The 144,179-nt window shown below is 34.5% G+C and overlaps 1 protein-coding gene across 1 annotated transcript; it reads left to right on the top strand.

Moving 5' to 3' along the window:
* The first annotated feature begins 51,571 nt into the window (after nucleotides 1-51,571).
* LOC149528960 (synaptotagmin-2-like) lies at nucleotides 51,572-128,261 on the top strand. Its single transcript, XM_089810594.1, has 12 exons — nucleotides 51,572-52,029; nucleotides 74,572-74,670; nucleotides 74,792-74,842; nucleotides 75,053-75,176; nucleotides 110,342-110,460; nucleotides 110,619-110,720; nucleotides 110,831-110,905; nucleotides 125,206-125,282; nucleotides 125,487-125,733; nucleotides 125,850-126,203; nucleotides 126,326-126,454; nucleotides 127,542-128,261. The coding sequence occupies exons 1-12, from the start codon at nucleotides 51,919-51,921 to the stop codon at nucleotides 127,665-127,667; spliced, it is 1,614 nt and encodes a 537-aa protein (XP_089666720.1). The 5' UTR covers nucleotides 51,572-51,918; the 3' UTR covers nucleotides 127,668-128,261.
* Nucleotides 128,262-144,179: the final 15,918 nt, after the last annotated feature.

The raw sequence follows: 144,179 nt of genomic DNA, 5'->3' as shown, positions 1-144,179 counted from the left end.
CTGAAACCACTAGAGTAAACCAAACAGAAATAAACCTAGGTTTTACAAGGACTTGGAACCTAGAGTTTAAAACAAAAAGCTAGAAACAACAAAAAATAGAACCAACAAACCAACATGGACCAAAAACTAGCACACCGGTGAACTTGACTAGCTCCTAAAGAAGCTCTTTAATGATCTTCGGTTCCTCCTTGCTTGCCTCAGTAGTACTTTGGATGATATCTACCATAGCGGAGCTAGGAACCTTAGGAGCCTTAGTAACCTTTTTCTTCATGCTCAACCTTGTTCTCTTACTCGGACTGCCTACACTCTTAGCTCCAATATTATTTAGATACATAACCTCCTCATTTCTTTTCTTACCTAAACCAGTCCCTACAACACATAAACTAGAAGTAAAAGCTCCATGTTATGCCCATTATCTTTGATCAAATGTCAGAGTTCCAATTCATACTCCTTAAGTTTATTAGGAATATTTCTAACTTGGTTTTCCAGATGAGCTCTCAACATTTTTTCATGATCCAAATCTTTCTACATATCCCCAACATTTTTCTTTAGCACACTAATCTCATTATAGAGCCACGAATCGCCTTGAAGAGAAGCATCAACTTTAAGCTTGGATCTATGGAGGAAAGACAAGTTCACTTGATTAGAATCATCCCTAATCCCTTCAGTAGATCTATTCCCAAAGTCAATGGTAGTATCCTTGTTATCCTTGATATTGACCTTGGTCTTGGTGTTTAAATCCTGCTTCTCCTTAAGCTCCTCTTTATTCTCTTTACTCAGGATATGCTCTTTCATGATAAGATCTTTGCCATCATTATTCCTTTTAGTTTCCATGTCCATTTTATCCTCAATGGAATCCTTTTTAGTAGATGTAGGGTGAGCACTTTGGTTCCCCTTTTCATGCCTCAAAGCTTCTGACCTAGCATTAGACTCTATTTTCCTTTCTTTACTATTATTCACATTATCTATGTGGGTCATACCTCTGCTTCCAAAATAACCATCCAAATTAGAACTAAGGTCCCCCATTTCCATTTTATCATCATCTTTAGCAATTTTATCAGACTTCATAACTTCCTCCACATTTTTCTTCTTTATCTCTCTTTTGTTACCCTTCTTAGCATCCTTACTATCGCTAAGTCCATCCTCATTTTTAACCTTAATTTTCCTAGCATAAGGGTCATTACTAGGAAATGTATGCTTCTTTTCCACAATAAGAGAGGGTTTAACAACTTTTTTTTTACAGTAATTTTCAATATGTAAAATTAACCCCTCATGGAGTACAGGTCTAGACTCCTTTTTTCTATGGGCTTGGATACTTTGAATCAAAGAGAACTTCAAATAAAATGGGAAAGATAACCTATCTTTATATCAAGAGTGACTTAAAAACACAAAATAAAACTTGTGTACCCTCTTAGATCTACCATCAAGGATGAAATACTCATGAATGTAGGATAAAACATCCCTCCATATTACCTTAATCTGGGCTCAGTCATAGAAATTGCCACTCTTCTCCAACTGTTTCTCCTCTTCATGAGTTTTTGGGAATTTCTTGAAGGCAACATTTGAAATGTTGGTCTCCTTGCCAAATTTTAGACCCTCCGTATGAAGTCTCATAATCTTGACAAGAAATTCCTCAAACAATTTTATTGTAACCCCATGCATCATAAACCTATCTTCAATCCAGTTCTTGCAAAAATACTCCATAATGTGGGGCTTGTAACCATGAAGCTTCTCAATATCTGTTACTATCCCTTTTTGTAGAATATCCCACATAGCCAATTTTTCCTTCCATTCCTTGCATGTCTTTGGCTCTTTTTTCCTCGACTCTCCTCTCATCTCGTATTCAGCTTTGCACTTGCAACTAATCTGAGAAACGATAACCAAAAAGGAGAATAAAGTGTATTTAATTTCTAAGAAACTTTTAACCTTGAAAACATGCCTAGTACTTTCCATGATGGCATAATTGTACCACCTTGGGATACATAGATAATCCACAATAAAACCATCACTTCTCATCATAAATCTCTCAATCTTGAGTGATCTTTCCTTCAATAGTATGTGTCATATCATAATCAACAATTGTTGTTAGTTGGCACTCATTGTTGATGTAATCTTGCCAACTCATCTTTTCTTCCCTATAGACTGCTTGCTTCGCTATCCAATTAGCCGCTTTGTTACCTTCACAAAAAATATGAGTAAAAATAAAATTATCAAAAAATTTAATAAGGTCTTCAATTTCCATGATGTTTCCCTCAATGTTCCAAGTTATCAAACTCTTATTATTCAACATATTCACAATATTATGGAAATCCCCTTCCAGCCATAAATTTTGGTATCTAGATTCCATAGCCATCTTCACCGTGAACATAGCAATTGTAGCCTCAACTTTATGACTAGTAGAATGACCTATAGGTATAGCAGTAACATCCACTACTCTATTGTAATGGTCTCTTAGTACTGCATCGCATCCTTCTATTCTAGGATTTCCTTTAGTCAATCCATCAAAATTACCTTTAACCCATCCCAAAGGGGGAGATCTCCATTTTACATATTGTCTTTGGTCATCATATTTAGTTTTAATAACTTTACCATTCAAAGGATTACTTAATTGGGTTTCATCAAAAATATTCCTCTGAGATGTGAAATTCTCTTTAATAGCTCTGATAATATTTTGACCCAAAACCCAATTAGGAGTTTCCTTATTTCTAAAGATTCTATTGTTCCTCTCTTTCTAGATACCCCACAAAAGACGCAGAAGATATATCTTCAAGAGAAAACCAATTTCAACATCTTTTATAGGACATATCCAACTTTGAAAATATTGATCAATGTTATTATGTTGAACCCAAGATATTTTCCAATACTGATGAAGATACTCCAAACATTTTGGCTAAATTTTTAATTCAAAAAAGGTGATTCCTATCTTCTAAATCCAACTAGTAGAGACAAAATCTATTGACCAAATAAACCCCTCTTTTCTACAAATTATCCATAGATAAAATTTTATTTTGAAGCATTGTCCAAAAAAATATATTGATTTTAGGAATAAGTCCTTTGATCCATGCTTTAGCACGCATTGGAGAATTATCCTTATCCTCTTATATAAACATAGAAGAGATCTTGAAGAATCCTACACGTTCAATCACCCAAAACATAAGATCCTCCCACTAAGGATAAAGGCTGCAAGCATTTAGGGTAGTTTAGATACTGGAAAATTCTTAATTAATCACAGCAATATTAACCCACTCATTTTTAGTCCAATAATTCTCCATAAATTCACCATAAATCTATTTGAAAATTTCTATAGAATTCAAATCCTCAAAATCCTCAATTATAGGGTGATCCAAAAGCCGCTCATCATCCCAAAATTTGACTTTACTACCATTACCAATTTTCCATTTACAACCTTTATTCAAGACATGTTTAGCACTAGTAAGATCTTCCCAGTGACTCTACTTTTTGCAAACAAAACAAGCATTAGTAAGATCTTCAAAAGTTATCTCTTGCACCCACTTTCCTAATTTTGAATTTAATTCCACCTTCTGGGCAAGGTCCTTGAGGTGAGAAAATTTCACATACATTCTAGAACAGTGAAGTTTAGATCTAGATGTCATCATATTATCAATAGCTATAAGTTCTCTCAAAGAACTAGCTATCCCTTTAAAAATGTCTTCATGCCAAAACTCAAGTGGGAGCCTTGCGAGTCTAACCCAAACTGGAGTAGTAAGGAAGAAAGCATTAGAGAGATCGATATTTGGTTCCCACTTTTTAATCATTAAGGTGTTGTTACCAAAAGACCAAGGACCTCCAAAAAAACCATATTTAAATCTTCCTTGCAAGTTAAAAAAAAAGGATTCAAGGTACCCTTTCATTATTAAAGCAATATCCACTTGACCACAGATAGCCCATTTCCTTTTAATCATTTTTCTAAGAAAATCAATATTTAGGTGGGCCTCTAGAAATTTCCCAACTAGGGTAAAATCCATGGTCAAAATAGAATAATCAACTATCAAATCCAGGATAAAGATCTGAAACTTACCTTTTTCCCAATAGGATTTAGAAGTAATAGGTGGAAAAGAAAACTTTCCTCTTGGCCTTTTTCCAAACAAGGAAGACCACTTTCATTGACCTGCTTTAAAATCCTCCTTCTTCTACTCATCAGCAAATGATCCTTCAGCATTCTTTCCCACATCCACCAAGATATTCCCTTCCTTGAGTAGATCCATATTTTGGACTAAACTCTTGGTCAGGGGATCAGAATAATTAGAATCAAAGACCCCACATCTTCTAGAACAAAATCCCAACAAAAATTTGTCTTCTTCGTGCTCTAGAAGCCCACTAAACCCTGTATCTGACTTCCCTACAACCCCTACTGAACTCTCTGCTTCCAAATTCCCTGTACCATTAGGGTCAATCCCTATTGCTAAAGTCTTGCCAACCAAATTCTTGCCTACTAGAGTTCTCCCTGACATCTCTGCAAAGTATATGGTGAAATGGTTATTTCTAATGTTAATGTGTATGGTGAAATGGTTATCAATGATAGATCTAGAAAGTACAACCAATTGAATAAGGTTACAAGCATAAGATATTCTTGTAAAGAAGGATAATTTCACATAACAAAAGTGAATTAGATAAAAATAGGGAGAAAAATGCTAGATTGGTATCTAACTTTCAAAGAGAAGGAAATGGAAAATGTTATTGTCCCTACAAAAGATATAAGAGCTTAAACACTAGAAGACTCCTAATCAAAACACCTAAGATACATTGTAGGGACAATGGTCACATTGAAGGGGGGTTTAAATATCCTCCATTGTTAGTTTGTTATATTTTTTTAACAATTAATATACATATAAAATCACTTGATGATGAGATCATGATCATGGTTTCCTTATTTTCATTATTTTTATATTGGTTGATCTTCCTAGGGAAATGAGTGATATGGGTGACCACATCCTTGGGAATATGGTATTGGAAGTGGAGGAATAGGGAGGTGTAGATATTGAAGTTGAAGATCGTGATTCCATAGAAGTTGATGATTATGACTCAAAAAAACATTTGAAGATGATGATAAAAATGCATTTATCCACAACACATTTTATATTGATACAACTAATGATGATGATGATCAAATGATTATGATTGTGATGATGATGATGGCCATGATGACATTTATGTTGTTAATGATATAACTCTACTTGAGACTACAAATATGGCCCTTTATAAGGGCTCCCAAACAACTCTTCTCTCTGTTGTATTGTTGTTTGTGAATTTGAAGGCTATGAATTGTTTATCCAATACAAATGTGTCACATATGCTAAGGTTTTACACACACACACATATATTTATATGTGTGTGTGTGTACATGTTGGAAATTTTTAGAATAACTGAGAGGGGGGTGAATCAGTTATCCAAGGTCCATATGTATAAATAAAACTTTTCAATACTAATTAGATCCACATTCATAAAACCTCAACATGAATGCATCCATTAAATCATGAAATATTTAAACTTTGTAGGTTATTATCCTAAGTCAAAACAACTTTACAGAAATGTAAACATGAAACAACATAAGAACATTCACACAATTTGACAAAAGGATTTTACATGGAAACCCAATTTGAAAAAAACTACCAATAACATGCTACTAATTCTCACTCTCTAAAGTCATGCTCTATGAAAGGTCAACCTTGTTAAAGGTTAAAATATACACTGTTAAATGTGACTTGGTTAAAAGATTTCAATCACTCTATTAGGAGTGAGCCTTGTTAGAGGACTTTATACCATTCCATTAGAATGCCACCCAATTAAAGAATTTACAAATGAGTGTTAGGTTAACCTTAATCCAAAAGATTTACTCCACACTAGTACAATTATTAGAAATAAATAGTAGGACTTGATCTGATAAAAATTTACAACTCAATTACAAATTATAGATATTTTTTTTAGTCCTCCATTTTTCTTAGCATTCATACTCTTCAACTTTGACAGCTTATTCACCCTTCAAGCATTCATACCCTTCAGCCTTATTGCTTTGTATGCCAACTATAGTCTCTTCTATTTAGCCACTAGATGAAACAATACCCTAGACTTCTTGTCTTCCTTAGGTTCTCGCACATGATAACCTTTTCTTCTGACCTACTATCTCTATAAATAGAGAATTTAGATCTTTTTTCACTTAACCACAATTGTCCATTCTAGGGTTAGGTAGGATTCAATGAATCTACCCACTTTTCCATTTTGTTCCTCTATAATCTTCCTTGAATCTAGCTTTTAATTACCTTGAATTTTGTGCCACCAACTCATCATAGTTATCTTCCACGTGCTTCACATAATTCAAGAAATCAAATTAGTCATCTTGGATTTGTCAAATCTTTGATTTAACGATATTTTCTATCACTCAACCAACACTAGTTCACTTGGAAAACACTAAAGTTTACTGATGCTTGACACCAACTAAACTTTACTTAGCATATACTAACATTCACCCATCTTGCACTATTTGTCTTCTTTGCTTGGTACCTCTTGATTTTCACTCGGCTTCCATTGATTTTTGCTCAACTTGTACTGAAAGCTCAACAAGGCTTGGTAGACACTTTTCTTATTTGATCTTCTTCCATTATTTTCTTAAGTAATCTTTCATTTTAGACATTAAGTAGATAAACCATACACTATAATATCAATGTATTACTTGGTCTTAGTGCTTCTTTTATATACCAAATAACTCAACCTTTCTCTAGGTGCTATTGTTATCTCCTCTTTTCAAATCCTCTTCATCAATAAACTAAATGATAGATTTCAAAGTAGAAAGAAATTATCTCACTAGCAGGTACCAAGTTTGACTTCATTGACAAAATAATGAGTGTTCTATTACAAGTTCTTCACTTCAAAACAATCCCATATCAACAATCTCCCTCTTTAGCATTGATGGAAAACCAATACCAACAACAATACCACAAAGAAAATAATATTTTTGAAATTTCTCCCTCTATTATTATATGTCCTTCCTATGTATAGTGTAATGTAAGCTTTGTCAATATCCTTCAATGTATCTCTCTTATATCTCCCTTATCAGATACTTTGCTCCCTATTTCTTATATCTCCCTCGTTCGAGTATCTTCTCCCTCTTTGACAAAAATGCCAAAGACTTGTCATCTCTATATGCAAATATAATCAATTCAAGTTCTCTCTTTTTCACCTTGCATGTGACTGTAAGTCTTCTAATTTAGCTCCTTCGTTACTTTAGGTAGCTCCTAAAGTAATATTCATTGCATCAAGTTGTAAGATACAACATTCATCTCAATTGATGTAGAGCACTACTCATACTTCTTAAGTAGCTTTGGATAGTGGTATCACCCCTAGTTTACCTATAAGATATTCATGTGCATCCTTAAGTAAAGATTTTGTGAATATATCAGCTATCTGTTCTTTTGTATTCACATATTGCATCCTCACTTCTTTGTCTTGAACCAACTCCCTCAAGTAATGATACTTGATTGCAATGTGTTTTGTCATTATGTGCACCATAAGGTTCTTTGATATGTTAATAGAACTTGTATTATCACAATAAAGTACCATAAGTTCAGTGATTTCCTCCTTCATACCTTTGAGTAGTTGTTTAATCTATACCACATTTGTATAATTTACTGCAAAAACCACATATTTAGCCTCAATAATAGATTGAGATATAAAGTTTTGTTACTTACTTGTCCAAGTGACCAATCTCTTTCTTAAGAAAAAATTCTCCCCTACTTGTGCTCTTTCTGTCATCAATGTTTCTAGCATAATTAGCATCTGTATAGGCTCTTAACTCAAATTTTTCATTTTTCTTGTAGTATAGACCATGGTCTTATGTTCCTTTTAGATATCTCATAATTCTCTTAATATCCATCGAATGATTATCCTTAGGATTTGCAAAAAATCTTACAAAAATCCCAACAACTAATGTAATGTCAAGTCTGTTATGTACTACATATTGCAACTTGCTAATCATAGACATATACACTATTTGATTCACATTAGTAGAATCATCACTCTTTGACAAATTGTGTCCTATCACCATGGGAGTGTTAACTAGTTTTGAATCCTCTCAACCAAAAGTTTTCAATATTTATTTCACATATTTAGACTGAGTGATGTATATACAATATTTCATTTGATATACTTTCAAACCAACAAAGAACTTGATCTATCCAAACATAGACATCTCAAATTCTTTCTTCATTCCATTTGCAAATGCCTTACATAATGCATTTTGACCTCCAAATATGATATCATCAACAAAAATTTTACCTAGTAAAATACCTTTACCTCCTTCTATCTTCAAGTATAGATTATTGTTATCATCAGTCTTCTCAAAACCAATATTTATGAGATAATTGTGAAGCCTTTCATCCCATGCTCTTGGAGCTTTCTTTAAACCATATAAAGTTTTGTGTAGTCTACATGCCATGTTCTTGTTTTTTGGATAAAAAAATCCTTCAAGCTATTCTATATAAACCTCTTCTTCTAATATACCATTCAAAAATGTTGACCTCATATCCATTTGATAAACTTTGAATCCTTTATATGTAGAGTAAGAAAGAAAAGTTCTTACTCCTTCCAATCTTGCAATTAGGGCAAATGGTTCTCCATAGTCATTTTGTTCTTCTTGAGCATACCCCTTATAAACTAATCTTGCCTTATTCCTTATGACTTCACCATTCTCATCTAGCTTGTTTCTATACAACCACTTGGTTCCAATCACATTCTTCTTCTTTGGTTTGGGTACTAGAGTCCATGTTTTGTTCTTCTCAATCTAATCAATCTCTTCTTTCATGGCTTTACTCCAGTCTTCATTCTCTAAGGAATCTTTCACTGTCTTAGGCTCCTACATGCTCAACAAACATGTATCATTTCTCATCCTATTCCTTGGCATTGGTCTAGATTCTTTATCTCCAATAATTTGTTTAGTAGGGTGATGTCTTCTAACATATTTTGAAAATCTTGGTTCTTCTCTTCTTTCTTCAATGGGTCTATCAACTTGAGAATCACTATGTACTTCTCTATTAGATAGATCAATATTCATTTCATGTACACTTATCTCAAAATTAGAATGTACCTCAACCTCTATCTATAACTCGGCTCCTGACTGTAACTCAGTTCCTAGATGCAACTTGACATTCATTGTATGTGACTCGTCAGTCATTGAAACTTGTTGTTGATTTACAACTTGGTTTACAACACCTTCATAACTAGGCATACCTTCATAAAAATATATAAAGGATTTTTACTCTTCAAGTTCCTTCATAGGTTGAGCTTCATGTACCTCTGTATATTCATCAAACTTCACATTTGCACTTTCCACAACTTTGTTAGTGTTAGTATTCAAACACTTGTAATCTTTACTTCTTGTGGAATAGCCAAGGAATATACCTTCTTCACGTTTAGCATCTAATCTACCATTCTTGAAATCCTTAAGAATATAGCACTTGCTTCCAAATACCTTAAAATATTTTACATTGGGTGAGTATTAATATCATACTTCAAAAGGTGTTGAATGAGTACCTTTCTTGACTTGTACACGGTTCAAGGTATAGATAGTTGTACTTACAACTTCTCTCCAATATTTCAAAGTAACATTCTTCTACATCATGAGTGTTCTAGAATAATCCATTACAAATTTGTTTCTCCTTTCAATAGTCTCATTTTAAGGAGGGGTCCTAGGTGTGGAAGTCTATCTCTTGATTCCTCCATCATTACATAATATCTCAAGCTCATTTGATGTAAATTCTCCACCTCTATCAAATCTCAGACATTTCAATTTTTTTCCTATTTCCTTTTCAACTCTAGCTAAGTACCACTTAAACATTTAGAAAGCATCAGATTTTTGTTTTAGAAACATAATTTTCATCATCCTAAATTAATCATCAACAAGTAGGATAATGTACTTGTCACCTTTGTAGCTTTGCACATAAATTGGTCCACACAAATCAGTATGAACTAATTCTAGAATTTCTTTAGAGGAGTGAGCCTTACTTTTAAGACTAGATTTTGTCATCTTCCCTAACTGACATTATTTGCAAATCATATTGTTAGGTTTCTTCAATTTAGGCAAACATATTACTCTTTTCATGTTATTGATACTCGCTAAGTTATCAAAGTTAATATGACATAACCTCTATGTCCATAGCCAGACATCATCAAATTCTAAAACAAGACAAGTGGCATCATTCAAGTCAAGATAAAATAGATTACCTCTAGTCTAATCACCTTTTCCAATTAGTTTCCCATCAGTGTCATAGATCATTGCTATATTTTTCTCAAACTCAACTTTGCAACCTAAACTGTTTAGTTGTGAAACACTCAACAAGTTATACTTAAGTCCTTCTACATAATAAGCATTATCACACATGATCTTTTCTATTAGTTTGATTGACCCTTTTTCTTTTATCAGACATGGTGCATCATTACCAAATCTTGCACTATTTTGATTATAATAATCAAGGGTAATGAATGTAATTTTATCTCCAATCATGTGATGTGAACACCCACTGTCAATGATCCATCTATCACTCGTGTTCACATAAGATACTAGTGTAGTTTCCTCATCCTTGTCAAAATAATCCTTCATTGCAACATACACCACTTCATCATCATGGTCATTAGATCCATCTTTGGTTCCTCTTCAGCAATGTAGCAAGACTTCTTTCCTTTATCTTTATAATCTTTTATGTCCTCATCTCTTTTACTTTTGTATTTGTCTCCACTTCTATTGTTCTTCTTCTCTAGACATCTAGAAGCAATATGACCAACCTCATTACAATTAAAGCACATGATAGGTAGCTTACCTTTGAATTTTTCTTTGCCTCTATGAAATATCTTTTCCAACAATGATTCAAGTTGTTCTACATCCTCTTCATCTACATCACTATCACTAGAAACATATTTGACCTTTTCCTTTTTCTCTTTAGATTCTTTCAATGATAGTTTAGCTTTGAAAGTAGATTCAACATTTTTAGTTTTGAAATTATCAAAGTTAGAGAGTTCGAAGGCAATGAGCCTACCCATCAATCCTTCAAGGCTCAAATTACTACAAGGTATACATTTTTTTTCTTGTATGGAAGAAAATCTAATAGCATGGATAGGTAGTAGTGTTCTCAGTACTTTTCTTATTATAGTCTCATCATCAATGATACCATTAACTCTTCTAATAGCATTCACAACATCTTTTATTCTAGAGCAATATTTCACAATGTTCTCACCTTATTTCATTCTCATGTCATCGAACTTCCCTCTAGACTTTCAAATTTGGCTCTCAAATAATTTGTATCTCCTCCATAAATTGTGTATAAAGCATCCCACATCTTCTTTGTAGTGTCACAATCCTTGATGTCATTGAACTCTGAGTAACTTAGAGTAGAGGCAATCTCCAACATTTCCTTATTCTATTTTTTTTTTCTTTCTCAAATCATCAATAGTTAGAGCTCCAATAGGATCAAGATGCTCAGTGGTGATGGTAGATTTTACATGGTCTCCAATACCTCCTAGGTATAGCTTAATCAAACTTTGTCACGCAAGAAAGTTTTCCTTGTTCAATTTGGGCACCTCCTTTTTATACATCTTGATCTTTAGCTCTTAGTACCTTCAAACCATTTCCTCTCAAGCATTATGGGTCTGATACCAATTATTGGAATTCTTTAGAATAACTAAGAGGGGGGGTGAATCAGCTATCCAAGGTCCATATGTATAAATAAAACTTTTCAATACTAATCAGATCCACATCCATAAAACCTCAATATCCATGCATCCATTAAATCATACAATATTTAAACTTTATAGGTTATTTTCCTAGGTCAAAACAAATTTGCAAAAATGTAAACATGAAATATCATAAGAACATTCACACAATTTGACACAAGAATTTTACGTGAAAACCCAATTTGGGAAAAACCACCAATAATATGCTACTAATTCTCACTCTTCTGAAGTGATTCCCTATGAAAGGCCAACCCTATTAAAGGTTACAATACACACTTCAATCACTCTATTAGGAGTGAGCCTTGTTAGAGGACTTTAGACCATTCCATTAGAGTATCACTAGATTAAAGGATTTACATATGGTTGTTAGGTCAACCTTAATCCAAAGGATTTTATTCATAGTAGTATAGTTATTAGAAAGTAACAATAGGACTTGATCTAATAAAAAATTACAACTCAATTGTGGATTATAGATCTATGTTTCAGTCCTCCATTCTTCATGGTAGTCATACTCTTCAACTCTGATAGCTTGTTCACCCTTCAAGAATTCATACCCTTTAGCCTTCTTGTTTTGTATACCAACTATAGTCTCTTATGTTCAACTACTAGATGAAGCAATACCCTATACTTCATTTCTTCCTTAGGTTCTCACATGTAAAAACCTTTGCTTATGACCAGCTATCTCTATAAATAGAGAATTTAGATCTTTTTTCACTCAACCACAATTGCCCATTCTAGGGTTAGGTAGGATTCAATGAATCTAACCATTTTTCCATTTTATTCCTCTAGAAAATTCCTCTACAATCTTCCTTGAATTTTCCTCAAAATTATTTACCTTGAATTATGTGCCACCATCTCATCACATTTATCTTCCACATGCTTCACATAATTCAAGAAAGAAAATTGGTTAGCTCAAATTCATCAAATCTTTGATTTAACACTGTTTACTATCACTCAACATCCATACTATTCTATCACTTGGCCAACACTAGTTCACTTGGTAAACACTAAAGTTTACTGATGCTCGACACCTCTTGATTTTCACTTAACTTCCACTGATTTCTTCTCAGCTTGCACTGGCTACTTGAAAAATCTTGGCAGACACTTTTCTTACTTGATCTTCTTGTAGTCTTTGCTTAAGTAATATTTCATTTTAGACTTTAAGTGGATAAACAATACACTATAGTATTAATGACTTACTTGGTCTTAGTGCTTCGTTTATATACCAAATAACTCAACCTTTCTCTAGGTGCTCTTGTTATCTCCTCTTTTCAAATCCTCCTCATCAATCAACTAAATGATAGCTTTTAGCCAAAAATCAATTGTCTCACCAATAGGTAGCAATTTTGACATCATTGACAAAATAATGGTTGTTCCATTATAGGTTCTTCACTTCAAAACAATCTCATATCAACAATACATATGTGTGTGTGTGTGTGTGTGTGTGTGTGTGTGTGTGTGTGTGTGTGTGTGTGTGTGTGTGTGTGTGTGTGTGTGTGTGTGTGTGTGTGTGTGTGTGTGTGTGTGTGTGTGTGTGTGCGCGCGCGTGCCATTATTTTCATTAAATGGTGAAAAATGTACCATTAATATTGTTTATATTAACAACTTATTTTTTTTTTTGTAGATTGATTGGTAAGTTTTTGTTACCACCATCAAATACTCTCTCTTGCTCACACTGGGAATTATGTGCCACTATGAAAGATATTGGAAAGGGGTATCAAGCAATAGATGCTTGTCCCAACAACCATATTATTTACCATAAAGAACATGAATTTGTAATAGAATGACCTAAATTTCATACAAGTATATATTGGCAAAATCAAGTAACAAAAAATGTCCCTTGCAATTTTTTTTTTAACATCCCCATTATTCTATGTTTGTAATGATTATTTAGGTGCAGTAACTTGGCACAATTTATGGATTACCATACACGCAATAGAAGTTGAGATGACATTATTCAAATGCCTATGGATGGTTTTGCATTTATGGACATACAAGAAAAGTAGCCATAGTTAAAGATGAACCTTGAAATCTTAGAATTTCATTGGTAACAAACGATGTCAATCCATTTGGAGAGCTAAGATCTATTTACTCAATGTGGCCTATTTTTGTTATCAACAATAACCTTCCTCCATGAATGTCAATAAAGAGGGAACATTATGTTTGCAATGATTGTTCTAGGTATTTTATCATTTTATAGTTATCTACATGAAACTATAAGCCTTGCAACAAAATGGTTGCAATAATTATGCAATATTGTTGTTGTTCATTGAACTAGATAAGTACCAAGTTAAAGATATGAACATATATATTGAGCCTCTTATCAATGAGTTGGTGGAGTTATCGAATGGTTTTACTATGTACAACATCTCTAGACCAATTGGACAAAGAAAATTTCAACTCCATGCAATGCTTATATGGAAAATACATGATGCCCCAGTGTTGACACATTTTTGTAGTATGTTATGGTGAATTCAAGTTGCACATGATAATTCTAATTATTAAAATTAACATATTTAATCCAGTTGTATCATTATCTTGTAGATCTTCAAATAGAGGGAAAATTTTCATGTCTAATTTGTGGTCCAAAGATGAAATCTTGTTATTCAAAAAGTTTAGGAAAATAAGTTTTTGATGAGTATAGGCACTTCCTCCAAAAAAATCATAAGTTTTGAATTACTAGAAAGCACATTTTCAATAGGAAAGAAGAGACAAAATCAAAGCCACAAAGAATGACACCTCACCTATAGAAGTTGGAATACAATAGAATAAATGATTGAGATAATGCCATTCCATCTAATGGTTTTTTTTGAAATTTATATTTTGAAATTTTCTTTTGTTTACTAATGATGTAATTAATATCATGAAGGTCATCAAGGCTTTACTGAGCACCTTTCCAGGTGACTATTTAATGTTATCCCAAATAATTTAGTAGGTTTCCCTATTATGAGGACCTACAAATCATACATATATTTCATACAATAAATATTGGAAAGAATTTTATAGAGACATTGTGGAAAATATTGGATGGAAGGCATGACAAAGAAAAAATTCTCAAAATTTCTAGTGGCATTCATGAATCCAATCATGCATTGAAAATTTTCATTTAATCAAATAGTAATGGAGACTAGATTAGTATGAGTTCCCTTCCTTGGTTATTAATAAAGCAGCAAAGTAATTCCATAAAAGAAGTCATATGAAAAACTAGATTTCCCATATAGGATTTTCTATAGACATAAGTAGTCTCATAACAAAGAAGGGTGATTTTGGGTCAGGGTTCAAAATGCATGATTGGCATACCTTCATCAAGGTAATCCATGTTCTTCTCTACTTACAATATATTTGTAAAACTACATGAACTTTTCATTTTATTTTGTTAGAAAAGAATGAAATCGTCAGTTTATAATTATTGCACTACGTGCTACCCTTATCTCTCGTTGAGAACTTTGATAATAACATCAAAAAATTGATATATGATCTTGTAAACTACATGATGTAAGAAGCGATATCTATTCAACTTGTTGTATATATTTATTATATTCATGATATGTCTTGTATTTTTTAAATATTTGTGTCTTGAATCTCTTGTAGGTACTTTTCATTAAAGGAAATCTTTAAAAAATATATTAAATATTGGAAGACAAGAATTCCTTAACTAATGTGTGAAATGGAAAAGTGTCTACCTCCAATTTTTTTCAATTCATAAGAACACTACCTCATACACCAAGTTGAGGAGATTGAATTGTGTGGCCCTAGACAAACTAGGTCAATGTGAATGGTGGAGGGACACTTGAGATTTTTTAAGGCTTTGGTTTGACAAAGAGCACATCTTGAAGGTTCTATGGTGGGAGATATACAGTATACTAAACTATGGTGTGCATTACTCAAACTCTTTCTAATCTTGCAGTAAAGACCCATATAGATTGTATTTGGGATCCGAACCCCACTAAAAAATTCCAAGGGGAGTACTTGGTGGGGAAAGGTAGATTGAGGAAAGTGAATGGTAATAAACTACACAATGTTATTGTAGTTAATCATTTCTTAATCTTCTAAATAAATCAGTCATAAGTCATATACTTTTTTTTTTTCTATAGTTTGTCAAGAGTGAGATGCACTACATTTGTATATTGTAAATAATCAAGATTGGACGACAGTATGGATCGAATGATGTCAACAATCTGGTTGCACATTACCATGGGAATGTGTGTCTTCATTGGTTCAAGAAGCTCACCACAATAGATATTCTAATATTGCATAAAGGCAAATAGATTTAGCAAAAGGTTTAAGAGATTCCAAGTGCATTGAAATTTATTAATCACCTACATGTTTTTCAACTCATCATACAATAATTTTAAGTTGTTTGTGTTGGAAATGATTGAAAGGATCATGAATGAAGAATAATGGAACTAGTAAAGAATGTTTTCAATCATTGTTTTGTCATTGATTTCAAAATTGCTACTTGCAAGAATGACAATTTCTTAACTGATCCAAGTACTATCAATCAATTGATTGACAAGGAGGAGGCAATCAATAAGATGTAACTAGAGCACCTAGAGAAAGGTTGAAGTTATGATGTTGAAAAGAAGTATAAGAATTAGCTAATCCATTGATGAAATAGTGTACTGATGACATACTCTAAGACACAGAGAATGGACACACTAAGACACATCAAAGATGTAAGTGTTGTCACTTAGGTTTGCACCCTTGTCCAAGGCCTATGTGCAAGGACAACCTAGTGAAACATGGAAAGAACCTCCAAGCTGTGGGACTTGAACTACGAGGTTGAGTCTCTAGATAAGGCCGGCTTCCTCTTACTATCAGGGTGCACCTAACTACTCTTGGAGAGGAAAAGGGAGAAGGAGAGCATGAAAGAAAATCTACCTAGTTCTAATCTAAGGAGATGATGCACCAAAATAGAGTGTTTAGACTCATTTCTGCCCATATATGCACTACAAAACCAAGATAACATTCAAAAGACATACACACCCAGACTTATGTCAATCAACAACCACATACAGATCAAGAAACCAAACTAAATAACACAAGGAAAAGGATTTCACTTATATATTATCCAATAGGTCAAAAATAGATACAGTATACAAGCCACAGATCTCAACAATACACCAATAAGAGGCAAGACAGATGCACATACACATTGATGGCCGAAGGAGATAATACAGAATATTATACAGCTCAAAGACAAAGGGAATTTTACACTGCAGACCTACAAGCAGTAGCAGAGAAATCAGAAAGGGGTCCTCTTAGAAAAGATCACAAAATTGCCTTTATAGTTCAGGCATAACTAAGGATTTTTTGCATTACATTTACTTCTCACCTACTAGCATTAACTTCTCACCCTGAAAATCCAATCAAAGATCTGGTGGCTTTGAGTACCAAAAATCTGATATTCCTCTAAGAAAGAGCCTGGAGAAGACAGAACGGTGCCAAAAAACATCCCCTGACATAGTAGATAGTTCTGTAATGGTGGTAGAATGTCCTTGCACTTTGCATTCACTTCTGAGTTGATGGCATTGATCATAGGATCAAAATCTTGCAGCAAAAAACCTGATTCATTATTTTTGGCTCATGAATCTGTGAGGTCAAAGTAAGTCAAACAGTTCCTTATGTGCCAACTAGGCCATGCGGGCCAATCATCTCTCTTTATTTTGCCACCTCCTCAAGGTCCCACGCGCTAACCATTCCCTACGTTGGACTGGGCGCTATGTTGCTATGGGCACCATGCCTTGAGGGTCATTATAGCGACATAGCACCCCACTGTTATCTCTAACCGCAGTGGTCACCAACTTGACTGCGCCACCTTTCCACCATCTAGCCGCAACATCAAAACTAACTACCCCGTTGACTGCGATGATTGCACCGATTGCCAGCCATTAATCATCAACCCTGGTCTACCAGTGAGACATGTGTCAGCAAGACACTATGTCGCTATGGTAAAGATCGCACAACTTCACCATAGCGAGACAGTGCCTTCCATTGATCTGCCCTGATCTGACGATCATGAAGACTCGTCATGTTCCTTGCTTGCTTTTCAACTTCTAGGCCCGCGAAATGCTATCAACACACCTAGCATCACCTCCGCGACCGCACCTTAGCAAGACCTAGCCCCACTGACACATGGTGAAAGGGTGCCATTTTCTATCATAAATCTCTTGCGGCTTATCCATAGCGTGATGGCACCTGCCGTTGATCTCTACAGATCTGACGGTGGAGAACTTAACCCCTTACTGCACTGGCCGCGTTGAAGATCTGATCCCACGATCTATCTTTATTCTGACCTGGCATACGTGGCTATTCCCCATTGGCCTAACAAAGCACCACCTTGGTCTAACAAGGCATGAACCTGGAGGGTTTGTACTGCTTTGACCCTACTAAGGGGACATGTGGCACCCAGGCGCTATGTCACTATGGGAAAATTGAGGCCAACTTCCCATAGCGCCATGGCACCCAATGATGTCATGTCTTCTGATTTGCACGTGTCTTCCAATGATTTGCCACCATGGCACCAGACTCCACCAACTGGGTAGATGAGGTACAAAATGGGACCCAACCACTTGCCTGAAGCTCTCGCCATGGTGACTTTTTCGTTGTCACGAACCTTGCTCGCCGAACATTGGGACTCACCATAGAAACACCCTCTGGCCGATCGGGCGCTATGTCATTATCGAAAAACTCATGAGTTTTTCGATGGCGACATGGCACCTTTCCACCTTTTGAACTTTTTGGCCCATGAAACTGACCGCTCACCATGAACATTTTTTGATGTGACACAACCTGCCTGTCGTAAGACATTTTCGTCAGGCGCTATGTCGCTATGAAGATTTTTTGGCCAATACATGATAGCGACATAGCGCCCATGTGCCATGGAACTTTTTTGACCCGTCGAAGAACCTTGGATGACTTGCCTAGCAGACCCACCATGGTAACGTGTCACCAAGGCGCGATGTCGCTATGCTATCTGTCGTGCAACTTCTGAAAAGTGACATAGCACCAATCATCAATCTACCTTAGATCTGACGATGGAGAACCTGCGGGCCATAGAAACCATGTTATAAGGCTTAGGCATTAAAATAATAGTAACTTTGGGAATTAGCTATTGGACGGGATGGACATTTAAAAATTGAATCTTGGCAGGGCAAACAAATGATAACAGTAAGGTTTAACTAAGTTATTTGAGAGAGTCGAGCAATCTAGTTAGAGCCGAGTGAATTCATAGTTGAAGCTGAGCAAGTTCAACTTTAGTGTGTGTTGAGAAATCCTTCAGGTGTAAAGTAACATAGGAATATTCAAGTGTCGAGCATCAAAAAAAAGGTAATGGATGCGGAGAAAATTTCTTTAGGTACGGAGCATCAATAAATACAGTAGAAGCTGAGTAACACAGAAGGAGCCAAGCATTAGTATACCAATGATGTTGAGTTGCTACATTATTTGTTAAGTCAAAGATTCACCAGATCAGTAACGATAATTTTGTTACATTGAATTTTGTGAATTAGTTGGATGATAAGGATGATGAGTAGATGTCACAAAACTCTATGTAAACCATGCAAACCAATTCAAGGCGAATGCTAGTGGACTTATCATGAAGTTTCTAGAAGAAGCAATTTGGAGGGAAAACAATGTCGTTTTCTCAAGATCAAATCAAGATTTGAGCAGGAAATGAAAAAAAAAACTTCTTTATAAGGAATTATAGGTCATAGATCAAGTATTTGTGAGAGGGAATTGGCCATAAGTGTGATCATGTGAAGAAGCCAAGAGAAAGCTAGTGTGAAGTGTCAAGAAGAGGACACAGTGAGGAGTAAGTATAGAGCATCAAGACTCTAAGTTGATCAAGTGTCCATAACAGGCATTGGCATAATGAGTAGACAAACTCTAGGAGATAGATCTTGAAGGGTGAACAACTTGTCAACACTACAAGGGAGAAAATCCAAGCAAAGAAAGGAACTAAAGAGTGATCTAAAATCTGCAAGGTTAGGGTTGCAATCTTTATCAGGTCAAAACCCTTCTAATACTTTCTTACCATTGTATTAGACATTGAAATCCTACATTTCAAGGTTAGCTTAATAGCTAGGTGGATAAGCCTCAGGAAAAGGATATAAGATCCCCAGGAGAAGGATAAGAGATCCTTAAGAGAAGGATAGGAGATCCCTAGGAGAAGGATAGGAGATCCCTAGAGAGGGATAAAAGATTCTTTTGAGAAGGTGACTATAAATCCCATGGACTTGGGTGAGCCTAACAGCTCTATGTAAATCCTTTAATAGGGTGACATTATAAGTTGAATGTTCTTAAGTCCTCTAATAGGGCACACTCCTAGCAGGGTGTAGAAATCCTTTTAATAGGGTCACATTTGACAGTGTGTAAAGCCTTTAACAAGGCAAACCATCAGAAGTGGTTGAAATCAATTGCGCAGTTATTTTATGGGTGTCATCTCCACTCCAGTTTTACCTTCTTATTCTTAGAAGGTTTTTTGGTTACCAAAATCCTTTGTGTTATATGGTGATGCATGATTACTTTCATGATTCTTTAATGTTTAATTGCATGCATGATAAGGAAGTAAAAAGGATAGTACTTCTGATTCACCTCTGTTTGATTAGAAAGTTTTATTGGACATTATTGGACCTTGAATAACTGATTTACCCCCCCCCCCCCCCCCCCCCCCCCTCTTAGTTATTCTAAAGAATTCTAACAGTTTGACATATCATTGCAAGTGAAACACTGTGGATATATTATGCAATAGTTATAAATTTTGCGTCAAGAAGTTGGATGTCATGAAGAAAATATGTGATTCTAGGATTAGTGTAGTATTTTGAGTCACTAATATTTCTTCTAGAAATGACTTACATCCTTGAGAGTCTCAAAAATTGATACTATGGCATCTTGGATGATATACTTGAGTATGACTTTGATCCTTTCAAATTAGTTCTCTTCATTGTCAAATGGTACAAGCTACAACTTAATCAAAATGATCCTGATAAAATTGTCATTGAGCATGACAATGGATTCTCAATGATTAATACAAGGTTGTTTGAGCTAGTCAGGGATGAGCCTTATGTTCTTCCAAGCCATGTGAGAAGGTATTTTACTTGGAGGTTCCACATAATCTAGGTTGGTCATTTGTTGTTACACATGATCCAAGATGAAGTTTGATAAAGTATCATGCAATAGAAGAAGAAAATGTTGAGGAAGAAGAAGGAGAATATGGTGTAGATGATGGTCATGATCGAGAGTTATTTGATCACAATCTTTCTTAAACAAATTTTCTTCAAGAAGAAGATGATGATAATGATGTTGAACCTGCTACTACTACTAATGATGATGATGATGATGTTGAAAATATAGATGGAGTAACTGAGAGGGGGGGTAAATCAGTTACCACAAAAACTTATCTTTAGATCCCTTAGATGTCTTAAATAACTAGTTACTGCTATCACTTGGTAGCCAAATAGAAAAATGCTAAAACTTGGTAGATTATCTTGTTACTGATCTTTAAGCATTCACAATTATTAACATGCATGCAAAATAAAATAACATGAACACAAGAGAAAGTAGATTTAATGTGGAAACCCAATATGGGAAAAACCACCAAGTAACTAGCTACCAATTTTCACTCTTCTGAAGTGAGCCCTGTTAGGAGCCAACCCTATTAAAGATTACAAAGCGCACTGTTAGGTGTGACCTTGTTAGAGGATTTAATCACCTTGCTAGGAGTGGCCTTGCTAGAGGGCTTTAGAACAATTCAATAGAACTGTCCACCTTGTTAGAGGATTTACAAAATGGTTGTTAGACCAACTTTGTTAAGAGATTTATCAATCATTGCTACAATGATGAAAAAGTAACAATGAAGTGACCTGAATGAGATGCAACTAAACTTTGTTGTTATAGATCTTTGTTCTACTTCAATAGATCCTCACTGATTAGATACAACTCTACTGCTCCTCAAGGATATCTGATCATTCTTTAAAATTTGTTCACACAATCAACTCACTTGCATGCTCTTTCATTGCTATAGAATCCACAACTTGATCTTTTATTTATATATTAAAAATTGTCAAGTCGGCTCATTTACAAGTTACATTTACCAATAAACCATACATCATTTGGCTATAAACATTACATGAAACAAATAAACTTTATTTCCCAAAATAATGAAATCCTTCATTAGCCAACCCTGCTCGATAAACACTGCTCTAGAAATGATTTCTAGTGTTAACCAAGTGAAGCTTGGTAAACACTGCAAACTCTACAAAATCCTTTGGAGATTGAGTGAACTCGGTAAGAACTAATTTCCCTTCGTTGACCTTGTGAGCTCGGTAGAAACTCTCTTCTGCCATAAAATTCTTCAGTGACCAAGTGAGCTCGGTAGACTTTGTCTCCATAGTGTAATATTCAAGAATGCTCGGTAGACTCTATAATTCACTTTACTAACCTTCTAAGCTTAGTAGACTCTATCTTTTGCTTTGCTAACCAACTGAACTTGGCAGACTCTATTTGATAACTAATATGACATTTGTGTAACATCAAAGACAACACACAATTGAATAATTGTATCCAACAATCTCCCTCTTTGGCATTGATGGAAACACAACATGTCATAGCCGAATGAAATTTGAGAACAAGTATTTTTCTAACAGAATATTTCTCCCTCTTACATTTCATTCCACAAACTTCTCAAATACAGTAATCTCCCTCTGTGAAGGAATTACATAGCTTCTTTTCAAACATCAAACTCTTCACAAACAACTTTAAATTTTAGAAAGATATGATAGTATACTCTCCCTCTTTAAAAAACATGCCAAATACAACAAAAACCAAATAAAGAACAATGTACCTTATGTACTAATTCATATGCAATATTCTCATGATTGTACTACATCAACTGAAAGATCTTCAATGTGGTACCTATTGATGCATCACTAAAACTTCTAGTGAGCTTCCAATATGGGAATGACCCCTAATTTACCTCTTAGATACAAGAATGCATCCTTAGGTAAAGGCTTGGTGAATATGTCAGCAATTTGTTCTCTTGTATGGACATATTTCAATCTGATCTCCTTATCCTACACCAATTCTCTGACAAAGTGATACTTTATTGCAATGTGCTTAGTTTTTGAATGCATCACTAGATTTTTAGATATGTTAATTACACTTGTATTGTCACAAAAAATAATAATAGGTTCTTTGATTTCCTCCTTCATGTCTTCCAATAACTATTTGAACCAAACAATATTAGAATAGTTTATTACTGCTGCAACATATTATGCTTTAGCTGTAGATTGGGATGTACAATTTTTCTTTTTACTTGTCCAGGAAACCAACCTCTTTCCAAGAAAGATTGCTCCTCCATTTGTACTCTTTCTGTCATCAATGTTCCTTGCCCAATCTACATCAGTAAACACTTTCAAATCCAAATTTCCTCCAAATTTGTACCATAATCCATAATCTTCAGTGCCTTTCAAGTATCTCATGATCCTTTTGATTGCCATCATGTGATTTTCTCTTGGTTTTGCTGAAAATTTTGCTACAATACCAACTACAAGGGCATTATCTGGCCTTATATGCACTACATACTGGAACTTTCCAATCATAGATCTATACAATGTCTAATCTACCTCCTTTGATTCATCATCCTTGGTAAGCTTAGTCCAGTACACATAGGAGTTCCAACTGGTTTACAGTCTTCCATACCAAAAAATTTTAGTGTCTTCTTGATGTATTTAGATTGAGTGATGTAGATGCAAGTCTTACTCTATTGAATTTGAAGACCAACAAAGAATTTGATCTCACCAAACATTGACATCTCAAATTCCTTGTTCATTTGCACTAAAAATTCTTTGCAAAGATCATCATTTCTTATAAACAAGGTATCATCCACAAATATTTCTACCAAAACAATCTTTTTATCTAGTCCTTCCTTGATATACAAGCTATTATTATCATTAGTTCTCTGAAAACCAATCTGAATAAGATAGTTATGCAATCTTTCATACCATTCTCTAGGGGCTTGTTTCAGACCATATGATACTTTGTGTAATTTGTAGACCATGTCCTTCTTGTCTGAATCAACAAAACCTTTAGGCTGCTTGATGTAGACTTCTTCATCTAGTATACCATTGAGAAATGTTGACTTGACATCCATTTGATAAACCTTAAATCCTTTATATGCAATATATGCAAGTAGGGTCCTAACACCTTCCAATCTTGCAAAAGGAGAAAAAGTCTCCCCATAATCTATTCTTTCTTCTTGAGAGTATCCCTTGCATACTAGTCTAGCTTTGTTTCTTGACACCTTACCATCTTCATTCAACTTATTTCTAAAAACCCACTTAGTTCCAATCACATTTTTATCTTTAAGCCTGGGTACAAGAGTCCATGTTTTGTTTTTCTCTATCTTCTCTATCTCTTCATTCATAGCCTCAATCCAACTTTCATTTTTTAATGCATCTTTGATACTTCTAGGTTCAAAATCAAAAAGTAAACAAGTATCTTTCAACTTACTTCTTGTAATAGTACCTTTAGATTTGTCTCTAATGATCTGATCTGGTGCATGATGTCTCCTAACATACTTGGCTAATACAGGTTCCTTGCATTTTGAATGAATTGAATTCTCATCCTCTTCTACTTCAACTTTAAGTTCTAGCTGTTCTATCTATTGCTTAGGTCCTTTAGACTTGGTAGGCAATGGCTCGATAGCATCAGAATGTGACTCAAGTTCTTGTAGCTTGGTTTGAGCTTCCTACAACTCAGTTACTAAAGACTCAGGAGCAGAAGATTCCCAACTGACAGGTGTTTCTGGAACTATATCAGGTTCAATGAAAACAAATCTCTTGTAGTCTTCTAGTTCCTTTTTGCTTTCTTGTTCAGTCCTTTTTGCAAACTCATCAACTTTAACATGTGCACTTTTTATGACTTTGTGAGTAGACAAATTCAAACATCAATATGCTTTACTCTTGCAATAATATCCCAAAAATATTCCTTAATCACTCTTCACATCAAATTTACCTTTTCTAGATTTTTTCAAAATATATTATTTGCTTCTAAATACTTTTAGGTAACTTACATTAGGTTTATAGCCATACCATAACTCATAGGGGGTTTTGAATGAGTCCTTTAGCTGTACTCGGTTCAAGGTATGAACTACAATAATAATAGCTTCCTTTCAGTATTTGATAGCAATTTTCTTTTCAATCATTAAAGTTCTTGCATAGTCCATGATAGATCTGTTCCTCCTTTCAGCTATTCCATTTTGCTTAGGAGTTCCAAGGGCTGATACCTATCTTTTGATTCCCCTTTCAATGTAAAATTTATTAAACCCATGGGAGATGAATTCACCACCTCTGTCTAACCTCAAGCATTTTAGTCTTTTGCCTGTTTCCTTTTCTACTCTGGCCAAATACCATTTAAACTTCTTTAATGCTTCTAATTTCTCTCTTAGGTACATGATAGTCATCATTCTTGAGTAATCATCAACAAAAAGAATGAAGAACTTTTCTCCAATATAGCTTTCAATTCCAATAAGTCCACACAAATTAGTATGCACAATTTCTAAAACTTCTTCAAACTGATAGTTCTTACTTTTAAAGCTATTCTTTCCCATCTTACCAATTTGACAATTCTTGCATAGACTAACCTCAAGTTTCTTTATACTAGGAATGCCTCTTACTCTCCTAAATTTTCTTATTTTCACCAAGTTATCAAAGTTCACATGACACAACCTTCTATGCCATAACCAACTTTCTTCAACTTGAGCAATAAAATATGAACATTCACCAAGTTCAAGATAGAATAGGTTACCTTTTGTCTAAGTGCCAAATCAAATCAACTTTCCTTTGTCATCCAGTAGTCTTGCTTTTCCATGCATGAATTCCACTTTGAATCCATTATTGAGTAGTTGTGCCAAACTCAACAAAAAAAATTTTAGTCCTTCTACCCAATATGCATTATCACATACAAGCTCTTTGGTTAGTGAGATTCCTCCTCTTCCTTTTATGTAACAAAGTTCATTATTACCAAACCTCACACTACCACCATCATAGTCTTCAAAATGTTCAAACTTATTTTTATCGCCAGTCATATGATGAGAGCAACCACTATCTATGATCCATGTATCATTTTTGCTCACATGAGAGATAAGTGTCATTTCCTCATCATTATTAGGTTCATCTTTCACAACAATGTAAACAATTTCATCTTCTTCTTCATCAGAATCATTAGAATCTTAGCCATGAAGCATGTTTTCTTACCTTTTTCCTTGAATGATTTGAAATTTTTTTTTGCATTGCACTTGTGACCTTTCTTTTCATCCTTGCTTTGCTTATTTGGGCACCTAGTAGGAATATAACCAATTTCCTCATAAGAAAAATAGATTAGAGGAACCTTACCTTTGTATTTTCCTCTACCTCTAGAATATTTATTGGCTAGTAAAGCTTCAACCACCTCAAGATCATTGTAAGAACTCTGTTCTGATTCTTCTTTGATTTCTGACTAAGAATCCTTTATCTTCTTGCCTTTTTCTTTGAGTGAAATCTTGGCTTTAAATGCTAATTCAATGTTCTTGGTAGCTAGAACATAGTTATCATAGTTATCTAGCTCAAATGCAGTCAATCTTCCTACTATGGCCTCCAAATTTATCTTATGATTTTCTTCACATCTTCTTTCTTGAATTGCAGAAACTCTAATTGCATAAATGGGAAGTAATTTTCTAAGAACTTTACTTACAATTGTTTCCTCCTTAATGTCTTCTCCAGAAGCCTTGATTACACTAACAACTGCTTTGACTCTTTCAACATATTTAGCAATGTTTTCATGCTCTCTCATCTCATCTAATCAAATTGTCCTTTTAAACTTTCTTCTTTGGCTCTTCTCACATTATCATCTCCTCCATAGATATCTTTCAACTTGTTCCACATTTCAAAGGTAGTTTTATAGTCCTTGACATCATCAAATTCTTCATAGCTTAGGGTAGATGCAATGTCTATCATCATGGTGTTATGAGTCTTCTTCTTAGCAATAGTTAGCAGATAATGTGCCAAAAGGAGTTACATATGCTTTATCCAAATATTTTAGTCTTGTATCTCCAATGGAAGCCAAATGGAGTCTCATGAGACCTTGTCATGCTGAAAAGTTATCCTTGTTAAGCCTTGGAATTTCCCTCTTGTAAGACACTTGAAATCCTTCTGACAAGCACCAAAAGCTCTAATACCAATTGTTGGGAATATAGATGGAGTAATTGAGGGAGGGGGGGCAGGTGGGGGGTGAATCACTTACCACAAAAACTCATCTTTAGATCGCTTAGATGTCTTAAAAAACTAGTTACTGCTATCACTCAGTAGCCACACAGAAAAATGCTAAAACTTAGAAAATTATCTTGTTACTCATCTTTAAGCATTCACAATTATTAGCATGCATTCAAAAGAAAATAACATGAATACAAGAGACACTAGATTTAACATGGAAACCCAATATGGAAAAAACTACCAAGTAATTAGCTACCAATTTTCACTCTTCTAAAGTGAGCCCTGTTAGGAGCCAACCCTGTTAAAGGTTACAAAAAACACTATTAGGTGTGACCCTGTTAGAGGATTTAATCACCCTACTAGGAGTGGCCTTGCTAGAGGACTTTAGAATAATTCAATAGAATTTTCCACCTTGTTAGAGGATTTACAAAATGGCTATTAGACCAACTCTATTTAAAGATTTATAAATCACTGCTACAATGATGAAAAAGTAACAATGAAGTGACCTGAATGAGATGCAACTAAACTTTGTTGTTACAAATCTATATTCTACTTCATTAAATCCTCACTGATCAGATACAACTCTGCTACTCCTCAAGGATATTTGATCCTTCTTCAAAATTCACTCACACTTCCTCTTCACACAATCAACTCACTTGCATGCTCGTTCATTACTATAGAATCCACAACTTGACCTTTTGTTTATACATTAAAAATTGTCAAGTCGGCTCATTTACAAGTTACATTTACCATTAAACCATACATAAGTCAGCTACAAACATTACATGAAACAAATAAACTTTATTTTCCAAAATAATGAAATCCTTCATTAGCTGACCTTGCTCGATAAACACTACTCCAGAAATGATTTCCAGTGTTAACCAAGTGAAGCTCGGTAAACACTACAAACTCTACAAAATCCTTTGGAGATCGAGTGAACTAGGTAAGAATTGATTTCCCTTTGTTGACCTTGTGAGCTTAGTAGAAACTGTCTTCTACCATAAAATCCTTCAATGACTAAGTAAGATCACTAGACTTTGTCTCCATAGTGTAATATTCAGGAACGCTCAATAGACTCTATAATTCACTTTGCTAACCTTCTGAGCTCAGTAGACACTATCTTTTGCTTTGCTAACCAACTGAACTCGGTAGACTCTATCTGATAACTGATATGACATTTGTGTAACATCAAAGACAACACACAATTGAACAATTGTATCCAATAGATGATTTTTTTATTTTTATTTTGTTGTTGTTGCTGCTATTGATGATGATGATAATGATGTCAATAATGATGATGATGATGTTGTTGTTTCTGAATATGATGATCATGATGATGAGATGGATGAAGAGAATTAATCACATGAATGAAATGTACAATTATGCAATCAACTCTTATGTTATTTAATATTGATTTCTTGGTATAAATGTACAATTATGTGATCAATGCTTAATTTGATTAATTCTTTATGTACCTTTTAATATTTTTAAATCATGTGTGATGCTTATGGTGGATGTGATACATTCAAACTTATTATTGGTGTTGATATCATGTTTATGTTTTGTGATGATGCCACCCTTGGTTGAATTAACATGCAATGGACTACCGACATTGTCAACCCAACTTCTCTGTAGAGTCCTTTATAGACACATAATGTAAAGGTAAGGAATACAAAAAATACATAATGATTATGATGTTTGCATATTGTACTCCATGTTTTCTACTATGTAATATTGAGTATATGTATTATAATTTTTTAAACTAACATAACATTATTGAATTACATGTGTAGGAACCTAAACCACTTTTACGAGCATCCCACATAGTCTAATGGATCATCTAGTATAACTCAATATACTATATAGATTGGATTAATGTATTTTATCATTTACAAAATATCTCTCTCATTTCATTGAGTGCAGGTACCAGAAAATAGGTATTTATCAAACGTGTCTTCCTTTAGCGAGGGAAGTATAAGAATGAAACAAGAAAGTGAGACATGTAGTATGTCTACATTAAGGAGATCAACTAGAGGCCAAAAGATCAAAAATAAATTCAATAAATGCATGAAATTATTCCTTTCTCAAGGGGGCTCATGTTCTTATGATGTTGAGAGAAAAGGTGACTCTGAGGTGTCCTTTAGGTACTGACATCTATAGAGATAGTGGGTCCCTAAGGAGCTTCCTCCAATAAACATTAATTTTTTGTGTTGGAGAGAGGATATATTGCATAGTACCATTGTCATTACATGGCTTGGGCCTATTTTGCATGGATGGCATCAAGCTCTCTTACAAAAAAGTAGTCAAATTGATGGAGTATATCGAAACTTGTTAAGATTATAGTAGTTAGATGCATATTTTTTTTGATAAGATAAATTGGTTTTATAGGGATCCTGAAACCCAAAAGTTAAAACATAACAAGTGGCTAATAATAAGCATAAAAATCCCAGCCAAAGTCCAAAAGACAACCAAAGGGCCAGTTAATACATAACAAGTGACCAATAATAAGCAAATAAAGTCCAGCCAAAGTCCAAAAGCCAACTAAAGGGCCAATTCAATAGACAGACAAAAAAGCCTACTAACTAATAAGCAATAGTAGTAAATAAGTCCAAAAGATAGGAAAATAAAAACCTAAGTTAATCCTCTATCTTTCTCTCTAGCTCCTGTATTGTTTTCACTGCTTCATAATCTTTGTGGATCTCTTCAACCATCTACTCTTGTTTCATTTGACCTTCCTGATCCAAGCTGCTAAAGGTTATGTCAGTAGTTACATCCTCTTCCATGTTGGATGCCTATTGTTAGATATAAAAATTTCATATATAGGGATGCACTCTCAACAAATTATATACAACAAAAAGAGAATACACAAAGTATAAGAGTAGCTATTTACATTGACAGAAGGCTAAAAGAATCAAGAAATATTGCAGGTTTTATAAATAGTCTGTGACCTGCGTCAACTATTAAGAAACTCAATTGCATATTTGAGACACGTGAGGGAAATCGTATATTTGTATGTGCGATACAATCAATATGTGTTGGGGATGATCTACTTATCGATTACAATTTGAATTGTACATATACAAATAAAGTTGCTATCATAGTCATGGTGGTACATACTATGTGCCATTTAAATAATTGATCATTGATTCCAACACACCATTAAATTTTTATGTTTTTTGCCAACATTTCTACTAATATATGTTTCTACCAATTAGATTTGTGTTAACATGTCTTAATGAATCTTTGCTGAAATATAGGCTGACTACTTTATGGATCAATAGCCACATAGATGTGATGATGACAATCCTCATGGCATTTCTTCTTCCAAATAGGTAAAACTCGTTATTTTTAATTATGTTTTTTTCTTCACTACTATTTTGGAGTAGTTTTAAATATAGTATTAATAATCTTGTTCTTACAAATGATTATTGATTAAAGGAAAAGGAGAACGTAGTCCCTAAGGAGTAGTCCACAAAGGAGGACGTATTTTCTATTGATTTTACATCAACCCCTAATCCTATGGTTGAAATTTGAAAGACCCTCCATAAAATTTCATTAGAATTGCAGCGATTGGGATCTCAATAGCCTCAGACTTCTCAATCAGTGAGGAGAGGAATTGAATTGATGCAGCTAGCTAAAATTTATCAAGTAAGTATTAATGTAATTTTTAATTATAACAAGAGTTTAATAATGATATATATATATATATATAATACTCTTTTATTTATGTCATTGACTAAAATACTAAAGTGTTATTTTTATAGGATGTTCTAGTTGGTGATGTACCTCATGTCCCTAATGATGGTGCTTTAGTTGGTTCAAGTAAATGACAAAAAATACAATTCCACTTGTGTTTTTCTCAAAATATATGTTAGTTACGCTCTAAAAATCTTGTTCTTGCTATTTTATGCTGCAACAATCTTATTTTTTTACAACCTGTTATTGATCATATGTTGGCATTGCCTATAATGAGTACTAGAATGTCAAATGTATTGCCAGCTACAATGTCGACAACATGCACTATGGTCATAGTCACTACTGCACCACATATGAGTACATAGATCCCTATTATCCTCTCTCATTTTTTATGTGTATATTTCACTTAATCTAACTATTCTTTCTTGGGAGAATTTTTTTCAAATTGGATTCATTTTATGCAGTAGGGGATGCCACACAAAATGAGGATGAATTTTTTGGATGTACCTATATTAAATGTATGGGAAAGGTGGATGATTATGTCTTTCTCATGAGTGATGAGGATGGACTTCCCTTGAGAGTTTCTCAAGTTCTAGGTACTTTAGAGGTTGCTCCTTTCTTACAATCTTACACTCATAATTAGGTTACTTGAAAAGCAAGGCAATAACTACTGATCCCATGACAAATTTAATGTCGATTTGTTTCATATATTAGGGCCCACCATATACATAAAGGGTGGAACATTCTATCCGGTCTAAAATTCCCCAATCCTTTTTTATTTATTTCATATAATTGACAGAATAGTTTTCTTTTGATCCATTTATATATGAATCTAACATTTTTTTAATTCTTAAAAGATGGCAAGCTTGAACTCCACAGTTAAAGGAGGTTCTCATTAAGAGTATGATAAACAATTTGAGGTCTATTAGAGACCACTACATGGCTACATTGGAAAAGAAACCTAACTAAGAGTGCCCCCCTTGCATTCATATTTTAGAGTGGGAAAATATTAAGTTGGATGGGGCAGAGAGATTGAAAAGACATAAAGGACATGACCAACCAGTCGATGAAAGAAGGTATGTGATACTATTAAGAATGTAATTATATATGTACTAATTACTCTTTATATTTATATGACCTAACATATTTTAAACTTTTCGTAGATTTCCCAACACATCAAAGGCAATAGATTTCTAGAAAAAAAAAGCATGGGCAACAAAGCTCAGCTTTGGTGGTTATTCAAAACTTATTGCATGAGTAGTAAGTATTAGTAAATAAAAAAAAATATGAAAATATTTTAAAATTGCAATGAATTAGTTTTGATGAAACAATGTAATAAAATTTCATGATACCAAACAAAAATGTAGGGTGCGAAGTTCAAAAGAAAACTCTCAAAAGAGGACAATAAATTAGCCTACAAACATGGCTATGGAGTTGTGGCTCAAAGGTTATGAGCTGAAATGAGTGCACAAGATTTTGATGATGGATCCATCATGGTATTTGAAATAGAATACTTTACCAATATTTATATTTGATGTTAAATTTCAACATAAATTGAGTCAAGGTATGTGGCATTGGAATGCAGCTTGGTGCCAATCTTGGTCGTACACCACCCAAACATGGTGAAGTTGTTGGTTCAGATGTGCATGCATAGTGGTTGAGGTATACATTTAGTATTTGATTTTTTATATTAATAAAAGTAAACGTCTTAAATTTGAATTGGTGTACTAATATAAATTTAATTATTTTGGGTCATGTTTGGATTGATGTAACATTTTGTATTACAGTTGTTGAGGATGTAGATGTTGTTGTTCATGATGACAACATTGAGTTTGAGGGCACCAAGCAAGATGATGTGGCTGGATCAGGTAAAGAGTTTCATGATTATGTTCTTTAAAGTACTCAAATACTTGTAACAATCATAATAAAATGTTCTTAATTTAACCCTTTTATTTGTTATTGCAGAGGACCCCCCTTTGTATCATGAGAAAAGGACTAGGCATGCACACCATAGATCATGAGCAAAGCATGAAAGAACTGTTGATGAGGGACATGAATTTGATGACATGGATGTTCCTCTTTGAGATTACAAGTGTCATTCTAAATAAGCCTCAAAGAAGAAGAATAAATGATTGTTATTTAATGTGCAACTTAATTGATGATTACTGATTTTTATGTCTCAATGGACTTAATTATGTGTTAATGAATATTCATGAATTATATAATGTGTTAATGAATGTTGATTATTGTTGTGTGTTAATGAATGTTAATTAATCTTATGTGTTAATGAATATTATCATGTCATAATTAATTAATGTTACATTTTTTAATGGTTGAAAGAATGAATGAATGATGTTAGATGTGAAAGGGGAATTTATATTGATTTTTTTTTTTTTGAGGGGGGGGGGAGTGAAATCGAGCTTCCACCTTCACACAATTGGCCCTGTTTAGCAGAGAATACTAAAGTATTCTTGAAACAAAGTGAAGCTCAATAAGTTGTTCCTTATCTAGGGTCTCAAATATACCTAAAAACTTGTCACTAATTATTATAGGCACACAAAGATTACAAAGGACATCTTTTGGTTGGTATTATTAATTCTAAGCAATTTTTATTTTTTGTGATTTCAATAGTCTTAGATATTTGATTGCACTTTGTAATGATTATCTTTGTATTAACATGACAAGGCTCATTAATGAAGGTTTGAGAACAATGAGGGGGCATAAATAGGACACAAAGAGAGCCTCATCATGGCTTACAATAAAAATGGGTAGTTTTCAAGTGAAAGCACAAGTTAATCTTTTCCTTTGAAAATGTTGCTCCAAGTTGCAAACAATAAGATGCATTTCCCATCCCAAACTCAGTTTTGACCAATCATTTCATTATTGTAGATCCACCAAATACATACTTCTAGCACTCCTCTTTCTACACATTTTGCACTTCACTATTGGGGCCTTATATATTTTAGGCATATACATAATTGGGCTATCTCTTCATATATTTTTCATTCACTTCGTCAATGTGCTTTTTCTTCTAGTTAGCTCACCCTCCTAATTATTTAGCTTAGGCTAGAGATTTTTCTCCATATTTTGAATCTTCTTTACATATTGTAAGTGTTAAATTATAGTTGATCTCGTAAAAGGGGAAGAACATTTTCCATCCAATTATATCTTATAATGAACAAATACTAATTTTGAGGTTGCTTATATTTAGGTGCTTCTAGATTCTCTTCTATTGCCTCAATTGTTTATTTGACATGTTGTTGCTCCAAAAATCACACTCATACATAATCCCTTGCTTGCCTAATTGAAATGAATATTACACATTGTGGATACCTACTAGATGGTTTGGCGCATAGCAAAGAAGTTGGAGAGTGCAATGGAATAAATTTGCACCTTGTTGAAATTACCATTTAGTATTGCCCTCACCTTAGCCTATGACTTGTAAACCCACATAGTCTACCTACACCCACTCAACATAAAGTTTAGAGTGAGATTTTTACATGACTATTAAGGTATGAAATATTTTCATAGAATTTGTTAGTTTAGTAGCATTAGTTTGATTAGTCAATGTCAAAAATTTTTACTAGGTTGGATAGTGTTCATGTGCAAGGGATGAGGGAGCTATGACTTTAGGATTAAGAATTTTGGTAGAGCCTCATCATGGCTTACAATCAAAATGGGTAGTTTTCAAGTGAAAGCACAAGTTAATCTTTTCCTTTGAAAATGTTGCTCCAAGTTGCAAACAATAAGATGCATTTCCCATCCCAAACTCAGTTTTGACCAATCATTTCATTATTGTAGATCCACCAAATACATACTTCTAGCACTCCTCTTTCTACACATTTTGCACTTCACTATTGGGGCCTTATATATTTTAGGCATATACATAATTGGGCTATCTCTTCATATATTTTTCATTCACTTCGTCAATGTGCTTTTTCTTCTAGTTAGATCACCCTCCTAATTATTTAGCTTAGGCTAGAGATTGTTCTCCATATTTTGAATCTTCTTTACATATTGTAAGTGTTAAATTATAGTTGATCTCGTAAAAGGGGAAGAACATTTTCCATCCAATTATATCTCATAATGAACAAATATTAATTTTGAGGTTGCTTATATTTAGGTGCTTCTAGATTCTCTCCTATTGCCTCAATTGTTTATTTGACATGTTGTTGCTCCAAAAATCACACTCATACATAATCCCTTGCTTGCCTAATTGAAATGAATATTACACATTGTGGATACCTACTAGATGGTTTGGCACATAGCAAAGAAGTTGGAGAGTGCAATGGAATAAATTTGCACCTTGTTGAAATTACCATTTAGTATTACCCTCACCTTAGCCTATGACTTGTAAACCCACATAGTCTACCTACACCCACTCAACATAAAGTTTAGAGTGAGAATTTTACATGACTATTAAGGTATGAAATATTTTCATAAAATTTGTTAGTTTAGTAGCATTAGTTTGATTAGTCAATGTCAAAATTTTTTACTAGGTTGGATAGTGTTCATGTGCAAGGGATGAGGGAGCTATGACTTTAGGATTAAGAATTTTGGCATAGCATCCATGTTTAAGAATTTCAGCATTACAACCTCACAACATCAAGGTCAAGTTAAATATTATTTAGTTTTTTAATATTTGGGGCTATGGTATGTTTTTGGTAATTCTGTTATTTGTTGAACAAAACTTATATATTTTGTTACATTTTTTTAAGATTTATAAATGCATTTAAGGTTATTCATTACCCCAATTTGGTATAAGTAAGATGTCAGATCTTACTACATTTGTACATAAGTGCATTGTTTCATTTCCTTGGAATTCATTATTTCACTTGATTGCTTCACAATCTCATTGTAATAAAAAGGATTCTAATATTTATATTTGTTGCATTCTTAGATTTTTTTTGTATGAGTAATATGACCCTTTTATTTGGAATTGGTCAAATATTACTTAGCTTTCAAAAGAGGTTGATAGGATTATTATTACAATTATCACTTAGGAATTTCTTTGGTGTATCCTTCACACTTGGAAAATAAGGAGGCTCAGAAGACATCTAAGTGAGATGATAAAATACTCCTAAACATGATCTCCAAATAATTTTTGAAACATCTCAATTTGAAATTCAAGATATATTTGAGCTAGAGCATTGGAAGTACATTTACATGTTGACACATTCACTCATCCCTACCCATAACAATAATAATAGGCTTCCATGCACTTCAACCCTATCCATAACAACAATAATAGGTTATGCATGACAAGTATATTTCTTCATGTAAACTAGTCTTCTTATTTCCCAAATAGAGGGTATCATTTTAGCTAACTCCTTCATAGCTACCTTAATTGTGGCATGATTTGAATTCTTCATTTTCACTTTGTTTATTCTGTAGTATGCTTTAACTTGGGTGTTTTCTTTCCAGACCTTTCACTAATCAATTTTTGTACCAATTTTTTCAAAAGATATCTATAGCTTGTTGGTTACGAGTTTGCATAATTTATTTATTGCAATAAATCTAAACCCAAATTTTCACTTCTTCATATCCATGATGATGCTATCAAGATTTCATGCAGCTTCATATTTAGTTATTGAATTTCATTCACTATCACATATTTACAAATAACACTTTTCACTATTTTGTTGCACACTACAAAAACAACTTCAATATAGTAAACAAAATTTTATTTATTTATTTAATGGTATACGAACATCCTCAACCCCAACTTTTAAGTCTTTTAGAATGTATGAAAGGAAATAAATTAATAATTTTTAAGTCATATGACAAACATGGTAGAGTTAAATAATGTAAAAGTGTTATATTTTGAGTAAAGACTTGGTTTGAGTAATAACATCATAGCTTATGTGGTTGTGGTTGTGGTTTTTGCAGAAATAGATGTAATTTGGGTTATGCATTATGGTCTTTGATAGGGGGATTGTCTTCTTAAAGATCACATTCAACACTCCTAGCTCGAGTGCAATATGGATAAATCTCTGGCATTAATATTTGATCCCCCTCACAATGGAAAGAATTCGGCAGCCACAAGAGTCATCTAGTCCCTTCTATAAGTTAAAAATTATAGCTTTAATTTTTAACATGCATAACAGACCATATGACTTTTGTGACTATCAAATTCTGGCCATTGGGGGGGAGGGATCAAAGACTAACACCACAAAACTATTTGTCTTGCACTCAAGCTTGGTGTCTAGAAGGTTATCTTTGATAAGGTGATGACCCTAACAAACACCATTCATAGGTTGTCATAACTATGATGGAAAAACATTGGACATGCAGCACAACAACATACTTTCTGACAACCCATTGTTGTAACTTGTGATGCTTTTCCATTGCTATTATAGCAGCAACATCATAAATTCCATCACACTACAAGGGTGACCAAATGGACTTTTCAACAAGTTGATGTCTCAAGTTTGCGATAGCTTACCATCACCTTAACAATAATGTCATCAAAAATTCTATCACAATACAAGTGTGATTGATGGAGTATCTGAAAAAGGGGCATCACAACTTTACAACACTTGTCCATCACATATATAGCATCTCCATCAAAACATTGTTGAACATCAACATCTAATGACATTATCTCTAACAAAATTATGTTACAAAATTGTGACACTTGGCTATCGTAATATTGACAATATCTTATTTTGCAACAGATTGTATGTCACACCATATGGTTATCAAAAGTGTGATATACGATGGTATTTATTGTCTCAATTGTGGAAAATATATGATATGTTGAGTTTCTATCACACAAATGAAAGATTAGATTTGATGCTTCCAACTGTTGATCATGTCATAGTTTCCTATTGCAACTACGACATTATCACATTGAAAATACCCCTCAAATGTACTAGTATTTAAAAAAAAGTTTATCAGGATTTTTAGCAATATTTTTAGACCCTTGAATGAAACAAGAGGGGATATGAAAGAATTTAAATGGACTACTAGAGAATATAAGAGTTTTAATTTGTTGAAATAGAAGTTATAGAACAACCTATTTTAACACTTCCAAATTCTAATAAGGTGTTTCAAGTAGATTGTGATGCTAGTGGTACTGCAATAGGAGTTATTTTGAGCCGAAAAGGTAGACATGTTGCTTAGTTTAGTGAGAAGTTAAATATAGAAAAAAGAAATATTATGTTTATGCTCAAAAAAATATGTTATAGTTCAAGGATTAAAGAAGTAGAGACATTGTCTTCTTCTTAAGGATTTTTTCTTTTATATTGATCATCAAGGTTTGCAATATTTGAATAGTCAAGGACAGGTGAATTAGAGGCATTTGAAGTGGGTTAAATTTTTGTAGAGTTACATATTTTTTTGGAAACACAAGAGAGGGAAGTCTAATAGGGTTGTGTATGTTCTTTTCAAGAGACATTCTTTTCTAACAAAGATGTAGATTGAGGTGGTTAGGTTCAAGGAACTCAAGATTTTATATCTAGAGGATCTTGATTTTGGTGAAACTTTAAAATCTTGTACAAAAATGGTTACCCTTGATAGGAAAAAGTGGTTGGATTTCATCATCTAGAATAGAATACTACTTAGACAAAGTCACTTGTGTATCCCAAGGAGTTATATGAGGAAAAATCTTATCAAGGAGAAGCATAGTGGATGATTGGTTGGACATTTTGGTTGGGATAAAGCTATTGCTTTTGTTACTGAGAATTATTATTAGCCACAATTGCAACAAGCTATCAAGTAGTTTGTACAGAGTTGTAGAGTATATCAGATGGTGAAGAGAGCTAAGCATAATACAAAGTTACATCAACCATTACATGTACCATAGAAGCCATGTGAAGACGTTAGGAAGGATTTTGTTTTTGGCTTACCAAGGACTCAACAAGGGCATGATTTAGTTTTTGTGTTGGTTGACAAGTTTTCAGTGATGACCATTTCATTCCCTGCAAGAAGACTAGTGATGATGTTCATGTGGTAGAGTTATTTTTTAGAAAAGTGGTGACACTACATGGTCTACCAAAGAGCATAGTTTTAGATTGAAACACAAAGTTTTTTAGGTATTTTAGTACACATTATGGAAAAAGTTGAAGACATATTTGAAGTTCAACTCATACATTATCCACAAATTAATGGACAAATAGAGTTTATGAATATAAGGATTTTAGGGAACTTATTGAGATGTTTGGTTGGAGATAAGCCAAAAGGATGGGGTTTGATTTTACCACTAACAAAATTTGCATATTAAGCATTGATGAATCACCATTCCAGATTTTATATGGAAGTAGTCCTAGAAATGGTTTTGAATTCAGGATTTTGGATAAAGGAGAGATAAGTAGTGTTGAAGTTGAGGATTCTACAAAATATTTAAAGAACATCCATGAAGAGGTGAGGCAACATATCACAAAGATGAATACATAAAACAAGGCTAAGGAAGATGAGAAAAGGAGGTCTAAGGAATTTCAAGTAGGACAAGAAGTCATGGTTCATTTGAGGAAGGAGATATTTTCAACAAGTACATATAACAAGTTGAAAATGAAGAAATTTGGACCAGCCAAGATACTAAAGAAACATTATTCAAGGAATGCTTATGAAGTTGAGTTGCCCATTGAATTGAATATTTCACTAGTTTTAACATTTCAAATCTGATAGTGTATCATGAAGGTGTTGAAGATGAGATCCCAAAAGAACAATAGAGTATTATGAAAACTACTTCAACTACAAAGGAGATTGCAGAGATATTAGACAGTCATGTTGGTAGAAGCACAAGGAATATAACATATGAAGAATATTTTGTCAAATGGAAAGGATGACATGTAGAAGATTCATCATGGCTAACACGAGAGGAGGTTAATCATATTGATTTTCCTCTAAACTCTTGAGATGTGATAGGGTCACTCCTCAAATTACCCTAGATGTCTAATGCATGAGCATCCTAGGTGCAAGACCAATCTTGCATCACCCAAAAATATTTCTATTTTTGTCTTTTCCATAAGGATTGTTTCAATGCAGAGTTGTTATTTATGAAAGCCTAGTGTGTTTACTAAGTTGGTCATATGATCTTAGAATGTTTTAATTTCATAGGTGGAGGTTCATCTTAGATATATTAGCCTGTTAGATGAGATTCATTACCTACCATATGTATTGGAGAAGTTATTGCTGATTTTTGGGATGCATTTGTTGTATACACACTTAAGCTTAGTTTTGAAGGCCTAAATGACTCCAAAGTGAGGTCAAACCTCAATCGATGGATACTTGCACGATCAACCATTGTAGAACACAACTTGTCAGTTCCAAAAAAGGGATTATAATAGCTGATCAAGTCGACAATTTGTAAGTTATGGTCTCAAGAAGTTGGGATACCCGAATATGTAATTTGTAAATTGTCTTGAGCCAATTCTATGTAATAAAGTGTAATAAAATAGTATAATTTTAGGTTGGTCGACCTCAAGAGTTCAGGCTAAGTGTCTAGAACCTTCCCAGGCAATGGAAAATGCCTATATAAAGAAGGCCCATAAGTTTTCTTGGGCAGTTCTGGGTGGTATTTGTGGCTCTATCTTGAAGAATATTTTAATGAAAGTGCCCAGGTGGCTTTGAATATTGTATTTCTAAAAATATGTGATTCCATACTTTAGAAAATAATAAGAAGTCTATTTTCTATTCTTGTGAAAATTATGTTGTTTCTCTATTTTTTATGTGTGTTTGTGGTGTTAAGGGGAGTGCCCTTCATCAATTAAACACATTGGAGAACACACAATGCAATAACCCTAAGAGATAGTCTAATAGAGTCTTCTTCCCACTATAAGAGAAATTATAAACTGGAGCTCATTTCTTCCACTGTATAGCCTTAACTTAATTAATCTCTCAAGTGAAACCTTTCGTTTGGTAAAGCTTTGATGTTGCAACTTATTTGTGTCAAAAGGGTTATCTATACACATTACTTAAGATTCCGATAAGATATGGAAATTTCAAAGATGACTCAACTATCTAACTATGATTTGGAAGGATCGAGTATATAGCGCTCCATGACCATTCCTCAACCATTCATCTACATGATGAACGTTCAAGATGCATAGAGGGTTCTCCATGTTTATAACATGAAGTAAGATTTTCAGACCAGCACTGAATTTTTTTTACTAGTATGGTTTGACACATCTCAAGTATAAGATGGGATATACACCTTACATTGTCCTCTTAACTTCTTGTCATAAGTTGTTGACTTGTACTAAGCAAACCAATTGCATGTTTTTGTATATTCAACAATGCTTGAATAGGAAAATTTATATTTTGAATATTTTAAAAATAAAAGTCAATTTATCATTGATTTACTTAAATGCAATTACTAAAAATTATGTAAACTAATTTTTCATTACTAAATAGTATTTTATGAAATAAAAATATACTTTATTTAAGATTTCAAATTATTTTAATTACTTATTAATTGTAAATAAGAAATAATTTAATTAACTAATCTATTAAAGATTTGTTTTACAAATTATCATTAATACTCTACCATACTAATTTTTTATTTTTAAAGAGTATTACCTACTTAAAATTTTGAATTAAAATGACATATATATATATATATATATATATATATATATATATATATATATTTGATTTCAATCTTTAAAATTTAAGCTTAGCAATCTTTAATATTTATTTAATGCTATACAAACGTCCTCAACCCTAACTTTTAGGTCTTTTAGAATGAATGAAAGGAAATAAAATAATAAGTTTAAAGTCATATGAAAAACATGGCGGAGTTAAATAATGTAAAGGTGTTATATTTTGAGTAAAGACTTGGTTTGAGTAATAACCTCATAGATTATGTGGTTGTGGTTCTAGTTTTTGTAGAAATAGATATAATTTGGGTTATGCATTATGGTCTTTGATAGGGTTGTTGTCTTCTTGAAGATCACATTCAACATACCTAGATTGAGTGCAATATGGATAAATCTCTAGTGTTAGTCTTGGATCCCCCCTGTAATGGCCTGAATTCCATAGTTACAAGAGTCATATGGTCCCTTTTGTAAGTTAAAAATTGCAGATTTAATTTTTAACATACAAAAGAGACAAGATGACTCTTGTGACTGTCAAATTCTAGCCATTGTAGAGGATCAAATACTAACACCACAGAGCTATTTGTCTTGCACTCAAGCTTGGCATCTAGAAGGTGATCTTCGAGATGGTAATGGCCCTATCAAAGACCATGCATAGGGTATCGCAATTGCAGCGGGAAAATGTCGGACACGCAACATAACAATAGACTTTTCAACAACCCATTATTGTAAGTTGTGATGCTTTTCCATCACTATTATAACAACATCATTGGAAATTCCATCAGACTGCAAGGATGACCAAATGGACTTTATGAAAAGTTGACATTGCAAGTTTGCAATAGCTTATAGTCACTTTAATAGCAATGTTGTCAAAAATTCTATCACAATACAAGTGTGATCGATGGAGTATCTGACAAAGAGGTGTTGCAACTTTGCAACACCTATTTGTCACATATATAGAATTTCCATCAGAATGTTGTTCCACATCAACGTTGAATGGTGTGATCTCTGAAAAAATTATGTCACAAAATTGCAACACTTGGTTGTTGTAATACTGAAAATATCTTATTTTGTGACGAATTGTATGTCACACCATATGGCCATCAAAAGTGTGGTATGTGATGGTATTTACTATCACAATTGTGGCAGATATAAAATAGGTTGAGTTTCTATTGCACACACAAAAAAGTGGATTTGACACGTCCAATTGTCAATCATATGATAGTCTCCTATCGTAACTATGATATTTCCTCGTCAAAAATCACCCTCAAATGTAGTAGTGTTTTACAAAAAGTTTATCAGGAGTTTAAACACTATTTTAGAACCTTGAATGAAACAAGAGGGGATAGGAAAGAGTTTAAATGGGCTACAACATAATGTACGAGTTTTAATTTATTGAAATAGAAAGTTATAGAACAACCTATTTTAACACTTCAAAATTTTATAAAGGTGTTTTGAGTAGACTATGATGCTAGTAGTACTACAACAGGAGTTATTTTGAACCAAAAAAGGTAGACTTGTTACCTAGTTTAGTGAGAAGTTAAATGATAGAAAAAATAAATATTATGTTTATGCTCAAAAAAATTATGTTATACTTCCAGCATTAAAGAAGTGGAGACATTGTCTTTTTCTTGAGGAGTCTGTTTTGTATATTGATCATCAAGGTTTGCATTATTTGAATAGTCAAGGAAAGGTGAATGAGAGGCATTTGAAGTGGGTTGAATTTTTGCATAGTTACATATTTGTTCTAAAACACAAGAGCGAGAAGTCAAATAGGGTTGCATATGTTCTTTGCAGGAGAAAAAAATTTCTAAGAGAGATGCAGATTGAGGTGGTTGGGTTCAAGGAACTCAAGATTTTATATCTAGAGGATCCTCATTTTGGTGAAGCAAAATCTTGTACAAAAATGGTTACCCTTGATAGGAAAAAGTGGTTCAGTTTCATCATCTAGAATGAAATTCTATTTAGAGGAAGTCACTTGTGTATTTCAAGGAGATCTATGAGAGAAAATCTCATCAAGGAGAAGAATAGTGGATGATTGGTTGGACATTTCGGTTGGGATTGAAGTATTGGTTTGGTTACTAAGAATTATTATTAGCCACAATTGTAGCAAGCTATCAAGTAGTTTGTATGGAGTTGCAAATTTTAGTAGACAGTAAAGAGAGCTCAGCATAATACAAAGTTTCATTGGCCATTACATGTACCATAGAAGTCATGGGAAGACGTCAGCAAGGATTTTGTGTTAGAATTATTTAGAATAACTGAGGGGGGGGTGAATTAGTTATTCAAGGTCCAATAATGTCCAATACAAATTTTCTTTTCTAGCCATTTTACTTTCTTGTCAAATCCTTAATGGCATATAATTGAAATTATCATGCATGTAGTTAAACATTAAACAATCATGAAAAGTAAGCATGCATCACCACATAACACAAAGGATTTTGGTGACCTAGAAACCTTCTAGGAATAAGAAGGTAAAACTGGGGTGGGGATAACACCCACAAAATAACTGTGCAATTGATTTCAACCACTTCTAATGGTTTGCCCTTTAAAGGCATACCTTGTTAAAGGCTTTACACACTATAAGATGTGACCTTGTTAAAGGATTTCTACACCCTGTTAGGAGTGTGCCCTATTAAAGGACTTAAGAACATTCAACTTAAAATGCCGCCCTATTAAGGGATTTACATAGAGCTATTAGGCCCACCCAAGTCCATGGGATTTACAGTCACCTTCTCAAAAGAATATTTTATCCCTCTGTAAGGATCTCCTATCCTTCTCCTGAGGATCTCTTATCCTTCTCCAGAGGATCTCATATCCTTCTCCTAGGGATCTTCTATCCTTTTCCTAAGGCTTATCCACCTATCTATTAAGCTAACCTAGCAATGTAGGATTTCAATATCTAATACAATGGTAAGAAAGTATTAGAAGGGTTTTGACCTAATAAAGATTGCAACTCTAACATTGCAAATTTTAGATCACTCTTCAGTTCTTTTCTTTGCTTGGATTTTCTTCCTTGCAGTGCTGACAACTTGTCCACCCTTCAAGATCTGTCTCCTTGAGTTCTTCCACTCGTTATGCCAATGCACTCTATGGTTACTTGATCAACTCAGAGTCTTGATGCTCTATTCTTACTCCTCACTGTGTCCTCTTCTTGACACTTCACACTAGCCTTCTCTTGGCTTTTTCGCATGACCACACTTATGACCAACTCCCTCTACACTTTCGATCTCTAACCTGTAACTCCTTATAAAGAAGTTTTGTTCTTCATTTCTCGCTCAAATCTTCTCACTCATCAATTTGATTTGATCTAGGAGAACGATATTATTTTCCCTCCAAATTGTTTCTTCCAGAAACTTCATGATAAGTCCAACAGTATTCATTCAAAACTGGTTTTCCTGGTTTACATGAAATTCTGTGACATCTACTCATCATCCTTATCATCCAACTAATTCACAAAATTCAATGTAACAAACTTATCGTTATTGATCTGGTGAATGTTTTTGTCTTATCAATAATGTAGCAACTCGGCATCATTGGTTTACTGATGCTCGACTCCTTCTGTGTTACTTGGCTTCTACTACATTTACTAATGCTCGACACCTGAAGTCTTTTCTTGAGTTACTCGACACTTGAACAATCATGTGTTACTTGAAACTTGAACAATCTTGTGTTACTCGGCACCCTAAGGATTGCTGGGTACACACTAAAGTTGAACTTGTTCAGCTTCAACTAAGAATTTGCTCAGCTCTAACTAGCTTGCTCGGCCCTCTCAAATGAACTTAGTTAGGCTTTACAAATGACTTAGTTAAACCTTACATCTTTGATATGTCTCAGTGTGTCCATCCTCTTAGAGTATGTCATCAATACACTATTTTATCAATGGCTTAGCTAATCCTTATAATTCATTACAACGTCATAACTTCAACCTTTCTCTAGGTGCTCTAGTTACATCTTATTGATTGCCTCCTCCTTGTCAATCAAACAATTGATAGTATTTGGATCACTTAAGCAATTGTCATTCCTGCAAGTAGCAAGTTTGACATCAATGAAAAAACAATGATTGAAAATATTATTTACTAGTTCCATTATTCTTCATTCATGATCTTTTCAATCATTTTCAACATTTTGTTCTTGGCTTACCAAGGACTCAACGAGATCATGATTCAATTTTTGTGGTGGTTGATAGTTTTTAAAAGATGACCATTTCATTTCTTGCAAGAAGATTAGTGATGATGTTCATGTGGTAGAGTTATTTTTCAGAGAAGGGGTGAGGCTACATGGTCTACCAAAGAGCATAGTTTTAGATTGAGATATGAAGTTTGTTAGGTATTTTGGTGCACATTATGGAAAAATTTGAAGACATGTTTGAAGTTCAACTCATCACATCATCCACAGATTGATGGACAAATAGAGTTTATGAATATGAGTTTGGGGAATTTGTTAAGATGTTTGGTTGGAGATAAGCCAAAAGAATGGGGTTTGATTTTACCACTAACAAAATTTGTATATAATATTATCAACAAAAGCATTGGTCAATCACCATTCCATATTGTATATGGAAGTAGTCGGTAGAAATGGTTTTGAATTGAAGAATTTGGATAAAGGAAGGATAAGTAGTGTTGAAGTTGAGAATTTTGAAAAATATTTAAAGAACATCCATGAAGAGGTGAGGCAACACATCACAAAGATTAATGCATGGTACAATGCTAAGGAAGATGAGAAAAGGATGTATAAGGAATTTCAAGTAGGATAAGAACTAATGATTCATTTGAGGAAGGAGATATTTCCAGCAGGTACATATAACAAGTTGAAAATAGAGAAATTTGGACCATCCCAGATACTAAGAAACATGATTCAAGGAATGCCTATGATGCAAGAGCATCTTGCATGGGAATTTTTTTTTTAAAAATGGAGGAGAGAGAAAGTGAGGAAAATTAGAGAAAAAATAAAAAAATAAAAAAAAGGAAAAATCAGAAAAAAGGGGAATTTCTATTTTTGAGATGCAAGGCGGCGTAAATAGAAAATTAAATAAAAATGGTTGTCATTCCATTTATCAAGATGCGTAGAAGTTTGTGGATATTTTATTAAATCATGCATTTAATATTTGTTGGGCCACGTGATGGTGCTTAGTTGTATTTGGGTGGGAATTAAATATTGGACATTTTATTAAATCATGCATTTAATATTTGTTGGGTCACATGGTGGTGCTTAGTTGTATTTGGGTGGGAATTAAATATTTGTTGAAAGGTAGTTGCATTTACCTTTTATCCCACATTGGTTGTGTTGGTAACATCTTGGATGGTAAGTGCTTATTTAAGAAAGGCATACGAGCATTTCTAATCAAGCTTCAAGGTGTGATCTCTTCTTAGTAGAAGCTTGGAGAGAAGGAGGAAGTAGAAGAGCAAATTTTCCTAAGTCTGTGGATAAAGTGCGGAATGTGAGGTAATTTACAGTAGGATTGTGGTAGAGTTGTGAGTTTGTAAGAAGAGCTAATGGCTGCGGTTTAGAAACAAGGAAGTTGTTTGGTGGCTTGCGAGAAGAAGTTGAAATCTTGGACATTTTTACCAAAGTGTGAATCTAGACTAGCTAGTGTTTGGGTTGGATCTTGAGGGATCTTGTAGAACTGTTATTGTAATTGCTATTGTATTCAACCATAACTAGGAAGGACTTACAACCTGACACATTGCATGTAATAGTTATTTTATGAATAAAGAGTTGTGATTTGATATTTGATCATTCCTTATTATTGTGTTTCCACTATGTGGTTATTTGTTGGGGGCTAGGACATCTCTTTTGGGGATTCTCCTGCCTTGTGATGCATCAGATGGTATCAGAGCGAAGGTTGTTCCTGAGTGTGTAGAGAGATTGGTAAAGTTGAGGTAGTTTGCACCAGGACTTGGGTTGGAGAAGTAGATCTGAGTTGATCTTGATTTGGTCATGTATTTTTCTTTCTGAAGTCCTAGATATATTGGTTGTGAGGTGGCAGATTGTGGTTTTGGCTTGCAATTGCATAGGGCTTGCAGATATATCAATGGATGCAAAGATGGAAGGTTGATCTTGTTGAAGCATGATCACAAAGAGTTTCTAGATTGCAGATCTGTGGTCCTGGACTTGTGATGTGGTTCCTAATTGTTCATGCGAGGTGGCAGGTTGTGATTTGACTTGCAAACAATTTGAATTTGTCACAAGAAGCGTGGGAAGGATTTGTTGCAAAGGGTTTATGAAGATCTTGGGAGATGGCTCCAAGAGGATTAGACCCTGAGATGATTACAAATCTTCATGATGAGGTGGAGAGGAATTTTTCTAAGATGACTACTCAGTTTGAATCTAGTTTGGCTGATTGAGCTAAGGAGGTGGTTGCTTGGTTTGAAACTAGTTCAACTAATCGAGATAAGGATAGGATGAGGAAGGTATTTCATAGATGTTTTTGGTGCTAGAGTCTACCAATTTGAAAGAGAGTTGTTTGGACGATTAGAAGACTTCTTCGAGAGAGAAGATGGCATAGCAAGGTTGAGGTGGAAGAAGTTGGTTTTGTTGATCAGTTTGTGGAGCCTGATATAGAACTTGTAGAGCAACTGGAGGTTGTTGCTGAAGATATTCCTAACCTTGTTGATGTTGGGATGAAGATTGGTTTTCATGATCAGTTGGTTGAGTCTAACATGGAGATTGTGGAGCACTCAGTCGTGGATGATCTAATTGTTGTTGGTGGTGACTTGTATGTTGTAGAGCATCTTGTTGTGAACAATGAGACTGTTGGTGTTGTGAGTTTGGCATATGTTGTTGAGGAGTTACATATTGTTTCTGATATGGAGTTTGTTGTTGCTAGTGTGGATTCACTAGTTTCTAATGTGAATGAGGGTTTGTTGGTGAAGCATTATGTTCAATTTTTTCTTGGGAGTGAGCATGCTGATTAGATGGTTGATATTATGGTGTTTAACAAAGTGATGCAGATGTGGATGATTTGCATGTTGGTTTTCTTGTCCTTGATGAAGTGGAAATCTTTGGTGAAGATGAAGATGGTTGTAGATCTTTCTTTTGGCATCAAAGTGTGGGACACTCTTTTTCTTTCTACTTGGGGATGCAGGAGCATCTTGCATGGGAATTTTTTTAAAAAAAAAGTGGAGGAGAGAGAAAGTGATGAAAATTAGAGAAAAAAATTTAAAAATAAAAAAAGGGAAAAGGAGAAAAAAAGAGAATTTCTATTTTTGAGGTGCATAGGTGGCGTAAATAGAAAATTAAATAAAAATGATTATCATTCCATTTATTAAGGTGTGTCGTTTGTGGATATTTTATTAAATCATGCATTTAATATTTGTTGGGCCACATTATGGTGCTTAGTTGTATTTGGGTGGGAATTAAATATTGGACATTTTATTAAATCATGCATGCATTTAATATTTGTTGGGTCACATGGTGGTGCTTAGTTGTATTTGGGTGGAAATTAAATATTTGTTGAAAAGTAGTTGCATTTACCTTTTATCCCACATTGGTTGTGTTGGTAACATCTTGGATGGTAAGTGCTTATTTAAGCAAGGCATATGAGCATTTCTAATCAAGCTTCAAGGTGTGATCTCTTCTTAGTAGAATCTTGGAGAGAAGGAGCAAGTAGAAGAGCGAGTTTTCCTAAGTCCGTGGATAGAGTGCCGCATGTGAGGTAGTTTACAGTAGGACTGTGGTAGAGTTGTGAGTTTCTAAGAAGATCAAGTGGTTGTGGTTCAGAAATAAGGAGGTTGCTTGGTGGCTTGTGAGAACAAGTTGAGATCTTGGAGGTTTCTACCAGAGTGTGAATCTAGACTAGCTAGTGTTTGGTTTGGATCTTGAGGGATCTTGTAGAACTGTTATTGTAATTGCTATTGTATTTGGCTGTAACCAAAAAGACCTTATAGCGTGACACATTGCATGTAATTGTTATTTTATGAATAAAGAGTTGTGATTTGATATTTGATCATTCATTGTTATTGTATTTCCACTATGTGGTTATTTGCTGGGGGCTAGGACATCTCCTTTGGGGATTCTCCTACCTTGTGCTGCATCAGCCTATGAAGTTGAGTTGCCCATTGAATTGAATATTTCACCAGTATTAACATTTCAGATCTACCAGAGTATCATGAAGAAGGTGTTGAAGATGAGATCCCAGAAGCACAATAGAGTATTAAATGAAAACTACTTCAGCTACAAAGGAAATTGTGGAGATATTAGACAGTCGTATTGGCACAAGCACAACAAATATAACATATGAATAATATTTTGTCAAATGGAAAAGATGACATGTTGAAGATTCATCATGGTTAACAAGGGAGTAGGTTAATCATATTGATTTTCCTCTAGACACCTGAGACGTGACAGGGTCACTCCTCAAATTATCCTAGATGTTTGATGCATGAGCATCCTAGGTGTAAGGCCAATCTTACATCATCAAAAATATTTCTATTTCTATCTTTTCCATAAAGATTGTTTCAATGCAAAGTTGTTATTTGTGAAAGCCTACTGTGTTTACTAAGTTGGTCATATGATCTTAGAATGTTGTAATTTCACAGGTGGAGGTTCATCTTAGATATATTAGTCTACTAGATGAGATTCATTGCCTAACATATGTATTGGATAAGTTATTGCAGATTTTTGAGATGCATTTTTTGTATAAACACTTCAAGCTCAGTTTCAAAGGTCTAAATGACTCCAAAGTGAGCTCAAACCTCAATCGATCGACACTTGTGTGATCAACCATTGTAGAACAAAACTTTTTAGTTTTGAAAAAGGGATTATAATAGCCAATCATGTCAACAGCTTGTAAGTTATGGTCTCTAGAAGTTGGGCTACCCGAATATGTAATTTGTAAATTGTCTTGAGCTAATTCTATGTAATAAAGTGTAATAAAATAGTATAATTTTAGGTTGGCCACCTTGAAGAGTTAGGGCTAAGTGTCTATAACCTTCCTGGGCAGTGGAAAATGCCTATATAAAGAAGGCCCATAAGTTTTCTTGGACAGTTTTGGGTGGTATTTGCAACTCTATCTTGAAGAATATTGTAATAAAAGAGCCCATGTGGCTTTGAATATTGTATTTATGAAAATATGTAATTCCATACTTAGGAGATAATAAGAAGCCCATTTTCTATTCTTGTGAAAATTCTATTGTTTCTTTATTTTTTATGTGTGTTTGTGGTGTTAAGGGGAGCACCCTTTATCAATTAAACACAATTGGAGAACACACAATATGATAAACTTAAGAGATAGTCTAATAGAGTCTTCTTCCCACTAAGAAAAATTATAAACTGAAGTTCATTTCTTCCATTGTATAATTTTAACTTAATTAATATAAATTAAATAAATTTAAATATAGTAAATATCATTTATAATAAAATATTAAAATAAATTATTTTGATTTCTCTATTTTAGTTAAGAATAACTTTATATTTTCATGGAGCTCTTTACCCATGACTTTTTGAAATGTCTAGAGAAAAATGATAAATGAGAATAGAAAAAGTGTCCAAGTAGTTTGTGGAAAAAATGACATGCAAAATGGTTGAACAACAACTACGAGTCAAATATGAGAACTTGTCCTAAATCATGACCAATATAAGAGACTAGAATTAATCAACAATACAAACATGATATGTGACAAAAATTATTTCCCTCCTCTTGACATGTACCTTTTTTTATTGTAAAATTTATGCATATTTATGTAATCATCAGCTCCAAAAATAACTTTGAAATAAGTTAAACAATGACTTTAGTCAAACTATGCTAAACAGCTTCAAGATAACTTTATTTATAACCTTAATATATTATTCCTTTGAACTTTCTCGTGGACGAGTCCAAAAATTTATACGCGAGAGTTTCAAAAAGAAACAAACTTCAGACAAAAAAATTGATGCAATTAAGAAAGAATGGACAGACGAACAAAATGCGTGGGAACAACTATGAGCAGGCATCAACGGTTCAGAAACTTTAAAAACACACCATTTCGTTGTCTTTTGCTTATTCGAAGAATTCAAAAACCAGAAAAAGATAAAGAAACCCCTTGATTTTACACCCAATTATCCGTGCCAACTTGAATTGACTTGACATTTCTTCAATGCCAAAAGAATCAATCCAAGAAATGTCGAAAGAAACCATTAAAATACAACAGAAATCATAAAAGGGCACCTGGAGAAGCTACATTTGCGCTTCGGTGCATGTTTTACGATGAAATTTTTCTTCACATTAATTATTTATTGAATAAACTTTACAATTTTAAATTAATTTGAGAGGTAGTTGAACGCTATTGGAATATGCTTAGGTAAACTTGCACTTATGTATTGGAAATAAAGATCTCGATCGGATAGGTTTATTATCTTCCTTTCCAAAATCCAAATATCAATGTTTATGAAAAATATTTCTTGAAATAAAAGAAATTCATCCAATAATTTGTCATCTGCCTCTATCCCGAATATTCAAATAAAAGCTGTGGACTGTGAACATTTAATGCAGAGTTTTTTAGGGAGCCTATTGAATCCATTATCTGTCTTGGTCCAGTTTTTTGCCGGCCATAAGAAATAAGAAGCTAAAACTTTCTATTAGCAGACCAATTGATAATATTGGATCCATACTACAGATATCATTGTCTTCCCCAATTGGGTGCTATTTGAATCGGGCTGCAAATATTTAGCAATTGATTGAACATTTCGCAGGATTAATTGAAGAAGTCCAGCTCGGGGTAATGGGTTTTTTCAGTGCTATTTTGAGTCTTATTGGATTTGGATTTGGCATTCCAACTGGGTTGTTCATTGGATATTTCATGTTCATATATTTTCAAGCAAATGATGTGAAGGTGAGTGCCCGATTGACTGTTTTTCGAATGTATTCATTTTAGATATTTATACAAATTTCCATGGATGTCGTGTTGATTTGGGTATTCATAAGCACTGCTTATTATCCATTTATAGCTCAAGATGGATGTAGTGTTGATTTTGGTATATGTAATGATTGTTTCTTATTCACTGATATCTAGAGTTCTGGCACAGTCAATTGCCCTGTTTATTTTGGCTGTCTGAATCTTCAGTTTGTGTGTACAAGCTCTGTTCATTTCTCGTGTTTGAATTTTTAGTTAAGTGTAATTGTAAGGCGGCGAGATTATTGTGTATATGCATGGGTACATGAATATGTGCATCGATTTTGGTTTTTAAAAGAATTACTCCTTATATATACAAGTCATCTGCACTATTAATTTGAGTGTTTGAATTTTCAGCATGTATGTCTATGTTTTGATTTTCAGGTTTTATGTGTGTGCAAGCGGGTCCAATTATTGTGTGTATATGTACGTGGATGTATCCATAGACTGGGGGTTTTCGTAAGGATTTTTCCCTGTATCATGTGATGTTCTGGCAGTCGGGTGGCTTGTTTGTTTAGATATTTAAATTCTTAGACTTCATGAAGTTATTTTCGCTCTACTGATTTGATTAATTGATTGGTTATTGATATATGCATGTGTGTGGGAACTATTGCTGGTAGGCATCGATGCATGGCTATATGCATCCAGCTGGATTTCTGTAGGATTGTCCCTCATCTACGGATATTTGTAGTTGTCTAAAATGCAACTGGCCCTGTAATTTGGGTATTGGAATTCTTTGTGTGTGGATGTTGGGTGATTATTGTAATTTGTGTGTATCCATCAATAACATCGATTTGGTTTAAGGATTATGTCTCATCCTCTAATATCATAGTTCTGAAAAAATGGATTCTTAATATGGGTATTGACATTCTAGTTTCAATGTATTTATTCCTATTGCATTTATTTTATTGGCAATTGTAACATACCGGTTGCTGATATATGTATCAATGGGATGATTTTTATCTCAATAGGTTGATAATAGGTTGATTGCGTTGATTTCAGTTCCATTAGGATTGTCTTTATCCCTTGATATTTGATGTTGTGGTAGACCATGCAATCTATTGTTTGATAAGTAGGAGATATTTTCCACAGTAAGTCAAATTTGTGATTTTGCTATCAGGATTTAACTGTGTAGTTTTTGAGTCAAACTCATTGACCCATGTTTCATGAGTAGTGATTCACATGAATCCATCTCTCATGAGAATAAATGGAACACTTAGCACTCATTGGATCTAGGTGATGCTCATAGAGGTGAAGCACTGGGACTTCCGGGAGGTCACCTATCCCAGTACTACTCCAACTTGAGCGCTCTTAACTGCAGAGGTTCCTCAGTGAGTTTGACTCAAAAACTATACAGTTAAATCCTGATAACAATATCACAATCTATTGTTTGTTAACTTCGGTCTTTAAATTCTTAATGTGCACATAAATCCATATAAAGATGTGTGCATTATGCATGCATCAATAAGGATTGTGTCTCTTCTGTTGATATCAAAATTATAGCCAAGAGAATTTATAAATTTATAATTTGGTACTTGTATTCTGGTCTTGGTGTACTTATCTTATTGGACATTTTAGCTTTTCTGTTGCTGATATATAGACGTGTGGCGGTTATTTTATTTGAAGGTTGATGACTAGGAGCATGTTTTGATTTTGGGTTTCCTTTGGGATTGTCCTCATCCCTTGATTTTTGATGTTATGCCAAAACTGATAGGCTTGTCAATTTGGGAAATGTTATCCTTGATGTGCTTCTATATACATAGAAATATGTATGCATGCATCAATACATAGATAGATCATGAATTTAGGTTTCTGTACGAATCCTTCCTCATTCCCAAATATTTCAATTCCTGGCAACATCAAGTGGCTCTCAGTTTGGCTATTAGCATTTTTAGTTGTGGTTTACTTGTTACAGCTATGTTGGTCGTTATCAGTATGTGTACGTACATGATGATTTTTTTTTTTGAGTCAATACATGGACATGCACATAATTTTGGGTTCCTTTAAGGATTGTACCTCATCCCCCGATATTTGTTCTAGCAAAGACAACTGGCTTGTTGATTTGACAATTTTCTCTCTTAGTCCCAACAAACCTTGCTGTTGTAAAAATTTGATTGAGTTGACTATTAGATTGACATGTTTTTTTATTAATCTCCGTATATATACAATAATGAGTTATATGTGGTGTGGCTATTTCACACATGTATGAATTCTTTGACATGTATTGATTTCCCATCCATAAAGACAGTTTATCATACAGTGAGAAGTAGAACCAAAATTCTGCCATAATCAACTGAATTTATAATTTGTGATTACCAAATACTCTTTGCAGTTAGACCTTGGTCTTAGATATTGGGACAAATGGGCATCCCTTCCATCAAATCACCATGGACTTCCACCCAACCTTGCCTATTGAGGTATACCACACACAGCAAATTGGATGTGACATTTTACCCCATTTGAACACTTTATCATGTTTCTTCCATTGGGATATGCCACATGCAACAAGTTGGATGTGGTGTCTTGCCCGGTTTCAACATTTAGTCAATTATTTTGGAAGTTTTATCCTGGGGCTCTTCCTTGAATATCCAATAATTCTGCGTACAATTTGACGCTATTTATGTTCTTCTTGCTGTTTTATTGATTTGATGGTAATTAATTGGCATCCTTGTATATTCACAAGTTTTGAGTTTATGACTGATTTTTTAAATTAGTTTGTTTATCATTGAGAAAGACATTCTTAGTATTTGATTCTTGATTAGTTTGTTTATCATTGAGAAAGACATTCTTAGTATTTGATTCTTGATTAGTTTGTTGGTAAGTGCTATTGTGTTTTTATGCCAATGCAATGGTCTAAGCTGAAATTCACTGTGAATGCCTCATGGATATGGCTTCCAAGATTCAGGGTTTTTCCCGCGGCATCTCATGTTTGCCATGTTGTTATAACTAAATTTCTCTCTGGTCATTCAGTAATCAGTTTAGATGCTACACACTCATTTTATCTTGTCAAATTATCATCCACCTTGCAAGTTCTTTTAAATACGAGGTGTATCAGTTCCCTGTGCTGTGCTCATGATCCATGATGACCTAATTATTGTTAGCTTTTCTTGATAAATCATAGAAGTCTAACAAATGGTATTAAAAAATATTGTAAAACTTTTAAATTATAATATGAAAATCCAAACATCAAGCCCAATGATGTCCAGATATTAGTCTGAGGGGTGGAATAGAGCAGAGTTCAACTTACAAGTTTGACCGTATTCACAGGAAAATAATGAACTAAATTGTGTCAATGTAGTTTCTGGATTTGATTGTGTAAGTTTTTTTTACATCAATATTTCAGATCACCCACTGTGATCCATCAGCAGGATGAAAGAATGAAAGCAGAGGAGAAATTGATGATGGATCACAGTGTGTGATCCATAAGGTTGATGTAAAAAACTAACACAAGCAAATCCAGAAACTACATCGACAGATCTTATGGATTGTAGAAATCTACTAGCTCTTATGAACTAAACTATTAAGCCTTAATTAAGCCAGATCTCAATGTGGCAGAAGCCTATCGTATGTGTTGATCTTTTACTCAGCACTAAATGTAACCATTCCTGAACTATTGATTGGTTCACTTACGAAGTATTTGCACTTTTGATTAATGTGATCTTTGTTCTCCATTCACTGGCCTAATTTAAATTTAGTTGCCCTCTTTGCACACAAGAGTATGGGAGAGTTAGTGTATGGAATCTGTTCTTGAAAGAGCTCTAGAGCTTGCCGTTTCCCTGCAGGTCTTTTTATTGGAAAAATGTAACACTATGCTGCAAATGTCAGCACTCTGTCTCCTATCTGCTAGATCCCTAGATGAAGGTTACTTGGGAAAGATTATCTCACCAATGTCAGAGTTGCAAGCACTTGGGCCTTGGTGCATGTTCAGTGCAAAATCCTATGTTTTGAAGAAAAAGGCAAACTATTTGGACAGGAAAGTCTGTTAAGCACCACAGGGGAAGTGAGACTCATTACCTTCAAAACAATAAGCTGAATAAAAATAGAAAAGCTAGATGTCATATATCGTAAGTCATGTATAATGTTTCGGACATTGATCACCTCCAGAGCCCTAATTTGTAAATATTAAAGAGCGAATGAAATGAAATGACATTTGCAAAACTGTATCCCAAATTAGTGAGGCTGCTTGTATATTTGCAGTGATGTTTTCCCAGTGGGATTTGTAATGGGCACACACTATTAGGTATTACCCGCTGAAATAGCATTGTGGATGGTATTTCTAAATAAAAGTTGGGTAAGCAAGGCCGCAGCAGGGGAGTTGTGCCCTGCACAGTATGGTCTGGCTGGTGTGATGAACTGTCTGTCTGCATTTCAAAACTCTTGTTATTTTCTTTGGAGATTATGAGCAGAGGAGAATTTAATTCGTATGTATCATGAACAATATTCATGTGATCACCAATTGTTGGAGACTTCTATTTATTCTGGAATATTGCAACAACCCAATGTTGTGTATGAACCTCACACAAAAAGGAGTAATCATCGAGCTGTGAGGAATGAGCTAGCAAGTGGTTTTGTTTGGTGAAAGAGGTGTGTTCTTTATATCATGAAGAAACAGTGGGCAGGGTAGGCTGCATATTGTTGATGTGAATTTTATTCCAAACAATCATCTCTTAAATAAGGTCACTTCTTATGCTATTCTTGCAAAGTAAGATCAATAAATGTCTTCAAGGTTCCTTCAATTGTGGATTTTCAGTCAGTTTAATTATCTCATATGTTGGTTATCACAAATGGACTTACGCTACTTATTCAATGGATATCAATTTACTTCTATAGATTTGGCTTCACGATGTGCAATGAAAATATAGTTTTATTATATTTAACCTAAGTTGCCGGTTCGGATTCTAGTACGGATGCAGGTTCGAGATTCGGGTTCGGAATTCGTCCAAATATTTTTTGGGTTGGGTTCGGATTCATTTTGGGTTTTTCCATACCAAAATATATCTTTTAAAAAATATATGTGTGTGTATATGCAACAACAAATAAGTCCATACACCACTCTGCTAATAGTAAAGGAACATAGTAAAATACACCACCATATTCAATATAATAGGATATTAATTGCATCATTTAGCCATACATACAACATCACACACTTGCTTGGTCTCATGCATGGGACATATTGCCATATCAAAGGACAGTTTGAGAATGAAACGAATCATCAAAAGATAAATGCAGTTATCTGAATTTTTTTAATATTGGTTAGAGGATTTCTAACCAAGCTAGATCAAAAATTGAGATTCAGATTTGAAACCCTGGATTCAAAGAATATATCTTAGCTTTTTTAAAGAAATTCCTCTAATTGTCAATTTGGACTTCACCAATTGTCAATTTGTATTTCCTCTATAAACAAGTTTTCATTTTCACTAAAATGCATAAATGACATATAAACCATATTTTTTGGCATTTTAGTGGTCACTTTTAGGGTTGTGAGGATCGAAAAAACCAAATCAGCCAAAAAAACACTTTAAAAAGGTAAACACAATTTGTTTTGAGACCAAATTTCAGCTCGGGTTTGGGCCAGCAAATTCTTCAAAATTTGCTCTGAATTCTGCCCAGATTCCCCTCACAGAATTTGCAGTGAATCTGTGGCTCTCTAGGAGAAATTAGGGAGAATTTGACAAGGACCAGACTTTGGACAGAATTGAACCAGACTTTGAGGGTTGCTGGAGAGAATCTGGTAACTTAGTGTTTAACTTTGAACTCTCAACTTGAATTTAATCTTAATCTCTTCGACTTGTTCTAATTATGAATGCAAGGAAGTATGGATGAACATGGACTCTACTATATGCAATCCTGTCAGTGACTCCACCCACTTATTGCAAGCTTCTGAGGTATACTCAAAATATTTTCAAATCAATAACTCTTCTTGAATCCCATCAACGGATGCAAACTAAAGACTAGATACCAGTTGAAGTTAAGTATTTTCACTAGCTAACCATGCATGACACACTTACAATCAGTAAGAGGCTAGTGACCTAGTTTTGTTCGAGTCCAACAAGTAAACGTCCACAATTTCTTTCATCCAACTAAACTACTTCTAAACAACATGAAATGAAATCTACTCCAAGTAAGGAATTGAAGAAACCATGCAACACTTCAAAGCAACATTAAGCAATCCACCATGAAGACCAACGATGAATCATCAATCACTTTAATAGAATTATGGAAACAATTTCATCAAGTCTCTCGCTTAGCTAACCTACCTCTACCTCTAGCTCTCTAATCTAATGTTTCTAATTTCCTCTAATGAGTTACAAACGAGGAGGCCTTGATCTTTTATAGTTGTTTAATTACAATGAAGGGCCAAGATCAATTCAAGATCAAGGGCCAAGATTCATCCCTACAAACCCTAATTAGGGTTTCTATATTGTCAACCAATTACAAGAGGAAACCACTCTGTGGGAAAATAAGAAAATTACAATGCTTTTGATAGCCAATGAGAAAATTGTACACTTGGCATGATATGATTGAAACATGTGTAACTAAAATTTCCTAATTGGTAGAAGACAACTAGGTGCCATCTCATCATCCTCGTCTTGTAGATTTGATCAACCTCTTGAAGATGGGAAAATATCTCTTGATAGTCAACATTGTCAAACCCTAAATAGTGATGTCATATTCCCAAATTGCTTCATCTTCTCATTTTTTTTTCATCTTTCACTCTTGGAAATATTCTCATTTCTATGACTTGGATTACTTGCATCATCATGAGCTTGATCTTCATCTTGACTTGGATCTTTCTCCCCATTTGGAGTCCTCAGGCTTGAACTATCTCTTCATAGCATCTACTTACTGTCTCCTTGTCCTCCAAGCTTTCCTTGCATCTCCTTGAATGGTTTACCTTGCAAGAAACAAGAGAAGAGATGCATTAAGCTTCACAAAACTTATAAGTATAACAAAATGAAGAAATCTAAAAGCTTTCATGATAATTGCGTCAACATCAAAATGAGATGGATTTTCCTTAACCTCAAGATCAAACCTCTCTTTCTCTTGCGAATCTTAGAATTAAATTATGCTGAAATCCCTATAAAAAACAACTTTTCCCATCCATTACATGCCTAGATTTCGTTTCTCCCTCACCATATTTATCTCTGATTTTGTAGAAAACCTGCCTTGTATATCCAAGATTGATACCCACAAGGCAATTAGCTACCTTCTCAAAGTGTTTTATTCATCCTTCAAGTTGATTTTCAGCCTTAGGAAGATATTTCATTGCCTCAAGGAAGGAAATCACTGCTGTATCTGAGGTAAATCTACCTTTTCTTGATGTTGAAAATGAACTCTCATCTCTTTCTTATATAGGCGATTGAAGGTAGAAAAGGTGCCATTCCTTATGCTGGCCGACGTGATTATTATGAGGCAATAAAATCATTTTGTTTAATTTGTTTATTATCCACTAAGGCCAACTTTAACAAGGAAGCATAATGATTTTAAAAATATTTAATCTTTGTCTCAACAAAATTGCAGTTTATTCATGCTTTTGCTAGTCCATCTCATGGGGCGAAATATGCTATTGGAGAGGAGTTTATCCTTTCAAGAAATTTCTTCACTTAACTTGGCTTCAATCCTCCAATACATCATCGTCCCTTCTTTATGGCATGTTTGGTTTGTGGTTTAATGCATTTCATGAATCCTAGATATAGGTAGAGTCAAGGGTTACAAGAGGATTTTGATTCCATTCTCATCAAAATTGCATCTCCTCACCTCGATTATGCTTGCAAGAGACCTCTCCAAACCTCATCGCCATCATCATATAGTTCAAATCTTCACCCTCTAGTTTTGGTGAGCCACCAACATACTTCCACATATCCTATATCAAAGTGCAGAAATCACCCTTGTGAGAGTAGAATCTTCTTGTAGTGGCAAAGTTTGCCACCCTTTGAGAATCTTTGATACATCGCGGCTCCTCAATCCCCATTTCTCCCAAACTTAGTCCAATTTAGTCCTATCTTCTCCCTTTGGATCAAATTGTCATTAAGTTAGTCTTTGTCCAAATCAAGATCTCCAATTTTGATCTTTCTCCCCTCCAACATGAGGGAAATTTTTTTGGTCTAGATAGGAATTTAGGATTCCTTAAGGCATGCGGAATTCCCCAATCCTTGAGAAATCTTCCTCATCAAATTTTACTTTGTTGTTCCATCTCCAAATTACTTGAAACCTCATTCATCTATGTTCATTCTCCTTCCCTTTTCCATATAAATGGCTATTGATATTTGGGATTCTAAATGTAGGTAAAAATCTTAGGAGGTTGAGGATTATAATCCTTGGAGGGTGGCAAAATCTGCCACCCTTCACAGAATTCTCCATGATCATTTTTAAGTTAACTTCAGTCTTTATCCTCTTACAAGCTCTTCAACTTTATGAATTTGTAATTTCCCCTCTTCAGTTAGTCCGATGTCTGTGAGATTAGTCCATCACTATGACCCTTGTAGGGTAGTTGTTTGGATAGAGAGCACATTGATTCACCATTACCTCCTATTTTGGGACATCTCTTGAGTGTAGAGTAGTTACGAGCTAGGTGTAGGCACATCAACTTTTTTTTTGGTTTAGTTTGAGGGACTTAATATTTATAGTAAGTCAATTATCCTGGAAATTACTATATTTGGTAGTGGCTACTAGAGGTAATCATGCTATAGTGCAAAGTGGCATCAGTTGCAGTTTCCTTCTACCTACGTTTGGAGTGTTTCTTAGGACTTACAAGTTACGATAATTCAATGAGGAGGGTTACTCCATTTAGTAGGGCATTTGATAACCAATCATAACCCCAATACGATGGCAGTCTATTGTTTGACTTAGGAATTATAAAAAAAAGGAGTATAATTAATGATATTAAATATTATAATAAATTTATTTAATAAAGTCACTTTAATGATTTAAAATGACAATGGGGTCATGATCCATCAATTAGTTCTTCAATTGCCTTAATTTTATTATAAATGGTGTAGTAGAGAATAAAGTAATATTGTATTTAGTGCTTGTTAAAACTTGAGTGGGTTGGGTAGTTAGGAGGTGAGGTAATGTGTCGGTTGGTTTTCCCTTTTATAAGCACATGGAATATTGTCAATAGACTCGGGATGTTTTGGTATGCATAGAGTAAATCATTTCTTTGCCAATTTGGTATTGTGTTATTAGTACATTCTATGTTTTTCTCTGTATACACATCTTCATTATTCTGTGAACTTGAGTAGTATTTCCATTCTACATTTTTGGTGCCGTTTCCTAAGTCCAAACTTGGAGTTCATTGGCAAGACAAGATGGAGTAATGGGAAGACCCTTCCTACAATGTATACAAGTAACAAATAGTGACAGAGAAGAGGAGGAAATAACTAGGGAAGATCAGATGACATGCGATCTAGTGATGGCTTGGGAAGTTGTGGTTGATCAGTACGTACAAAGGGAAGCCCGTGAGAGAACAGTTCCTGAAGGTACAATACGTGACGAACTTTCGGTGCCACCAGTGGTGTACTATTTACTGGGATAGATTCCTTGCCTGTTGGCACGTAACTTGTTATGTGTTGAGGAAGAAAGAGTCAAGACAGAAAGGGAATAGAGGAGGCAACAAGTACTCCAACAGTTTGTTGAAAGGAGGACAAGGGAATGCAACTTGGCGGACGAAGGGAAATAGACACTAAACCAATTTATGCCCCTAATTCTAAACAAATATCCTAGGTGGGTAACGGAGGAAGAAACTAAGGAGGAAGTCGCCTTGAGGACACTATGTCTCCAACAATAGGAGGAGAGACGTCGTAACTTAAGGGGAGGATAGAGGGATCCCACTAGAATCTAAGAAGGGTTGATTGAGCATACAATCGAAGGAATAGCCAATTTGGCTATCTTGGAGACACCAGGAAGGAAGTTAGGGTATAGAAACCCAGAGACCCCTGCATGGAGAGAACTTCGACAAGAGAAAAACCCTAGAGAAGAAGATACTTGCGGGTCGAGTAATCAAGAATCAAGTTTGTCGAGAGGAAACTTCCAATTAGGAGAAAGTGCTCCATCAGGAGTGAGCATTCCATCTGGAGGAAGGGCACCATCGAGAAGGAGTATTCCATCAAGAGGAAGTCTTCCTTCAGGAGGAAGTATTTCATTAGGAGGGAGTGTCCCTATGAAAAGAAGCATGCTTGGAAGCAAATCGCTAGGAAGCAAACTAGTAGGAGGGGGTATTCCACTAGGAGAAGAAAAGGCCAACATAATGGCAATCATAGTTTAAAAACTCGGTATCGGCAATATCTCAGCCGACCCAAAATTTTTGAAAAGCTCGGAATCGGCAACAACTCGGTGAAAAATTTGGCAATAAATTGGCACTTTTATCAAACATTTGAAAATATAAAATTTCTTAAAATATTCTTAAAACTGCATATATACACCAAATTTGTAGAATACATAATAATTTGAAAATTGAGATATCCACAATATATCATTCAAAGTTTTTAGTTAAACAGTAATTCATAGCAAGAGGAACTTAGTAGATTAACATAATGCTAGAATCGTATACCAAAATATAAGTACAACATTTGAATATAAATAAGTTCGATACATAGAAGTCAAACTCTATGAAACTACTACTTCTGAATACGTATTAAGTTCAAGTTTCAATATCGATGAAAACTGAAAGTAGCAATCATAAATTGCATCTACGAGTAAAACTCAAAAGAGATCGTTGTTGCTGGGTAGGTGCTGTTGAAGTAGTTGTTGTGGCAACATCCTTAGCAGCTTCCCTAATAGGTGCCTCATGCTCGACAGAAGCCTTTGATGGATGACCAAGCTATGTTCCTCCTCACGTGCAGCAATATCTGCATCCCACTCATTTGCTTCTCTCTCAAACTCAGCTAGCTGCTCATCTATCAATAAAGGTTTACTAGCATCTGCATCCACGCCACCAGGAGGAGCAATCCAATCAGCTGAATATGGATCAATGTCATCCAAGTCCAGTGCTTCATATAAAGCTTGCTCTTTCACTTTCTTCTCGTGCAAGAGAAGGTTGTACTTCACATAAACCAAGTCATTCAAGCGCTTTTGAGTCAAACTATTGCGTTTCTTTGTGTATGTTTTGAAAAGTACTCCAAATTCTCTTACAATTAGAAGCATTACAAGGCTGCGATAAAATTCAAATGGCAAGATGTTAAAGATTAGGTGTTGTGGCACCATAATCTTCCCGCCATAGATGTGTAAAGATAAAAATATCCATTATGATGTGGTAAACTTCCAATGAACTTCATGAGCGAAATAAATGGTTTTATAAAACTAAACACGTGTTTTTTTTACCTAGCTGCAAGGTGTATCTCCTACGTTTGCAATCAGGAGAAGAAAACAATGGCCCCTCTTCCCTCTTGTAGCTCTGCAACTCATCAAGTATGAGGTCTGAGAGGTCCATATCAACAACCAATCTTTGAATACATGTGTCCAAGCCAATTTGAACCTTTGCATCTGCTTTAAAAGTGTTGGAGAAATAGTACTTGGGGTTCAAGAAGTAGGCAACTACATGAATGTGTTGGTGGAGTTGTCGGTTCCACCTACGATTAATGATGTTCCATATGGGTCTATATTTGGTCTCATTTGACCTATACAAGTGCTGAATGGTCTCTTTTGCCCTATCCATGGCCTCATATAGAAACCCCATGGGGTTTTTATCCCATCCAAAATTCGTAGAACCTTCACCAATGGTTCTGATACCTAGACATAATAAAACATACAAAAATCAGCCAAGGAAAATATTTCAAAATTAAACACCGAATCACCAATGAATACTTAAAAACTTACTTTGAGGGTCTCTTCCATCAACTTTTCAAAGCTAGCATCAAATACAATCCTCACAGTCTTCTCTACTTCAGGCTTTTTGGCATAAGGACTCTATAACCATTTCTTATCAAGAAACATGCGCCTAAGGTCTAGCAATGTTTCAGATTTGCTTTGCAAGTTAGAAAATTAGTAGCAAAGTGTGTAACCCCTTCCCATACAAGATCCTTACCACTAGTGTGCTCTCTCATAAGACTCAAGACCCATGTATGATTGTAGATGTACTTAGCAATATTCCTTCCATCTTCAACCACCTTCTCCACCCAACTCAGTTTCCCTAGATCCTCGAGAAGCAAGTCAAGACAACGGGTAGCACAAGGGCTCCAAAATAATATGGGATGTCTCTCCATGAGAAGTCTACTGGTAGCCACATATGTAGCTGCATTATCAGTCACAATTTGGATGACATTAGCCACTCCCACTTCTATTACCACCTCATCCACCATGTTACACAAATTTTCTACATTTTTTACTTGATCAGAGGCATCAACTAATTTTAGAAATACCAACTGCCCCCCTGAAGCAACTATAAAGTTAATGAGCATCCTATTCCTTCCATCTGTCCATCTATCATATATGATAGTGCAACCTTTCTATTCCCAAAATTTTCTTTGCTCTTCTACAAGTTGATGAATATTTCTTACCTCGTCATGTAACAATGGCCCACTCACCTCATAGGGAGTTGGGAGCTTGAACCCCTTACCAGAAAAAGAAATGGAAGTTACCACTTGATCCCAATATGGACTACATAAAGCATTGAGGGGAATATCATTGCGGATCCAAAATCTTGCAATTGCCACCTTTGTCTTCCTATGCATCTCTTTGTTCCATGCAATGCCTAGCAAGCCGGGTTGAGCACCTGGAGTGTTACGTGGAAACCAAAAGTCTACTAGAGACCCACTCGTACTTCCCGATCCTCGTATCTGAGGCCCAATAGAAGAACCTTCTCCACTTGAACTAAAAGTCCCCATTGGGGCTTCCATGGCCTCAAATGTCCTCTTTTTTTCTACCTTACCTTGTGCATATTTTTGTAGGCTTGTCAAAGCCTCCCTTGTAACCTCTTCCAAACATACATCACACGGTGTAATATCATTGTATGGGATCTTCACAAGATGGTATTTTAATCGGCTTATCCCTGAAGCCATATGCTTATGGCAATCGATACATTCGACGTGTCCATTGATTACCCTTGGGATCCCATGTTTCCATAAAGGATCCTTAACTCTGCCACCACTAGTCATCTTTTTTCTATAGGTATGTCACTAACATTGCAAGAATAAGAATGAACAATCAAATATTAAATAAGTTTGATATCAAACATAGTTTGCAACAATTTTAAAGCAATATGAACATATAGGATTTAATGATTAAATAATTTTTTCAAATAGTATATTCATTAATTTAATGAGATTTAGTGTTGTATTACATAAATAATAATACAATATACCAAGTTTTAATTTCATGAACTTCATAAAATTTCATATTGTATTTACTATTTACTATTATTTATTTAAAACTTTAATAAAATAATAAAAAATACTAATAGTAATACAATATTACAATTAATATCAAAAAACGATTTACTGTTTACTCATATTTTTATCAAATTAATATTAGTATAATTTATAAATTATAACCACCAGTTTATATAAAATTAAAAATATAATCTCGTCATATTTGTGTGTAAAAGTAATTAATTATGTCCGGAAATATAGAAAATGAAAATAGAGTACAAAATAATATTATAGAGGTAGTAGAATACAAATATTTAATCTATATTTGTGTGTAATAATAATTATTTAGTTCATAATTATTTTAGAAAAATGAAATATGCACACACAAATTATTCAGTTTAGAAACTCATGCTTGATTATAAGAACATAGAATACAGTCTTCCAAGGCAAGTTCACACCCAGTAAATCTTCTTCGATCCATTGTGCCAAAGACCAATATGAATCCGCAAGAGGAAATGACCTAATTTGTGGCAGCTGCCGAGTAGAGTCGAGTCTTGACCATATACCTAAAACCTGTCTTTATGTGATGACGTGCACACTACATTCAAACCTAAATTTTTTTGTCATTTTGTGTTGACTTGCTGACCGATGATTTAAACTGCCACCTTTTTTGGTTACTCGCTATTTTAATCAAAAAAGAACGCCATGATTTATTGGAAATAACTTTGCCAAGTTTTTCGGTGTTTATATCTTTTTTCCTGTTGACTCGCGATAACTCTTGATTTTGGTATTTATTTTCCAGTATTTTAAACTATGATGGCAATAGACAAACAAATATTGCCTAGGTTTACGAGGGACAATTTGGAGGATCTTGCGCGCCACTATAAAACATGCATAACCATATGGCAAGTTAACAGAGAGAATAATGCAAAGGAGTGGCTAAAAAATTTCCCTACCACACTAAGTGGTATAGCCATTGACTAGTATATAGATTTGGAGGAAGGAAAGAAAAACACATGGAATAATATGTGCATAGCCTTTGAGGAAGAATTCAAACTTCTGAGGGATGATTATGAAATAGTGACGAAGATTTATAACACAAGGCAAGGAAAGAGTGAATTAGTTAAAGCCTACAACAGAAGGCTAAAAGAGCTGATAGGAAAACCTGACAACAAGCCTGTAGATGGACTAATGAAAAGGTGGTTCATTGAAGGCCTGACACCGTCCCTTAGGAAAAAGATGAAAATAGTCCCACTATCAACCATTGTGGATGCGTGTACTTGTGCAATGGACATAGAAAGTGAGAGCAAGACTTCCAAGGCAAGAAGGCATCAAAGCGTGAGTGAAAATTCAGAAGAAAGTGAAGAGGAATCCAAAACCATCCAAGCCTTGAGAAAAGACTTGAGGCAATTAATGGAGGTAATGGGGAGTAAGGAAGAGGAAAAAAAGGGAGGGAGCTATGGTGTACCGACTGTGAAAAAGGTCATACAAAAGGGGCATGTCCAAAGAAACCATTTTGTGAGATTTATTAGGGGTTGGGACACACAATCAAAGAATGCCCCTACAATCTAAAAACAAGGAACACTCAAGTATTCTTCACACAAGGAGAGCAATCTACACCACCCTCCACCCCTCCAAAGAACACAAATACAGAAGCCTCACCAAGGGAATATAGAAACAATAGAAGAGGGGGTAATAATAATAGCAATAACAACAACAATAATAGCACACCCTGGCGAGAAATCTAGTACGATTCAAAAGGAAGACCTATGATCTAGTGTAGGAGGTGTAATGAATGGGGACATTTTGCACGAGATTGTCAGAATGGAGGACATAATGGAGGAATGTTGTGTAAATGGTGTGGACCAGGAAATCATGAAGATGCGGATTGCCCCAAACAAAGGGGGGTGAATATGTTAGACATTGAAGAACCGGAAAGTGAAATCCTTGCCATCACAAGGATGCAGGCTAGGAAACTGGCCTACCCAGATGCTACTACAGAGAAGGAATGATTTCAGGAATCAAACAAAGACATTCAAGAAAACATGGGAGAGGAAGGGAAGGCAAGGCCAGATAAACTTACTATGGGCAAAGGTGTATTGAAGATTGTGAGGCAAGTTCTGGAGACCACCATCTTGGTGAAAATTGCTGATTTATTGGAAACATTACCTCAGCTGCAAGAAGCATCAACACAAGGGGCAGTTCTGGGAGGGATACCCTCTAAGGAAGAGAAGGAAGGAGAAGCATGAGTTTAGATAGAAAACAATACTCTATTCATTATAGGAATGGGGAGAACACCAACAGTAGTAGAAATGGAAATATTAAGGTACAAACTTTCAAATACTATTGTTGATGGAGGTTCTAGTGTAAATGTCTTATTTGAAGAAACGTGGAAGGCAATAGAGAAACCCATACTCTGGCCACCTCCATTTCAATTGGTGGGAGCGGACCAGCACGGAATCAAGCCAATAGGGACCTTGATGGGACTAAAGGTCATAATCGGTACACAACAATTTTTTCTTGATTTGTTGTTATTACTTTAGAGAAAAATGGGTATGATGCCTTGTTGGGAAGAGGATGGTTGGTCACAGCAAAAGCCACCCATAATTGGAAATGGAACACTCTATCCATTTTGTCAGAAGGAAGAAAGTACATCATAGACCTAAAGAACTAGTCAGTAAGCTAGGACATGGCATCGGATTCAAAGGGAGAAGACCATGAAGGGATGGAATCGGATGAGGAAGGAGTGCTGAGACTGGGGGAATGCTCAGATGATGAAATGAGTTCCCTTAATGGATTATTCCACTGGTAGATGGGAGATTATGAAGTGTTCCAGGCAGAATGTAATATGTTGCAAATCCAAGAATCGAAGTTGGAGGAAAGTTACCTGGAAGGCTATATGAAGTACAAAGAAGGTGCAACAACCCTTAGCAGGACACTAGCACACATCTTTGAGAACGAGGTAGAATATAAGGAGCCCAAGCTCTAGACTTTAAACCTTGGGGAAGATGATCAACTCAAGGATATTCTGATAGGGGATGACTGGGACCCAGTATTAAAGGCCACAACTTTTAGAATCTTCCTAGAGAACAACGACGTCTTTGCCTGGACATACAGGGACTTGAAAGTGGTGTGTCCATTAGATTCCATTGATACCTGGAGCAAGACCAGTACGGAAACGACCTTACATGATGAATAAAAACTATGCAGACATGGTCTAGGAAGAAATCACAAAGATGTTGGAAGCAGGGATAATATTCAATGTACAAACAAGTGAATGGGTATCCCCTATAGTCATACATTAAAGAAAGATGGCAACCAAATTCGGATATGTGTGGACTTTAGATGTTTGAATGTAGTGACCATAAAAGATCCGATCCCCATCCCTTTTACTAATAGCATTTTAGAGGAGGTGGTCGGCCGTGAAATGTACTCTTTCATATACAGATTCTAAGGATATAATCAGATTAGCATTGTGGAGGAAGATAGACTACATTTGTTGTTGAGGATGGGGTATATGCCTATAACTGGATGCCGTTTGGGCTGTGCAACGCACCAACCATATTCCAAAGAATCATAATACAAATCTTCGACGGTACATCAATAGAAAAATTAAAGCCTTTCTTGATGACTGGTCGGTTTACAGTGGGAAGGAGCACCACCCTAAAATTATTGGTGAATGCATGGATAGATGTCAAAGAGCAAGGTTGGCTTTGAATTCGAAAAAATGCAGGTTCATGGTTCCTCAAGGAAGACTTCTTGGTCATATTGTTTACAAAGAAGGATTGAAGACAGATCCTGACAAAATCAAGGTTATTTTGGAAATGGAGGCTCTGTCAAACGTAACAGGTGTCAAATCCTTTTCGGGGCATGTAGGATACTATAGAAGGTTTATAAAAGGATTTGCAGAAGTATCACTGCCCCTGAAAAAATTAACTAGGAAAGGAGAATGGTTCGGTTGGGAGGAAGAACAAGAGGACACCTTACAAGAATTAAAGAGACTAGTTGGAGCCCCGATCCTCATATACCCTGATTGGAACAAAGAGTTCCATGTCCATGTGGACACATCAAATTATGCAATAGGTGCCACTCTGGTACAAACTGGGAAGGAAGGACTTGATCACCCAGTGTATTTTGCAAGAAAACTTCTATCAAAAGCAGAGCGTAACTACAGTACCGCCAAAAGGGAAGCATTATGTATGGTCTATGCCATACAAAAGTTTAGACATTACTTATTAGCTACACCCTCTACATTTTATATTAAATAACTTATAAAAAATTAATTTAATAAAGTCACTTTAATGATTGAAAATGACAATGGGGTCATGACCCATCAATTAGTTCTTCAAGTGACTTAATTTTATTATAAATGGTGCCTAAGTCAAACTATGGAAATGCATAGAAAAGTATATGTGGGAATATATCTTTTATCCCACATTGGTAAGCAATGTAGTTGAGCTCTCACAAGAAAGAATAAAAAGGGACTTAAGAGCTCATTCTCATATATTGAATTTGATCATATTTTTGCTTTTCATACTGGGTGAATTTTATGAGTTTCTCTAGGAAGGGTTTCAAGGAGCCATTGCAAGTTTGGAAGCCATTGTTACTCAGCTTTGAGGTGCTTAGAGATTTCACTGAAATTGCAGGTTGTGGTTGCCATTATTCTACATCAAACTTTCAGAGGTTTGTGCAGTTACAAGGGTCTTATCTAATCATTTAGGGATCAACTTGAAGACATTTAATTGCAGATTGAAAGGGTTTTGTGAGCAGTTATTTTTCAGATTTTATATCCTTCTTGCTTTAGCTAGCACATGTCCATAATATGCAACATTGATCATCGTTTTCAGAGCATATACCACTGATGTTTGGGGGTTTATTGTGCAAGTTATCCATTGAATACATAGGGCGATCAAATTATTGTTATTTTCTGCAAGCTGAAAGACTATATCAGACATCCATAGCCACATCCCAATTATTAATGAATCCACATGCTCATTGTGGGAAGAATTGATCTCTTTAGAAGGCTGTTTGGTGCTTGTTTCAGAGGTGTTTGACATCTTTTATTTCTGTTCACTAGTTCTGTGCAGAAATTATACATTTTGTAATCTGAATGAACATCCAATAATTTGGAAAAAGCTACAACAGTCACATTCATGCCCAGCTTTACAAATGAATGGTGTATTCTTCATGCCAGGGTATGAATCTTCGCAAAGTATTATGTACTTGTCATCTCGATGTATATTTTGAATTGCTAGGTAAAAAAATAAAAAATTATAGTCCATTATACTTGTAACAAAAGTGACATTATTGTTAGTAGTTAATTATATTTCATTGTACTTGCAATTTTCTTCATTTGTATAAATTTCACATTGCAAAAACTTTCAAAGTTCAAGGAAATGTCATCAATTGCATCGGTTAGAACCATCGGGGTTCTTACAAAATTTATCATCTCTTCACCTCCTTGCCTTCATCATTCATGTTTAGCTATTAGTTCAATTCACAGATCTAAGGTGAAGTTTGGAGGTGTTTGAGGAATTAGGATTATGGATCCTAGGAGGTAGACCGATTTGGCCACCTCTTGAGGATTATTCTTTGGTTCACAACCTCTCAAAAAACAACATTTTTTGCATTTTCCTTTGCTGTGTTTAGCACTTTACACATGAAACTTGTTTTGCAATGAGCAAAGTTTTGAGGGCTCAGAGCATGGGCTCAGAGAAATTTTCCTCTGTGGCTGATAGAATCCATTATGCTTAGAGGGATTTTCCTCTTTGCAACATGCTTTCCATAGATGTTTTCTCAGCTCAGAGGGTGCGAGGATTTATATAAATATAACATTTAAGTATATTTTTAACTTACTATAAGTTATATTTACATAAATCATATCACAATGTTTAAGATAGGTTTGAGGAGTTATAACAAAGATTCTAGATTTTGGGAGTTTTCAAAAAATTCTAGACTTAGCCAAATTTTAGGATTCAAGATGCCTTCAACCATGTTACCTCCCTCGACCTATCCTGGCAATGTAAGGTCAAATTGAAATCGGCACAAGGATTTTCTAATGATTTTGACTCATTTCCTTACAAATCACTTGGTTTCAACTCTATCTCTTTGACTAGCTTAGCCCAATTTTTTCTTACATCCCAGACAAGACTGACTTTCCAATAAGCCAAAATTGGTCAAATTTACTCTCGGAGTTGGAGACTTGAAATTTTCTACCAAGAGCACCTAAGATCACTACTAATGCTAAAGAAAAAAGAGGGGGTCATGATATGAAAACGTCACAACACATTTGAAACTGGGAATTTGAAAAAAGTGTGGAGTTATCTCCACTTTGAAAATGTGAAGATACTTATGCCCTATAATTTCTAGTGGACCGTGCTAGTGAGAGCATGAGTGAATCGGTCTCATTTACTGATTGTGATGGAAAACATGTTATAGGAGGTACTGAAATGGAGTAATAGACTTCACCTTGATTGAAGTATGAACATCACCATTATTGACAATATCTATCAAAAGGTATATACTCCTTTGTTTGCTTGTCTAGTACCTTCAAACCTTTAAATACCTTCTCATTGAAAACTGCACCTACTACAAAGAATCCTTTTAGCAATTGGATCCCATAATCGGAAACCAAAATGGTACTTGCCACAACCGACAAAAATACACTTCTATAATTTTGGTCCCAATTTGGCCCTCTTTTCCTTACGAACATGTGTAAAAGGATCATGTCGAAAGACCCAAAGATGTGAGTATCAAATTCTTTTTCCCATCCATTCCTACTTTGCAATACCAAAATTAAACTTAGATGGACTCCAACTAATTAAGTACAGATGTATTTTAGACTTTCACCTAAAATTCTTTGCCCAATTAGGCATTAGGAGCATATACCAAGCCCTCTCAAGAATTGCCCAGTTAGCTTCTTAGTTGCTCCATTCTCTCGAGGAATAAAGGAGACAATTTTACTTTCATGGATACCATTATACACACAAAAATTATCAAATTCCTATGAACAAAACTCGCCACTATTATTCGTTTGCACACATTTAATTTTATGCCCAATTTGATTCTCAAGTAAAGCCTTAAAATTTTGAATTTAGAAAATAACTCTGATTTTTGACTATGCATAGGACATCACACCTTTCTAGTACAATCAAATGTAACAAATTAGTTAGCACCTCTAATAGACATAACTCAGTGGGTCCTAAAACATCCAATAAACAAGCTCCAAAGGTGCAAATCTCTTCTCTTAACCAGTCTTCAAGAAGATGACTGACTTCTATTGTCCAGACTCCATAAAGCCAATGCTCACAAAATTCTAAATCAACGATTGCAAACCTGGTAGTTATTCCTCTTTGAACATAACATCAAGTCCTTTCCGATTCATGCATCAGAGCTTTCAATGAAAAAGCTCCGAGTTGCTTTCCATGAGTGTCACAATAGCTCCCAGTTCACCATTATTCTCTAGAACATGTAAATTACCAACTTTATTTCCCTTTGTTACCACCAATCCCTTGGTTACTTTCCAACAATCTGAAGTAAACAAGATATTGCGAATTTGAGTGTAAAGCTTACTCATAGATATCAAATTCCTCTTAATTTTAGGAACATGATGAACGTCTTTTGATAACCATTTGCCGCCATTTTTTAATGGAAACAAAATATCACCTTTCCCAATTAGTTCACAAGCTTTATGTCATCTAGAAACACTCTTCCAAACTGGCCTCCTTGGTACTTTGTGAAATGCTCCATACATGAAGTGGCATAGAAAGAGGCTCCAAAATATAAAACCCAACAGTCTGAAGTAGTTTCACTTGTTGATAACACCAAAACACTATCATCCTTGTCATAGGCAGTATTAGCTTCACTGTCCCTCACCTTTTCCTGTGGCTTCTTGTAAGGTTGATGCAGATTCGCCACAAGACCAATAGTCACCACTTCTTCCTCTTGACTTCAAACGTTTTCTAGATTGAGACCTATTATTATTTTTTCTCCTATCTTGAGGCCTTCCCCTACTAACATTAACCACTGTTAGAGCATCATGAGAAGAGGATTCTTGATTCTTTCTTATCGTATCTTCACAGAGAAGAGTGGCTGCAGCATTAGCAATATTTAGTTTGCTCTTGGCAGCCACTTGGTGCTAACTACCATCGTAACTCCTCAACTATTAGGTAACAAAAATAATAAAAGAATAGTCTTAATCTCGGTATCCAGGTTAATACCCACTAAAATCAATTGGGCAACCAGTGTGTTAAACTCATTAAGATGATTTGACACAATTCTACCTTCTTTCATTTTCAGATTGTATAACTTCTTCATAATAAATACCTTATTGGATGCTGAAGCCATCTTATACATTGAGGAAAGGTTTTCCCACAACTCTTTCAAAGTCTTCTCCATTGAAACCTTGAATAACAGGTTATAGACAATGAGAAGAAAATTGTATCTCTTTCCTTCTTATCCATTTCTCCCAATCTTCATCAGCCATCGTAGTTGGCATCTTTGCTTTTCCCTTCAAGTGTGAGTGAGAGATCCTGCTTTATCAGAAGTCATTCATTTGCACCTTCAAAAGGCCAAAATTTTAGCCTGAGAATTTCTCTATGTTCAGTTCATAACTCAGTAAATTTACACCAATTTCCAAACCAGCCATACTGCCAAGCTCTGATACCAATTGTATACATTGAAGAGCAACTGACATGAAATGAGATGTGCAAAACAGAAAACAAGAATAGAGAAAAGAAAACACAATACACAGATTTATAGTGCTTCACCAATTGGCTCCATCCAATTCCAGGAAGGAAATTCTCTTGTTAATATCTCAGTATTTACATGCATATTGTACAACCACATATGACTCATACAAATCATATAAACAACACTGAACCACTTAGTTTAAAAGATCTCGAATGAGAAATGAAATGTTACAGCTGAAGTGTCACAATCATTGGGCTTCATATCCTAACAGGATTTGAGGGATAAATGCTGTTCTCAAGTTAACAGGCATTTTATAGATAAATCTTATGTATGTTTGCAGTCATTTTACATGCTACTTTGTGAATTCTTTATATATTATCCAATTACTTCCAATTTCCGGAATGATTGTTTTTCTTGAAGTTAGACTGAAACTCGTTTATCATGACAAAACATATGATACAGTATCTCATTGATTTCTTTTCAGGAACCAATAATGAGGTCAGTTGGTGAACTAGATTCAAAGGCTTTGCGTGGTCTGCTGCAAGAAATTCCAGTATGGGTTAAAAATCCCGATTATGAGAGAGTATGAACATACTACCAACTTGGGTTATGTTTTTTCTGTGTCATTATGATGCTCTTGTTTTATAATGAAGCAGAGAAGAAATTCATCTAATGCTATCTTCTGAAGCTTTGTTATTCTGAAGGTTGATTGGCTTAACAGCTTTGTTTCTGAGATGTGGCCCTATCTTGATAAGGTAACTTATATTTTTAGGTCCCATCATTCTATCATCTTTGCATGCATAAATCCTATTGTTTTACTATTCTGATGGGAACCATCGAACTTGTAAGTTGCATATCAGTCACGAGGCTTTGAATGCCTACTAATAACAAAATGTCAGGCTTTATATTCAGATATTTGACTTTGATGATATCCTTAATACTTATCTTTGTTTGATTTTCTTCAGGCAGTTTGTAACATAATAAGAGAAACAACAAAGCCCATCATTGACCAACACATTGGAAAATACAATATAGAATCTATTCAATTTAAAGCTCTTACATTAGGCAGTCTGCCACCTACACTGCAAGGTTAGCTGATCCTGTTTAGCTCCTAATTGAATTTTCAAAAAGGATGTATATCCATTTTAATTTAATTTTTCTTTGTGTCCTTTCCATAATTATTTTTAAGTGCACAATTAGTAGTTGGATTCGTACATTCTCTTCATGATCTGGTAATCTGAGGATCTCTCACTGTTAAGAACCAGATATAAACTTATATAAACAAAAACACAGGTACATGAAACACTTTACAGAATTTGGACCTGAAATATGCAATTATTTTCTTTTCCTGAACATTCTTTTTCAACCAAAATTCTGGATTTTCAGAATTGGAACCACAATATTTAGAGTCTAGATTCTTGACCTTAAAGAAATCATATGATAACTGGAATGAATCACCCATGAAAATATTGTATTTTATAAAAAAAATCAGATCTATACAATAAGGAAGACTTTAATAAAAGGCATAGTTGCCAGCTTTGGCCCTATCCAAGAGCAGTAATTGTGCTGCACCTGGCCAATAAGTGCTGCAGGATCCCACTCATATCACTTTTCTAGCCCAGAATAGTTCACTTGAGGCTTAAAATCTTTTATAACTCCTGCAGGCTTCAGATTTTTGTGCAACCAAGGTTCCCTTTGTCCTCTATAGCTTTGTAGGGTTGACTTATTTTAATTTCTAACTGATAAAAATTTCTGATGTTGATTAGATAATTGATGAGCAATTGCCTACAAGTTAATTAACTACATTACCCAAAGTTTTTGGGACAGCAGGATGGGAATCCAGAATGGTTTTTTTTTGGGCATTTTTGGGGATGGCGAGGGAAGATAGAGGGGATAGCTTTATAAAAAATAAAGAAAGTTTGAAATATAGGGGGAAATTTTAAATATTGATATGATATCATTGATAAATCATTCATTATATATGCTATACATAGCAATTAAGTTGAGTTGAGTGTCTAGATGAGAGTTGATTCGTATACATGATGTAACTTCATAGTTTTAGATTAAGGTAAAAACAGGTTTTGAAGGGGACCCGAAACCCTTAACAAAAAAGAAAAAGATAAACCATGAAGCACTACCAGGTTTTACAAGGACTTGAAACCTGTAGTTTAACAGTAGCAAAATCAGGTTTTACAAGGACCTGAAACCACATAAAAGGACCATAAAACGAACCCAGGTTTTACAAGGACCTGGAACCTAGTTTTTACAACAGACAAAAACTAGATAAAATAACCAATATTAGCGACCAAATACCAGGACCACTACAAAAAACAAAGACCAAAAACCAGTGACACTGCTAGCTCCTATTGCAGCTCTTTAATCTTTTTGACCACCTCTTTGCCGACCTCTGCAGTGCCTTGGATGGTATCAGCAGCCGATCCTCCGGTAACCTCACCTGCCCTTTTCCTAGAGCTTTGTATGGTTCTTTTACTTGGTCCACTAGAGACATAATTTCTTCATTGGTTCGCTTCCCTAAACTTGCAGCAGCAGCACAAATACTGGAAGTAACCTGCTCCATCTTATTGCCACTTTCTTTGATCAGCAAATGCATTTTTTGTTCATACTCCTTTAGTTTCTCTGGTATATTGCCAACCTGCAGTTCCATCTGATTGATCTTTGCACAGTCAATTTCCTGGTCCTATTGCACCTTTTCCACTTTTCTTTTCAAACTCATTAATTCATTATACATCCACGAGTCGACTTGCAGAGAGGTATCAACTTTAAGCTTTGTAGTATGCAGGAAAGAAAACATAGTATCCTTATGAGTAGACTTGTTCTTCTCCTTCCCCATTTCTTCTCTACCAGAAGACTCATCCTTGTCTATCCTTACATCTTCCCTCACATTCACATTAGAAGGGTCCTTTTCCTTCGCCATTTCTTCTTTTCCATCCCTCACTCTCTTGGAATGCTCACTCTGATTATCCTCTTCACCAACATTACCCGACCCTATATTTTTCTCATTACTTTCTTCCTCCTCGTCCTTACCAATCTCACCCTTACTTCCCGGGTAGCCTTCCAAATTGGAGCTGAAATCTCCCACATCTGTATTCTCTTCCAAATTTTTCTCCTCCTTATTTTCCAAGTTATTAGACTCAGTAATCTCTTCCACATTTTGTTGAGGGGTTTGCTGGGTTTCTTGCTTCAAACTCCTTTTTCCCTTAATGCCTTCATCACCCTTACTCTTCCTAGAGTAAGTTTCACTAACAAAGCCCTTCTTTTTTTCAAAAGGAGGAGAAGACACAATGGCCTTGTTTTTACAGTAGTCCTCAATAAGTAAAATTAACCCTTCATGTAAAATCAAACGAGACTCTTTTTTCCTATGAGTTTGCAAACTTTGAAGTAAAGAAAATCTCAGATAAAAAGGAAAGGAGAGTCTATCCTTGTGTCTAAAGTGATTGAGGAACACAAAATGAAATTTATGAACACGCTTAGCTCTACCATCTAAAATAAAATACTCACGAATGCACGAGAGCACATCCTGCCAGATAACCTTAATCTGATCCAATTCATAAAAATTGCCATTCTTCAGATTTTTTTCCTCTTCATCTGTTTTGGGAAATTTTTTAAACGCAACATTTGAAGTTTGCCAACTATGCTATCCAAATGGGATATAAGATGACATGGCATGGTGACTTAAGTAGGAACATGGATTTGAAAGCCCTTATTAATTATGATACAACTCATGCGACGGAGGGAAAGATTAGCCAAGATTAGCAATTTAATGATATTTGGGAGTGGGGTTACGGATGTCAGTGTTCTCTCCGAGAGGAAGTACGTTAATGTGATTTTAATCCTGGCTTTGCATGTATCTGTTTTAATGCGTGTCTTAGTTGTATCAATGAACTTATTGTCTTTGATTAATTCATCTGTTCTTCGTGTCTATTCGATTTTGGCTTTTTGCAGTAATTTGAAGTCTTTAAAAATGGGCGGAGAACCACGAAAACAAGAGCCAAAAAATTGCAAGGCATGGAAGGCTAAAGCTTCTGTGTGGCATATTTTGTAGAAGGGTAATGTCACCACTTATTTGGAGCATCTTCATGGGTATAAACCTCATGTAACTGAGGCGTTCTTCAAAAACTGGATTGAAGATAGGGTTTCTCTGCATGGAGTGACAATGCATTTGAGTGAAGAGTTCAAAATAAGTGGTGACATTACCCTTCTGCAGAATATGCCATAGAAAAGCTTTAGCCTTCAATGCCTTGCAATTTTTTGGCTCCTATTTTCGTGGTTCTCCGCCCATTTCCAAAGACTTCGAATTACTGCAAAAAGCCAAAATTCAATAGACACGAAGAACAGATGAATTAATCAAAGACAATACATTCATTGATACAACTAAGGCACGCATTAAAACAGATACGTGTGAAGCTAGGATTAAAATTACATTAATGTACTTCTTCGGGGAGAGAACACTAACATCTGTAACCCCACTCCCAAATATCATTAAATTGCTTATTTTGGCAAATCTTTCCCTCCGTCACATGAGTTGTATCATAATTAATAAGGGCTTTCAAATCCATGTTCCTACTTAAGTCACCATGCCACGTCATCTTATATCCCATTTGGACAACATAGTTGGCAATCCAGTCTGCCACTACATTACCTTCGCAGAAAGAATGAGATATAATCACTTTTTCAAATTTATTCATTAAAGTTTTAATTTTCATAACACTAGCTTCAATCGACCAAGTAATTGAATTTTTATCATTAAGCATGTTGACAATGTTTAAGGAATCTCCTTCTATCCAGAAGTTTGGAAAATCAGTTTCTACTGCTAACCTCATTGTATATAGAGCAGCAGTAGCCTTAGCTTTATGACTGTTAGAGATACCAATAGGTATTGCAATAGCATCTATTATATTACTTGTATGATCTCTCAAAACTCCTCCACAACCTACTTTGCTCGGATTTCCCTTAGTAGCACCATCAAAGTTCCATTTAAGCCATCCAATAGGGGGAGCCTTCCATTTAGTCATCAATCTTGGGTCATCTTTTTTAATATCAGAACCTTTTGATAATATTGGAGTGTCAATTTGAAAGTCTTGATCACATTTTCTCTGAGACTTAAAATTTTCCTTTATTGCCTTGACAATATTTTGTCCAAGCACCAGCCCTGGCATTTCTTTATTTCTAAAAATTCTGTTATTTCTTTCTTTCCAAATACCCCACCAGAGATGGGGAAAAGTAATTTTCCATACAAAATCAACATCAATATCCTTAGATGGACATCTCCAACTTTTAAAACAAAGTTCAACATTATTTTGATGAACCCAAGTTATGTTCCAGTAATTGAGAATAGAGCTCCACACTTGACTATAAGAACAGTTTAAAAACAGATGATCTTTGTCTTCAAAACCTCCTTTACATAGACTACATCTATTAACCACATTAATGCCTCTTTTTTGCAAGTTATCCTGAGTGAGAATTTTGTTTTGAAGCAAAATCCAATAAAAGATATTTATTTTTAGTATAAGACCCTTTATCCAAGTTTGGGACCATAAAGGTTGATTACCTTTGTCCTTAGATTTAAAAATAGAAGAAACTTTAAACTGACCACTAGGATCAACATTCCATATCATCTTATCCTCCTAATGGGGATAAGAAAAGGCATTTAACATTATTTGGATGTTATGAAAATCCTAGTCAACATCAAGCAGGTTAACCCAATAGTTGTTATGCCAATAATGTCCCACAAAAGTCCCATACATTTGCTTGCATCTGTCAGCTTGGGTTCTATCCTCAAAATCCTCAATCAGAGGATGATCCATTAACCAAGAATCTTCCCAAAATCTAACCTTCTGCCCATTTCCAATTTTCCATGTATAGCTTTTGGCTAAGGTATTCTTAGTTCCTTGAATAGCTCCCCAAATAGAAAAAGGGGAAAGAACATCAAGAGATGATAGGAAATCAGATAAAGAATTGGCATTATAAAGATACTTATGTTTCCATATAGTACTCCATTTCTTGTCATCATGATAAACTCTCTATCCTTGTTTCGCTAGAAGAGCTCTATTCATACTACGTATAGACCTGATTCTCAAACCACCTTCCCTGATGGGCTTATAAATTTGATCCCATGCGATTAGAGCCATTCTCTTCTTTTCCTTAGTTCCAGTCTATAGAAAATATCTTTGAATTTTATCAATAGTATCTGCAAATTTCACTGGTATTCTGGAAAAACTCAAAGCATAAGTAGGGATACTTTGGAGACAGGCTTTAAGGAGAGTAATTTTACCATCTTGACTCAAAAGGTTACCCTTCTAGCCCACCAATTTCTTGTTAAATTTCTTTATGAGATCTTCCCAAAAAGAATTAGGAACCTTTGGACCCAAAGGAAGACCCAAATAAATACAGGGAAAGGATCTTATTGAGCACCCTAGAATTTTAGCAATTTTGTTCTGTCTTGGGATAGGGGTATTAATAAAAAACAAAGAGCTCTTGTTCCAATTTACCAACTGACCTGAGGTAGAAGAGTACAAATTAAGGGCTTGCTTAAGATTTCTAGCTTCCATAATATCAGCTTTACCCATGAAAATAGTATCATCAACAAATTGACATTGAGAACAATTAAGAGATTGAGAAGAAGGCTGCAAACCTTTAATATCCCCTTGTAGGACCAATTTCCCAATATATCTCCCCAAGAAATCAGCCATAATAATAAAAAGAATAGGGGATAAAGGGTCTCCCTATCTCAATCCTCTAGAAGGACTAAAAAATTTAGTAGAACAACCATTCACCAAGACAGCTACAGAAGTAGTAGAGATCAACTGATAAATAGCTCTAACAATCTTATGATCAAACCCAAAGGCCTGTAAAATCTTAACAAGAAAAGCCTATTCAACTCTATCATAGGCTTTTGCAATATCAACTTTCATGATAAAACCCTGATTATTAGAACATGATAAAGAATGAATATTCTCATGAGCAGCAATGATAAAATTAAGAATTTGCCTACCTGGGATAAAACCATTTTGTTAAACAGCAATAAGAGAAGGAAGCACCAGTAGCAACCTGGATGTTAAGACTTTTGAAATAATCTTGTAAAAGGAATTACAGAGACTAATAGGCCTGAACTGGTCTGGAGAATCATCCCCAATCTTTTTGGGAATCAGACATAGGAAGGTAGAATTGATTTCCTTAAGCATTCTTTTTGCCCTAAAAAATTCCTAAACAGCATCACAAACATCTCTTCCAATCAGCTTCCATGCCTTTTGGAAAAAGAACATGGGAAAACCATCTGGTCCTAGCAATTTGTCCCCTCCTAAGGAGTAGACAGCTTTTAAGATTTCTTCTTCCTTAGGAATGGAACCTAACAATTTATTCTATTCCTCTGTAATTAAAGGAGGGATCACCTTTAAAAGTTCAGCTTGGTGAGCAAGATCAATGTTAGGGTCAGCTGTCATTAAAGAAGAAAAGAAGAAGACCATCTCTTCCAAAATATCCTTTTCCTCAGTAATCTTCAAATCTCCCTTGTTAAGATATGAGATATGAGATACGAGTTTTGGCTCTATGCTTCAGAGTAGAAAGATGGAAAAACCTAGCATTCTTATCTCCTTTATTCAACCAAATCGATCTAGATCTTTGCCTCCAATAGATTTCTTCTTTAGTAACAATGCCATGATATTAAACCAATTTTTCATTCTCTTCTCTTACAAGGTTAGGAGTATATCCTTCCTTCTGTATCTTGTCTTGGATAATTTGGATATCATCCTTAATACTTGTTTTACTCTCAAAAATATTACCAAAACATCTTTTATTCCATATTTTAACCTCCTTTTAAACATTTCTTAACTTTGAGGCCACTCTAAAAAGTGCAGTACCTTCAACATCTATATTCCACCATTCAACCAATTTACTTTCTTACTGTGGATGCTGCATCCACATTTTTTCATATCTAAAGGGAAAGTTTTTCTTGAGATTTATCTTATCAATAGAAAAAATCAAAGGGAAATGATCTGACCCAATTTTTTGAAGTGCCTCCAATTTGCAAACAAACTCTTTAGTCCAATCAGGTGAAATAAGAGCTCTATCCAATCGAGCCTGAATGCAATCATTACCTAGCCTCTTATTACTCTAGGTAAACTGAATCCCATGAAGATCCATATCTATTAAACCCTCCTTATTAATAAAGTCCATAAGATCCAGTCTCCCTTCCAACTCACTCACATTACCTCCCTTTTTTGCATGGTCATAAAGAGGAACATTAAAGTCTCCCATAATAATCCATCGACCAAAGTAATCTTTACTCTTTATATGAGAAAGAGTTTCTCATACCTTCTTCCTAAGATTCTTGATATTTGGAGCATACATATTGACAATATGCCAATCCTTATTCTAATCAATGCTAGTAATTTTAACTACCATGATATGTTTACTAGCATTCAACATAGTTCCTGAGTAATAAGATTTCTTCCATAACATCAGAGTTCCCCCTGAAGCTCCTTTTGAACTACTAGCTTTTAAACAATAATCTTTAAAAGATTTAATTTGTTCAACTTTCTCCTTTTCCATCTTTGTTTCTTGCAGTAATAGAAAATCCGGTTTATGCTCTCTAACAAAATTCCTAACAACATCAGGTTTATGAGTACTATTCAAACCCCTAATATTCCAAGTGATAATTTTCATATCTATTTTTTAGGGGTAAAATCTAGAATAGTTGCCTATCTTCCATTAGCAGTATTTTGCATACTTTCCATTTCTCTAGTTCTCCTAGAAGATTTCCTTCTAGGTTTCTCCGAAGTACCAACATTTGGTTTCACCTTAGCTTGCTGGTCCAATTTACTACTTCTAGTCTCCACTCCTTTGGGAACTGTAGTACTCTTCTTTTCTATCTTTTTCCTTTGACTCGATTTTTGTTTAAGATCCTTCCCTTCCTTCTTTATCTCCTCAAGCTCAAATTCATAGTTAATTCAAATTGCTTTCATACATTCATAAATATAATTAATTGAATTAATGTCAATGCTTGTAATATGAATATCAAAATGCCCAAAGGCTGCGAGTTTCAACAAAACTATTATATATGTCAAAAGTTTCAAAAGAGTCAGACTCGAAAGTAAAACAAAGAAAAAGTGCTTCTGCCCCTAATCTTCATCAAACCAGTGTACTTTGAGTCATTGCCATTGTCAATCTTAGCCTCAAAGGTCGCCCTTCATCAAAATCTCGACTAATCTCTCATGTGCCTTGTCCTCGTTAATTTGGCAGCTTTGTGATTGATATCTGGCCATAAAGCTAGACTCTATCAATAATTTGGAGTTTGATGACCCTCAAGTCGCAGAGTACTATGTACAACCACTAACTTCACTTAGCTAGAGATAAGCCTATTCCTCTTGATACTAGTTCGTCTTTGTAGTAGAGGACCCATCAACCTACGGAAGGAGGCAAATGGAACAAACCCTCAACTTTGGTGCATTTGACCCAAGTCATTGCCACCATCCAATAAGGTTTTTTTGAACCATTACTAGTCTATGAATCCTTGCCTCTGCTATGTTGAAATATGGACTACTATGATTTGTGAAGGCATTCCATTGTTTTCTAAGCATATCATACTTCTGAGGTGAAAACATTTGTTTGAAGGGCGTTTATCAACCCATGCTTAACATCAAAAGGCAACCTTCCAGGCTTGGACTCATACCATTTTGGATTTATTGCAAAGGATGCCATATGAAGTGGAGTGTTCATAGTGTTCCACTTTGTATGACAATGGGCTTATTATGCTGGTCATGCAAGTCCAAATTATGATTCTAAGCAAAAATCACTTCCTTCATCTTTTGAATCATGTTGTCAAATGTATCATTATTTAGCCAAGACTAGGACAGTTCATATGAGCACATATAGTGACATCTGCAACAAGCGAGTTGAAGGAGCAAACATATTTGCAAAGAGAAAAGAAAAATATTATCAATCTTGAAGTTAATTGACAACTAGGAAATTTAGAAACTTGGAAAGATTCAAAAATAAAATTAACATTATTAAAATCAATATTTTTAATAAATCTTAAAACTCAACAATGTCTTACCTCATAGGGGACCACCAATTATCATCAAGGATATTTTGTTTGATCAATTTTCCTTCAACAATACTTGAATTAAGCCTTTCACTTTGAATTCACCACCATCATTTGTAGAGCCTCATTCATCTCAATCGTCATCTCTAATAAAATAAAGTAACTAATGTATCTTGTCTTCAAAGGTTTGAGAAATCCTTTATTTGAAAAAATGCTGAAGAGAGAAAGTGAGGTGTGATGGCTGCAAATGAACATTTGAATATTTCTATCTTTTGCCACCATTTTCTTTAACCAATCAAATTTCCCTATGTCTTTCAATGTATTGTTCAATTTATGAACACAACACGGAGTCAAAAGATTTTCTTATAACCACCATGCACCATCAAGCCAACCAATATGCACACGTGTTAAATCAGTGATCGCCTACATGACATTCTAGGTCCCAACCTCCATTTTGGGCTCTCTCAAAATATCAAACTGAGTTTGCATTCTTGTGTTTCCCTGAAAAATCAAGGGCTCTAAGAAAATAAGATCGAATTGTGCATGTGACTATGATGTTGATGAGTGCCTGGTGTCTAATACTGGTCTGCCCATCCATTACAATAGAACAACTTGTTGTCCTCCATCACCAAATAAACCTTAGAATATGCTTTTTCAAGGGGTAATGCAAGCTAATGATCTTTGGGTACAAAACGGTGACCACAATAGCTATATCTTTGGCCATTTTTATGAAGTAAGAAGAATGAGCCCCACAAAATGGGATGGAATAGGCATAAAGAAGATCAGAAGTGGAAGACTCTATCATATCCCATTCTTGCACATTGAACATATTTGAAATTGTCCCTTCTGCCCACTATTACTAGCCATTCTCTTTCCTCTTGTGGCATTTGGACTATAAATACCACTCAATGCTAGTGTTGGAAGACATAGATTGAGGCATAGATGGTTGTGCAGGATATTGCATTGGTATGGGCTGTTGAAACATGTAGCTTCGGTTCAGACAATATCTCCGATCGTATGAGAATATATATATATATATATGATTTGAATATCAATATGTATATATGCATGAATATAATCTGCATTATTCATGATGATCTAAGTATTCGGAACCGATTGTGCATATATTACTGTGTTTAATTTGAGATTAATTTCAATAATGATTGCATTACATTCTGATTATTATCAGTTGCATTGGACTTTGTTAAGTCTTGGATAAATTAGTTTTGTTATAACTAATCAATGGGTGTGATCATACCACCGATCGGGTGTATCAGTGAATGGTCTATATATTGTTGCTGCCCGATATTGCAAGCATCGAAATTCATTAATGCGGGCAGATCGGAGGTAGTATAGATATCAAGGTTGAAGAAACTTTTATCATATCTTTGCATTGTTATTATACATATTGTGAAGCACATCATATCCTTCATTAGCAGAGATATTACTTGAAATAAAAACCATACGTTTATCAGCACTATCATAGAAATATGTAAAAAATTTACATGGTATCAGAGCGAGGCTAAGGAGAGATCACATTAACTTTATAAGGATCGAATTTCACTTTAAATTCACAGTGCATTCTCTCTACCAAGATGACAAACGTATTGAGATTCAAACATCACCTTGCAAGTGCTGATAACTTTGAATCCTGGAAACTTCGTATAATGATGTTATTGAAAGAAAACAAATTAGAATCTTTTGTAAGAGAGGATAAAGATAAACCTAAAGATGATCCTAAGAAATCAGTATGGATTGAGAATAATGAAAAGGCTATGTAGATAATTGTGGATGTTGTTCGAGACCACATAGTACCTATTATGGCGAAACATATAATAGCATATTGTATGTTTCGAGCTTTTGAAAATGCATTCATAATCAATAATACTGGTAGAAAAATTGCTCTTAAAAGAAAAATGAATAATGTTAGCATGAATAAAGGAGAAACCATAAATGCTTTCTTCATGAGAATCACAAATTTAAGAGATCAATTATCTACATTTGGTTATGAGATTGACAATCAAGAATTATCCTTAATAGCACTAGGACGTCCAAACTCTTGGGAATTTTTTGTACAAGAAATAATTGCTAGGTCTAAAATCCCAAAACTAGATCATTTAAGATTGGATTGTCTTCAAGAAGAATCGAGATTAATGATTAAAGGAAAACACAAAACCTTAGATGAAGAGGTTCAAGTTCTTTACACAAACTCTCATAAAAAGGGAAAGGAAAGAAGAAGAACAACAAAAGGAAAGAAACTTTCATGGAAAAGGACAATCTAAACAGAAGAAAGACTTGTCCAAAATTCAATGTTTTAGATGTGATGTATTTGGAGATTATGCAATAAATTGTCCCAATCGATCTAAACCTTAACTATCTTTTGCAAAATCTGATAAATGAAATGAAGGACATGAATATGAGAAATATGCCTTCTATTCAGCATTGTCCAGCTAGATTTCAACCAAATCTAATAAATGGATAGTTGACAGCGGATTTTTAAGACACATCACTAGATATTAGGATAACCTAGAAAGGATGCAAATAGAAACAGATGAAGAAGTTACAATTGGTGATAATTTTGCACATTTTGTAAAAGGAATTGGGACCTACACCATAAAATTGAAATCTGGAAGTTCTATTCAACTTTCTGGAGTTCTTTATGTACTACGTATTAAGAGGAATTTAATATCTATATCTGCACTTGAAGATGATGGTTATAGAATTGCATTCATGGAAGGTAAAGTACTAGCTTGGCCTAAGGATTCAACCATAAAGAAGGCTCTAACAATAGGAGTACGACAAGGACTTTTTTATGAGCTATGCACTAAGACAAACCTTGCATTTGTACATGAGACCTCAGATTCAAATGAAATATGGCATAGAGAATTAGGTCATACCAACTTTCATGCCCTAATATCAATGGAGAAGTTAGTAACTGGAATGCCTAAATTAAGCCATATTCACAATGAATCCTGTTAAGGTTGTGCCCTAGGGAAAAATATCAAAAAGTCATTTCCTCATAGTTTGAGCAAAACTAAAGATGTGTTGGAACTAGTACACTCTGATCTATGTGGACCCATGTCTTTACCATCTATAGGAGCATTCTTGTACTATGTGATATTTGTTGATGATTTTTCAAGGAAGACATAGATATACTTCCTTAAGTGCAAAGAATTTGAAGAGATTCTCTCTAAGTTTAAAGAATTCAAAAAAATCACTGAGAATTCCTCTGGGAAGAACATTAAAATTTTGAGAACAGATAATGGGAAAGAGTACACTTTTGAAATATTTAAAGAGTTCTGCAAACTTGTTGGAATTAAGAGGGAGTTTATAGTCCCCTACAATCCTCAACAAAATGGAGGTGTTGAAAGGAAGAACAAAACTATTGTAGAAGTTGCTAGGGCTATGATTTTTCATCAAAACTTGAGTATGTCTTTCTGGGCTGAAGCATCTAACACAACAATCTATATTCAAAATAGATGTCCTCACTCATATTTGGACAATAAGACTCCCGAAAAAGCATTTTTTGGAAAGAAACCTAACATTAGTCACTAAGGATATTTGGATGTCCCGTGTATGTTCATGTACCTAAGGAGAAGAGGCAAAAGTTAGAACCTTCTGGAAGAGAAGGTATCCTTATTGGTTTTAGTGAAACAGTAAAAGGATATAGAGTCTACATACTTAGACAGAAACGAATAGAGCTAAGCAGAGGTGTAATTTTTGAGGAAGACATTGCTTTCAGAAGAGCCAAAACTTTTGATGAACTAGATACATTTGATGTATCCCAAGAAAAGGCTCCTGCTCTTGAGATTCTGAGGGATTACCCTGAAGAGACTTCAAATGAAACCGAGATTCTTCTTGAGACTCAAGAAGAGAGTCTTGATCATTTTAAAAGGTCACTTTGGGCAAGGAAAAATATACAGGAAGGAGATGGATTTGCAGCACCATTTGAGACTTTCCGAGAAAGTAAGAGGCCTAAAAAATTGACATACAATGCTTTAATGTGTGAGAGTCCAAACCCTAAACCCTTCAAGTACTTTTGAAGCACTTAAACATCAAGCTTGGAAAGATGCAATGGTGGAACAATATCAGTCTATACTAAAAAATGATGTTTGGGACATAGTTCCTAGACCTAAGGGGAAATCTATTGTGTCTTCAAAATGGCTCTTCAAAGTTAAGTATGCTATAGATGGCAGCATTGCAAAACATAAAGCTCATTTTGTGGTTCGAGAGTTTTTTCAAAAGGAAGGAATAGACTTTGAAGAAAATTTTGTACTAGTTGCTAGGTATACCTCTGTTAGAGCTGTAATAGCCATTGTAGCAGCCAAAGGTTGGAAAATCCATCAAATAGATGTAAAAATTGCTTTTCTTAATGGGGAAATCGAGGAAGAAGTATACCTGGAACAACCAAAAGGGCTTGTGACACATGATGCTGCCTCTTATGTATGTAAATTGAAGAGGGCTTTGTATGGACTCAAACAGGCTCCCCAAGCCTAGTATGAAAGAATTGACAAATACCTTTTAAGTCTCGGATTCACCAAGAATGTAGCTGATCCAAATCTTTACTTCAAGGTAACTAAAGGTGATATGCTAATCCTAATTCTTTATGTTGATGACCTTCTGATTATAGGAGAACATCTCATTAATCAATGTGAGAAAGATTTAGCTTCTAAATTTGAAATGGAGGACTTAGGAATTCTTCATTACTTTCTTGGATTGGAAGTACGCCGAAAGTTTGGGAATATATTTCTACATCAAAAGAAGTATATTGTTGAGATATTTTGAAAAGATCTGGAATGTGGGACTGTCAACCTATGTCAACACCTATGGAACCCAACTTACACCAGCTAAAAGAAGCAAGTGCCAAATCTAGACTAGTTGATCCTACTTATATAGACAGATAATTGGGTCCCTGATGTATCTTGTAAAGACTCGACCTAACATCTGCTATGCTGTGAATGCATTTAGTCAGTTCATTTGTGAACCTCATGAAATTCATCTTGTTGCTTTGAAGCATATATTAAGGTATCTCCAAGGCACTATTGGGTATGAACTTAAATACGAGAATACCAACTTGAAGTTACATGGATATACTTATTCTGATTAGGCCAGAAGAGTAAAAGACCAAAAGAGGACATCAAGATGTTGTTTTAGCTTAGGATCAGCCATGATCTCTTGGATCTGTAGAAAGAAAGCTTTAGTTGCTCAGAGTTCTACTGAGGCAGAGTTTATTGCAGCAATAATGGGAACTAGAGAAGCAGTGTGCCTTTGGAAGTTGTTTTCTAACTTATTTTGTGAGCCTATGAAACTTACCACTATTCACTATGATAACCAAAGTTGTATCAAGTTATCTGTGAATTTGGTATTTCATGATAGATCCAAGCATATAGAAATTCCTTACTACTACATAAGAGTCATAGTGGAAAGAAGAGCTATTCAGTTGAAATATATTAATACAGGTGATCAAACAGCTGATATTCTTACCAAGGCACTTCCTAAAGTGAATGTTGATCATTTCAGAAAGAAACTTGGCTTGGTTGAAATGTAAGTTAATAAGATTGAGTCTCAAACTTTGTAAATTTGTTTTATTTAACAAAGATGTTTAAAGTGTAAACTCTGCTACAAAAATAAATCTAAGATCCCTTAAGATGTCAATACAACACAAAACCAAACTCTGCTGAAATTGAAATACTGTTGTAACTTGGTTAACACTGGAACACTTGGTTAAAACTAAGAATTATTGTCACTCGGTAAACACTAAAATAATTACTTCTTAAGATGTTTAGTGTGTTTAACCATAATCAACTTAGTTGCAAAAACATAAAGCAAAAAATATGAACACAAGAGACCAAGAATTAACATGGAAACCCAATTTGGAAAAACCACCAATTGCAACTAGCAATTGTTTTTCCCTCTTCTGAAGTGAGTCCTGTTAGGAGCCAACCCTGTTAAAGGATTTAGATCACCCTATTAGGAGTGGCCTTGTTAGAGGTCTTTAGACACTTCAATCTAGAAATGCCACCTTGTTAGAGGATTTACAAAATAGTTGTTAAGCTAACTCTGTTAAGAGATCTGATTCACTGCTACAATTATTAGAGAGTAATAATGATTTGACCTAATTGCTGATGCAACTCACTTTGTCGATTTCAGATCTCAGTTCTCGCTTAAATACTCGATCCTCCTTGATTAGATTAATCTTTGCAGCTTGGTCAACTTATGGTACTCTGTTATCCTTCAAGTTTGCTTCCTTTCTTCATCTTCTTGTCTTTTACACTTACGCATTCAATCCACAACTTGATCTTATATCTTTTACTTTGTCAAATCAGCTTGAATACAACTTTAAAATAATCAATATGCATCCCCTTAAGTCAGCTAGACTTAACAAATAAATTCATCAAACTCAAATGCTATCACAAGAAAATCCTTTGTTAGCCGACCCAACTCGGTCAATACTAACTCAAAAGAACTTTCTTTCAAACTTCCTTTGGTAACCGAGTGAGTGTGATTAACACTAGTTTTGTGCCAACTTTTCTTTGGTAACCGAGTGAACTCGGTTGACACAATCTTCCTGCAAACTCCCTTTGGTAATTGAGTGAGCTCGGTTAACACTAATTCCATTCAAACTTTCCTTTTGCGACCGAGTGAGCTCGATAGACACTAACTTTGAGCTTGGTTATCATTAGAATGCTCGTCATACACTGGAACTTCCATTGACTCCTGAGTAAGCTTGGATACACGGATTGCTCGGCATATACTTGACATTTGTGTATTATCAAAGACAACATACAATTGAATGATTGTATCCAACAATCTCCCTCTTTGGCATTGATGGCAGCACAATATGTCATGATACAAAGAAATTTTAGAGCAAAATAGAAGGATAATATCCTTAGTTTCATTCTAATTCTCATCCATTATAACTCCCTCTATTAGTGTGAACTCCCTTTGACATCAATCTCTCCCTCTAGACTGATTTCTTTGATTTCTTTGATTGCAATTTCTCCTTCTAGTAACAAACTCTCCAAAGTTTCTCAGCATGAACTCTCCCTCTTTGATATCTCAAACATTCACAACAATTTCTCTGATACATGACAAAAAACTCTCCCTCTTTGACATCTCATGCCAAAGACAACAATCAATGTAGTTTCCATGTACCTGATGTACAGATTCATATGCAATCTACTCTAACAATACCGCATCAACTTGACTGATCTTCAAAATTCTTGGTTGATGCATCACTAAACTTTATTTAGTGAGCTTCAAATAGGGGAATGACCCCTAGCTTACCTCTTAGGTACAAAAATGCATCCTTAGGTAATGGCTTGGTGAATATCTGCAATTTGTTCTTTTTGTATTCACACATTCCAATCTCACCTCCTTATCTTGCACTAATTCTGTCAAGAAATGATATTTTATTGCAATTTGTTTGGTCTTGGTATGCATCACTGGATTTTTGGATATGTTGATTGCATTGGTGTTATCACAAAAGATAACAATTGGATCCTTGATCTGCACCTTCATGCCTAACAACAGTTGTTTGAATCAAACAACATTAGAACAATTAACTATTGTTGCAACATATTCTACTTTTGTTGTAGACTTAGAGATACAACTCTTCTTCTTGCTTGTCCAAGATACCAGCCTCTTTCCAAGAAAGAATGCTCCACCACTAGTGCTCTTCCTGTCATCAACATTGTCATGCCTAAACTACGTGGGCAAAAACACAATTTTTAAAAAAAATTAATAATTAAAATGCTCAAGTTTGATAAGGTTGAATCACATTTCAAGAAAAGATTCTCTACAATGTTAAATTAATACTCTTGTTATTTAAGTAATTTTTACATATCATTATAAGTTAATGTAATTCTTGCCCAATCAACATCAGAGAATGCTTTCAACTCAAAATTACCTCCTTTCTTATACCACAAACCATAATCTTCAGTACCTTTCAGATATCTCATGATTCTTTTTATTACCATCATATGATTTTCTTTGGGATTAGCAAAGAATCTTGCCACCATACCAATTGCTAATGCAATATGAGGTCTTGTGTGCACTACATACTGAAGTTTTCCAATCATTGATTTATATGTAGTTTGGCCTACCTCCTTGGAATCATCATTTTTGGAAAGCTTATGTCCAGTAGACATAGGTGTTCCAATTGGTCTAGAATCTTCCATTCCAAATTTCTTCAATATCTCCTTGATGTATTTTGATTGAGTAATGTAGATACCATCCTTCATCTGTTGAACTTGCAAGCTAACAAATAATTTAATCTCTCCAAAAGTTGACATTTCAAATTCTTTACTCATTTCCTCAGAAAAAGATTTACACAAGTCATCACATCCAATAAATAATGTATCATTCACAAAGATTTATCCCAACACTATCTTCTTTTCTGGTCGTTCTTTGATGTATAGGTTGTTTTTATCATTAGTTCTTTGAAAACCAGTCTTTATCAGATAATTATGCAATCTTTCATACCATGCTCTGGGGGCTTGTTTGAGACCATACAAAGCTTTATGTAATTTGCAAACCATATCCTTTTTTCTAAGCTCTATGAAACCTTCAAGTTGCTCAATGTAGACTTGTTTTTCTAAGATTCCATTCAAAAATGTTGATTTCACATCCATCTGATACACTTTGAATCCCTTATGTGCAACATATGCAAGTAGTGTTCTAACACCTTCTAGTCTTGCAATAGGAGCAAAAGTCTCTCCATAATCAATACCTTCTTCTTGAGTATAACCTTTGCATACTGACCTTCCCTTGTTTTTTGAAACTTCTCCATTTACATTCAACTTGTTTCTGAATACCCATTTTGTGCCAATTACATTTTTGTCCTTGGGTCTAGGAACAAGAGTCCAAGTTTTGTTCCTTTGAATTTGCCCAATCTCTTCATTCATTGTCTCAATCCTACTTTCATTGTCTAATGCATCTTTAACAGTTCTAGGTTCAAATTCAGCAAGAAAACATATACCTTTTAATTTGTTCCTTGTCATCGTACCTTCTCTAATCTCCAATAATTTGTTCAGGTGCATGATGCCTTTTGACATATCTAGCAAGTATAGGCTCCTTCCTTTTGGATTTAGGACTTGTTCCACTTGGTTCACCATGCTCAAAATGATCTTCATGCTGGGGTTCAACTGCCTATAACTCGATTCCTTCAAATAACTCAGTTTACACTGGTTGCAACTAGGGTCCTTCTGATTGTGACTCAGGTCCTTCAAACTGCGACTCAGGTTCCACTGGCTCCAATTTAGGTTGAATTGGAGATTTAGGTGACTCAAGTGGTGAAGACTGTTGATTCCCAATTATATTTGCTTGAACATCTGGTAAAGTATTAGATTTAGTATAGACAAAATTTCTGTAATTTTCAGGTTCTTTTTTGCTTTGCTCTTCACTCTTTTCTACAAACTCATCAATCTTTACATGTGCACTTTTCACAACTTTGTGAGTAGATAGATTCAAACATTTGACTGCTTTGATGTTATTAGAATACACTAGGAATATGCTTTCATCACTTTTCACATCAAGTTTTCCTTTTCTTGACTCTTTCAAGATATAACATTTGCTTCCAAATACTTTGAAATAATAAACATTAGGTTTATAGGCATACCATAGTTGATAAGGTGTATTATTTGAATCCTTCTTTACTTGAACTTGGTTCAAGGTATGAATTGTTCTACTAATTGCTCCCTTTCAGTATTTGATTGCAACATCTTTCTCTATCATCAAGGTTCTTGCACAATCCATGATTGATCTGTTTCTTCTTTCTGTTATGTAATTCTGTGGAGGTGTACCAGGTGTAGATACCTACCCATCTTTTGATTCCTCTTTCATTGCATAATTCATTGAATTCATTTGAGATGAATTCACCTCCTCTATTTGATCTTAAATATTTTACTTTCTTTCATATTTCTTTCTCAACTCTAGCCAAATACCACTTGAACTTTTGAAAAGGTTCATATTTATCTTTTAAGTACATAACAGTCATCATCCTAGAATAATTATCAACAAAATGAAATACTTGTCTCCACAGTAGCTTTCTATGCCAATGAGTCCACAAAGATCTATATGAACCAGCTCCAAGACTTCTTCTAAATGATAATTCTTGCTTTTGAAACTTGTATTTCCCATCTTTCCAATTTGACAATTTTTGCACATGCCCATATCTGATTTTTTTAGGCTTCGAATGCCTCTCACTCTTTTGTTCTTGCTTATGTTGACCAGGTTATCAAAATTCACATGACATAACTTTTATTGCCACAACCAACTTTCCTCTACTTGAGCTAGGAAACATGAATTTTCAGTTAGATATAAGTAGAATAGATTACCTCTTGTTTGATTGCTAGTCCCAACTAGATTTCCTTTTCCATCTAGCAGCTTGGCCTTCCTCTTCATGAATTCTACCTTGAATCCAATGTTATTCAACTGTGCCACACTAAGTAGATTATGTTTCTGTCCTTCAACCCAATAAGCATTGTCATATCTGAGTTCATCAGGTAATGCAATACAACATTCTCCCTTCACATAACAAGGTTCATCATTTCCAAATGTAACACTACCACTATCATAGTGTTCCAAGTGCTCAAATTTAGATTTATCACCAGTCATGTGGTGAGAACAACCAGTATCTATGATCCGTGTATCATTTTTGCTAACATGAGAAATAAGGGCCATCTTATCGTTTTCATTATCTGATTCATCCTTAACAAAAATGTAAACCATTTCATCTTCATCACCACTATCAGAATCTTTAGCCATATAACAAGATTTCTTACATTTATCCTTGTAGTCCTTGTAACTTTTGAAATCTTTCTTGCCTTTGTATTTAATATTTATCATGCTTCTTTTCTTCTTTGCCTTCTCTATTTGGACACCTTGCAACAATGTGAACAACTTCTTCATAAGAAAAGAAGATCAAAGGTATTTTTCCTTTGTATTTTCCTTTGCATTTAGCGAATCTCCTTGCAAGCAATGCTTCAATGACTTCAAGTTCATCATTAGAACCATCTTCATCTCCACTGTCAGACCTTTTTCTATTAGACTTTCCAACTTTCTTTTTGAGTGATAGCTTAGCTTTAAATATAGACTCAATGTTACCAAAGTTAGAAACATAGTTATCAAAATTATCTAACTCCAAGGTTGTCAATCTTCCCACTAGTGCATCCAAAGTTATATCATTTTTGGGATCACATCTCATTTCTTGAATAGCTGAAACTCTAATTGCATAGATAGAAATAAGAGTTCTGAGTACCTTGTTTACCGCTGTCACATCATTTATCTTTCCTCTTGAGGCTCTGATTGCACTCACACTAGCTTTGATTCTTACATTGTATTGTGCAATGTTCTCATCTTCTCTCATTTTCATTTGATCAAATTGTCCTCTAAGACTTCTTGCCTTAGCTCTCCTCACATTGTCATCATCTCCATAGATATCTTTCAACTTGATCCACATTTCATGAGCAGTACCGCAATCTTTTACTTCATCAAATTCAGCATAATTGAGAGTAGAAGAAATGCCAATCATCATTATGTTATGATTCGTTTTTTCAGCAATTTGTTCCACAGTTAAAGGTCCAGAAGGTGTAACATACTCAATGTTTAGATATGTTAGACCTGAGTCATTGATGGTTGCCAAATGCAACTTCATGAGTTCCTACCATGCTTGGAATTTATCTCTATTCAACTTGGGAATCTCTCTTCTGTAAGACATCTTGATCTTTACCTTAGGTCTTTGAAATCTTCTTTGCAAGAACCAAAAGCTTTGATACCAATTGTTGGAAATATGAGAGGAGTAACTGAGAGGGGAGGGGGAAGAGGTGAATTAGTTACTTCAAAAATATATCCAAGATCCTTTAAGATGTCAATACAGCACAAAACCAAACTCTTTTGAAATTGAAATACTGTTGTAATGTGGTTAACACAGGAACACTCAGTTAACACTAAGAATTACTGTTACTCAATAAACACTAAAATAATTACTTCTTAAGATGTTTAGTGTGTTTAACCATAATTAACTTAGTTGCAGAAATATAAAACAAATAATATAACACGAGAGACACCAAGATTTAACATGGAAATCCAATTTGGGAAAACCACTAGTTGCAACAAGTTACTATTTTTCACTTTTCTAAAGTGAGCCCTGTTAGGAGCTAGCCCTGTTAAAGGTTACAAAACACACTGTTAGTTGTGAACTTGTTAAAAGATTTAGATCACCCTATTAGGAGTGGCCTTGTTAGCGGTCTGCAAACACTTCAGTTTAGAAATGCCACCTTGTTAGAGGATTTACAAAATAGTTGTTAAGCTAACTCTATTAAGAGATTTGATTCACTGTTACAATTATTAGAGAGTAAGTATAATTTGACCTGATTGTTGATGCAACTCACTTTACTGATTTTAGATCTAATTTTTGGCTTGAATACTCGATCCTCCTTGATCAGATTAATCTTTGCAGCCCAGTCAACTCAGGATACTCTGTTATCTTTCAAGTTTGCTTCCTTTCTTCATCTTCTTCTCTTTTACACACACATTTGATCCACAACTTGACCTTATATCATTTACTTTGTCAAGTCGGCTTGAATACAACTTTAAAAAAATTAATATTCATCCCTTAAGTTGGCTAGACTTAACAAATAAATTCATCAAACTCAATATACTATCACAAGAAAATCCTTTGTTAGCCAACCCAACTCGGTCAATACTAACTTAGAAAAGACTTTTTTTCAGACTTCCTTTGGTAATTGAGTCAGCTTGGTTAACATTGGTTCCATGCCAACTTTTCTTTGGTAATTGAGTGAATGCAATTGACAATGTCTTCCTGCAAACTCCCTTTGGTAACCGAGTGAACTCGGTTAACACTGGTTTCATTCACACTTTCCTTTGGTGACTGAGTGAGCTTGGTAGACACCAACTCTAAACTTGGTTATCATTGGAACACTTGTCATACACTGGAACTTCCTTTGACTCCTGAGTGAGCTCGGCATACATGATTGCTCAGCATATACTTGACATTTGTGTAACATCAAAGACAACATACAATTGAATGCTTGTATCCAACACAATCATGATTTTGACATCTCTTATATCAAGGGAACTTAGAATGTTGTCGCAGATGCTCTTTTAAGGGGGTCTCACTTATGTGTAGTTACAGATTTCAGATGACTGGGGACACTTGATTATTGCCGAGTATGCCAAGGATTAGTGGACTTTAGGTATTTTGGATGAGACTATTCAGGATGGAAGTTATTCACTTGCGGATGAGTTAACATCTACAAGGGGAGGATATATTTGATTCCAAGGTCAAGTGTGCGTGAGATTATCTTACAAGCATTCCATGACTCTCCTATGGCTGGTCATCTGGGGTTCTTCAAGTCATATAGACAAGTTTAGGAGAGATTCACTTGGAAGGGGTTGAAGATTGATGTTGAGCGCTATGTTCGAGAGTGTTCTATTTGTCAATAGAACAAACAAGAGCACACTTATCCTACTTGTTTGTTACAGCCACTTCCTATTCCTAAGAGGAAGTGGGGGAGTATTTCTATGGACTTTATTATGGGCTTGCCTAAAGCCCAAGGCCGGGACTGCATTTATGTGGTAGTGGACAAGCTCACAAAGTATGCTCATTTATTTCCTATTACTACTAATTATTCGGTTGTGCAGCTAGTTGAGTTGTTTTTTTGGGAGATATTCAAGTTGCATGGTCTACCTCGGACTATAAAGAGTGATCGTGATGGCAGGTTTATGAGTCATTTTTGGCAGGAGATTTTTAGATTATGTGGGACTAAGTTGATTCCTAGTACCAGCTATCACCCGCAGACAAATGGTCAAACTGAGATTGTGAACAAATGGGTTGAGGGTTATCTATGGAACTATGTCTCTTCTCGACAGAGGGATTGGGTGAAGTGGATTTATCTATGTGAGTACTATTACAATTCCAGTCACTACATGACCATTCAAATGTCTCCTTTCAGGGCTTTATATGGGTATGATCCACCCAACTTTATGGATTTGTTGTGTAGTAATAGCAGAGTGTAGGGAATTTGTTACAAGATAGTCAGGAAGTGGTGAGATCTTTGAGGGACAACATTCAAAAAATGCAGAATCAACAAAAGCAGTATGTCGATCACCAGAGTACAACTCATACTTTTTAGGTGGGTGACATGGTCTACCTAATGTTGCAGCCATATTGGCAGTTTTCTATTAAGAGTGGATCAAAGAAACTTAAGCTGCATTATTATAGTCCTTCCCGTATAGTGAGGAATGTTCATAGGTGGCATATGAATTAGATTTGTTGGAGGATAGTAGGGCTCATAATGTGTTTCATGTTTCATGCCTCAAGAAGGCTTTGGGCAGACATGTGGTGTCATCTCCTGTGTTGCCTCCCCTAGATGATGAAGGGAGACTTGAGTTGATTTTGAAGGCGATTCTTGATACTAGAGACAAACAGTTGTAGAGGAGTATCAAAGAGTTTCTGGTTAAGTGGCAGGGCTTACCCAATGAGGATGGTACTTGGGAGGTTGAGGATATTTTATAGCACCCTAGATTGCAATTGCTTGGGGACAAGCAATCCTAGGGAGGGAGGACTGTAATGTCTCCATTTTAGCAAGATCCTAAAGTTCGAGTTTCTTAGCTCATCATTGCGACCCTCATGAGTTGACATTTGGCTTTGGGGGTCCTTGTTGTGGATTTTCTATTTTTGCACTTGCTTTTTTTAGTAAGTCACTTTTGGTCAGTTACTATTTTAGTAGGATAGTTCTAGCCGGGGTGGTTTCCTGGCATTTTTGCTCTTGGTCTCCAGATGGATTATTTAGTGAAGTCATATTTGTTTCAATTTCAATGAGACTTAATGAATATTTAATGCACTTTTAATAATTATGGTGCTTTATATTATAAAGTAATTGGACTTTATATTATAAAGCTATTTCTAAATGAAAAGTGCAATGGTGAAGCTGGTTGGCACAAAAAATAGTATAAATATGACTTCATTTGGGGAGAATTGATCATCCTTGAATATTGAATTTGCTTTGGAGATTTGGCTAAGGGTTTTTGAGAATTTCATTGCAAGTTTTGTTGTTGTATACAATTTGCTATATCCTCCTACTGTATAATTGTGGCTAAGGAGTGATTGGTTGCTGAAGATTTCCAATTGCATTGGAAATTAGAATAAAATTTGAGCTTGCAATTATTGATTTGAAGAGATTGGTGATAATTTCGAAAGGGGGTATATGGGGACATTGAATTGCATTTTGAAGGCAGCAATACATCTTGGGGTCTGCATACTCCTTCACAAGGGCTTGTGATCAAGTTTCCCAGCCCTACAATTTAATTTGGCACCTACGATTACAATTCAAGGGCCCACATTAATTGTCCAAGATACTCTTGTGCGTAGCCAACCTGTATTTGCCTTTTCTGATCCATATTTGGCAGTTTGAAGGGTTGTGATTTGTTGTTGGGGGTTGATAATTGACCATGGGCTATAGGTTTGTATTGGTCACAGCGATATATATTAGGAGAGGTGAATTTGGAATCCATGGCTAGCAAGAAAACTTACAATTTCAAGTGCCAATTCTATAATTTGTAATTTCAGTTTTACTTGTTCAATAAAGACTGCAAAGTGGAATCTAAAGTTTATATTTTAATTCCATATTTTCCATTTCGTATTTCTTTGAAGTTGTTACTTATTTCTACAAAGGGAAAACAACAAAAAAAATCATATATACAGAAAATTACAAAAAATTTAAAAAAAAATATAAATACAAAGACCAGTTTGTGCATCAAAGTTTACAGTTGGATCTAGTTCAGTTCTTTACAACACTGACTGGTTTGGAAATAGGAGGTAAACCACTTACACACTTTTTCCTTCCTACTTTGACAATGCTTTCAAATTTCACATGACATTGCCTTCTATGCCAAAACCAATTGATATCATTTTTAGCTATCATGCAAGTATTGTCAACAATTTTGACATAGAAAAAATTATCTCTGCTTTGTTCTCTTGTAGCTAAGAGTTGCCTGTCTTGTCAAATATTTTGCAAGACCCTTTGTTAAATTCAAGCTTATAACCTTTGTCCATCAGTTGGGCCACATTCAACAGGTTATATTTTAATCCTTCCACTTGGTATACATCTTCACAAGTAGTGGATTCATTCAAGGTTATAATACCCTTACCTATCATTGTACATGGTGAGTTGTTGCCAAACATCATCATTCCTCCATCGTAAGCCTCAACCTCGTGGAACTTGCTCCTATCACTAGACATATGGTGCGAGCAACCACTACCTATTATCCAGTTCTTGTGGACATTGGTATTGGTTATCAAAGCTCTCTCCACCTTTTCTTTTGTGACAGCAACAAAGGATACTTCATCTTCGTCTTCATCATCGCTGGTTGACTCTTCATTTGTCACACCACCTTCGGCAATGCTCCATCTCTTCTTCTCCTTCCCTTTGGAGCTTTGCCATTTTTTTCAATCTTCTTCACATTCTCTGGACATCTAGCAGCATAGTGTCCTACCTTTTTGCAGTTAAAGCATTTGAAAGGAAGCTTACCTTTGTACTTCCCTTTTCCTCTAACCATTCTTTTCGCAAACAAAGGCTTCAACTCATCGTGTTCGTTTTCTTTAGCATATATACTCTCTAGTTCTCTTCTATATCTGGATGTGCTTGCCTCCCCACTTAGTTTTTGTGTTGCAGTCGATGCAACTAAGGCTTTGAATGCAGTTTCAACCTTAGGTGTTTGAAGTTGCTAAGCTCAAATGTAGTGAGCTTTCCTACCTGGGCATCAAGAGATACCTCCATCTTGTCTATTGTTCTTAGCGCTTAAATGGTTGACACCCTTATGTCATATTTGGGTCGCAAGGTTCTTAATATCTTTCTTACGTACTCATCTTCTTGTAGTACATCTCCAGATGCTTTGATGGGTAGCATAAAAGCCTTCACTCGCTTACCACAAGCTCATGTGTCCTTGATGGCTTGCTCTGGTTGGAAAGAATTTAAATTTGAATTCTTCAGAGTATTCCTCAATATGTTAAACCATCACCATTAATTGCAAAGATGAGTGCACTCCTACCCTCTTCATGACGCGGCAGTCATAGGTATCTTGCTCTTGCTGACATGGCCAAACCATCTTGTATGTCCAGTGGTCGATCTGATTTCTTTTCTGCTTGGCATCCTTCTGCTTATATTGTCTTCTCTTAGCATATTCTCATCTTAAGTGGATCTCCTTTGTCATTACCTCTGCTGGGCCTGCAATTCATGTCTCTTTGATCACCCTTGTGAACTAGAGTCGCACATCAATGTTCTTTGTCATTTGTTGTTCCCTACCAGTCTTAGTTACTTCTTGCATCTTGACATCAATGACAACATCTTTGATAACTGAGTTCACTAGTTGGTCTACCAATCAGTCTTCAAGGTTCAAGACAATTATGCCAATAGAGGGGTCTACATTTCATTATGCATTTCAATTTGACCAACACAACAGCTACTTTTCATTCTTGTATGAACAAGTTGTTACGAGACGAGATGAGAAAGTTTCTTCTTATAGTTTATGATGATATTCCTATTTTCAACAAGACTTGGGAGGAGCACATCAGACATATTGAGGGGCCATTGATATTTTCGAGAGGCAAGTGTGTTTTTAGCATGATAGAGTTGTTATATATGGGTCACATTGTTAGTATAGAATAAGTCAAAGTTGATCTAGATAAGATTTGAGCTATTGTTGATTAGTCCCACTTGAAAATCTCACACAACCGCATATGCAAAGGTCAAGTGGGACTTAGGTATTATTAATGGTACCATCCAAGATGATAGGTATACAGTTGTGAAGACCTTATCATTTACAAAGAGAGGATATTTTTGGTACTAAGATCAACAATGAAGATGAAAGTTTTGAGAGCCTTACATGATGTTCACATTGGATGGGCACCCATGCTACTTCAAGAAATAAATGCAGATTTAGAATCAACTTACTTTGAAAGGACTCAAGACAAAAGTTCTTATTTATGTGAGGGAGTGTCCTACCTGCCAACAAAGAAAACATGGACACTTCTTATGTTGCAATTTTTCACACACCGTGACCCCTTTGCTTGTCTGGGTTGGCAATTTTGGTTGCAATTTTGAGCTTTAGGTCTTGTATAGGAGTCAACTTTTGAAGTTTGCAGTTTGTTGCTAAGGTTTGATTTGATCAATTTTGGAGGAGTTCATCAAGTCTTGAGAACTGGGTTTAAGTGATTCATCAAGATTCAAAACCATGTTGGTTACCATCTTCTTTGGGTCAAGACAAGCCAAGTTTAGAAATCTTTCTTGTCAAGGCCGTTTTTAACCCTTTGGAGGATAATGAAACCAAGAGTTGAATGATGAAAGCTTGTTTCAAGGTGTGAAAATGAAATATTCATGTTCATGGTAAATTTTTCACTGCTAGGAAAAAGTTTATAAGATGGTCAACTATGAATTTCCATCCTTTGACAAGTTGGAAATCAAAATCTTTCTTGCGCCCTTTGAATTTCCATTTTTGGAGGTCAAAGTTGACGAATGATGATATAAAAGAGAAGAGTGGAATTTTTCCTAGGAAACCACAAAATTCCACCAGTTATAAAATTTCATAGGGTGGTTTGATTTTTCCACCCTTTAAATAAGATGATAAGCAATGCAAGTAAATGGGAATGTAGAAGGAAGAAAATCGGTGAATGTAAAATCTTCTAATTATTGAATTTCCAGCCTTGGCGATTTTAAGTGCTGAATCAAAATATTATGGTAGAGGTCAATTTTCCACTAAGGAAAAAATTACAAAGAAAATAAGAGTGGGATTTTATGGTTGACCATGAATTTACACCCTTCAAAAAGGCAGAGCTTCATGGTGTTGTTTGATTTTCCACTCTAAGGGAAAATTTACAATGAAAAATAATAGTGAAGAATGCAATTTCTTGGTGAACCATGGAATTCCACCCTTTGTAAAAAATTTGATGGTCAAGGTCGAATTTCCACCTTTTGAAGGGTAAAGTTTCAAGGCAAGATTACACATGAAACCACCCTCATTAAAATTGAAATTCAAATCCATATGAAGTCAGCCACATTTGAAGGGTAATTTTAATGCAAAACCTAAGTAAGGCATAGCAGGTTGGCCTTGTAAGCCCAATGGGTGTGTCTCTTCACATGAAGCCTATAAAGAGAGTCAAGTGCAAACATCTCGATGTCAATTCAAAAAACAGAGCAGTCATTTGTAGAAAAAACAGGGAGAGGTGTGAGTTTGAGCAGAGAAGAAAATGTTTAGAGCCTAGGTGACTGAATCTTAGCATAAACAGAAGAAATCAGAATCACCTAATGTATAGAGTGATTGAACTCATCAAGAAACAGTAAAATTCAGAATAACATGCATAAGGATCAGATTAATGATCTGATTATAGGCAGAAAGAGGCGAATTTCGAGATAAAATCAGAAATAATGATAAGAAGCCTGTCATAGAGGATGCAAAACTCAGAGATCTAATCTCTCAAAGGTGGGAAACTAGATGAAGAAGGGGTGAGCATCAGATATAAGAGCATAAATCTACCTTAGAAGAGTGTGAATCATAGTAGAGTTTGGGAAATTCTGTGAAGAGAAAATCAGAAATAGGCAACTCAAAACAGGAATACTGCAAATTTGATGGCAGAGATCAGATTAATACAGAGCTGAATTGGTTTTGGAGAATGTTCAAGTGAGTTGTGGGTTGATCTGGAGATTTTCACCTTATATTTATAGTTTTCAACAAGAAAAAGTTCATGATCAAGGTGGACCAACCTAGAAAAAATTTCCTGCACAGACGACCTAGTAATTAATCATGCAAACAATTAGACATATAAATTCCACCCTGAAGTGGAAAAATAAAATTTCAATGCAAAATGAAATGGAACATAAGGCAAATTGTCTGTCATGGGTGAGGAGGTGCAAACTTATAAGGATATATACATATAAGCTCCTTACAAATCAACTAAACACACCAAATCAAGGCTGAAAATCAGATTTCCCAGAAAGAAGGTGAACTAAATCAGAGTTCGAAGGGAAAGGCGAAGTCATCAGAAAACCCTTGCAAACTTGATCAAAATTTCCTTCAAGAGGAGTGGATGTTCCAGAATTAAATACCAATTCTCAGCATTTAGGTGTCAAATTCTGTGAGTTGCAGTGTAAAAATCTACAAGACATCATGTACATGAGTGTGAAAAATAGAAGTAAAATAAAAAATGGAATAAAATTGAAACTGAAAATTATGTTCTTTGCAAAGTATGTTTTATCATGAAAATGTTTCAAGTCTTTGCAATTTCACCTCATAAACTTGGACAAGTACCTTATATTGTTTTGCAATTATTGATGAATGGATGTGATCGTAGGAGGTGATGCACAATTGAATGTACAAAGGAAGGAGAGTTTGAAGATCCTACTTGAAGGAAGGAATCATTTCAAGATCAAGTCATCATATGAAGGAGAGACATAAGAACAAGTTTGAGTTCAAGGACAAGATTCACATCAAGAGGAATTCAAAGACCACAAAAAATGAACAATTCTACAAATGAGGAAGATAATCATAATCTTGAATTTCCTTTTAAAATCCAAGATTAGTAAGAAGTAGCCAACAACATGTAGGTCCACAAGTTCAAGATGTTAAGTAGGATCAAGGTCAAGGTATCAAGACAAGAGAGATTTCAAGAACAATTTGAAGGGAAGACTTCCAAAGTAACAAAGGATGAATATAAAAGACACTCATGACGATGGAGCGATTTGGGAATACGAACCGTCACATTTAATTGAAGGCTTTAATTGTTAAGTATCAAGAGATATCAATTTGTTGTCTTGAAATGATGAAGGTTAAAAGAACATATTGAGGCGGCGCTCTTTCATCTTTAACCAATTAAACAATTCCAAGTCAACATGTCCAATTTCATCCAACGAAATTCATCCACAAGTGGAGATGTGGAAGGCATTTGATTATTACCACAATGAATTTTCTCGATGGTTCATCCTTTAAAGGATATTTATTCTAAAGCAATGTTCTTTTCTTGTTGGCCACCATTTAATATTTGTAAATGGTGGTTGTAGGAAACCCTAATTAGGGTTGCTTTGAATTATCTTGGCTCTTGAACTTGAACTTGAATCAATCTAGGTCGTTGGTTGTACTTGACGGCTCTATATAAAGGCTTTCTTATTTCATTTGTAGTGGAGACTTTTGTGAAATGTGTGCATAAATACAACTTAATCAATTGCAAATATATTGAAGCTTGATGAAGACTTGTCTTATTTTGGAGTGTTGCATGGTTTCCTATTTCTCATTTAGTTATAATTTTTTTATGTTGAGAAGTTTAATGAAAGATGTTGTTTATCAATGGTGAAACCTCTCATGCTCCTACCTTTTGTTAATTGTTGATTGCAAGTTGCAATGTAAGGCTATGATGAAGTTATTGCAAGGCAACTTCAATTGCTCCATGCACGTTGATTTCACATGCTTTATGGTTTTAATGTGTATAGGTGATTTGAAAATTGTTCTTGCATCCTTAGAAGATTTGCATCAACTCTGCGTAGTTGTTCTACTTGCGAAGCAAAGTTTGGTTTGGCTTCGCTTCATCATCAAGTAGTCGCTTGCCTTAATAGAAGTAGATTAGATTTCTAAGCCCAATATCTTTTGTACTTTGTTTTTTTGGTAGGTTAATAGTTGGAAGGTCCAACACCTAGATGGAGGTCACAAGGGAGACCTTCCCATTCAACAAAATTTAACTTAGAAGTCACATAATCAACCAAGTCACAAAGACCACATATATGCTACTTTAGGGATTTGAACATGGATTTTCATCATAAGAACCTTATGGTCTTGCCATTTGAGAAAAATCCCATTGAGAATCTCTTTTTCTCTTTATTTCAAAGTCATTGCTATGATTAGTTGAATAGCTGACATTGCAAAATCATTCGCCTTTTGAAAGTTGAGAGATTTTCATTAAAGAATAATGTAAGTTGCCACATGATTACGGGAATATCCCATGAAAATAGTTTGCATGTTCACATTATAAACCTTGGGCTTCTTTCACTTGATCATATAATATTTATATTGTTTAGCATTTTGAATTTCCTTGTTCAAGAGAGGATAGAATACTTGGTATTTTATTTTGCACATTGTAGTGGTCACAAAACTCACATCAACACTTGTTGGTTTGTTGCAGCCTCTTCCCATTTCTGATTAGGAATGGAAATACATTTCTATGGATTATATCACGGGCTCACCCAAGGCCCAGGGAATGGATTGCATCCATGTTGTTGTTGATAGGTTAACAAAATCGCCTCATTTCTCGCAACTTCAATCACATATACAATGGCACAGGTTGCTGATTTGTTCTTTAGAGAGGTATTCAAACTTCATGGGATGTCGCAGAGCATAGTCAGTGATACAGGTAGTAAATTTGTAGAGTCATTTCTATTAAGAACTATTTAATTGAGTGGGAGTGAGCTCACCACAAGCACCATCACCCATAAATAGATGGGCATATTGACATTACTAACAAGTGGGTGGACCATGGAAGGATACATTAGGAATTAAATAGTAGAGCAGGAAAAGGCATGGGTTAGGTGGTTACCTATTGGGGAGAATTCTTTTAATACTACTTATAATATGTCTATTCATAAGTCACCATTCATGACTCTTTATGTTAGTGAGGCACCCAGCTTCCTAGATTTGTTATTTGCAGATAGTAGAGTGCCTAAGGAAAAGGAATAACTTTAGGAGAGTGTGGTTAAACTAGAGACCTTAAAGGAAAATATCTGGAAGGCCTAGAACCAATAAAAGCAGTATGTAGATCAAAACAAAGTTGAGTGTTCTTTTGAGGCAGGAGATATTGTGTATCCGATCTTGCAGCCATATAGATAATCCACTCTAAAGAAGAGTAGTTTAGACAAGTTGAAGCCATGTTATTATGACCCATTTAGGATCTCCCATAGGGTGGGCAAAATGGCTTGAGTCAGAGTTACCAGTGGAGAGCAGAGTTCATAATCTACCACGTGTCTTGCATCAAAAAGATGTTAGGCATAATGTGATGCTTTCTATGGAGCTTCCCCCTCTTGATGAAGGGAGCTTGATTTTGGTACTTGAGGCAATCATTGACACTAGAGAGTGCACTTTGAGGAAGGGGACCATTAGAGAATATTTGGTTATGTGGAAATAATATTGTTGGAGGATGCAACATGAGAGAACAATTTGGTTTTGCAGCATCCAAAGTTGAGATTTCTTATGGGCAAGTAATCTTGGTTAGGGAGAATTGTAATGGCTCCTTCTAGCCAACTTCAATTATTAGTGTTACTATATTACTAGGTTCTCATAGATTAACAAGGATAATTAGAGGATACATGTTTGGTTGTTTATCTTGAGGTTTAAATAACATGTTTAGAGTTGATTGGAGGACATTCAGGCATTATCTTTTTTTCCCTTGTTGAAGGTTCACAAAACCTCTTTAGCTAAGAGCCAAGGACTGAAGGGTATCCATTCTACCAAAATCTTCCTAGGACACGATCCCGACCTCATCCCTTATGGTGTCATAACCATGCACTCAGCAAGACTTGATCCCTAGTGGGCTCATTCAAAACCATTCAACTTCACCAATAGATTAAGGGCCTATTGACATTGAGGCATTAGTTTGAAATATTGCAAAATTTGCTAAGTTTTTGTAAATTGACTTTATAATATTAATTCACTCAACCCTTGTATGGATACCTATTTTTTGGTGAAAGAGAGTTAGATTGAAAGGATATATTTAAGCTTAGTTTACACTATCTTCAACAATCCCAATATAGAGTTGAAGAAGTTTACACCATATATTTAAGATATATTTCCAAATGTACATTATAGAGAGTGTTGCCTAGAGTGAGTTTGTCAATTCATATCTTCAACAATCCCAATGTTTACACTCTTTGAGACAAGTATGAGAAAAATACTTGTGAACTGTGTTACCTACATGGGCAAGGCTCTATTTACCAACAACCTCTTTCAAATAAAATTTCCTTCTCCAATATGCATTTTATATATTTTAAATTCCATCTTTATCTTTTGCTGGTATCTATTACTTTATGTTTTATAATTGTACACATTGTATGCAAATTCAACAGGTTGTGAGTTCTTCAACTGACCAAAATTGGAATATATAATCTTGTATCCACTCAATTAAGTGCAAATGATTAGGTACAAAAATGAAGGATTTGGTCTCTATGCAGTCCAACTTGCAGTTCTTTACAATAAGGGACCTAATTACAGTAGGAGATGACAAGGAATTGGGATCCAAATCTTGAGTGCACTGATTTTAATGTACTATTGCACGTTTTGCCAAACAATTGTTAAGGGTTTAATTAAAATTGGATGATAATGAATGAGATGTTTGTGGTTTCTAGGTGATTGGGGATGAGATGTCTTTGATTGCATTTACTATTTTCTTTCGATGGTAGCCATTTTGCTAAAGGAGTTGCAATTGTAGTTTTCAGTGACTTGAGTTTGCAATTCCTTGAGCACTAGTAGTATCGGGATGGGAGCACTTATTATGCCCCTTTTCTCAAAAATAAAACTTGCTAAAAATAGTAAGTCCCTGATTTTCTAGAAATAGTAAGTCAGGATATCACGGGACAGCTTTTGGGAAATGATGTTTATTAATATTTTATTTGTTTCAGTACAATATCTATACAACAAAGTTCAAACAAATAAATATTAAACCAAATAATGTCTCAAATATTAAATTGTTCCTTTTTGGTGTTAGGTTTGTTGAAAGCCTTTTGAGCTAGCTGGAGATAGGGAATTCTATAATTTATTGCCCATTTTAGGGAATTGATGGAGCTGATTGGTGGTTACAATTGCTAAGAGTTTAATTCAAGCGACTTTGCGATGAAGTTTTCAGATGCAAGGCACAAAGATTTGGATTGCTATCTTTGGCCATTTTCTTATTTAAACAGAAGAAAATGTGATTTGGATGTATTGCTTAATTTATCTATTGCTTAATTTATCTATATTTCTCATAGAACTAAAGCTTGTGGATACTTCAATGGTTGATAAACCATTAAAGTCGGATTATTATGAACGATACGTTCATGGTTTCCAGGTGATGGATTGCACTGAGCATTTTCATTCAGAAGTAGCCATGTTGCTGAAGGAGTCACAACTGTGTGGTTTTCAGGGTTGTGAATTTAAAATACAATTTATGCAATTTTCAGTGTGGTAGGGTCTCTGGGTTTGGATTTTTTGTTGAGTTTTTTGTAGGTGTAACTGTAGATTTATGTGTATGGGCTGTACAAACCCTCATTTTGGGTGCCATAATCATGCAGTGCAAATTTGGAGTGGTTTTGTGCATTTTTGAAATAATAGGGCGAGCAATTTTCAGTGCTCTCTGAGTGTTGTGTGTCGCAGCTTTTGCATTTCCATGAGTTTGCTATGCATTTTCTACTGTAGCATCAGTATAAGTTTCCTTTCCATTTGGTGTGTGTTGTGAAGATTTTGTGGGTTTAAAGGGTGCTTGGGCTTCAATAATGTAGTTTTGGTATGAGTTTTATAGTGATTTTGGATAGAAAACCTCTACAATGATTTCCAGATCTGATGCAGTTAGATTTTGTGGAATCTCTATATTCACAACATATTTTGTGACAATAAAATTATGTAGCATCATTATAGTTTATTTGTATATCTTATTCAATTTTGGGTTCGCTATTTAATTGGGAGATTGCTCTCAATTATGCACTAATGGATTTTTTTTTTTTCTTGAGGGTTGGAATAAGACATTAATTTTATGGTCTATCCCTTTGCTGCAAGTTAATTAAAGCTCAGAGTTTATTTCATCTGGGACATTACGTTCTCCTTATATGTTTCACTGACAAGTTTGGATGTGCTTAGGGATATCTTCCCTTTTTCCATACTTCTTCGTCAATCCATATTTGTTTTTAAATCTATTTTTTCATATTCATGCTCTTTTCTATGACTTTTTTTTTTCAAAACAGGGAAGCAGCATTTGGTTGGAAACTTATATAATGATGAAATTTTATGTTCTTTATGATCTCGATAAATGATGAATAATCTTTCAACGATACAAAGTTTACATTTTAGTGCTTTTTTAACAGTTGTCCTTCCAATCATTTGGAGTGAAAAACTTTATTTTGCATGCTAAAAGATTTGTTCTTGATTTCACTTATGAGATTTAATGGAGCAGGAATCAAAGTATTTGACACTCGAGAGGATGAATTGATAATTGAACCTGCCCTGAGATGGGCTGGAAACCCAAATGTGATTGTGGAAGTAAAAGCATTCGGTATAGCGGCAACTGCTCAGGTTAGTTCTTATGTATAAAAGCTAGCAGTATTTATTTCTTGCTAGACATCTTTGTGCAATGGAAATAATCTCTATTGTAGGTAGAAATATTTTGTTCTTGTTCGATATTTTTGGACAACGAAAGAAATCACTCTTAAATAATGAAGCGTATTTTGCAGCTGGTGGACTTGCAGGTTTTCGCTGTTCCGAGGGTAACAATGAAGCCTCTTGTGCCAACATTCCCATGCTTTGGTAAGATATCAGTAACCCTTATGGAGAAGGTAAGCATCAGGATCTACAGTCTATTAGCTCAATATTTTGTTCCTATGGACTTTGCAATGATTTTTAAAATTCTCAGTTGAAGCATTATGTGGTATTGACTTTTGTACAGCCACATGTTGACTTTGGACTAAAACTAGTTGGGGGAGATCTTATGGCTATTCCTGGTCTATATCGTTTTGTCCAGGTTCTTCTTCGTTACCCCAATTTTGTTTGTATTTTATTATATAATTGGGAAGCAAAAACAGAATTCTGTACCAATTTCAACTTTTCCAAGGGTACAAGCTCAATCAATAATCATACCAAGGATCTTGTAGGTACAAATTTGTAATATATATGCATGTATGGATGGAAGCAATATTAGTTTCTTCTAAATATGACAAGCCATAAAAGAAATAATATAATGGTTGAGTAAAAATATCTCTTCATACACTTATAATATATGAGTGATACTATCTACAATACATTGGTAGTTATATATCATGTATATATTTAACAATAGCATAGTATTAGTGATATCATTTAATAATAAAATGATTCTTAAATAATGTAAATAAATTACGGATTGCCAGCTGCCAGGCCAGATTCTAGTACCAATTTGGTATGCCTGCGGACACTTCATCAGTGACATCCAAAAAGAATCTGCTACCATGATCCATTCGTAAATTATGGAATGACTATTATACAATTCAATAGCAAATAAATGTAATTGTATGATATATTACTATCAATTTGAAGTCAAATAAAATTATGAACAGTAAGTTTTATTACATGGTTTACCATTAGAAGTGAAAAAGATGTCAACACACATTTATTATTAGTTAATTATATATTATATTGATAAATAATTAATATTTAGGTTCATCCCGTAATGTGATGAATCCTTGTGGACCGTTGCTACCAAATTTCAAATCCTTGTGGACCATTGCCTTTGCAAGCTTGCTCTCCCTTGATCTAATGCGCTTGCAGGTTTATACCTTACCATTGATACAGTGGCATTCATGCTAGGTGACTTAGTATAAGGTGACACCTATGACTTTGTGGTCCATCCCCTCACTAAGTTGGTGTGCTTGCGAGCTTTGTGCATCTATTGGGCTATTATTCTCGTGGGTTTAGACTATTCTCTATGTTCATATTGGGGATTAGTGTTGGAAGCATTTTCCATTGCACCAAAAGCTCAAACTATTAATGACTGATATGATCACCAGATTTTAACCTGACCCAAGGCACGAATCTCCAAGGTGGTGCTGATCACCATGCCAACAATCTCAACAATCTCCCCCTCAGTATTGACTGAGTCGTCAGCACCCATTGAAGGGACACTCAAGCCTGTGATCAAAGCCTCTAATACCACTTGTTGGAAGCATTTTTCATTGCACCAAAAGCTCAAACTTTTAACGCCTGATACAAATGACCCACGACCGAAATCTCCAAGGAGGTGCTGACCACCAAGTCAACAATCTCAACAATTAGAGCCCTCGATCGTGACCTCAATTGATCTAGGTCAAGCTTAAAAAGCCACATTCACTGATAAAAAAATGTAATTTTATCATTGTTATATATCACTTTTATATTAGTTACATATGTGTTAGTAAATATATATATGTATGTATGTTCATATGTCATTTAATAATGAAATAGTTTTTAGGAAACTAGATAAATTAAAGGAATTGTTCCTTAAAAAATGGCTAGCACGAATGAGATCACCCGAGCAAAAAAAGACTAAAACTATAGAAAGATATTAGCAAAATGGATTGGAAACAAAAGAAGAAGAAAGGTGAAACTTATTATGATATTACTATTAGGATTCATGTTTCGTTAGTAGTGGTTCATAGGAACTCATCAAGGATAGCTTTTTAATATTGAAATCATTTACATATCTTGTGCTCACTCAAGCAACAACATGAGAATTACAAGCTTATTCAACTCCTTTCAAGCAACCACACTAGAAACGACATTTGGAAGACCAAGAGTCACAACTTAGAATCCACTTTTTTACAATGAGACAAATACAACCAATAGAAGACCAAGAGTCACAAATTAGAATTCCACAAAGATGTCCCTCTTGGAATTTGAACCAAGGTCTCCACAATGAGAACTCATTGCTTCAACGAACTAAGCTAAACCCCTTGGACATTAGGGATAACTTTAAGAAACCCCCCTTTGGAAAAATGTATAAAATCGTGGCGAATCCAACATTATTTTAAGGGCAAAAAATTATTTTTTATTGGTGATTTTTTTTTTCAAAATAGGAAAAAAATTAATTTTATTGGCAATTTTTTTGTCATATGAAAATTTTGTAAAACTTTGGCGAATCTTTAATTACTTCAGAAAATCACAACTAAAAAAGTACAAATACCTAGAAACCATATTTTTATATCATCCAAATACAATAACCCTTTTTAATAACTGTTAGATGATCCTAAATCAATGGTATAAATCCTACTTTGGGCTAAAATGTTAAAGAACACGTAGTTTCAGAGAAAGTTTCCAGAATAATGACACTTGTCCCCAGTAAAATCTATTTCGGGCCAAAGATTAGAAGGATAAAAAGTTACTTGGAAAGTCTTTGGAATAGAGACACTTGTCAAGTCTATGTACTTTACATATAACTTGACTTAAATTTTTACCATAGATAGGCGAATGTGACCATCGAATAAGACATGCCTTAGAAATTGAAAGTGAAAATATTTAATTTATCGTCTGGAAAGATTGGATTACATTGGTGAATTCATCACCAAAATAAAAATAATTGTGTTAAAGTGAGTAGCCTTAGATAAATTTGTGATCATTAACACAGACTTTTACTGTTAGGAATATAACCTAGATAAACCTATAGGTATGATGGTACAGATCGTACCTACTCTTCTATACATATATTCCTAATGATTGACATTCAATTTAATATATATTGTCTCTAAAGGTGCCAGCGATTTCTAGACAAATATCTTATTTGTTCTTGGTTAACTTAGTCATAACTAATTTGTTTACTAAAGATCGCCTGCTTAGGGATAACAATTTGTTTGTTAATGCCAAGGGTTATGTCCCTTGAGGGACATACCCTCTAGATAGGATATATGTATGGGTTGTGAATGCAGTTTGGAAGACACACATACACAACAGTCTGATCTTCCAAGCATTCTAGTTCCTCTGAATTACATAGCAGAGATATTATTAATCATCCAAGATCGAATATAGAGGACTAGACTTGTAGTAAACATTAGTAATATCTGCCTCAATCAAATTTGAATATACATATTGTTTAAAAGATCATTCTCAGCAATTTGAAACTGAACTATAAGTCTGATTCAAGAACAAAAGAATTTGCAAAACTTTACATGGTATCAGAGCCAAGTTATCAAATCTAGGGCTCTGCAAAATTTCAGTAATCAGACCTCGTATATATTCAATAGTTTTCTCCCATTTTCAATGGCATATACAATCAGACCCGAGTACACATTCAATGGGAAGGAACACTTTGAAGCCTAGAAATTCAGAATCTTGATGATTCTTGAGGAGAACAATGTTAAACAATTTGTTGATGGAGCATCCAAACAGCCTCCAATTGAACCTCACAAATCCATATGGACCAATGGAAATAGAAAAGCCATTCAAATCATCTTGGATGGAGTTAAAAATGATATTGTACCTATGCTTATGAAACACCAAACTGCCTACGATATGATGATTGCATTACGGAATGCATATGAAGTAAACAATGCAACTAGGGTTCTTGCACTAAAAAGACAATTGAATTACATCCAGATAAAGAAAGGAGAATCGATAAACTCTTATTTCCTAAGAGTTGTTGGCATTAGAGATCAATTATCAAGCATAGGAACCATCATTAATGACACCGAATTAACGCTCATGGCCATAGATGGATTGCCAGAATCATGGGAAACATTTGCACAAGGAATAAGTGCTAGATATTAGCTTTTGGACTTTAATAGAATCAAGAATGATTGTCTTCAAAAAGAGTCTAGAAAACTAAAGAAAGGAGGAAAACCAAAAGTAGAAGATGAAGGACTTCACGTTCTTAATGCAAACTCCTATAAAGGCAAGAAAAAACACTTCAAGAAGAAAAGGGGAAATCAGAAGAATGGAAAGCCCAAGAAAGATCTATCTAAAATAAAGTGTTTCAAATGTGAAAAATTTGGACACTATAGATCTAATTGTCTAGAAAATTCCAAACAACGGGAAAATTGTACAAATGTCATTAGAGAAGAAGAGACTTATGATCCTAAGAACTATGTTTTGTATTCCTCTCTATCAAATGAAATCTCAAATAAAGCATGGGTAATTGATAGTGGATCTTCTAGACATATGACGGGATACAAAGAAACTCTAGATTCTTTATCAAAGAAAGTTAACAATGAAGTTACTATTGGTGATAACTCTGCACACTCAGTTGAAGGAATTGTTAGCTGCACTTTGAAACTAAAAACAAGAAATACTCTTCTTCTTAAAGGTGTACTCTATGTACCAGGGATTAAAAGAAACCTAATCTCAATTACAACACTTGAAGATGATGGACACAATGTTGCATTCGTGGATGGCAAAGTATTAACTTGGGCTAAAAACTCTTCCATCAAGAAAGCTAAATTAATTGGTCAAAGAAAGGGATATTTGTATGAATTGAATACAGAACCCTGTTGATCCATTCAAGCCCTAGTTCACAAAGCTAAAGATTCAAACGAAATATGGCACAGAAGATTAGGACATCTAAACTTTAAAACCTTACCAACTATGGAAAAGATAGTTACCGGATTACCAAAACTAAATAAAGATAACCCAAGTATTTGCAAAGGGTGTGCTCTGGGTAAAAGTACTAGAAGTCCCTTTCATGATAGTACTAGGAAAACAAATAATGTACTAGAATTAATTCATTCAGATTTATGTGGACCTATGTCCGTTCCCTCTCTTGGAGGATTCTGGTATTATATCTTGTTCATAGATGACTTCTCTAGGAAAACATGGATTTATTTTTTAAAATGCAAGGAATCAGAAGAAATCGTACAAAGATTTAAAGAATTCAAAGCACTAACTTAAAATTTTTCAGGACATAAAATTAAAACCCTTAAACAGATAATGGAGAAGAATATACCTCAGACTTGTTTAAAAGCTTTTGTAAAGAATCAGGGATCAAGAGGGAATACACTATTCCTTATAATCCAGAACAAAACGGGGTAGCTGAAAGAAAGAATAGGACAATTATGGAAGCTGCTAGGGCTATGATTTTTGACCAAAATCTAGAATACTATCTTTGGGTAGAAGCCTCTTGTACTATTGTATATATTCCAAACAGAAGCCCTCACTCCTATCTTAAAGATAAAACCCCTGAAGAAGTATTTACTAAAGTAAAATCCAATATAAGTCATCTCAAAATTTTTGGATTTATAGATTCATGTTCCAAAAGAAAAGAGAACCAAATTAGAATCATCTGGGAGGAAAGGTATCTTTGTAGGGTATAGTGAAACTTCTAAAGCATATAGAATTTTCATAGCTGGATAGAAAACTATTGAACTTAGTAGAGATGTAATCTTTGAGTAAGATCTTGCATTCAAAAGAGCCATAAGTTCTAATGAACCTTCTCCTTTATCAAGTTCTGAAAGAATTAGTGAATCTGAATCCCAGAGGGAGAACTTAGAAGAGGTCGAAGATGAAAATATGAACCTTGAGGAAAATTCAAAGAAAAGACCACTTTGGGCCATAAAAATAGTTGAAGCAGCTCAAGACTTTGCTGCACCTTCAGGATCAATCAAAAAAAGTAAAAGACCTAAAAGATTCTCTGGTTATACAGCAAATATGATTGATTTATCCAAAATAGAGCCAACAATCCTTCTGATGCTATTAAACATCCAGCCTGGAAAGAAGCTATGACAGAAGAATACCAATCAATTATGAAAAATGATGTTTGGAAAATAGTTCTAAGACCAAAAGGAAACTCTGTTGTTTCTTCCAAATGGATATTCAAAATAAAGCATGCTGCTAATGGGAGTATTGAGAAATATAAAGCCGGATCTGTAGCCAAAGGTTTTTCTCAGAAAGAAGGGATTGATTATGAAGAAACCTTTGCTCCTATTGCTAGATATACTTTCGTACGAGTAGTCTTAGCAATTGCCGCATCTAAGGGATGGAAGGTACATCAGATAGATGTAAAGACAACATTTCTAAATGGAAAGATTTTAGAAGAAGTCTATCTGGAGCAACCAGAAGGATTTGAAACCCATGATCCTAATGCTTTTGTTTGCAAGCTCAAGAAAGCTCTCTATGGGCTTAAACAGGCTCCTAGGGCCTAGTATGAAAGGATTGATAAATATCTCACCGGCTTAGGATTCTCCAAGAATGAAGCCGATCCAAACTTATATTATAAAAGAGATAAAGATGATATGGTAATACTAATATTGTATGTTGATGATTTATTAATCATAGGTGATGATCACTTATAGATCAGTGCAAGAAATATCTAACTAGAGAATTCGAGATGAAAGACTTGGGGCTTCTCCATTACTTCCTAGGATTGGAAGTACGACAGAATTCTGATAGTATCATACTTAATCAAGGAAAGTACACCTCACATATTTTGAAAAAATTTGGAATGTGGAATTGCAAGTCTATGTCTTGTCCAATGGAGACCAATTTGCATAAACTTAAAGAAGTATTTGTAGAATCACTTCCAATAGATTCTACTCTCTACAGATAGATGATTGGGTCCCTTAGGTACCTAATAAATACAAGACCTGATATTTGCTATGCTGTTCATGCTTTAAGTTAGTTTATGTGTGAACCTAAGGAGATTCACCAAGTTGTTGTTAAACACATTACGAGATACAAGGCACTCTTAATTATGGACTCAAATATGAGAAAGTTGCTTTAGATTTGCATGGATTCATCGATTCAGATTGGGGTGGAAGTGTTAAAGACAGGAAAAGCACTTCAGGATGTTGTTTCAGTTTAGGATCAGCTATGATTTTATGGATACGCAGAAAGTAGTCTTCAGTAGCTCAGAGCTCCACAGAAGCCGAATACATTGCAACAGCGATGGCCTCTAGAGAAGCAGTATGGCTGAGGAAGTTACTTGTGAGATTATTTGGGCAAGCCATGAATCCTACAATTATTCATTGTGATAATCAGAGTTCCATCAAGCTCTTAATGAATCTAGTCTTCCATGACAGATCTAAGCATATTGAAATTCCTTACCATTATGTAAGAGATATGGTAGATAGGAATTCTGTAAAATTGGAATATATTTGTACAACAGATCAGACAGCAGACATACTCACCAAACCTCTATCTAGAGTAAAGACAGAACATTTCAAAAGGAGACTTGGAATGTTTGAGTTGTAATCCATTTGTACTTTTTTGATTATTAATAAAATAATTTTTTTTTTGTCAGGCTATTGACTATTATGGGCTCCACCATGTGTAATCATTATTTAAAGAGGTGACAATCTCTGAAATAATGAATACTTGTGTAAAAGGCATTATGAGAGATGACAATCTCTTAGATAATGTACTAAACAGTAGATTTTACTGTAAGATTCAGATGATTTTTAGATTGTATTGTGACATTGTTGCTTTGTTCATAGGTCACAAATTGGATAAAGGAAGAATCTTAGAATTCTCTAGGTTTATCCTGTATTCTGGTAGATCTTAAACTCGGGATCTCGTTGTGATATAGAAATACTAGTTTCTATGAGTCACAACATGTGTCTTATCACTAGTAGCAGTGAATTGTCATATCACAGATTTAGTAATATGACTTTGTATCATGTGTTCTATGATATCACATACTAAGAAGAGATCGATAGATATAGAGTATTAATTATTGCTTAAACATCTGTATTGATGTTGTTAGATATGATATCTCTCTGTAGGATTATCAGGTTAAGAGGTAGTGTTAAGAATATAACCTAGATAAACCTACAGGTCTAATGGTATAGACCGTACTTGCTCTTCTATACATATATTCTTAATGATTGACATTCAATTTAATATATATTGTCTCTAAAGGTGCCGGCGATTTCTAGACAAATATCTTATTTGTTCTTGGTTAACTTAGTCATAACTAATTTGTTTACTAAAGACCGCCGGCTTAGGGATAACAATTTGTTTGTTAATGCCAAGGGTTATGTCTCTTGAGGGACATACCCTCTAGATAGGATATATGTCCGGGTTGTGAATATAGTTTGGAAGACACACATACACAGCAGTCTGATCTTCCAAGCATTCTACTTCCTCCGAATTACATAGCAGAGATATTATTAATCATCCAAGATCAAATATAGAGGACTGGACCTCCAGTAAACATTGGTAATATCTGCCTCAATCAAATCTGCATATACATATTGTTTAAAAGATCATTCTCAGCAATTCGAAACTGAACTATAAGTCTGATTCAAGAACAAATAAATTTGCAGAACTTTACATTTACATGTATGTATATATATTTATAAGTCCCATCTGCTTTGACTGAATTTTGAATCACAGTAATATGTGATAAGGAGAAATGCATAATAAGGATCATTAGCCATTCCTTGGATTGAAATGGCATAATTAGTATAGGGTGTAATTGTATTTCTCAATGGATAGACATGAAGGTGAATGGTCACGTCTCCACTTTGGAGACATTACCATTCACCCTCATGCTTCTCTAAACTCATACTTATAATGCCTAGCATCCTTTCTTTGCTATCATCAAAATCAATAAATGATTAGCATTGCAATTGAAGGTTGACGAAATACAAGTGTGAAACATATCACAGTAACATAGTCTCTGATCTGACCAGTATTAAAATCAAATCTACAGAAGCCTAAATTGAATTAGCAACCATTATATTCAAAAATACAGTAGAACTGTAATAGAAATAAATCTGATATAAATTTAATATTCATTTACATGGTATCAGAGCCAGGTCAAAGAAGATCCATATTAAATTTGAGAACTCAGATTGCTTACCATTCCATTCTTCTATATGTCAAACATGATCAGATTTGAGCATCGTCCTGAAGGAGAAAACAACTCAAAGCCTGGCAGGAAGATCTCAATAAAGAAATCATAAAATACCAGACTGAAAGGAATATAACTCAGTGTTTATATTTCAATCAGGGATTTGATGCAGTCATGAAAGAAAATTACAAACTTGGTGATTTTGTCACCATTGAATTAGGAGACAAAATAAAATCACCTCTGATAAAGTCTGATTGAATTAAATATTTAATCTTTGAAAAGTGTATAGTTACAGAACATCATTTTATTGGTTCAGTTATTTGCCTCAAGTCTGGAGATTACAGGTGTTTGTAGTGTGGAGATTTCAAGTCGAATTTCTCTGAAATTATTCAGTGCAGTTTTACCCTTCCAGTCAATAGATAATATTTTCACAAGCCTCTGTAATCACTATTTGGGTATGCTTTAAGTGCGTACAACTGATTGTGATTGTGATTGATGGTGGGGACTTGTCCATATGGAAAGCGAATTATTTGTATTCACCAAGAAGAAATACTATTCTCTTGAGTATCACCATGAATAGCTTGAAGTTGACATTTAATGATTGTTGGCATATGCTTAGTTCAAAGCCAGTGAGAGTACTTATGGAGCATGCAGACCCCAGAATGGTAGCAGTTAACCTAAGGATGAAAACACAACTATTTTTTGTCTAAAGTTATTAATTGTGATTTGTCTCAACAATCATGATAAAATTATGCTTCTATGGTAGGATATTTTACAATCAATAACTATGCCATGCACTTTTGTTGAGAACGTTGTGTTTGGACTGCTACAAATCTATTGACATTTGCTTCCCTACAAGAAAAGTTTGGTAGATGAGCTTTTTTGAAGTCCTTGCAGCTTATGTTTAAAATTGATGTGCAAATTCATACTGTGAACTCTTTACTCAAGGAGTCATGCAACTAGTCAAGGAAAATGCAGGGCATGTTAAATCTTCCGTGGATGGCTGGCACACTATTTCATCTCTGCTGTCTATTACTACCCATCATTCAGAAGTGTTAGAATTTGTTTTTGGAAGAACTATCCCTTATTATGTCTGATGGCGCACATGGACTACTCTTTTAGGTGACAACCTTTGGGAGATTACATGGATTCATGAGAAAGGGGATTTCACCATCTCTTCAAACACAGCTTTTTTGGATCTGGAGCAGAGGGAGAGATGGAACCTAGATCTAATGAATATTCTTCAGTATCTGAAAGATTCTGAAGCCACCACAGTTAACAAAGTTGAGACTAGAGGTCTTTCCTAGTGAGAGGAAGCAGATTGTAAGTAGATTTTGTCATTTTCATGTCTGGTTTAGGACTTTATCTTATGAGAGTAGGTCCAAAGCTGTCTTGAATCTAGCACTTTCACTTGTATGTGGATTATGCTAGATGATGAGAATCTCTTGGAGCAAGATATCTTCCATGATTGGGATCATGAGGGTAGGGTATGCTTCTGTGTTAGAGGGAGCAGCTAGGGTATTTACCTTAGTTGACAATTCATCTCGGCAAATATTAAATGAGGACATTATAAAGTTGATAACAGATTCAGAGGGACTAGAGCATGGAGATGATTTCTAGACAAGGTACATTATCATTTAAGTACAAATGGCTGATATTATCACTGAGTCTCATACCAAAGTGAAGTCTATGCATTTGGAGACTAGCTTGGAGTTGTGAAGAATAAAGCCCTTGCTAAGAGGGAGTCTTAGCATCGATGATTTCTTGAAATGTACTTTATTGGATTCTTCTCTATGAGAGAGAAGCTTAAAGTAAAACCCATGTTCCATCCCCTGGGAGTAGTTATGATGGATTCACCCTCTGATATGGTTCATGGTGGATGTCATGTGTGTGACAACATGACAACACCACGTGAGAGATTTTGTGGTGACTCCGTGTAAACTTTGTTTGTCATGTGTGTGACTCCATGACTTTATGCCCCCCCCCCCCCCCCCCCCCCCCCGTGTACATTATTGAAAGATGAGGATCTTTTAGATAATATACACTTGTATCCAACATTGTAAGGTGACAACTTTATAATGTTCACTATCATGATGAATATCATGTGACTTGATATTTGTATACATGTCATGATAATATCTCTTGGACATTTTGATAGATATCATGAGACGTGATAATTGTTGTATATCATTATGTTCTTTATGAGATAAAAATGGTGGATATCATGTGACTTAGTATCTATGGACATGCCATGATATGTTATGGTAGACATCATGAGATGTGATGCCAATGCCCATACTATAACTAGGATATGAGAATGTCATGTGACTTGATGTTCTCTATATTCCTTGATATCACAAGTTAGGCGATATCTCAATTGATTTATACTTGTTTATCTTCCCTAGCTAAGAGCAAGTGTTAATTTGTAGTAGGTTTGGTCATATATTAAGATGATGGATTGCTTTGATTTCACACATATGTGCATGCATATTTGTATGTCATATATATAAATTGCTATGCTCAATAATTATCATACATCTTTGAAGTTAAATCAATCACCCTTATATCTAAATTGAATATCCTTGACAAGTATACTGAAATCTGCATTAGCAGATTCTAAACATATTTATTCTTCTCTTGGAAAGATCGAGAAATGATCTCATAAATTGATTGAACAGATCAAGTAGTGATCGTTCATATTGAGCTTGTCTTAGATCTCATAATGATCCATAATATCAATTGTAGATCAGTAACATGGATATATATATATATATATATATATATATATATATATAAGAAGAATGTCATGTGACTTGATATTTTTAAGCATATTATATCCTCTGATATCACGAATTAGGTGATAGCACTTTTCAAAATCAGTTATGCTTATTGAAATATATATATACACACACTTTATCTTCCCTTGCTAAGAGGGAGTGTTAAGTGAGTAGCCCCGGTCAGATAAATTTGTGATCGTTAACACTGACATTTACATGTTTATATATTTATAAGTCCCATCTGCTTTGATTGAATTTCGAATCATAGTAATATGTGATAAGGAGAAATGCATATTAAGGATTGTTAGCCTTTCCTTGGATTGAAATGGCATAATTAGTATCAGGTGTAATTGTATTTGTCAATGTATAGACATGAAGGGGAATGGTCATGTCTCTAACCATTATATTCAAGAATATAGTAGAACTATAATAGAAATAAATCTGATTTAAGTTTAATATTCATTTACATTACGTATCGTTATTGGCGATCAGCCTAAGCATGGAACCCAATTTTCATAAAATGTGGGTGACATGGCCACCCTAAAAGTGAAATTTTTTTCGCCAAATTCAAGTTCTTCGATTAGTGAAATTTGCCATTTGGAAAATATGCACCAGTAAAGTTATCCTTGGAACCCATCTCTCGTTGGAATGAATGATTCACTTAGCTCTCATTACATCTAGGTAGGGCTGAAGCATTGGCCCTTCCCACCAAGATAGCTACAGATAACTGATCAGAGACATTTTTCATGGGCTAAGTCCTATTTTTTTCGGCTAGAAAATGTTGTGTGTTTTCGGCATACTCTCGAGCGCACGAAAACATTGTGCATTTTTGGGCATCGTAGGAGCTTGGTGTCGAATGTGTTTAGCTTATCATAGGAAGCCTTTTTTTCTCATTTGATGTCATGAGGCCAAAATTGCGGAATGTTTTCATGCTTGTCGTGACATTGCAAGTCATTTGTGAAGGAAGGGATTCCTTGGTATGATGTTACGCAAGCCAAAAATGTTGTATATTTTCGGCATCAAATGAGCTTGGTGTTGAATGAGTTTGGCTTATCATAGGAAGCCTTTTTTGCTCATTTGACGCGCAAGGCCAAAACTGCTGAATGTTTTCGTGCTTTTCGTAGGATCGCAAGTCATTTGTGAAGGAAGGGATTCCTTGGTGTGATGTTACATAGGCCGAAAACGTTGTGTTTCGTGCTTTTGATAATTTTTTCTGATGACTATGATAGGACTTGAGAGTTGAATATTTATTGCTGAACTGCATTTTTGGGCTTCTACACACAATGTAAATGCTTTTTCTTCCTACATTGTCACTTGCAAAGGGTATGGGCACGATTATCTTGATTGGAGGAGCATTTATTAGCCCATTTTTTGTCATTTCATGATCAGATCTTGCATAGAATTACATTTTATCTGATACTTGCTTGATTTGCACTTTGTAATCTTAACTCTAGTTGGTGGGAATTTGAACTCAATGATTGCGAATGAGTTATGCTTGATCTTTAAAAAAATACAGCTTTGTATATTCTCCAATGGATCTGTTTTTCTGATTCTTTTGCAAAATTCTCTTCTGTAGATGTTATTGTCTTATTCAATAGAAATCATTATTTTTCTATCTACTTTCAGGCCAAATAAGCTTGTGTAATCTTTTGCCTTGTTTTTTTGGATGTATTTTCATCATCTGTAGCACTATATGATTATGTTAATCTCATTAAGTAAATATGTTAAGTGAACATCTGAACATCTGTGGTCCTTGCCTAATTGTATTGTTTTTTGACTTTCATCTTGTGCTAAAGCTGATAAACTACAGGCAGTCGTATAGTTTGTGAGTCCTTTTGAATTTAAGTGCAAATTATGGGAAGGAGTGGATCAAAATTCTATTTGGTGCATGACCTCTTTTTCCCTTTTAGCATTTTATTTCAGTATCCTTCTCCCCTTTTCCTCAAAAGTTTTAGTTTAGGTGCACCTTGATAGTAAGGAAGCCAACCTTCTCCGGAGACTCAATCTCTCATTTCAAGGTCGCTTTTGTGTCAACAGTAACTACAGAGTCTTTGTCAATGGATGTTCTATATTCTGCATAATAAATGCTTCAATACCAACTGTTGGACAATTGTGGGTGTTAAACTTTTTCTTTTGCCTCATTTAAGCTGGAGTTTCTCTACAATAGGTGCAGGTTTCATTACCTGGTCAGAATCTATTGACTATGTATGAAGCTAGAGATTTTGAATGATTATATTACAAGTTGATCTTTGATCGTCAGGAAGGACCTTGTTCCAAGCATTGAAAGAAGTGACATGTTACACTGTACAATACTTTTATTTATGACAGATATCATAAATGTATGTGTATGTGTATTATTTTATCAACTATCAATATCCCATGGTAGTTTTTCCCATAGACCAAGGTTATGAGTTTAGATTTTTATATGTTGTGTAATCCTCAGGTGTATGGCCGACTTTAGTTAATGCTCCTTTCGCATATGAATACACACTACAAGAGTAGGTACTAGATCCAATACAGTGATACCTTATGCAAACACTCTATTAACTAGAGACTCTATACGTGTAACTTGTCACAGCTTCTGAAGAATTACTCTGCAAGTACGCAGCTGTAGATTTGTTGATCATTTTTTAGTGTTTAAATACTGCACGTCCAATGGAGAGTTTAAATTTTACTGTATACCTTAATTGTCTTGGTTAATATGGCTCTTTACGTATATTTTGGCTCTTGATTAATATGATGGTATTTTATCATCAGGAATATATTAAAGAACAAATTGCAGAGTTATACATGTGGCCAAAGTCACTTGATATACCTATTCTCGACGACTCTAGGTATTAATGTACCCTCCAAATGTTGATTTTCCTTTTTAAAGATTTTTGCAGTCTGTTTCAGTTGCAGTTTCACCAAAATAGTGCATAAGAATTCATCATCTTACAATGTTCAAATGTTTTTACTGATAATGAGAAAAAGCAGATTAGAGAAGATTGACCCATTTCTGTATTAGATGGAGTAAAATTAGTTTATTGATTATGCAGGGCGATGAAGAAGCCTGTTGGTATGCTGAATGTGAAGGTGATTAGGGCATCTAACTTGAAGAAGATGGACATTCTAGGGAAATCTGATCCTTACGTGAAATTGAAACTGACAGGAGACAAGCTACAATCAAGAAAAACAACTGTTAAAATGAACAACTTGAACCCTGAATGGAATGAAGCATTCAATTTTGTTGTTAAAGACCCTGGGTCTCAAGTTCTTGAATTGTATGCCTATGATTGGGACAAGGCATGGCCATTTCTATTTTATTTTCATGTCACTGACACTCTTCTTTTCCTACTTGTTTTCATTTGTATTGTAGACGCAATATTTATGATGCTAAGTTGTAGTCTCTGTCTGTGCAGGTTGGTGCACATGACAAGATTGGCATGCAAAGTGTTCCTTTAAAATATCTTACAGCTTATGAATCCAAGATATTCAATCTTGATCTGCTTAGAACTATGGACCCAAATGACCCTCACAATAAAAAGCCACGAGGGAAAATTGCTGCGGAATTGACTTACAATCCATTTAAGGAGGATGAAAATGCATGTAATGTGGATGACAGTGGAAATGCAGTTGATAAACCTCCTGAGGGCACACCAGAAGGTGGAGGTTTGCTAGTTGTCACCACCCATGCGGCTGAGGATCTTGAAGGAAAGCATCATACCAATCCTTATGCACAACTTATTTTTATGGGCGAGAAGAGGAAGACACAGGTGGTTGCAATGCATTGGATTAATTTGAAATAAATGGTTCTTTTCCTTCGGTTCAAAAGGAAAAAAGATCAATCTTTCCATCTTCCAATGAAACTAAATTTTTTATTGCCTTCTTGGTTCAGCCATTAAAGAAAAATAGGGATCCAAGATGGGAGCAAGATTTTGAGTTTATGCTGGAAAGACCACCTGTCAATGAAAAACTCCACGTGGATGTTCTTAGCAGAGCTATGGGCCTCAGCTTGCACTTTAAGGTACAGGTTCTTGATATTGCAGGAATTACTTTGCCCAACAGTCCATGAAAGATTATTTTTGAATATCCTACTATTTTTGTTGTTTCAAATTAATTTCCAGGAAGATTGAAGTGTATAACCCTCCCCAATCTTTTTGTCTAGAATCAATTCAAGCTGAATCGCTTACACAATACATTAAGTGGTCTTCCTTATACACTATTTACAGATGTTCTGTTAGTGTTACTCATTCTGTTAGTGTTACTCATTCCAATACTATTTCCCTTCTGATCATTGGATTCTTAGAAAATGAATTTCCAGATTGCTACTTTCCCACCAGATTATTTTTATGTTTGATATCCATCTACTTTTACATGATATCAATGCCTCCACACTCAAGCTTAAAAAATAATGTCTTCGCCATGGGCTGCAGACCAGATGGTTAAGGCATTAAAACACATGGAGTATGGTTGCAGGTTCAAATCCCCAGCTTGATGAACTGCATGAGTAAGGGTAGCTCATGCAGCCAAAATTTATGGGGGCTGCAATATTAGGACCTCACAAATGTGTTTCTGGCTAGTGCCATTTCATCCGTATCAGAACAAAAAGAATAATATCTCATATTTGTTGGATACTTTATATCATCTAACATTGCTCTAGTCAAGTGCTCTTAGTTTGATCTCTTTGTTGGACCCATAATGGGAAACTCTTTTTGTTTGAGAACAGATGTGTGCCTCTGCAATGGAATACGTGTACACAGAAAAAAAAGCCTTACAGCACCCATAGCTTATTCTGAATCACATCTATAACATTAGAATCTGAAAACGATGAGATTTTTTCCTGTAATTGTTGCAAGATAAGTCAACATTCAAATTCAGGATCCACAAATTCCAGAAAACATTCATGACGTATAACATACTGTTTCATGGAGAGTTTTCTCTCATATACATCCATAGAAACAAAAAAACTAATGCAATTTATGTATTAATTTAAATATTCCCCAACCCAAATTTACCAGCTTAAATGTTACTCAATTCTCAACGTAATCTTCTGAAGGTAGACTTGCTAACATCCAGAGCTTGACTGATGAATTGACTTTCTGATATAACAGGAACATTTGGGGTACGTGGATATTAATCTATCAGATGTTGTACATAATAAACGGATAAATGAGATCTACCATCTTGTGGATTCAAAGAACGGAAAAGTTCATATTGAGATGCAATGGAGAACTTGAATAGAGTCAGGTACAATTGGAGAGAGTCAAATATTGCATTTTTTAAACCAGTTTCTTTATTACCTTACATCATAAGAATCTGCTTTTGTGACAGTCTTCAACTAGCAATATAGTTCAACCATTTTTGTAGCATTTAATAGAAATGTGCATCATTCCATGAGTATGGTATACGAGGCTTAGAAATTGTTTGGGATATATTATCATAGGACAGTAATTGCATTGACCCAAAAAGGTTCCATGGCATGCTCAGAACTGTTCAGAGCCCTCTGTAAGCTGTTTCACACATGGAATGTTGTTGTACTGCTCTCAAAATATTAGTATTCAATGATAAAAATTGAGCTCCGGGACATCGTCTTTGTTTTTTCTGATGTAGTCAATTGTAAGTGCTTCTACCTTTTAAGATATGGAGTAATATAAATCTGTCAAACCACAGCAACTTGGCGGAGTAGTTGGATTGCTGCAAGTAGGAAGCAGAGCTATGCTTTTTATTTGGCTCGATGTGATGGTCAGTTACTGTATTCTACGACATACCAAAGAGAATCATCGAGAATTTATTCTTTTTGTTTCATATATTGAGATCTCTTCCATAAGAAACTGTGCCACTGGTGTGTATAGTTTTTATTTGAAAATTACAATATAAAGAAAAAATCATAATTTAAAAATCAAACAGCTTCATATAGGACTTCCTATTACTTTGTGCAATAAGGACTACGATTGAAAAAAATTCAAACAGGAAAGAGATTCTTACAGGGGAAATCTGAAACCACACTGATACAATTTATTAATAGTTTCACATTTAATGGACTTTTTTTTTAAATTTCTACCAAATTCTCCTTAGATGGGAACAATGCTTTAAATATTAATTTGTAGCTATTGCTTCAATAGATCCTACTCTATTTATGCTAAAATTTTGATTATGGTTGCTTGACTAATTTTTAAAAATAATAAACATTGAGTAGGAGAGGCACAAGCAAAATATTAGACCACAAATGAGCAAGTAATTTAAGGCCAATTAAAAAACTTTGAGATAGCAGCAAGGTCAATAGTAGGGATAAATGGATAATCTATTCCAGAACCAGGAAAGAATACAAACTAGAAAAAGAACAATTAACCTCAAATGCAGAATGGTGAATCATTAGTACACAACCAAATGATTACTATTTTGCAGACAATGAAGAGGCGACTTGCAAACTATCAAAGTTCGAACATGTCATTGTGTGTTAAACTTGATTGCATATCTGTAAAATGGGGAAAACTATGCCACAAACAGTGAAAGCTGCACCGTTTTTTATCAACGAATCACGATTGTCTCCAATCTCCCACATAATCCGCAATAGTTGATAGCAAGAGTTCACAAGACTTACATAACCAACAATGTCCATTTTCAAGCTTGAAGAATTATAGGTGCAAAACAGGCTATAAATCAGTCAGATATGGTAATACCCACTAATAGTGAAAAATAAAACGATAGTGAGTTTTCTTTTGGGTTTGGTTTCTGTTAACATTGATGAGTAACAAAAGGATCACCAATCTTTTATTGAGAGTCTCTTGCTAATCATAAAACGAAAAACTCTCTAATAGAAACACAGACTCCACATTATTTGTTATATTCTGAATTTTAGTTAACTAACCAATACATTTGAATATGCATCCAGAGTATTGGGTGAATATTTGTGTAATTTCTAATTTGAAGAACCTGTCTGTACAATATTTTGAAGAACTTGTCTGTATAATATTTGAAGAATTCTATTAAATTATTAAGACTTGTAATCTCCACAAAGAGGAATATAAAATGTACAGCACCTGTTACTCCCATGGACTTGCCAACATCACATAATTCGATGAATTTTCTAATATGAATGATCTTTTTTTAACGAATCGTAAATCACCTGGGCTCGAATCCCGCAAAGCTTCTTTACAATAATAACAGAGTAAGATAAGTATTTTATTAGAGATGTCACCTACAACGCATATAAAGCTTCTTTTAATAAATCAATATTTTAGTTAGTTTTAAAGAAGGTTATGTTAGATTTAATTCCAATTTTGTAGATTATTAAAATGACGAAATAAGAATATTTTTATAAAAGGAATGAAAGTGCAATAAAGTGAAACACGTGGGAGTTAGAGGTGGGGATGGAAGAACATGCTACTAAGAAATCTTAATGTACAATTAGTATCGGACTAATATTATTGCAATACATTCTCTCAATTTATCTAAACATTTTTTAAAATTTTAAACATGAATTTGATTTAAAATAAATAAAATATTAAAAAAAATTATAGGCAATGCATTATTGTGAAAAAAGAGTAGATCTGATATGTCAATAGCAAGGAAAATAATAGACAATAAAAAATATATATATAGAAAACAGAGAAATACTTCATATTGATTTTGTATATCATGAAAGTGTATTATAGTGCCTCTCTATATATAGAGGACATCCAATAGCTATGCGTTGGCAGAAATTTCTAGAGTTAATGATAAGAAACAAACAACTCTCTATGTGGATGGATACGGGGTGTGGAGGAAGTAGTCACACTAAACCTCTATGACAGTATTGATAGTTCTTTTATGTCAACGGTGTGAAAACCAACTATTGCAATCATTGATTATTAATCTCCTATCACAAATAATTATTAAATTGTCGAAAATAAATTCCTAGCTAATATCGAAAAATAACACAATTGCAACTTCACTTATAAAATACAGAAAGAAATGCGCAATACAATGAACACAATATTTTTGAACAAATCGTCCTTGGAAAAAACCCCTAAGGGAAAACTAGTTCTATAGATGAGGAATTATATTAAACTTCAGCAAATCAAGAGATACAAAATTCCTTGTCTCTCATTGGTAGAACTCCGACAACCTCTTAATTTCTCTCGTTGATATTCCCCACTGCTAGTCCCACACTAACACTGCTCCCTTGCTAACATTGTAAGATTGTTTGCCAACACTGCAAACTTACAAACTCATTTGCTAGCACTACAAATGTTTCTCCGAACTTCTTGTTCTCCAAATGCCCCCTAGACTCCCTTTTATACTACTCTCGTTGATAAACCAACGGCCAAACGGCCAAGATTCATTTACAATCGATGATTGAGATATAAAACAACTTACCAATCCTAACAAAATTGGTTTCTAATTGCTTCTAAAAGAAATCAATTATTTAATAAATAATTGTCTTTACTCTAACCAATTTGTTAGCAAAACAATTATTTACTAAATAATTGCATATGGACGAACAATTGTCCAAGCTACCAAAACTAACACTCCCTCTTAGCAAGGAAGCTATTCTGCATGACACCCAACTTATCTCTAAAGAAGATGAATTTTCTCTTTCCTAATGCTTCAATCAGAATGTCTGCTACCTGCTCCTCTATCGGTATGTACTGTAGCTAAACAACTCCTTGTTGTACACAATCTCTAATGAAGTGATATCTGATGTCTATATGTTTAGACCTATCATGAAACACTAGATTCTTAGACAAATTGATGCAACTCTGATTATCACAATGTATCACAGTAGTCTCAACCTTCTGACCAAACAAAGCTACTAACAACTTTTAAAGCCATATGGCTTCACATGTCGCCATGCTAGCTACTATGTATTCTGCTTTTGTTGAACTCAAAGCCACAAACTTCTACTTCCTGCTGAACTAAGAAACAACTCTTGATCCCAAGATGAAACAGCCTGAAGTGCTCCTTTTGTCCGTTGTACTTCCTGCCCAATCTACATCAGTATAGCCTATTAACCTAATACCTTCACCTCAAACATATCTGATCCCATACTCAACTGTAGCATGCAAGTAACATAGAACATGCTTAGTTGTTGTCCAATGCATTATCTTTGGTTCAACCATGAACTAACTAAGAGAGTTAATTGCAAATGCTATATCTGGCCTAGTGTTAACCAAATACATAAGTGAACCAATCATCTGTCTGTATAAAGTGGGATCTACATCCTTCTCCCTGGATGTATCTACCTTCCTCTAATTTGTGATCATGGGTGTAGACATGGCTTTGCAATCCTCCATCCCAAATTTCTTCAAGATTTCAATGCAATATTTTCCTTGACCAAGGAAAATCTCCCCATTTTTCTGCCACACTTCCATGCTTAGAAAGTAGTGCATAAGTCCTAAATCCTTCATCTCGAACTCTTCTGCAAGGTTCCTCTTGCAATCCACTATGAGCCTTAGTGAACTTGTAAGAAATAGGTTGTTCACATAAAGATCAAGAATGAGAATCTTACTCCCAACCACCAAGTAGTAGAGGTTAACATCTGCTTCACTCTTCACAAGACCCATTTTCTACAAGTATGTATCAATGCGGTCATACCACACTCTAGGAGCCTTCTTGAGTCCGTACAATGCTTTCTTCAATCTGCACACGTGAGTCTCTTTGCTGTGTGCTACAAAGCCTTCCAGTTGTTCTATGTATACCTCCTCCTTCAACTCACCATTAAGGAATGTTTTCTTGACATCCATTTGATGGATCTACCATCCCATCTATGCTACAAGTGAGATTACAACTCATATAGAAGTATACCTAGCAATTGGAGCAAATGTCTCCTTATAGTCTATTCCCTCCTTCTGAGAGAACCCTTTCGCCACAAACCTCGCATTGTATTTCTTGATGCTACCATCTGCATCGTGATTTATCTTATAGATCTAGTGTGATCCAACTACTGCCCTATCTATTGGTCTAGGCACTACCTCCCACACATCATTCTACATTATTGAGGAGTATTCCTCAACCATGGCATCTCGCCATACTTGATGTTTTGTAGCTTCTTGTTAGCTAGAAGGCTCATTATCTACCAACTAACTAACTAATGCCACATAGTCATCGAACTTGGTCGGTTGTCTCCACTATCTAGTACTCTTCCTAGGAGCTCCCACAAACTCCTGAGTATCCCTTTGTGTATCTGGAACCTCATGGTTCCTACTGCCAACTATAGAGGATGAAATGTCAACCTTTAATTCCTCTAGATGCATTTCCTATTTCTCCATACTATGTGAATCTTCATTACTTGAGCCTACACTTGTATTGGTAACTATACTTGATCTTTGCTATCCTTGACTTGGTCTTGGAGCTTTTGTTGGCTACTCACTTTGATCATCTGTTGACAAATCTTTGGATCTCCTGAATGCCTTGTCTTCGATGAACTTGACATCATGTCTAACAATAATTATTTTAGTCCCTAGAATGAAAATCCTATATGCCATCTCACTGTACTCAAAAAAGTACCCCCTCTATGTAATCTAATCTAACTTTGTACATGTATCTCCAAGAATATGACAATATGCCAAGCTCCTGAATATCCTAAAGTGACCAACATCTGGCTTCTTCCCTATGAAAGCCTCCTCTAGTGTCATCTTCCCTGGCACATTGTGTGGAACTCTATTCTGGATGTAGACTGTTATATTACATGCCTCTGCCCATAAGTAACAGGGCATGTCCTAGTCATGTAGCATAGCTCTTGTTTCCTCCGATATAGGACGGTTCTTCCTCTCAGCAACTCCATTCTACTGTGGATTGTAAGGAACAACCCATTCTCTCTTGATTCCTTCTCTAGTACAGAACTCTTGGAAGACATTCCCTTTGTTTTCACCTCTATTGTCTGACTGAAGAACCTTTATCTTCTTTCCTATCAAATTCTCCACAAGAGCCTTGAACTCTTGGAATTAGTTGAAAACCTCATCCTTAATCTTCAAGAAGTATATCTAGGTCTTTCTAGAGAAATCGTCAATAAAAGTAACATAGTAGTCATATCCTCTAAGAGATTTCGTCGACATCGGTCCACAAACATCTAAATGTACTAGATCATGAACACCCTCAAATTTGGTCTCACTTCTTGGAAAAGATGCTTTTGCAAACTTCCCTAAGCTCACCTCTGGAACACCTGTCACCATCTCACGAAGCAATCTAAGTGCTCCGTGATGAATATGGCCCATCCTCCTATGCCATAGCTCTCCAAGATCTTTAGGATTACTATTGCTCATGAGTGCCTTAGGAGTATCAAACTGCAACCTATAAAGGCGACCACTCCTAACTCCAATAGTTATGGGTGATTTCCAATCCTTGTGCTTAATCAACACATTTGTCCTTCTAAAGAGTACACTATACCCCCTATCTTGAAGAACAGATACAAAAATTGAATTCATACCTAAGCCTGGCACATATAACACATCATGAAATGGAATTATCTTTCCATTCTCCCTCTAAAATTGAACACTCCCTTTCCCAACTGAGTTGAGTTTGGACAAGTTTCTCATAAAAATCTAGATGTTGGTGTCCTCCTCCTTGTAACTAGAGAAGTACTCTCTAACTTTTTTCATATGAAATGATGCCCCACTATCTATATACCAAACACATTGTGAGGTTGAGCTAACCATACAAGCTATGAGTGCAAACTCATCTTCCATTATACTGGAGAGTTCTTATGCACTTGCTAAAGATGCCACCCGCTTCTTACCCTTCTTCCTCTCTAGGAAATCACTGACATAGTGGCCAAACTCGTGACATCCAAAGCACTTGGCCTTAGAAAGGTCCTTCTTCTTCTTCTTCTCACTTTGTGATTTCAATCCTTTGCTAGATCCCTTCTTTGCTTTCTCTTTTTGTCATGAGCCCAAATTTAAGGATATATGAATATTGAATAACATATTATACAATGATAATAATTAAGAATAATAAAGAATAAATAATAATATATTATTGATATAATAATAATAATATGTTACTAAGGTAATAAGGTAATATAAAAGGTCAAATCATTATTAATAAATGAAATAATAATGTTATTATCATACACTACGATGTTATATTATAATTATAATATGATAATATTATTAAAATATAATAAATTAAAGATTAATAATATTAGTAAAGTAATCAAGATTTGTGAATATCACACACACACAGATATATATATGTTTTAATAATAATAAAAACAATGTTATTAATGAATTATGTGCACTATTATTAAATAAATATTGGACATATAAATATATACTAATTATATTATTGTACATTATGGATTGAACAAATATATGGTACAATATAATACAATATACATTATGATATTAAGTTTGATGGTATAAATATATAAGTTATATTACCATTAATATTAATGAGACTACAATAACATACGATTATTCATAATAGTCATATTGTTTATCCATTCACAAATAGTGGTTAATGATATTGAAGTGGCACCTTCTCATTGTGGCTCTTTGGCACATATATTTACTAAGTTGATTGGCTATCCAAAATATAGATTTGGAGAATTGATTTTATGGAATCCACTTAGTAAAGAGAATAAATAGTGGCTAGCACAACTTATCTTAGTGCAAATATTATAATTGCAGATAAGAGACAACAACAATCAAAGAGCATATGATGAAGTAGGGAGAAATGAAAGGAAAATATACAAATTATTCTATCTCTTTAGATTGGGACTTCAGACCAGTGAACAAATTATAATTAGATTTGGCAAATGGAGCAGTCTTCTTTCTTAGTTTCAATGGTGTGAGTGTTAAATTTAGCATTTTTCAAAGACATCATTGGAAAAATATGGAAAAAAAAAAGAATATAATTAAAAGGAAAGTCGTAAAAATGATGGACCCCCAAAAAGGGTTCATTACACTTTCCCTAGTAGGGCAATGTTCTCTTGTTCCACCTCATTTTTCTGGCTCTTGTTAGCCCCATTGACAAGACCAAGTCTAAACTCCTCTTGAGTGAAATTAGTCCATAGTTGATCCCAACTCAGTAAAGTATCTCATCCACTGACAACTTGAACAAAGATACTAAATTGTTTAGTAAATCCATTTAGGGCTATTCTCACTAGCTCGTCATCACTGGAACTATCTCTAATAGTTGCTAACTTGTCCTTGACAAGTCTGGGCCTGGTGAGGTAACTTGTGGCATCTTCTCCCTAGTTCATTTGGGTATTCTTTAGCTTCTCTCTAAGAATCGTCTTCCTATTGGTGGTAGCATTCTGGTACAGATTCAGAATGACATCCCACATCTTCTTCACCATATCTAGCTCTAAGATATGTGGAATAATATGATCCTTGACACCATCAAGGATAATCCTCCTCGCCTTGGCATCATCCTTCTTATGTGCTACAAGTTGTATTGCTACAACACTGGTAGCATAATTCTTGATACCATTCTCTTCCAACAATAAGGAAATTCTAGCCTTCCAAACACTAAAATTCAAGGCACCATCCAATCTGTCCTGATCTCTCAAACTAGCTGAAGCCATCTCAAGGGATTAAAGCAATAATAAATCTAAAGAGATCAAAATTTCTTTCCTAGGGAAAAACTCTTCTACCCTCAAGATTCCTCTAATAACATGTGAAAACCAACTAGTGCAGTCATTGATTATTAATCTCCTATCATAAATGATTATTAAACTATTGAAAATAAATTCCCAGTTAATATTGAAAAATAACACAACTACAACTTCACTTATAAAATATGGAAATAAATGCACAACACAATGAACACAATATTTTCAGACAAATCATCCCTGGAAAAAACTCCTAAGGAAAAACCAGTTCTACAGATGAGGAATTATATTAAACTTTAGCAAATCAAGAGATACAAAATTCCTTTCTTTTCACTGGCAGAACTTTGACAACCATCTAATTTCTCCTACTGATATTCCCCACTACTATTCCCACACTAATACTACACCCTTGCTAACATTGCAAGACTGTTTGCTAACACTACAAACTTACAAACTCATTTGCTAGCACTGTAAATGTTTCTCCAAACTTCTTGTTCTCCAAATGCCCCCTAGACCCCCTTTTATACTACTCTCATTGGTAAACCAATGGCCAAGATCAATTTACAATCGATGGCTGAGATATAAAACAACTTACCAACCCTAACAAAATTGGTTTCTAGTTTCTTCTAAAAGAAGTCAATTATTTAATAAATAATTTTCCTTACTCTAACCAATTTGTTAGCAAAATAATTATTTACTAAATAATTGCATATGGATGAATAGTTTTCCAAGCTACCAAAACTAACAAATGGCTAGGAAATATGACATACTGGTAGTTTTGTTATAACTGACCAGCAACATAGAGGTAGTAATAGTGGATTTTTCCAACGCTCTTCCTTAATTTCTACCACTAAAGACTCTTTATGTGGAAAAAATTATTACATTAAAAAAATTCAAATAGGATGGGTCTCAACATTAAGCCTACTTAGGTACTCATTTGTACAACATAAATTATGGTTCACCTTATCACTGTCACTTTGGAATATTTTTTGCCTTTTTCATTATGCTTTGGATTTTTAATTGGTTCACCCATAAACATTTGAGACTTTCTCCAACTTATGGAATTGCTTTTGCTTTAGGTTTTTCACCCAAACAAGTGGTTTTGGCTTACCAAAAACCCTTCAAAACTTTTAAGTTTTACACCTAAACAAGTTGTTTTGGCTTACCACAAACCCTTGAAAGACTTGGCACAAATATCATCCCAATAATAGGGAAACTATCTCTGAGCTTTTCTTCTTTTTGAAATATCACTTTTCACGTATGCCTTGCTAGATGATTTCGATGTGCTCAAACCATTTGTAATTCTACTTGAGAAATCACACTTTGGTAGATGTTTATTATTGCTCACACTGGAACATTTGTATTTAAACAATTAACTTTTGATAATATTTGTAATCTTCTGCCAACTTGATCCTTAAGTCCATCCAAAGTCCATTTTTAAGCACTTCTCCATTGAATTGTTTTTACACCACTCTCTATTCTAACATGTCTTTTCATAATGAGTCTTTAAACCACAAAGATTACAAGAATGTAGATCCCAACACTTGTCTTTCATGTGTCCTTTCCTATTACAATTTGAACATTACATATATTTTTTGCATTGAGAAAATTTGGTTGAACCCATATCATCATTTCTTTTATCTTTTGTGTATCCTAGTCCTTTGTACTTTGGTCTCATGGTCGTTTCAATAGGCTCTTTAATTTCTTGTTCATATTTTCCCAATCCTTTAGGGCCTGTTTGGTTGTTGGAATATGATTTAGGAATTGGAATCTACAATCCTTGATTTGGGATTCTTGAACTTGAAATCCATTTTATAGTTTCTAGAATTTATTTAGGGAATATTTGGTTCAAACAAAAAAATATTTGATATTCAAAATTTTTTATTCTAAGCGTGTTTGATTCAAAATATGAATATAAAAGTTACAACAAAAAAGGAGATTCATATCTTCAATTTTTTTAAGGACCTATTTATGGTGCTTTGAACTCCAGACATGTCAAAAATGTCGATGTTCATTGCAAGATAAAAATTCAAGAAAAAGTTAAAAGAAAGATGTAAGAAATTAGATATGTGTAGTACTAGTTATTTTATTTAATCCAAACATATGAGCAAGTGCAACAATAGCCAAAAATTTTCCCCCAATTAAAAAAAATTATATTTGAACAAATTTCTACAATAATCTTTCTAATTTCTTTAAGCGACACCTGCTAATTTTTACAAAATGGCGTTCAAAGACTACCCGAAGTAGATGCAAAGGGTATCATTTTTTGAAACACCTCACTCTATTGGTTACAACTCAATTAAACTTCAAAAATATGTGCGAAAAAGGTGCTTCCAAATGAGCATCTGGATATCAAACCCAATCATATTTCAATTTAGTTGAAATCCTCATTTTCAAAAAATGAGATTTAAAATGGGGATTCCAAATAACAAATATTTTGAGGGGAGATGAAATTCTTGTTTTGGGGTTCATATGGGGATACTGAATCCATATTTTCTTAAATTCCAATTCCTATTTTGCAAACCCAAATAGTGGATTAAGAGTTTTTGAGAATTTTGAATTCCAATTCCCACTCAAATCTACGATCCAAATGGATCCTTACCTTTGTAACCCATTTTCTCCATGATATTCCAACAACATTCTTATTGTCACAACTCAAAGTAGTTGATGTCATATTTTCAAATTCTTTCTTATGTTCTTTATCATAAACAACTTCAACAAAGTCACACTTACACACTTATGTAGTGGTAAATCCAAATCATCTACTATAGTATGTTAAACATCACACATTGATTTTGTCTTCAAGAATACATTTCTCACAATAACTGATTAATTTAATTCATCTTTTAACAATACATTGTCATCTTCTAATTTCTTCATTTTTCTCTCTAATTCATCCTTTATTTTTTTAATATCACCAAACATCTTTAATTTATGTTCTAGCTCTCAATTTGCCTCTATATAAACACTAATTTAATTTTAAAAGTTACACTTTTCTAATCTTAGTTCATTTCTTAACTTTGTCACTTCTTCTTGCAAAAAAATATTTTTTCAAATTAAATCCATATTTTCTTTCTTTACCCTCCTTAATTCTTCTTCTAAATTATTTATCTAATAAATTAAACTTAAATTCTCCTGTAACACTCTTTTACCTTGCTTCCCTATTGTAATTAATCTGTGAACAATACTTTTTTTGAATTTTCAATGGCTACAACAACATATTTACCTTGAACTCTTAGAATGAATACTATTCATTAATAAAATCCAAATACAAGCTTATTTGACATTATCCCCATTTTTGTAGTAGTACACCAAACTCGACAAACTTCAACATTCAAAATTGAATATTAGTTTTAACAAGTCATAATTTACCTCACCTCTGGGTAATTTTATTCTTCTTTTAATGTAGTGGTAGACAAACATACCAACAACCAATCTTCAATTCTATGCTCCTATAGGTAGCAGCTTCATAATCACTATTGAGAAATAGAACTAAATCTGAAAAAAGAAAAAAAAAAAAAAGAAAAAAAAAAAAACAAAACAAAACAAAAATCAAAAACAAAATGGTGACAACTCAATCATACATGAACCATTCTCCAATTGAGACAATAGCTATCAACCACCACTATATTATTTCATGTCCAATAATTTTTTGGGACACAAAAAATTTGATGTTGCTATATAGATTAACCTCCAACAAAAAAATTCATCATTTCACACCAAAAAAATCTATCACAACCCAAGGGCCATAAATGCTTTAATACCATGTTAAAAAAGAGTAGATCTGATATGTTAATAGCAAGGCAAATAATAGATGATAAAAAAACATGTGAAAATGAAACACTTCTAATGACACTAAAGAAAACAAAGAAAGACTTCATATTGATTTTGTATATCATGGAAGTGTATTACAATGCCTCTCTATATATAGAGGGATTCCAATATCTATACACTAGCATAAATTTCTAGAGTTAATGATAAAAAACAAACAACCCTCTACATGGATGGATGCAAGGTGTGGGGGTGTGGAGGAAGTAGTCACACTAAATTAGTCTGACAACATTGATAGTTCTCTTATGTCAATGGTTGAGAAATATGACAAACTAGCAATTTTGTTATAACTAACCACCAATGTGGAGGTAGTAATAGTGCATTTTCCAAAAAATATTTATTAGGTGAGCTCAATTATGGTGCAAGAAAAAAATCAAAATTTTCAAGGAATTTCAAACTATCACATATTTGTGTAGAGGACATTTCTTTGGCAAACTCTCTATCCAAGTTGGTAGTCCCATTTGGTGACAAGTTTGGTTCCAACATAGCAAAAAAATTGTTGCAACCAGCATTTAATTTTTATTGGTGAAGGGGTAAGGTGGTTATGAAGGATATGGGAAATATTTTATGACAACTTGTTACACAGTTGAGAGGATGGTTTGATAGTGCATTGATGAAGATGTTGAAGACAATGAAAGTAGAGAGGTTTCCATATTTTTAGAGTTAAGGTGTCCATTTTGTTTCCATTATGGATGAAATGTATGGAAATTTCGAGGCAAATTTCAATTTCAAAGCCTCAGAGAAACAAATGTCCTTTTGGGGACCAATTTTTAAAGAATGGATGAAGATTATTTTTATCATTGATGACCCATTCTTTCTAATGTTGATGAGGGCTTTGTTGGGGGTGGGCTTCATTGTCTCTAAATTCAAATACAAGACAAATTCTAATGTTTCTTCAATGCTTTATGTCTAGGGTTTTGAAATTGGCACCTATGATGAGATGAGGCATGTGGTGGAGAGATGTGTCAAACTAAAGTAATGAGTTGGATTAGAGGCAATTGTGAATTTGGTTAAGTTGGAGCAAAGAAGTATTGAGGGTTGATAAAAGATTATGTCCAAGATTCATAGATGGTGTTGGTTTTTGGTGTGTTGAGGGAGAAAATTGATACAAGTCTCCTTGAGTTTAAGTTGATGGAGTTGTGTAGGTAGATTCCAATAGTGCAGAAAGGGGTTATGGTGGTAGTAGGTGTGGGTATGGGAGAAGGTGAATACTTGTCCACATAATGGTAGTTGGTAATATTTTTGGAATGTGTAGAAATCTAGTTTTTGCAGCACTGGTGGCTTGTGGACAATATGGTTTTGGCTTGTGGTAGACAAATTATTTTTAATTTTTCTTTGATTTGAAAATGTGTATGCATGATTTGAAGATGTTTATGACGATGAATGTGTATAGGTTTTTTAGGGTTGTTTTAGTCATGCTATAACTAGGATGACATCACTCTAGATATTAAGGGTTGGTGTTTTTGTGGGATATGGATACGAGATGATATACAATTGTATGTATGTGAGGGTAGATGTCGAGTAAAGTAGGTGATGCGATTTATTATTCTTTTTTTTAGCTTTCTAATTTGAAACCCTTAATTGTAATAAAAACTAAAAACAAAATTTATTAGAAAAAAGAATAAAAAATATTAAATCTTTAATATAAATAAGACATGGTTAAACTATATTTTAACAATATGACGTACTTATATCTGGCTATGTGCACCAAGTTGTGGTGCCAAAAACATGACACTATGATATCCCCATTTTAGTATATAAATTAATTATACATAAAGGGTATAATATTAATAATTGATAATTTATATAGAATAAATTATAATTATTCTAAGCTACAAATATAAAATGTTATATATTATACGATTATAAATATTAATTATATATATGAATATGTGAATATTATTATCTATATATATAATTAATATATACATATATATCAACTATTTTATGTGCTATAGTATATGACATTATGCCTATACTAAAATAATATTATTATAAATAATTAAAGTGATTTATATATAGTATATAATAAAAAATAATTAATATAATAATATATAATATATATAATCATATATTATTATAATCATATATAATTGATATTAATATATATTGGGTTATCCCGCTTTCATAGTTTCGATCGAAACTATGAAAGCGGTTTGCTAACCACTAGTGTAAACCGCGAATAGTTTCGATAGAAACTAAGTTTCTATCGAAAATAGCTAGATAGAAGCCCACATGAATAGTTTGAAGTTTTTTCAATGATTTCCTTTCTTCGGAGCTGAATTACCAGGTTCAAATGAAGCACTGAAGACCTGAAATTGTACATGATTGAAGTACTCTGAACTAGCTTTCTAATGACTATGAATTTGGTGCTTTTCAAATGTTTTAGGTATATATTTTTTAACATGAATTAAATATAGGTTTATTATAAAAAATAAACTAAGATCATCTCTATATTAGACACTAAAGTTAATGTTAACGCATTCAAGATAAAAGTGTCTCAGATCATCTAAAGTCTCACATTCTATATTCAGCAACCTGTAATGATGTTGAGGGGACAAATGAATTAGGAGAAAATTCATAAATGCCTAGAGCACCAATGGATGGGAAGCATATCTTGTTTATAAAAATAAGAAGTTACAATTTCTCAAAGAAAATCAAAGAGTTGTGAGCTTATGGGAAGAATGTGTTACCTTTACTCGCTAGATGTGTAAGGACAATCTAGGTCAGTTAGAGAAGCAAATGCCAATACTAATTTAGATATATAATTTCCATTTTAAGAAAGGAAGAATACGTGGAAAGAAGGAACAATGTGATATTTCAAACCAGAGAAATATTAAGGAACACGATGCAAGCAGAGGAAAGGTACTGGTGTAGGTCCTACATCCAATGGAGTAGGTAAGAGAATTAAGATGATTAAGAAACTTAAGCAGAAGGCTTATGTTTACACAAATATGTGGCTACCTTGATGACCATATACAACTACCATATTCACTTTGAGAAGACATTGGTATCTGCATTGGAAGATGGATCAACTATATTTTTCTTTCTTGTGGTAAAATAATATATTAAATTATGTCAACATTGGATAAAGATGTTAATGTGGAAAGTGGATATGAATATTACTTAATATTCCTAAATCACTACTTCAACACAAAAAGGTAATGAGGTAAGTTATTTAGTTTCTCCATATATTTTATTATGAAATAATTGTTAGTGTCTTCCTTATTAATGACACAAATGGATATTGTGAAGAATATTGAATAGTCTATCAATTATTCTAGTTGCAATGAAATGATTAATTTTTTGTTGATATGTAATAATTAAAGAATATTATTAAGTAAAATCAATAAAACTATCTAAGGTCATCACCTTCCAAGATGAGATAAGGCCTACAGTGGAATGGACTGGTTGACATCACTCGGGGTACCGGATAAAGCCTACGGGTACCGGGTAAGGCCTCGGTGATGGGATATCTCAAGGTACATCATACAAAGGTGCCTTCTTGGAAATAATGATCAGAGAGAGGTAACGATAATGAGGGAGAATGGTGAGGCCCACTGGTTGGGTAACATGGCACCCTATTATGGTTCCTTCTCCCATATTTAGAAAATGATGAGTTAATAAATGGATTAAGACTATAAAACACCCTATCAGGGGATTGATTTATATAATGTATACTAATGATTTTTTGGTTGTAGGTTCACAATTAAGGATATGCATAATGTGTTTCTTACGTGTTTGCATCGTGTTTGCTTTGTGTCTTCATCTTTCTGCATCATGTTTGCTTTGTGTCTTCATCTTTCTGCATCATGTCTACTTCGTGTTTTCATGATCTGTCTACATCGTGTATGCTTTGTGTTTTCATTCAATGTATATTTCTTAAATCTTTTTGGCCTTTTGAATGCAAGTATGTTTTGTGTCTATGACAAAGTTTGTATGTGAATGATTTTTCTTGAGGACAAGCAAATTCGAGAGGGGATGGTTGTGATATCCCCATTTCAATATATAAATTAATTATACATAAAGAGTATAATATTAATAATCGATAATTTATATAGAATAAATTATAATTATTCTAAGTTACAAATATAAAATGTTATATATTATACAATTATAAATATTAATTATATATATAAATATGTGAATATTATTATCTATATATATAATTAATATATACATATATATCAACTATTTTATGTGCTATAGTAAATGACATTATGCCTATACTAAAATAATATTATTATAAATAATTAAAGTGATTCATATATAGTATATAATAATAAATAATTAATATAATAAAAAATTATATATATAATCATATATTATTATAATCATATATAATTGATATTAATATATATTATTAATATGTAATCATATATAA

The sequence above is a fragment of the Cupressus sempervirens genome, chromosome 11 (assembly GCF_028749045.1).
Source record: "Cupressus sempervirens isolate cs-2001-9-10 chromosome 11, ASM2874904v1, whole genome shotgun sequence".
NCBI classification, from domain to species: Eukaryota; Viridiplantae; Streptophyta; class Pinopsida; order Cupressales; family Cupressaceae; genus Cupressus; species Cupressus sempervirens.
This window is presented reverse-complemented; position numbering and strand designations above follow the sequence as displayed.

Coding starts and splice junctions, on each gene's coding strand:
- LOC149528960 (XM_089810594.1), top strand. CDS start 51,919: ATGGGTTTTTTCAGTGCTATTTTGAGTCTTATTGGATTTGGATTTGGC. Junction 110,461..110,618: donor GTATAGCGGCAACTGCTCAG/GTTAGTTCTTAT, acceptor CGTATTTTGCAG/CTGGTGGACTTGCAGGTTTT. Junction 110,906..125,205: donor GTCTATATCGTTTTGTCCAG/GTTCTTCTTCGT, acceptor TTTTATCATCAG/GAATATATTAAAGAACAAAT.